Genomic DNA, 144179 nt, shown 5'->3' with positions numbered 1-144179 from the left:
GTTGAACATGATTTATTAACATTGAACAAAGCAGCGGTATTGCTAATGAAAATAGGAGTGTTGAACATCATTTTCCATATTCAAACTTTGAAACAAAGTTTCAATCGTGACTGACCGTCATGTTGGTCTAGATCTTGTTGGTCACTTGTTTAATCATTGGCCATGTAATGGTTCTCCTGATATTGTGGGTGATTAGGTTGTTCATTAGGCTCATTTTCATTTACTTCTGAAATCTTCCTGTTAAAATAGAGCTCATTGTCTTCATCAACAACCTTAGACCACAGTTTGTCTAAGTCAATTTTCTCTTCGATAAGTAGTTACTTCAGGAACACTTGTTCTACAAGAATTTTACTCAATATCTTTAGGATATATTTTGAAGGATTTAATCAACTTCTTTAGATCAAATAGCCATGTTTCTCCATCAATAGTGTTGAAATGATTCTCATAAAAAAATGATATCAGATGATTCATTAACACTCAGATGATCTTTCACATATACTAAATATGCTTTTGAGTGTAAAGAATATCCAACAAAGAAACAGCCCAAAGATTTTGATTGAAACTTGTTCAAATAGTCTTTTGTGTTTAATAAAGAACATTTACAACCAAATGGCTTGAGAAACTTGATGTAGGGCTTTCTTTTGTGCAAAATCTCATAGGGAGTTTTATCTTGTCTTTTGTTGAGAAGGACTCTGTTTTGAACATAACATGCAGTGTTGGTTGCCTCAGCCCAAAATCTCACAGGAAAATAAGCATCTGTAAGCATGGTCCTTGTAGCCTCTATTAAATTTCTTTTTCTTCTTTCTGAAACAACATTTTGTTAAGGAGTTCTAAGAGAACTTACTTTTTGAAATATTCCTTTAGCTTGACAAAATTCAGTCATGATCCCATTTTTGAACTCACAGCCATTTTCACTTCTCATAACCTTAACCCTTGCATCTAACTGATTCTCAATCAAGGTCACACAACTTTTGATCATATCTGCAGCTTCATCTTTTGAACTTAGAAAGTATACCCATGCGAATCTTGAATAATCATCTATGATCACCAAACAATATCTCTTTTTGCCAATTCTTGGAACACCTACAGGACCAAAGAAATCCATATGAAGCATTTCAAGTATTTGTTCAATTGAGTTTAAGAGCTTTGTTTTTTGAGATGATTTATGTTGCTTTCCTTTTTAACATGAAATACATTTTTCATCCAGCTTGAACTCTCTTGTTGGTAAACCAATAACATGTTCACCTCAAGTTTGTTCATGTTCTTGAGATTCACATGACAGAACTTTCTGTGCCACAGTTTTGATTTATTTTCTAATGCTTTGGAAAAAAAGCGTGTTCCACCTCTATAAATGGCATCCTTCCTTCTCAATTCATATAACTTTCCATTTCTAGATTCCATCATCATTATCATGTATGGTGGAATCACAAATTCAGGTTTCAAAATGAAACAGTGAGATTCATAAAATCCAACTTTATAACCTTTATCACATATTTGTGAAATGCTCAAAAGGTTATATTGCAGACCTTCAACATGAAAAAAATTATCATAAGAGACTTTCCCATTAGTGAGAATGCCATATCCCACAATCTTCCCTCCATTTTCCTCACTACCAAAAGAAACCAGGCCTTCAATTTTTTCTTCATAGTTGACCAATGATATTTTATCACAGGCCATATGCCTTGAACATCCACCATCCATATACCATATATCATTCACTTCTGTGGATTGTTCCTGCACAATTTAAAAGAAAGTGATCAGTTAAGCGACGAATCACAAGCTATTTCAGCTTGCAACATATCAACAACATCATCAACAGTTGAAATTGGTTTTGGATCCTCATAAATCAATTCTTAAGACTCATCAGTCTCATAACCAGTTTCAAATGAATTTTCAGAGTAAGGAATTATGCTTTTGCATTCATCAATTATAGTTTCCCTATTGATGATTGTAATTGGAGCTTAAACTTTTGGCTTCCACAAGAACCCATGTGGTTCATAACCATGTTTCATTAGAATTTTTTCATCTGTTGGGCTACACTTTAACGGTTTAAGCTTAATCTATTTGGACTTAGTTTTAGGCTAACTTGCACACCAAAATCTCTTGATCTCGGTGGGCCTATTGTACGGTTTGGGCTTAGGGTTGTTGGTGCATTATATATATCATGAAACTATATCTATTGTGGGTTGGTCATTCGTAGATAGTGACACGAGAGCTTTGTTATTCATATCGCATTGTAATCACTGTTAAGGGCTTAAGCATCCTACGTTGAATATAACATGTCTTTTGAAGCCATTCTTTGTGTTTATTATGTTTGATCGTATTTTCATTGAATCAGTTCTTTTTAGACCCCCCCTAACAACAGGTTTCAGCGATGTTAATACGTTAGATCAAATAAATATCGATAATCGGATTGAAGGTTCCTAGCCGGATCTACACAGGTTTATCTCGTAATACGTAGGTGCGGAATCCCTACGTAACACGATACGAGCGTAAAATGTATAATACGTTAAACCGAAACACGAACACACGTTACAATACTAAAACGACACGTTGTATTGCAACACTTCAACACGTGATCTCCAATCACAAATACACGTTCTTGAATCCTCTCTCAAAACAAGCCGTAAGCTGAGGTTAAATACACCTCGACAACTTCGCCTAACATGTTAGGCGAAGTTGTCCTAACTTCGCTTGTCCACAAGTTCGCCTACATCCCAGGCGAACTTGTGTGACACAATATCTAAACACAAATCAAACAATCTAACTCGATTACAGACACATACAAAACACTAGATACTGAACTACTAACATCATGCACCAACAGACTCCCCCTTGGCAGTAGCTTCATATCTCTATCTTCATTCATGTGTCTAGTAATTCCAAAATCTCGTGTCACCAGTATTCAAGCATGAACGCCTTCTCTAACACTAACAGAAACCACTCTCTGATATTTCTTGGCTTCATCTTTCCATGCAGGAATATAGAATATCTTTTTCTCGTTTAGCATCTGCAGGTCAGCTTGAGACAAATTCACCAAGTGCATCGGATCATACACTCTCAGAACCTCTTGTTCATCTTCATCCTCCATGACTGCTTCAACTGTTTCACTATCAACATACCACCACTTAAGATTCTTTAAGACATCCTTGGGCATTGGTTTCATCGGCACTTCTTTCAAACACCGAATCGGTTTATACTTCATTACCATCCAAGGTTTGCCATCAGCTCTCATTCCTCTTTCCTTATCTTCAACTAGCTTCCCTTTCTGCGGCTTTAACAACTCAAACTTTTTCTCTTTGATACTCTCTTTCCACACAATCTTCCCAGTAATTCTTGCCATATTATCATCACTTCTATTAATTAACCCCAACTTAGCCAAATCCTTCACCTCACACTCAGGCAAGGTATTCAAAGATCTCAACAACATCTTAAAGTATTGAATCCCATCAAAACGTTTAATCACAAATAATCTCAACTACTCATCATACAACCAGCATATAATACCCTTCTTCGACTCATCATACCCTTTGATATTGTAACTTTTCTTGAACATGGTCGGAACCGCTGGCTTCTTAGTCTTTACAAACCACTGAGCGTAGCCTTTTTTCCATCTTGGCTGCTCTTCCCATTCAGACTCATCACTTTCCATATCTTGACCCACATTTCCCTTATCAACGTTTGGGATATCGTGTTCAACATGGTCATCAACAATCTCTCCCTCTTCAATCTCACTATCAATCACAATATCAGCTCCTATCTTTTCAATCTCCTCAACTGGTAACACATCATCATCACCCACAACATCATCATCCAATATCTCCTCATCATCTACTACCACAACATCTTCACCCCCTTGGCCACCTGCTATACCAGTTGACTCCCCCTGAGATGTGGAAGTCCCAAGAGTTTGTTCAGTTCTTGGCAACTCACCACCTGCACCTTTCGATGCATTGGGATCATCGTCTCTATCATGACTTTTCTTTGTTCTCAACTCATCGCCCTTGCATCTCGTCTCCCCCTAAGACGCTAAGAACTGATTTAAAGCATCAAAAAGTTTATCGTGCTTAACCAGGAGGGACGATTGGATCTGATTTTCTGTTACAAGGCGCTGGATAGCTTGAGTCTGGATCAGATTGATTCTAGACTGTTCAGCCACTACCCGTTCAAGTGCATCTATCCTTTCAGAGTCAGACAAGGTAGCATCAAAATCGAAACGCACATGAGAAACGTCTTGAGCATACGGTGGAGGTATTCCCAGACTAGCAGGAGTATCAGAAGCAGGTTGAAAAGTAACCGTTGCTGGTATTGTGACAGATAACCCCGCAGTAGCAACTAATGTCAACTCTACAAATCGTACAACAGCCTCCGATGGAGTAAGAGTAGGAGGTGGCAAAGAAACTATCTCAGGAGCCGAAAGCAGAAACGTGGTAGGTGGAGTGCCAAATGATGATGATGTAGTTATCACGGGAGCACATGAGATGATCGGTCCTGTCATAGTCATCGACGCAGGAACCATAGTCATACCAGATAAAGCGGGGGAGAAAAACGTACCACCCTCGAGCTTTCACCAGCTCCCGAACCCTCACCGGTTCTGACCCTTTTCGAACGACGTATCAACCAGTCTAACTCCTCCTCAAAATCAGACTCACTGTCATCCAAGTCTTTCTTTCTTTTTCAATGTACTATTTCCTGTGTGACCAGAATCTGTCGTGCTTCAGCAATATCATCAGCGGAGGAGTCAGAGTCGGTTCTCTCAGAATCAGCTACAGACGTAGCTACCATCGATACTTTTACACCAGAAACCTCTGCTGCTTAGACTTGAATCTCTGCAGCAGGATCAACTCGCTCCATATCAAAGAATCCTTGGCCACCAAATGCGGCTTCAAGATCTACCTGTTACTATGGAGCCACAACAGGAGCAGCAGGTAATGCTTGCTGTACCACAGGTGGTGGTTGAGGAACATCAGCCTGTTGCGGTGCCGGGTCCCGGAATTCATCACCAAGAGGAGCTACATAAGCAGGGTTTATCAAATAACCAAATAATGGAGTATGCCTCGGACGAAGCTCTGGTTTACTGCGAGCACTCGACGACCTGCATTGCGCAAAGATCCTCTTGCTTACGCTCTCAACATAACGAATGGGATGGAGTTGAGGTAGCGTAGGAGCTACATGATTCAAGATCATCTGTAAGAATCTTGGGTACATCAAGAATCTTTCACGAGCGACCGCGCGTCTCTGACGATCGATTTAATAGAACACCATCTGACTGAAGCTGTAAGGCTTGTTGTAAGTCAGGGCTGTCATGGCAGATTGCATCGTCGCTCCCATACTGTCAGTACCAGCTTTACGACCCGACATGCACACAATCATCACGTGCATCAGAAAACGCCATTGATCCAATAAAAATCCCTTTCGCCTCTGAGTATCACCCAATGGACCCGAATAGCCCATTCGTAAAAATGCACCATCTCTGAATGGAGCTAGAAAGTCGGTTCAGCCCAGAACTGCAAGGCAACCCTGATCTGATCTGCTGAGAACTGCACCACCTGATTGTTCACTGTGGCGCGCATAACCGGAGGCTCAACTCTACAGTCATACTCTACCGTTCGCCAGAAATCTTCAATGTTCGGCGGAGAAATGGGTAGAGTTGTAGTAATAGCGTGGAAAATACGTGAGCGAACTAGGAAGGAGATGATCTCGCGATAATCATCAACACCACTTGCATCCGGATCCAACGTGATATACATCTTGTGCCCCGGAAAGAACTCTCTGTTGTTGTCACCACCAGCTCCTGCTACAGCTGCCATATCTGCACAACAAACGGTCTAAGTGAGAACATCGACAAGGCAGATCATAACTTCGCCTGTTACCATTAGCGAAGTAATGATAATTTCTAGTGAGCAGGCGAAGTGGAACATATGGCGAAGTTGAGTACAACTTCGCCTGATAACAAATTATAAGATTTAAATAATATTAAGCAGCAGGCGAAGTTAAGCCTTAGGCGAAGTTGAGTATAACTTCGCCTAATACTAACTTCGCCTGAGAATAACCAGACAACTTAATTAATTTAAAACTGATCAGGCGAAGTTATGCCTAAGGCGAAGTTGAGTACAACTTCGCCTAAGTCTAACTTCGCCTGAATATGAAACGGCGTATACAGAAGGCGATCTTGGTTTGAATGATGAAATGGTGATTGATAACATAAAAGGATGTTACTATTGAGAGCTAGACGATCAATTGAGTTACGAACACATTAGAAAGAGATTGGTTATCGGGTGTTTAAAGGTTTGCATGACCGAAGTCACAAATCGGACCAAAACGACATTTGATTAAAACCATTGACAAGAATTACATGTCAAATTGAGCCTACACACCTTTAACACGGATTGAGATCAAATAATAACAAAGTTCGATTCGAGGATTAAGTTCGCCGAGTGTTATAGGATTATAAGTTCGCCGAGGTTTGATAAGAAATAATAGGTTTGACCAGATTGACCCTTATATATGTTTGAAACAACACAGGCGAAGTTAAGGTTAACTTCGCTTAACCTTAACTTCGCCCCTTAACAACTTCGCTACTATTGAACTTCGCTTAGTATTAAACGTACAAAACTGGCCCTTATAAATATGAACAAAATGTAACTGTCTTTTGAAAACTTCTGTTGAAGATTTAAACGTTATGATCAAAGAACTAAGTAACCAAGTTTTAAACCATAGAATATGCAATGAAAATTTTAGTAAGTAAATAAAACGGGATCAAATTTCAGTCTTGACGGTGACCAGCATGTTTTAGAAAAGATCCGAACAGGAATCATACTAATTAAATGGCTGTCACATAGATCCATGTTCAGCGGTATTATGACTTAAAGAAACAGATTGTAAGCAGGTATAAAACTTAGTATGGTTTTCATCGCTTCTGTGATACGGTTTAGGTTCAATTAAGATCACATGAGAGATTGTGATGCCTCCTATCTATTCTCAAATCGTATTTGGCTTTCCCCAAGTCACCTCGAGTTGACCTCAACCCGTAGTGTCTGATTAAACAGTAAGTACATATCGATCTTTAGTGTCTCCTTCCCATTCTCTTTCTTGCCTCTTTATTGATAAGTATAACATCATAAGCTTCAGAAGGCTTAACAACACACATTTTTTTTATACTAAAGATTAACACAACTTCAAACAATAGACGACTGCAAGTCCCGAATCTGGATCACTGCAGGTACTTGACGCACTATCTTCTCGAGAATAAGAACACTTACGGGCTCGTGTATGACTGGGTAATCACTTTTCTGCCTATCATTCGGAAAGATGTATATGAAGACATGCACAACTCTAAATGATTCTCCACATTAAATCGATGAGATTTAGTTATTATCACTTCTATTTTTACGCACCATAAAAAGATACCATGACATACAATGGCTGTTCTAGAGTCTTTAGGCCTAATAACTTCACTAGTTAAGCACACAGAAAAATTATTTCTATCACTTTCCAAGGTTGGATCAATTTTCTTTTAAACATTGTAATGAGACTTCCTATGAAGTTATAGACCTGAAAAATTATATCATCTCCCATAAAAAAATTTTAAATTCTATCGCCCCGATCAAGTCGAATTCTTCAGGTAAACGGCTATCCTGAAGATCCAATGGATCAGCTGGACCGACCACATACGAGTATGTGTCCTTCTAACTAAGTATGAACGACTATTTCTCAGCGAAAGAATAAAAACACATCTTAAACCGCCCGGTCACTTTCAGTCATCTGGTTAATGGCTATCCTCATAATCTACTAGTAGAAGTAAGAACCAAACGTATCCGAAGATATGTCCTTCAAACTGAAGCAACCGACATAATTCTAAGCGATAAAGATGTTTTTTTTTAATAAACGAAAAACCAGGTTACTCGGGATTGATCATCCCATTTAGTTCAACAAGATTTTGAAAATGTGATCGGTCAAACGCTTTAGTAAAAAGATCGGCGAAATTATACAACAAATCAACCTTTTCTAGCACTATTAATTTCTTCTCAGCACAATCCCGTAAAAAATGATGACGAATGACAATGTGTTTAGCTTTGCTGTGTTTGACGGGATTGTTAGTTACTGAGATTGCAGCAGTGTTATCAATACCAATAGGAATTTGAGTGAAATTCAGACCGTAATCGCGCAATTGCTGTTGAATCCAAAGAACCTGGGAGCAGCAGTTTGATGCTGCCATGTACTCTGCTTCACAGGTGGAAATGGCTACAGAGGTCTGTTTCTTGCACTGCCATGACACCAATCTTCCTCCCAGAAACTGACATCCACCGGTTGTTGACTTCATGTTCTGGTTGCAACCTCCATAGTCAGAATCTGTGTAAGCGACCAAATCCAGTTCTCCCCCTTTCGTGTACCACAATCCCAATTTAGGTTTGCCTTTGAGATAACGAAATATCCTCTTCACTCCCTTCATGGGAGATTCTTTCGGGCTTACCTGAAAACGAGCACAAAGACAAACTGCAAACATAATATCAGGTCTAGATGTAGTTAAATACATTAAGGAACCTATGATTGCTCGATATTGGGTGGGGTCCACGTCTTCATCACTGCCTGAACCAGCACCCAGTTTGTGGTTGACGCAAACTGGAGTATCAAATGGGGTGCTATCTTCCATCTTGAAGCGTTTGAGCACATCATGGACATATTTTGTTTGATGAATAAACATCCCATCTTTTTTCTGATATACCTGCAAACCCAAAAAGAAATTTAATTCGCCCATTGCGCTCATTTCAAACCTCTTTTTCATGACTTCTTCAAATTCCTGACACATGGCGACTTTTGATGCAGCAAAAATGATGTCGTCCACATAGACTTGCACTAGTAGAAATTCTCCCCCTTTTCTCTTGACAAACAGCGTGCTGTCGATCTTTCCTCTTTCGAACCCATTCTCAAGCAAGTAATCAGAAAAGGTTGCGTACCAGGCACGAGGGGCCTGATGTAGACCATATAACGCTTTACTCAGTTTGTACACATGATCAGGAAAATCTGGGTCAGGGAAGCCTGGAGGTTGTTCAACGTACACCACTTCATCGACTTTTCCATTTAGAAAGGCACTCTTCACATCTAATTGGAATACTTTCATCTCTTTGTGTGCAGCAAATGCCAAAATTAAACGAATTGCCTCCAATCGTGCCACAGGAGCAAACACTTCGTTGTAGTCGATTCCTTCTTGCTGATTAAACCCTTTTACCACTAACCTTGCCTTGTTCCGTATGATTATCCCTTTCTCATCTCTCTTACATTTAAAAACCCACTTTGTACCAATAGCATGTACCATTCTTTGGTTTTTCAACTAATTTCCACACCTCCATCTTCTCGAACTGTGCTAACTCTTCTTGTATGGCTTCGACCCACGAGCTATCCTTTAGAGCCATTTGATAGTTCTTCGGTTCAATCTGGCTGATGAAGCAGGTGTACAAGCATTCATTTAGGATACCCGTTTCTTTAATGCTTGCGTAAACACAGGTGTGCTCATTCAAACTTCTTCTTGTTTGAACACCGTCAGACAAATCACCTATCACGTTCTCCAACGGGTGATTTTTGTGAATTCCAGTAGTCGGAACCGGACCGACCTCCAGATTGTTTTCTAAGTTCAAAGAGAGTTCATCTATGGGTGATTGATGTTGAGAGTGAAATGGATTGTAGAATTCTTCTTCAGTAGGGGCAGCAGAAGTATCAACGGCACTTGACGAAGACGGTTGACTTTCATCGTATCGCGGACGTTGCACAACATTTTCCTCCTCGTCATACAGAATCTGTGAAGCAATTTTCTCATCAACTTCTGCAAGATCCAAGTAAGGCATATTAAAAGATTTGAAAAGTTTATCATAGTCGAAAGCTTCAGCGGGTCCCATGCTAGGCTTTGGTGATAGGTAGCTCGTAATGTCCGTGTTACATACCACCTCAACCTTGCTGTTCGATAAATTAAAGACTCTTCTGTTGGGTGTACCAACAACATATCCGACTAAAATACCTTCGTCGGCTTTCTCACCAAATTTTGAGTTTGTCTTTAATATCGTACATGGGAACCCGAAAGGTTCGAGACCATTCAAGTTGGGCTTTCTACCATGCATAAGTTCATAACAAGTTTTATTCAATCTTTTAACAGTTAAAACACGATTAAGGATATAACAGGCTGTGGCAACAGCTTCAGCCCAGAACACCACGGGAAGTTTAGCATCAGCCAGCATGGTTCTGGCTCCTTCGATTAGCGTTCTATTCTTCCTCTCAGCAACCCCATTTTGTTGCGGAGTATACGGGGCGCTGTACTGGTGGTCTATCCCTTTCTGTAAGCAGAACATCTCCATCTGGTAATTCTTGAACTCTGTACCATTATAACTCCTGATGTACTTAACCTTTCTCCCAACAATGTTTTCAACCTTGGTAATCAAGTTAATTACCAACTGAACCGTCTCATCTTTTGCCTTCAAAAAGTATACCCAAGAATATCGAGAGTAATCATCGGTTACTACCAAGCAGTATGACGTCCCACCTAGACTCTTTACATTCACGGGACCAAAGAGATCCATGTGAAGTAGGTCTAGTGTACTGACGATTGAGTTAACCTTCTTGGAGTGATGAGGTTTCTTGTGTTGCTTTCCCTTCTTGCACGACAAGCATTGATCTTCAAAGTTAAAATTCTTCAAAGGAACACCAAGCATCAGCCCATTCTTGACAATGTAATTCATTTTGCGAAGATGTATATGCCCCATTCTTCGATGCCATAACTCTGACTCAGACTCAGTTGCCTTTGACAAAAGACATGATTCTGCAGTTGTCATCTCAGTTGACCTCATATCCATTACATACATGTTCTTTTCTCTTGGAGCTCTCATCACCACCCATGCCTCTGGTATCTTGAAACCAGGATAAAGGACGATTGCCTCGTTTTTAGTAAAATGCACCGTGTAGTCTTTGTCACAAATCTGAGATACACTCAACAAGTTATGCTTCAATTTTTCAACAAAGTTCACCTTCTCTAATTTCATTTTTCCATTTGTCACAGTTCTTATACCAGTGATTCTACCTCCACTCTCTCCATCGAAACTTACCCTTCCTCCTTGAACAGGTTTCCATTCACGTAACAAATTCTTGTTACCAGTCATGTGCCGGGAACAGCCACTGTCTACAACCCACAGATTGTTTACTGCCCTGTTCAACTGTTCCTGCACAGTTAAAGAAAAAGTTTAAAATCTGGGGACCCAAGACCTACTGGTTTTGGGTCGATTAAATCTGTTAAACGGCATCCCGTACTTTGGTTGTCCAAAGGCAGTTTGAGGATGATTCCTGTAAGGTCTGAAAGGAAACCTTCTTGAGGATTGACTATGAGGACATCCAAACCTTAGTGAATTAACTGAATTATAATTGTTGGTTTGGTTGTTAACTGGGAAAAACTGAGATCGATTTATTTGAAATCTTGAATTAGTCCAATGTCTGAACTTTGGTGTGTACGTATTCTTACTAGCATAATAATTACCATTCGTTTTACACTCAGTTTTCGGAGGACTCATACCTCTAAAGTTTCTCTGATTTAGAGGACAATCGGCAATAAGGTGTCCTACTTGATTGCATCTGAAACAGCTTCTGTGTTCAACTTTCGTCTCAACAGTTGTTTCAAATGTTGAGGTTGCATTACTACCCATTTGTCTAACATATGGTGGGACAAACGGATTTAGGGAAGAATTCTTTTCGTTCGGCTTATATTCCTACCCTCGTTTCAGTAACACTACCTCTTCTTTTATCTCACCCGATTCGGATGATTTGTCCGAATTTGATGAGACAGAGCTAGGAACAACAATCTTAACCTTAGGAATTGGCTTACTTGTTTCGCTCTTATCAACTTCAGGTTCTTTAGTTGAAATTTTGACTGGAACTGTCTGACTAATCTCAACATCAGCAGATTTCTGATTACTAGGATTATAAGTATAGTTATTGTTATACGGCGGTGAAAATTCAGAAAATCCAATTCCCCCTTTGTTAACTGGGGAACGTTGAACACTTATGATGTGATCAAGCATTGCTGAGGAATTTCTAAATTGTTCAATTTTTCTGTTTAGTTCCACCACTATTACCTGGTAATCAGCTATCTGTTTATCTCTTTCAGCAATTAGTTTGGTTTTTTCTTCTAACACTTCATAACTAAGATCAATTACTTGAATTTTATCAGCTAGACTGGCTTTAAGACTTCTGATATCTTTTTCACTAGCTTTTATTTTTACCGAATAATGTTTTCTCTAGTTTTAGTGTAGTGGTGATCTTCTTTTAACGTTTTAAATTGTGCGTCCAAACTAACAAACTGATCAGTTACATTTTTCAATTGTTCAGACAGATTCTCACATTGCATACAATGAAGTTCAGAACATACCTAAGAGAGCTGATCGTTCACTTCTGCCATATATGCTTGATTTTCTGCCGTCTCTCTCTCGCTCCCTCCAGTTTTGATGTTTACCAAATTAGCCTGTTCGAACACTTCCTCAACTTGCAGATTCCAGTTGTATCCATCATTCTGTCTAGATACCATAGCCCTATTCTCACTACCTCCCCCATTCTATTGTGCAGGCCTATTCTGACTGCGTTCAACTCTCTCATTTGTACATTCCTTGGCAAAGTGACCATTCTGTTGACAGTTGTAACATCTAACCTTAGATTTGTCAAACCCTGGTCTTTCTCCAACGAACTTTCTACCCATTTTCTTCATGAATCTCTTAACCCTTCTTACAATCATAGCCATCTGCCACTGCAAATCCATCTCTTCTAAATCATCAGCATCGATCTGATCATAGTCCTCATCCAAAGTTGCAGGGTCGACTATTTTACCTTTGATATAGTTCTCATAAGATGCAATAAAGGATGCATAGTGAGCAAACTGCTGTTCAGCTGATTTAACACTCATGGGCATCTGTGAGTAGTTGTTGGTTGGAACATTTGTCGAGAAATTTCCAGTTGTGGCTTGAGGTTTTGAGGAATTACTTCCTCCAGCTACGAAACATACGTCACCATCCATGTTAAGAATCACATGACCATCTCGAGTTGAGTTTGATTCTCCCTTTGAGTAGTAGGCATAGGATTCTTATTTTGAACTTGAACTTGGAGAGACTTTCGCACCATACATTCGCGGATCCTGAACCTGATCAGTTGGTGTCTCCTTTCGAACCATGTTGAGCTTAAAATTTCGTAACTTATTGACTGCTGTTTCAAGATCAATATTGGCAAATTCTTTATCCTCTCTCATCAAAACCGTATACATTTCGCATATCGGTGGAAGAGCATCAAGAAGTTTCTCTACTATCTCCTCTTCTTTGTATACAATGGAGTAATTGCTGAGTTTGGTCATCAAGTGATAATATCTGGTGATGATATCGTCAAGTGATTCATTTTTCAGATACTTGAATACAGAGAATTGGGTTTTTAGCAGCTTTGTTTTGGAAGCACGTATCCCCACATTACCTTCATATCGATTTTCAAGTGCTTCCCATAGCTCTCTAGCAGTTTTGTACTTCTTGAATGTATGAAGAATCTCTTGTGGAAGAGCCATTGTGATTGCTGCATGAGCTTTACTTTCTGCCTCATACATCTTTTTTTCTTCCTCTTCCATCTTATTGTACTTCTTAATCTGTTCACGACCCTCAAACAAGGCTGTTGGTGGAATGTATCCATCTTGTATGCACACCCACATCTTAGCATCTTGATATTTCACATACTGTTCAAACCGATCTTTCCAAGCAACGAAATCGGTACCCTTGAGCATATTTGGAGCTTTAGTTGAACCGGCTTCAACCTCCATTTTCACCAGTTCCGTAATGTTTATTGAAGTCATTGTTGAAAGAAACACGACTCGAAAACACAAAGAAAGTAAAGATTTTTTTTCTTTTGAACAGTGATCAGATGGCGAAGTTACGTTTAACTTCGCTTAAGCTTAACTTCGCTTGTTTCCTCAACTTAGCTGAACCTCTAACTTCGCTTGTTTCCTAACTTCGCTTAAACTTATAACTTCGCTTAAACTTAACTTCGCTTGTTTCCTCAACTTCGCTGAACCTCTAACTTCACTTGTTTCCTAACTTCGCTTAACCTTATAACTTCGCTTAAACTTATAACTTCGCTTAAACCCTACGAACAGTGACGGCAACTTCGCCTGATGAACTTCAGTTTTTTGTAGGTTTTAATTTGACGTATTGCGAGGTATGCGAAGGTGTAATGGGTTATTTTTGATAGTGGGAGATGGGTAGGACACAAAAACACGGTATTTCAACGTAAACTCGTTCCGCGAATAGTCGAACGGAATGATCTTTACACTCGTGTGATAATCCCGAACCACACAATCACGAGCAAAAGCTCTGATACCAATTGAAGGTTCCTAGCCGGATCTACACAGGTTTATCTCGTAATACGTAGGTGCGGAATCCCTACGTAACACGATACGAGCGTAAGATGTATAATACGTTAAACCGAAACACGAACACACGTTACAATACTAAAACGACACGTTGTATAGCAACACTTCAACACGTGATCTCCAATCACAAATACACGTTCTGGAATCCTCTCTCAAAACAAGCCGTAAGCTGAAGTTAAATACACCTCGACAACTACGCCTAACATGTTAGGCGAAGTTGTCCTAACTTCGCTCGTCCACAAGTTCGCCTACATCCCAGGCGAACTTGTGTGACACAATATCTAAACCCAAATCAAACAATCTAACTCGATTACAGACACATACAAATCACTAGATACTGAACTACTGACATCATGCACCAACACGGATTAGCTCTAATACCTTAAAAATCTAGTTTATGACATGCTATTAATTATGTATGTATATATATATATATATGTATATTAGTGATTATAATATGTTCATTAGTAGTAGATTAACGAAGAATTGAGCAAGACTGTATTCCGACAGAGGTTCAATACTGTTAAACTCAAAACATAATTTATGAGGGTATGAACACCCTATATAGAAAATGGATACCAATTCGTTACATATCCCGTAACGAATTGGTTCCAGTTCGTTAACTTACAAGACACAAAAGGAAAGCATAACGAATCTTTGATTCGTTATGCCCCCATTCGTCAACATTCCATGATGAGTGGGAACATACATAACGAACTAACAGTCCATTCGTTAAACATCCTTAACAAATGGGGTTTACATATAACGAACTAGCTAATTCGTTAAACATCCTTAACGGATTAGCCTATACTTTAACGAACTAACTTAATTTCCCTAAATACCCTTACATTAAAATAATTATAAATTTCAAACAATAAATTACAAAGACTCGAGACGACAAAACCGTGCACTAACAAACACCCTCTCGCTTGAGTTCTTTGTCTTTAAATTACTTGAAGCGCTTTGTCTGCCAATCGCGACAACTATGAATCCCGAACTCGTGACGTACACGTACAACACGCTGGAACTGCATAGATCGGTTGGAGTCTTCATGACGCTCAATCAAGATCTTGTTCACAAATAGCATGTCATTGTCTGTTTCAGATAAGTTAACGAGCCACATCGGGTCGATAACTCGAATAAATTGGTCATCACCCTTTATCAAGAACAATGACGGCCTCACCGGTACAATTGTCGTAATGCCAACGATTATACGTTAGGTGAAGACTTTGCAGGAATGTCTTCACTGGTACGTACTTCATCGTCTTCAATGGTTTAACCATAAGCACGAGCTTCCTCCAACCTTTTCATGGATCAATCTCATCAATACGTTTACGGGTTGCAATATGTGGCTTAAAGAATTTATACCCGCGGTTTACCTCGAAGGAAAATGTTGATGAAACCATTCTGCTCGACGATCTCCACCGTAGTTAAGAAAGGTCGATTCGCGAGGGTACGGACATCCCAACGCGGTAATGAGAGAACGTCAGTGATGTTCTGATATACTGAACATCGGTCTCCCATTTGACGATACAGACCTTTAACTCAGAATCGTAACGCCAGGAAACGATATCACCTTTCCATGTCGACACGGCTTTTAAAGTTATCTTCTGATTAGCTTTAGCGCGTGTGATAGCATCCTGCTTACGTTCTTCGTCCAAATACCTGTATGCCTCAATAATTTTACGAGCCCGTTTGCTCCGGTACTCGAACCAACCCTGAATATCAGCTACTGACGGATCTAGATTTCAATCAAACGTCTTGCCTTTATTCATTGATATCTTTTCCAAATGGCCTTTAGCAGCTTTGACGTTTTCTTCATTAAAGGTAGGAATACCCTCATCAACATTGGATCGTTGATAAAGATCGGGGTATTCCTCTGATGTCATATCTTTAATCTCTATCTCCCCATCTTCATAAATAAACGATGTATTCATCTGAGGAATCGTTGGATCTTGTAAGACTTCCTCGTCGTTTACTACCTCCACATCATGCTCGGCTTTTAGAGCATCGAGTTCTTCATCGTTCAGACCCAACAATAAAGCAATATGTTGACGTTTTAGGGAATGATCGACGAACTGCCCTTCTTCAATATCATCAAGGTTGGTAGAACTCATCACGGTGCCCTTCTTGTCATCCATGAACAAGATGGTGTTGGCTTTGACCACCTCGTTTGGTTGAGCATTCGTCGAGTCATGATAGACCATCATTTGTCTATCACCGCCTTCACCACCGCTTGTACCAGCATTAGAGGATGAGCCGTGAGCTTGTTTCGGCTCATTACCTCCAGCACCCGAAGCATCAGGATTATCATCGTCATTCTTCAGCTTCTTTAGTTGATCATCATTGCACGTGAGCTGAAGAATCTGATCCTCCTATTATTTGATCTTCACCCCCTAAGCCGTGACAATCTCATGAAGCTCCTTTGTCTCCTTTTGGCAATACGAGACAAACCCCATCGTACGCCTTTGATTAATTAACATTTTCTCTTAAGCTTGACGATCGGCCACCATTTGATTCTCATAAAGATGAATCAAACTCAAGAGCATGTTCATTTGATTTTTGTGGGGTAAAGCATGAAACGATTGAGGTATAGGCTGCACAAGACCTTGAGGACGACTAATTCTCATGAACGAGACGTCCATGGGAAGAGTCGGCATCATGTTCGGTGTTGGTGGAACCACCGAATTAGCAGTAGTAGGACTTGGTATCGTAGATAGAATAGATTGAGGAATCATACCAAGCCCTGGATCAGACGTCATCGTAGTCATCAATATGAATTCTGGGGTGCTAGTAATAAGCGGCACCGCTGGGCTATGAATATCGGACAACCTAGGCTCACGTGGACCTATCTCCACCCCATATCCATGAACCACACAACGTTTGGGCGGTTGTTCAGTCACTAGCTCCTTGTCCTTTTGTTTACGTTATGCAGCAGAGGAACTTTCCGCCACAACCTCAACACGCCGTTGGTCACCACCTTGACCACCATCTCCATCATCATCTCCATCATCACCTCCTTCGTTCCCACCTGGACCCTCTTCACGTTTGGAATCCGAATAATCGTGGATCCAACGATCATCAGAAGGACATTCATACGCCTGATTCGAGATATGACCAATCAAACATTTGGTCCTAGGCGTTTCCTGACGATACTGCTTCATTCTCTTCAATGTATCATTAGTCATATGATCCAGCTTCAGCACGTCATTGCAAAGCGTTGAATCACTCGCCAAATCAGGGATAGCATCCTGTATAATCAACGGAAGGAACCGTGGAATCATAAGGAATTTGTTTCGTCGATTTTTTACTAAACAATTTTCCTTAAGATGATAGAAGATAATCTCGGAGAAGTTGAACGGTTTGTTCAAAATCAACACGACAAATGCCGATTATAACATGGTACGACACTCGTCGAATCCACCTTTAAGACCTTCAAGGCTGTGTATATGCACGTGTAATAATTACTTGTACGTGGGGCACAAGCAAGCCTTGTTATACATGGAACGTTAAAGATCGCCATTATATTATCACCGGATCAACCCCTTATCGAACTCACATTGGTTGTCCATATTATCACTAAACCACAACACCCTTCGTATCACCTCGGTTGAAATGATGATCGGCTTCTTGTTAACCTCAACAACAATATGGTTTTCAGACTCAAAATAGCGAGCTGAATTCCAGAATGGTCGAATAATACTGAACGAATCTCCGGGTTTGCTGTGACGACATAGCTTATACAAGAGCGACGTATAAAAGCTAGAATATCTTGAAATAAATCTTCGCCAAAAAAGTTAGTCCTAATAAAAACACATATGTTATGCATTTTGTCAAACAACAACAACGGGTGTTCTGGCTCCTGTTGGTTTTACACCGGTTGTTGCTCAACAGCGGGGACTTCTTGAATAACTTCGTCAGCCATATCTGAGAATACATAAAACTTGAGATTTAGTAAAACGAAAAACAAATAATATAAATATTTTATAGAAGTTTTAATTTAATATTATTAAAGCAAGTCTAAGTGTAATTCGTTATTCTTTTCTAATTCGTTATAACGAATTAGGTTTTTCGTTATAACGAATTACTTAATTCGTTATCTATGCGAGATCACGAATTATATGTAACGAATTAACATCAAAGGAATAATGAATTAAAGAAAGAATGTGAAGTAATTCGTTTTCAAATTCACGAAATAGTTAATTCGTTATGACATCAATAACGAATTGAACAGGAATGAGTTTCAATTCGTTAGCACATAACAAATGGACACCAATAACGTACAATTTTGAATAAACAGAAGTCAAAGTCAAAATTGGGATGAACTTTGAAGGTCAAACATGCAACCCAGATTCAATTACACCATGTTACACGATGTAATAATCTACAAAGTACCCTAATCAACTCGGAAACACGTCGATAACCGATATATGATTCCCATTTAGACAAAAACTCAGTATAAATTAGGTTTATTAAAATTTATATTTGTAAGTTAAACTCGGTATTATAATCGATTAATAGACCCATAAAATGATCATTAAATCCAACGAAACTCATTGCGTTTTGATCCTCATTACCTTACGAAGCTTAATAGATTATCAAAATATAGTTTTGTGATGATTGATTTTTCTGAAAAAAATTTTCAAAGGTTTGCTTAAGGAAGAAGAAAAAGTAGTGAACGAATGAGCTGAATCATTCTCCAATGTTCCTTATATATGACAAATCAACACAATTCTCAAGACAATGAATCAGCTGATTCGTTAATTTTGAAATAATGAATTCGCCACTTTGTTATCTCATTCTTAACACGTGGCAACGAAAGAGTAATTCGTTATAACTTAGCATGAATTAATAACAAACTAGGTTAATTCGCTTAATTCGTTAAATGTTAGATGATGAATTGGGTCATTCGTTACAGAGTGACAGAAGCGAATTAAATGGTAACAAATTGAAGTAATTCGTTATTGAAATAACCCTATTCGTTATCAATAAATAACGAATTGACCATTAATGCCCCTTTTCTATTTAAACTTATTGTTAAAAGAATTAAATAATTAAAAGAATTAAATAATTATATAATTAAATAAATGAATGAATAAATCAACGAGACCCGTGTCCTGATAACCTTATACCTTATGAATCTTACCCAACGTGGTAAGATGTAATACCTTAACGTGTTTTATGCTTAAAAAACACATAACTTAAAAACAAATTAAATAATAAGTAAGGTAAAATAAAATCTTTTTAATATTTTTCTTTTTTGTTTCAACATATTTACAGTTAAACCAGAAAAGCAAACATAAAATAGAAAACAAAATATTTTTGTGTTTTTGTATGGTTTTTCGAAAGCAATACATATTTTTGTACTTTTGGTGAGTTTAAGCAAAGAATCATATTGACCAAATTTCCTTTCCATCACAGTTTTATATTTCAGCGATATTATGACTGGTGTAAAGTCAGTCATTGATATTGTTGTCCACTTAAATCTTATAAAAAACTTTCAAGTATTTTTTTGATATGATTAAATGTTCAATTAAAGCATAGAATATCAGAAACTATCAGCCTCTAATCCCGGTTCAAGCATAATTTGATTTTTACCGTATCACCCCAAATTGACTTAAACCATTATGCTGTCGATCAAAATTTTGTTTTTATATTGTTTGATGCACCAAGATTCCTTTACTGTGAGTGAGTATGCCCGAGTCCATCTGTAGGCTTACATACATTGTGTCCCCTAGGGTCCGTTTCTTATTGTTATTAAGACGCACTCAAGGGAGGAACAATGAATGACTAACAACGGATTTTGATCGAGTCAGTAATTCAAACTGTATAATGTACATCAGCGATCAAGTTTAATGACTTTGGCCTTGCTCTAAAAGCATTTGAAATATTCATGCATATGAATACCCAGATAATTAAGACGCATAAAGACTCACATTGTCCAGAACCCTAATGCTGTTTACTCAAACTTATTATGTTTTTGGTGATCAGGCAAACATAAGGCTTGAGCATGACAGGCTATTACATTTCTGCCATCATGACTGAGATTTTTGGTGGAGATTAACACCTCTTTCAATTTGGCGTTTCTTTATGTTTATATCACATACTTTACTCTAACGGCTTGTTTAAGACCTATCAATGCACCAATGCAATTAAACAGTTAGTCTCTTTTTGCTTCAAAAACCTAAAACATTTTAAGGAGCATAATAAAATCGCCCCAGTTACTTTTAGTCTATAGATTAATGGCTATCCTATAAAACCACAAGTAGATAACAAGACCAAAACATGCAAGCATATTCCACAAACTTAAATAACCGACATAATTTTCAGCGAGAAAATTAATTAAAAACACACAACAGTTTCCCCAACTACTTTCCATTATCAGGTAAATGGCTATCCCTAACATTTACAAGAAAATATTAGGACCAAATATATACAAGTATATGTCCTTCAATATGAGTAAATGTCATAATTTTAAGCGAAAGTATGCAAAATTCTTTTTGGTTTATCCTTGTATAAACTTTAAAAACACAATCTTTTTGTCTTTTCGGATTTTTATATACAAACAAAAATCACAATATTTTCGATTTTTCAAATTTTTCAATATATTTTTTTCAATATTTTTGTTTTCATCATCATCATCATCATAATTAAGCTCTTGGTGGTAAAAATTGATCTTCTAGATACGCACGCGCTAAGTCTGCATCTGGTTCGTCAACTATTTGAGTAAATGAATTAAATAAACTCTCATAGTCGAACATCCAATCAGGTCCTTTACCTTGAGGAAGTGTGGTATATCTTTGACAACAAACATGGTACCACTCCTCTGCACATCCCGAGGTAAAGTTAAATACACATTTCTTAGGTAATGCGTAACCTAAGAAATAGTCTTTAATCATTTTTTCTTCAAATTTTCCAGCATATTTCTTCAACATAGTACAAGGACACTCAAATGGTTCCAAATACTTTAAGTTAGGCTTTCGTTTGTTCAGAAGTTCATAACTCGTCTTTTGAAGCTCCTTCACAGTCAGAACACGATTGAGCGTGTAGCAAGCAGTATTCACAGCCTCATTCCAAAATTGAACAAGAAGCTTAGAATCTGTGAGCATTTTTCATGCAACTTCAATCAATGTTCTGTTCTTCCTTTCGGCCACCCCATTCGGTTGTGGTACGTAAGGAGCACTGTATTCTTGATGAATTCCTTTTTGAATACAAAAGAAATCCAATACACTGCTTTTGAACTCCGTACCATTATCACTTCGAGTACGTCTCACTTTCAGTTTTATAGTGATTCGATATTAGTGATTAAGTTTAGGACTAGAATGGGTGTTTGAACTTTTGAACTCACAAATAAAACCCATGAGTATCTTGAGTAGTCATCAGTGACGACTAGACAATACCAATCACTAGCAATACTCGAACGATTCACAGGACCAAACAAATCCTTATGAAGTTGTTCTAGTGGAGTATCAATGGTATTGATTAACTTAGAAGGGTGTGACTTCTTCTTCTGTTTGCCCTTTTTACAAGTAACACAATGGTCAGATAACTTAAAATGTTTTAAAGAAGCACCATCAACCAGGTCATTTGCTATTAAATAATTAATTTTCCTAACATGAATATGACCCATCCTTCTGCGCCACATAATCGTGTCTTTTTCTGTTGCCTTAGAAACAAAACACATTTCCATAGAATTCGATACTTTAGAAGTCATGTTTAACACATAAATATCATTTGATTGAGGAGATCGCATAACTACCATATCCTCTGGAATGACGTATCCTGGTTTCAGTATTATCCACTCCTTATCATTAAATACGGTAGTGTATTTCTTATCACAGATTTGTGACACGCTCAACAAATTGTGATTTACTTTATCACAATAATTGACTTTTTCAAACATGATGCACCCATTAGACACATCACCTTCCTTAGTGATCGTTAGTTGTGATTTTGACCGACAATTTGGCTTTAAGATCATGATTACTAATAGACAATGCTTCAATTTTCTCCCTAGATCTCATTTGAGATTATAAAGATTGTCTATAAGTGTCCTTGAGAGAAGAAATTTCTTTCACTAAACGGTCATTATGTTCTTTCAATGATTCTAACTTAGGCTTAATAGTCTCACAATCAACACAAGGCACATTTGCATATAGATTAACACAATTAGAAACAAAAGAACTAACCTCGTTGATTTTGGCCATACATGCAAACTTGTTTGGCTGCATTTTACATGAATCATCAGAATCAGATTCAGTTTCATTGTCAGAAGATAGCTCATTCCCACTTGCGTCTTGAAAACTCTCATTCAACTCGAACATAGCCAAGTTTGATTGATTATCGTTGCACAATAACCTTTGTGTCCAATCAGTTCCATCAGCATCAAAAAGCAGAGCTTGTGTAACGATTCCGACTAAACCAGGTATACCCTAACCGGTAGACAATAGTTACGTCATATTTAATGTCGGGTACATGAATTACCATAGTAATTATACGAGAATACATGGTTCACTGCATTGATTGTACGTGACTATATAATTCATCGTATTGAATATGCGATTAATCGATCGATAGTTATTGAAACCAGAACGAATCGAGGGTTCAATTATAGACGATATCTATAATATTTAGTGATTTTACGAAGCATTAATGCTTCAGGATAAGTAAAGTACGGCACAGAAAAAGAATTTCGATTTAATGGTACGTCGGTACATTAAACGAAACCTTTAATACCAAACCGAGCAAGAGACGATCGATCAAGCCGAAAAAGATGCGCAATTATTAATAATGTGATGTTTTAAGTTAATAAATGTCACGGTGTAAGTTTTTAAAGTTTTTAAAATGGTTTTATATAAATTTCATTTTTAAGCCGAAAACGACCGTTTTAGCCTCGTTTTAAGCCGAATTAGACATTTAACCGAAAAACGAACTGAACCAGATTATCCAAAACAATATCCGGATTACGAGAATCCAAACATGTGGTTAGAATTGGAGAAGTGGGTCCCACCCCACCCCCTTCATACTCCGATCGGAATGGGGAGAGATCCCATTGCCTCTCATTTCTTTTTTTCATCAACCATGGCATCATTCTTCAATTCTCTCCACAATATCAACTAAAAACCGAGATTTTAGCAAGAAAACCGAGGTAAAAAGTCAAGTTATTTACGTTTCCATCTTCGTTTCTTGAGTTTATTTGCAAGAAAATGAGGTTTCAAAGATGAAAACCGATTCTTGCATGATCAAGTGATGTATACGGGTTATACAAGGGATCTTGGTCTAAGAAAGGAGTTAAACGAACCAAAAACGAATTTTTACGGTTTAAACTTTAGTTTTGGAACAATAACCGAAACTATAGTGTAAGAGGCTTGATCGTGAGTGTAACTTGCTTGGTATTGTGGTATGTTGGCTGTAGGTTCTGTATTTAGTGGTAGATAAGGCGGAAAGACGAGTTTGTAGCTTGTAGTGGCGGAAAACAAAAGGTATATTCGGTTTATGTTCGGTTTTGGAATTTTGGACAGATTGTTGATGGTTTAGAGTTAGGTCACGAAATTTGATAGAGGTGTTAAACACATGAAAATATGAGGTCTGTGAATTTTTGGTAATTTTTGGACAAAGGATGAATATTTGGTGAATTTAATGCTCGGTTTTGGCTAAAAATGGTGAAAAATAGTTAAATATCATGAAAATTCTGGAAAATTCCAGATAAGCTTTATATAACATGTATAAGTCACACACAAAATTTTAGGTCAGTTGGAGAAGTCTAAGTAGGCTTTTCGGTTAAACGAGTTCTAGGGTTTTCTAGCTCGGTTTTAGTGAAAATGGCATGTAAAGAAAGATTTTGGTTCTGGAAAAATTACAGGGGACTATGTGGATTGCAGGGGTCATCCAGGAAAAAATTGGGATTTTTCTAAGGTTGTTTGGTATTTACGACATATTTAGTGTTTAAATGGTGTTTAAAAATAGATAAATAATTTTTAAATATAAAAATTAAATCTGGAAATATTTTTATAAAATCCCCCACTGTCAAAAAGTGATTTTTGCAAAATTTCAAGATCCGAGATTAAACGGATAATTATTTGTGCTAAAAAGAAAATAAAAACAAATTTTTAAAGTTTAAAACGCGTAAACCGATACAGTTCGCCTAAACGAGCTGACTGGTGTATAAAAACCCTAAAAATGAACTATTTTCATATAATTGAGTTAAACAAGTAAAAATGAATCATCCGAAAATAATTCGTATGATTTGAGTAATTTTATCCGATAAAACAGTTTCCGGTGCGCTAAAGACGGAAACGGGTCCCGCGACCAATCGGGGCGTCTAAACCAAGCTCTAATTTCACAACTTTAATTAAATTATCAGTCAACGACTATTTTCGGGTCGTGTGTGACCAAACTCAATTTTGGAACGTAAAAACGGATAACCGTGCTAGGCACGCAAAACGGGGAAAACAAACTAATAGTAATTGTGACCATGGAACTCTAAACAATATCACAATCTGAGTCCAGAGAAGTGTTTCTTGGTTAACATTGCCCCATGAATGGGTACAGTACTGGGTTAACAGTGTCCCCAGATGTCCCTAGATGTGTTTCTGGGTTAACATTGCCCCCGGAATGGGTACAGTACTGGGTTAACAGTGTCCCCAGATGTACCGGTTAACACGGTTAAAGCTATAAACAATAATTGTATAATAACGATCATAGGGATCATATTACAGATTGGACGTGTTAACTGATAATGATTGTTGTTACCTGCTTGCATGTGCTAAGGTGAGTTTCACGAGCCCCTTTTTCTGAATTGTTTTAAATATTTTCCCGGGGCGGAAGCATGTTACTACTGAAATGTTTAAGTACATACTGAACGCATGGATTTGCGTGGATTTATATATATTTTATTGTACGGGATTCGTATGGAAATATACTAAGATGGTAATTGTCTGAGTTGCTAACATTCTAAGGCCCCGGAACACGAGTGATTAACTGAAAGCCGGTAGAGTGTGAATAGTACTATTGGTCTGACAAACCCAACTGGTCCGGCATGGATTTGCTGATGTTTCCCAGCCAGTTGCACATGTCTATTTTGTTGTTTTTTATATATTTTGCTTTGTAATGTTAGACATAGCGGTTTGGGGCAGGTCCGTGGGCGGAGTATGCCACGGGGGTTGTGTGTGGATAGTCAGAGGTTTCACTTGTGGGCTCAGCATAATTACATCGATAATATTATATTTTAATATTGATTTATCAAGGTTTACTCGAATTGTGAAACTCACCAACTATTCGTAGTTGACCCGTTTTCTCACATGCTTTTCAGGTACAATTAAGATGAAGTGATTGCTTACGTGCTAAGTGCTTGTTGTGTGTAAGATTTTCGTGCGGGATGTTATGATACATTATATTAAATAGAATTATGTATCGTATTGTATGATATGTGTATCACCTAGACGGTAATGAAATATGAGATAATGTAATTTGAAGTATATTAATGTATTCAGTTTTCTTTATAAACAATGTGGTTGATATCAGAGGTGTCTGTTGCATCCCGTTTACGTTTCCGCTGCGCTTGCGGGGTGTTACAGCTTGTGATCCCGAAACAGACGGTTTACTACCATAAGGTTTATCTGTATCATTACTCTTTTTCACAGAACTCTTATCTAGGCTTCGAGGTCCAGTGTATTCTTTCTTTGGTTTGTCACTCTCTTTGGCAAAGTGGCCAAACTCTTAACAATTATAACACTTGAGTTTAGCTTATCAAACCCAACTCTCTTGTTCAACGATGGTAGATAGTTCTTTTCATGAACTTCTTCACTTTCCTCACTATCATTGCCATGTTCCACTTAAGATCCACAAGTTCCAAATCATCAGGGTCGATTTGGTCATAATCTTCATCGGTTAACTCACTCGTGGCAATTTTGCTAACAACAAAGTTCTCATACGAAGTCATGAAAGCACACAGAAAGGAAAATTTTTGTTCAGCCTCTTTCATATTCACGTTAGGTTGTGCAGTAAATTGACTAGCTGGAACAGAAGTTCCAGAACCTCCAGAGTTATCAGTGAATCCAGATGCCATAAAGCATACATTTGGATCACTATAAGTTGTTGTTGATCCTTCATTTGCATTCTGGGTGAGAAATGCAGTGATTGGAGATGTTGTGCTGCCTAAAGGCATACAACCAACATGAAAAGATGGATCTTGAACTTCTTTTGATGACTTTTGACATTTCAAATCATATTCCCTAGCTTCAATCTTTTGCATAAACTCTGAAGCAGTCAAATCTTCATTTTTGAAATAATTATTCTCCATCAACACCATCAAGAATGTTGAGTATGAACTTGGTAAAGCATTTTTAACTGCATCCATCTTGTCTGATTCAGAAGGCTCCATCTTTAACTTATTCATCTCAGCTATCAAGTGATTGAAACGAGTAAGCACTTCCTCAACAGTATCTCCTTTTAGTAAGCTAAAGTTTCGGAATCGGAACTTTAACATTACTTTCTTTCTCTCTTCAATATTTCCCATGCTTCGCATTCTAATGTGTTGAAACAATGAAGCACATATCTTGATATTCCCAGCTTGATGGAATATATTATCAGGTAAAGCCTTAGTAAGAGTCGAATATGCTTTATTCTCAATCTCTAAAGTCTTCTTCTCTTCTTGTGAATATTGTGTAAAAGCTTTAGGGGTAAAACCAGTAGTTTCATCACCAATCATTGGTATAGTGTGGACATAATCAAGACATCTAGAGTAACAGGGATGCACAGAACCAAGATGTGCTCGAAACTGTGGTTCCCACTTTGCAAAATCACTAAATTTCATTAGTCGTGGGTATTTTGAATGGGATCCAATTTCAGCATTAAGGTGTCATGTTCTGAGATACCAACGCGTAGAAACCAGCCATTGTAAATACCTAGTTCATATTTAACAAAATTCAAACTTTGAGGGTTAAAAATGAAACTTTTGTAATGAACCAGGAACAATAACTTAGACGAAGAAACAAATTATGAATAAAATCTTAACGAATCAGATGAGATGTGGATAACTAATCAGAAATAATAACGAACTAATAACGAATTACATTATAACGAACTAGTAACAAATAAAAGACACGAATCAAGACATGTCACTAACGAATCACTGACAAATCAATATCACGAGTTAATAATGAAGAAGAACGGATAAGTAACGAATTACTGAACGAATCAATAAGCGAATTGATAACGAATCAGTGATGAAAATGTAACGAATCCAAGAACACAAATTAGGAACAGTGAATACGAATCATCTACAGTTGATCATGAATCAACTACAGTTAATAACAAACAAGGTTGTTAGGCAGTTGTAACAAACTCGCCACGTGGCATGAATCTGTTCAGAAATAGCACGAATCTGTTCAAAATAGATAATGAATTATGACACGTGGATGACGAATTAACTATAACAAATTATAGCCATTAACAAATCTTCAAGCATATATTCAAATCTTCAAGGTAAACTCCAGAAAACTTGAAATTCCCAGATTCAAAATCAACCAAAACTCAAACTCAATTCTGTAATACAACCTCAATATACTACCAAATCATCCAAATTGTGGCTCAGATTACTCGTAAAACACTTACAAACACAAATCTACCTATCCCATATACTATAATATTTCAAACAAAACCAAAATAACGTATAACCAGTCCTCTATTGTGTACACAAACAGATCCAAACCAAACCCAGTCCACTCAATCACCAATTCACAATTCAATCCACACACACTTACCTTAATCCTTACAAACACAATCCGAACCAAAAAAATCCTAATTGGTAAATTCAAATCAAAATTCAAGCAAAATTTCAATAAAACTTAAACGAACCGAAACTCAATCAATAAGTTTCAAACACAAACCATTTACACATAAGCAAGAGCAATCTAACACCTAAATGATCTGATACCACTTGTTAATACGTTAGATCCAATCAATATCGATAATTGGATTAGATCTAATACCTTAAGGATTGTAGGTTCCCAGCCGGATCTACACATGAGTATCTCGTAACAGGAGGGTGCGGAATCCCCACGTAATACGATACGAGTGTAAGATAAGCAATACGTTGAATCGGTAAAGTATAACACACGGAACAATACTAATAAACTCGATTATATTGCAAAGCTTCAACACGTGATATCAATAATCACTAACACACGTTCAGCCGTCCCAAAAACCTTATTCCAAACAAACCTAAGCAGAAGTATATATAGACTTTGACAACTTCGCCTAACATACTAGGCGAAGTTGTCTAACTTCGCTATTCCCCAAGTTCGCTTAATACAACTAGCGAACTTATACATATCACTATTCAAAACAAAACAAACAATCTAAAATGATTACAGACACATGCAAAACACAAGATATTGAACTATTGACATCATGCACCAACAGACTCCCCCTTGGCAATAGCTTCATATCTCTATCTTCTTTCTCGTGTCTAGTAATCCCAAAAATTTCGTGCCACCCATCTTCAAGCATGAACGCCCTGTCTTACACAGACAGAGACCACCCTATGGTACTTCTTGGCTTCATCTTTCCACGCAGGAATGGAGAATATCTTCTTATCGTTTAGTACCTGCAAATCGGCTTGAGACAAATTAACCAAGTGCATGAGATCATACACTCTTAGAATCTCCTGCTCGTCCTCATCTTCCATAACGGCTACAGCAGTCTGGCAGTCGACATACCACCACTTGAGATTCTTTAACACATTTTTAGGCATCATTTTCATTGGCAACTATTTTAAACACCGAATTGGTTTATACTTCATCACCATCCAAGGCTTGCCATCAGCTCGCGTTCCTCTTTCCTTATCTTCAACTAACTTCCCTTTCTGAGGCTTTAGTAACTCAAACTTCTTCTCTTTTACACTCTCTTTCCACACGATCTACCCAATTATTCTTGCCATATTGTCACCACTCCTATTAATCAATCCCAATTTAGCTAAGTCTTTCACCTCACACTCAAGCAAGGTGTTCAGTGATCTCAAAGCCTTTTTAAAGTACTGAATCCCATCATAACGCTTAATCACAAACAACTTTAACTGCTCATCATACAGCCAGCAAATAATACCTTTCTTCGACTCAGCATACCCCTTGATGTTGTAACTCTTTTTGAACATTGTCGGCACTGCGGGCTTCTTTGTCTTGAAGAACCACTGAGCACAACCTTCCTTCCATCTCGGCTGTTCTTCCCATTCAGACTCATCTGACACATCCACATCTTGACTCACATTCACCTTGTCAACATCTGGAATATCATGTTCTACACTATCATCCACAATCTCACCTTCTTCTATCTCACTATCAATCACAATCTGTTCTCCTATCTTTTCAATCTCATCAATAGTTAACACATCACCTATTAAATCTTCATCATCACCCAACACTTCCTCATCATCAACAACAACGACATTCTCACCACCTGATCCACCTGATGTACCAGTTGACTCCCCCTGAGATGTGGAAGTCCCAAGAGTTTTTTCAGTTCTTGGCAACTCACCACCTGCACCTTTCGATGCATTGGGATCATCGTCTCTATCTTGTCTCTTCTTGGTTCTCAACTCGTCGCCCTTGCAGCTCGTCCCCCCCTGAGATGCTAAGAACTCTTTAAGGGCATCAAATAATTTACATGTTCAACACGGAGGGATGACAGTAACTGATTCTCTGCCACAAGTCTCTGGATGGCATGAGTTTGGATGAGATTAATTCTTGACTATTCAGCAACCACCCGTTCAAGAGCTGCTATCCTCTCAGAATCTGATAAAGTAGCATCAAAATCAAACCTTATGTGAGAAATGACTTGAGCATACGGTGGAGGAATGCCCAAACTAACTGGAATATCCGAGGTAGGCTGAACCGTAACCGCGGGTGGTAACGAAACAGGTAAACCCGCAGTAGCAACCACTATAGACTCAACAAATCATGCAAGAAACTTATAAAGTTGATCAAAATGCAAGTTAATTCACCAGTTAGTTAACTCAGCAACCACCGTTAACTTATAAAGTAGATCAAAATGCAACACGCTTTTAAAATTTTCCGTTAAAGATTTAAACTTGACGATCAAAGAACCAAGTAACCAAGTGTTATTAAAGTAAATCATAAGACGAAATGCATAACGAAAATTTGAGTAATAAAATAAACGGGATCAAATTTCAGTCTTAACGAGCCAGCATGTTTTAGAAAAGATCCGAACAGGAATCATACTGATTAAGTGGCTGTCACTCAGATCCATGTTCAGCGGTATTATGACATAAAGAAGCAGGTTGTAAGCAGGTATAAAACTTAGTATGGTTTTTCATCGATCTGTGATACGGATTAGGTTCAATTAAGCTCAAAATTTATATGGACATCACATGAGAGATTGTGATGCCTCTTATCTATTCTCAAAGCGTATTTGGCTTTCCCCAAGTCACCCCGAGTTGACTTCGACCCGTAGTGTCTGATTAAACAATGTGCACACATCTATCTTTAGAGTTTTCTTCCCATTCTTTCTTGTGCTTGAAATATTCTTTCTTGCCTCTTTCTTGATATTTGAAACAACATAAGCTTCAGAAGGCTTAACAATGTACACTTTTTTTTTTCTTTTTTACAAATAAAGACATTAATACAACTTCAAATTGTAGACAACTGCAAGTCCCGAATCTGGATCACTGCAGATACTAACACTTTCTTCGCGGAAATCAGAACACTCACGGGCTCGTGTATGACTGGGTAATCACTTTTATGCCTATCATTCGGAAAGATGTATATGGAGACATGCACAACACAGAATGATTCTCCACCTTAAATCGAGGAGATTTAGTTTGTATCACTTCTACTTTTACGCACCATAGAAAGCTACCATAACATACAATGACTGTTCTAGAGTCTTTTAAGCCTAATAACTTCACCAGTTAAGCACACAGAATCAGTTTTTCTATCACTTTCCAAGGTTGGATCAATTTTCTTTTAAACATCGTATTGAAACTTCTTACGAAGTTATAGACTTGAAAAATTATATCATCTCCCTAAAAATATTTAAATCCTATCGCCCGATCAAGTCAAAGTCTTCAGGTAAACGGCTATCCTGAAGATCCAATGGATCCGCTGGACCGACCACATACGAGTATGTGTCCGTCTAACTAAGTATGAACGACTATTTTTCAGCGAAAGAATAAAAACCTATCATAAATCGCCCCGGTCACTTTCAGTCATCTGGTTAATGGTTATCCTCATAATCTACAAGTAGAAGTAAGGACCAAACAAATTCGAAGGTATGTCCTTCAAACTTAAGCAACCGACATACTTTTAAGCGATAGTGATGGTTTTTTTTTATATATATATGTAGAAAACAAGGTTACTCGGGATTGATCATCCCATTAAGCTCAACAAGATTTTGAAAACGGGATCGGTCAAACGCTTTAGTAAAAAGATCGGCAAAATTATCCAAAGAATCAACCTTTTCAAGCACAATTAATTTCTTCTCAGCACAATCCCGTATAAAATGATGACGAATGTCAATATGTTTAGTTTTGCTGTGTTTAACGGGATTGTTAGTTACTGAGATTGTAGCAGTGTTATCAATGCAAATAGGAGTTTGAGTGAAATTCAGACCATAATTGCGCAATTGCTGTTGTATCCATAAAACCTGGGAGCAGCAGTTTGATGCTGCCATGTACTCTGCTTCACAGGTGGAAATGGATACTGAGGTCTGCTTCTTGCACTGCCACGACACCAATCTTCCTCCGAGAAACGGACATCCACCGGTTGTTGACTTCCTGTTCTGATTGCAACCTCCATAGTCAGAATCTGTGTAAGCTACCAAATCCAGTTCTCCCCCTTTCGTGTACCACAATCCCAACTTAGGCTTGCCTTTGAGATACCGCAATATTCTCTTCACTCCCTTCATGTGAAATTCCTTCGGGCTTGCCTGATAACGAGCACAAAGACAAACATCAAACATAATGTCAGGTCTAGATGCGGTTAGATACATTAAGGAACCTATGATTGCTCGATATCGAGTGGGATCCACATCTTCATCACTGTCGGAATCAGCACCCAGTTTGTGGTTGACGCAGATTGGAGTGTCAAATGGGGTACTATCATCCATCTTGAAGCGTTTGAGCACATCATGGACATATTTCATTTGATGAATAAACATGCCATTTTTCTTCTGATCTTCCTGCAATCCCAAAAAGAAAGTTAATTCGCCCATGGCGCTCATCTCAAACCTCTTCTTCATGACCGCTTCAAATTCCTGACACATAGTGACTTTTGATGCAGCAAAAATGATGTCGTCCACATAAACCTGAACGAGAAGAAACTCTCTCCCTTTTCTCCTGACAAACAGCGTACTATCAATCTTTCCTCTTTCAAACCCATTTTCTAGCAAGTACTCTGACAATGTTGCGTACCAGGCACGAGGAGCCTGTTGTAACCCATATAAAGCTTTACTCAGTTTGTACGCATGATCAGGAAAATCTGGGTCAGGGAAAGCCGGAGGTTGTTCAACATACACCACCTCATCGACTTTACCATTAAGAAAGACACTTTTCATATCTAACTGGAACACTTTCATCTCTTTGTGTGCAGCAAATGCCAGAAATAATCGAATTGCCTCCAATCTTGCCACAGGAGCAAACACTTCGTTGTAATCGATTCCTTCTTGCTGATTAAACCCTTTTACTACCAATCTTGCCTTGTTCCGTATGATTATCCCCTTCTCATCTCTCTTACATTTAAATACCCATTTTGTACCTATAGCATTCACGTCCTGTGGTTTTTCAACTAATTTCCATACTTCCATCTTCTCAAACTGTGCTAGTTGTTCCTGCATGGCTTCAACCCACGAGCTATCCTTTAGAGCCATTTGATAATTCTTTGGTTCAATCTGGCTGATGAAGCAGGTGTACAAGCATTCATTTATAATACCCGTGTCTTTAATGCTTGCGTAAACACATGTGTGTTCATCCAAACTTCTTCTTGTTCGAACACCGTCAGACGGATTACCTATCACGTTCTCCAAAGGGTGATTATTGTGAATTCTAGTAGTCTTTACCGGACCGACTTCCATATTGTTTTCAAATTTGAAGAGAGTTCATCAGTGTATGATTGATGTTGAGTGTGAAATGGATTGTAGAATTCTTCTTCAGTAGAGACAGCAGGAGTATCAACAGCACTTGACGAGGTTGGTTGATTTTCATCATATTCCTGACGTTGCACAATGTTCACCTCGTCGTCATACAGAATCTGTGAAGCAATTTTCTCATCAATGTCTGCAAAGTCCAAGTAGGGCACATTAAAAGATTTGAAAAGCTTATCATAGTCGAAAGCCTCCGCCGGTCCCATGCTAGGCCTTGGTGATTTGTAACTAGTAATGTCAGTGTTACAGACCACCTCAACCTTGCTGTTCGATAAATTAAAGACTCTTCTGTTGGGTGTCCCAACAACATAGCCAACTAAGATGCCTTCGTCAGCTTTCACACCAAATTTAGAGTTAGTCTTTAATATTGAACATGAGGATCCGAAAGGTTCAAGACCCTTCAAGTTATGCTTTCTACCATGCATAAGTTCATAACATGTTTTATTTAATCTTTTAACAGTTAAAACACGATTAAGGATATAGCAGGCTGTAGCAACAGCCTCAGCCCAGAACACCACGGGAAGTTTAGCATCTGCCAGCATGGTTCTGGCTCCTTCGATTAGAGTTCTATTCTTCCTCTCAGCTACTCCATTTTGTTGCGGAATATACGGGGCGCTGTACTGATGTTCTATCCCTTTCTTTAAGCAGAACATCTCCATCTGATAGTTCTTGAACTCTGTACCATTATCACTCATGATGTACTTAACCTTTCTCCCAACAATATTTTCAACCTTGGTAATCAAGTTAATTACCAACTGAACTGTCTCATCTTTTGCCTTCAGAAAGTATACCGAAGAGTATCGAGAGTAATCATCGGTTACAACCAAGCAGTATGACGTTCCACCTAGACTCTTTACCTTCACAGGACCAAAGAGATCCATGTGAAGTAGGTCTAGGGTGTTGATAATTGAGTTAACCTTCTTAGAGTGATAAGGCTTTTTGTGTTGCTTTCCTTTCTTGCACGACAAGCATTGATCTTCAAAGTTAAAATTCTTCAAGGGAACCCCAAGTACCAGCCCATTCTTGACAATGTAATTTATTTTGCGAAGATGTAAATGTCCCATTCTTCGATGCCACAACTCTGACTCAGATTCAGTAGCTTTTGACAGAAGGCATGATTCTTCAGTTGTCATCTCGGTTGATCTCATATCCATCACATACGTGTTTCTCTCCTTGGAGCTCTCATTACAACCCATGTCTCTGGTATCTTGAAGCCAGGATAAAGCACGAGTGCCTCATTTTTAGTAAAATGCACCGTGTATTCTTTGTCACAAATCTGAGATACACTCAAAAAGTTATGCTTCAACTCTTCCACAAAATTCACCTTCTCTAACTTTATTCTTCCATTCGTCACAGTTCCAATACCACTGATTCTTCCTCCACTCTCTCCAGCGAAACTAACCCTTCCTCCTTGAACAGATTTCCAGTCACGTAACAATTTCTTGTTACCAGTCATGTGCCAGGAACAGCCACTGTCTACAACCCACAGATTGTTTACTGCCCTGTTCAACTGTTCCTGCACAGTTAAAGAAAAAGATTAAAATCTGATTAAATCTGTTGTCCGGCATCCAGTACTTTGGTTGCCCAAAGTCAGTTTGAGGATGGTTTCTGTAAGTTCTGAACGGAAACCTTCTAGAGGACTGGCTATGAGGCCATCCAAACCTTCGTGAATTAACTGAATTATAATTGTTGGTTTGGTAGTTTACTGGGAAAAACGAGACTGATTTCTTTGAAATCTTGGATTAGTCCAATGACTGAGATTTGGTGTGTTCACATTCTTACCAGCATCGTAATTAGTATTCGTTTTATTCTTAGTTTTCGAAAGCCTCATACCTCAAAATTTTCTCTGTTTTAGAGGACAATCAGCTACAAGGTGTCCTACTTTATTGCATCTGAAACAACTTATGTTTTCAACTTTCGTCTGAACAGTTGTTGCAGATGTCGAGGTTGCGTTACTACCCGTTTGTCTAACATATGGTGGGACGAACGGATTTAGGGAAGATTTCTTTTCATCGGGAATATATTCCTCCCCACGTTTTAGTAACACAACCTCTTCTTTTATCTCACCCAATTTGGATGACTTGTCCGAATTTGATGAGACAGAGATAGGGACAGAAATCGCAACATTAGAACTTGACTTACTCGTTTCGCTTTTATTAACTTCAGTTTCTTTATTAGAAACTTTGATTGGAACTGTCTAACTAATCTCAACATTCGTAGATTGCTGATCACTAGGATCATAAGTATAGTTATTGTTGTACGGTGGTTGAACTTCAGAAAATCCAATTCCCCCTTTGTTAACCGAGGAACGTTGAACACTTATGATGTGATCTAGCATTGCTGAAGAATTTCTAAATTGTTCAATTCTTCTGTTTAGTTCCACCACTTTTACCTGGTAATCAGCTATCTGTTTATCTTTTTCAGCAATTAGTTTGGTCTTTTCTTTTAACACTTCATAACTAAGATCAATTACTTGTATTTTTTCAGCTAGACTGGCTTTAAGACTTCTGATATCCTTTTCACTAGCTTTTATTTTTACCGAGTAACTATTTTCTTTAGTTTTAGAGTAGTGATGTTCTTCTTTCAGGTTTTTAAATTGAGTATCCAAACTAACAAACTGATCAGTTAATGTTTTTAATTGTTCAGACAGATTTTCACATTGTTCACAATGAAATTCAGAACTTACCTCAGAGAGCTGATCGTTCACTTCTGCCATGTATGCCTGATCTTCTCCCATCTCTCTCTCACTTCCTCCAGTTTCGATGTTTACCAAATTAGCCTGTTCGAATACCTCCTTTGAGTAGTACGCAGTGGATTCTGATCTTGAACTTGAGCTTGGAGTGAATTTCGCACCATACATTCCCGGATCCTGAACCTGATCAGTTGGTGTCTCCTTTCTAACCATGTTAAGCTCAAAGTTTTGTAACTTATTTACCACCGTTTCTAAATCAACCTTGTCAAAATCTTTATCTTCTCTCATCAGTACAGTGTACATTTCCCATTTCGGTGGAAGAGCATCAAGAAGTTTCTCTACTACCTCTTCTTCCTTGTATTCAATGGAGTAATTATTTAGTTCGGTCATCAAATGATAATATCGTGTGATGATATCATCAAGTGATTCATTTTTCAAATACTTGAATACAAAGAATTGGGTTTTTAGCAGCTTTTTCTTGGAAGTACGTATCCCCACATTACCTTCATATCTATTTTCTAGTGCTTCCCATAGCTCTCTAGCAGTTTTGTATTTCTTGAAAGTATGAAGAATCTCTTATGGAAGAGCCATTGTTATAGCTGCATGAGCTTTACACTCTGCCTCATACATTTTCTTTTCTTCCTCTTCCATCTTACTGTACTTCATAATATGTTCACGACCTTCAAACATGGATGTTGGTGGAATGTACCCGTCTTGAATGCAAACCCACATCTTAGCATCTTGATACTTCACATACTGTTCAAACCGATCTTTCCATGCAACAAAATCGGTACCCTTAAGCAGTTTTGGAGCTTTAGTTGCTGAACCGGCTTCAACCTCCATCTTTACCAGTTCTGTGATGTTTATTGAAGTCATAGTTGAAAGAAACAAGATTCAAAATTACAAAAAAAAAATATACTTTCTGTGAACAGTGAGCAGATAGCGAAGTTGTTACAACTTCGCTTGAAGCTTAACTTCGCTGAACACTCAACCTCGCTGCTTCCTAACTTCGCCTCTTATTAACCTCGCTTCACAGTAACTTCGCTTAAACCCTATAAGTTCGCTTAAACCCTACGTAAGTTGATGGCAACTTCGCTTGACGAACGCGAGGTTTTGCAGGTTTTAGTTGGGTGTATTGCGAGGTATACGAAAGTGTTTTGGGGTATATTTGATGGTGGAAGATGGGCAAGACATAAAAACTAGGTATTTCAATGTAAACTTGTTCCGCGAATAGTCGAACGGAACGATCTTAACACCCGTGTGATAATCCCAAACCACATAATCACGAGCAAATGCTCTGATACCAATTGTAGGTTCCCAGCCGGATCTACACAGGAGTATCTCGTAACACGATGGTGCGGAATCCCCACGTAATACGATACGAGTGTAAGATAAGCAATACGTTGAATCGGTAAAGTATAACACACGGAACAATACTAATAAACTCAATTATATTGCAAAGCTTCAACACGTGATATAAATAATCACTAACACATGTTCTGCCGTCCCAAAAACCTTATTCCAAACAAACCTAAGCCGAAGTATATATAGACTTTGACAACTTCGCCTAACATACTAGGAGAAGTTGTCTAACTTCGCTATTACTCAAGTTCGCTTAATACAACCAGCGAAATTATACATATCACTATTCAAAACAAAACAAACAATCTAAAACGATTACAGACACATGCAAAACACAAGATATTGAACTACTGACATCATGCACCAACAAGGATCTAGTTTATGATATGCTATTAATTATGTATATATATATATATATGTATATGTGTGTGTATATTAGAGATTATAATATGTGTATTAGTAATAGATTAATAAAGAATTTAGCGAGAGTGTATTTCGGAAGAGGTTCTATACTATTAAACTCAAAACTTAATTTATGACGGTATGAACACTCTATATATAGACGATGGATACCAATTCGTTACACATCTCGTAACGAATTGGTTCCAGTTCGTTAACTTACAAGACACAAAAGGAAAGCATAACGAATCTTTGATTCGTTATGCCCCCATTCGTCAACATTCCATGACGAATGGGAACATACATAACGAACTAACAGTCCATTCGTTATACATCTTTAACGAATGGGCTTTACATATTATGAACTGGCTAATTCGTTAAACATCCTCAACGAATTAGCCTATACTTTAACGAACTAACTTAATTTCCATAAATACCCTTATATTAAAATAATAATAAATTACAAAAATAATTCCAAATACTTGAGACGACAAAACCCTGCACTAACAAGCGATATCACATTGAAAGATCCTTCATTGGGACTTACAATGGGTATCAGAGCCTATAGACCTACTCTGGGTTCGGTGTTTGTTATATCATTGATTCAGGATTGTGTTCTTGATAAATGCTCTTTGAAAATTTCTGGAAAATAAGTATTGTGTGTTCTCCGTGTTTATCGGGGTTAGTTGAGCTAGTTTTGGGATATATTTGACTTAATATTTTGTTTAAATACAATTCCTTGAATTCACGGGATTTGATTTGTTTACCAAGTTTACTAAGTCAAACGTTTGATCATTCCCGGCCATATTCTAGTGTTCTCAGCATCTCTTGTTCGTTATCGGGTGTCAACCAAGGATCTTGACCATATTCCACTGTTCTCGACATTCTTAGATCGTTCCGGGCAACATAACAACGGTTCTCAACAATTATAATATGTTTTCAGTCAAGATACATTGTTCTAGGGTTTATTAGTGAGTTCTCGGCTACTGTGTTCTGTGTTCAAGTGTCCTTGGTCAAAATACAAGGTTCTCGGCTAAGCTTCAGGGTTCTCGGGTTCAGCTATTATGTTCTCTGTTCTTGGGTTTTCGATTCTTAGTTGAAACTGGGCCTGGTTTTTTTAGGACTTAGTTATTGGACTGTTATTGGACCGTTTATTTAAACTATAGTGAAGAATGGACCAATTAACTAACATATCAAATGCTGCTTTGCATCAAGAGTTGGATTCCATCATGAGAACTACTACTCGTGTACCCCGTCTACTGTATCATGAGAGGTTTGCTGAGTGGAAGTTCTGGTTCCAGAAGTATGTGAAAATGAAGGTCACAAAGATTTGGAGAAACATTATTAGGTGTCCTCAACCTATCACTTAACAAAGAATTTAGCGAGAGTGTATTTCGGCAGAGGTTCAATACTGTTACACTCAAAACTTAATTTATGAGGGTATAAACACCCTATATATAGACAATGGATACCAATTCGTTACACATCTCGTAACGAATTGGTTCTAGTTTGTTAACTTGACAAAAAAGGAAAGCATAACGAATCTTTGATTCGTTATGCCCCCATTCACCAACATTCCATGACGAATGGGAACATACATAACGAATTAACAGTCCATTCGTTATACATCATTAACGAATGAGCTTTACATATAACGAACTGGCTAATTTGTTAAACATCCTTAACGAATTAGCCTATACCTTAACGAACTAACTTAATTTCCATAAATACCCTTACATTAAAATGATAATAAATTAAAAACAATAATTACAAAGACTCGGGACGACAAAACCCTGCACTAACAAGCGATATCACATTGAAAGATCCTTCATTGGGCCTTACAATAAGTATCAGAGCCTATAGACCTATTCTAGGCTCGGTGTTGGTGATATCATTGATTCAGGATTGTGTTCTTGATAAATGCTCTTTGAAAATTTCTGGAAATTTTAACTATTGTGTGTTCTTCGTGTTTATCGGGGTTAGTTGAGCTAGTTTTGGGATATATTTGACTTAATCTTGGGATTAAATTCTATTCCTTGAATTCACAGGATTTGATTTGTTTACCAAGTTTACTAAGTCATTGGTTTGATCATTCCCGGCAAAATTCTAGTGTTCTCAGCATTTCTTGTTCGCTCTACGGTATCAACCAAGGATCTCGACCATATTCCACTGTTCTCGACATTCTTTGATCGTTCTCGGGCAACATAACAAGAGTTCTCAGCAACTATAATACGTTTTCAGTCAAGATACATTGTTCTAGGGTTTATTAGTGTGTTCTCGGCTACTGTGTTCTGTGTTCAAGTGTTCTTGGCCAAAATACAGGGTTCTCGGCTAAGCTTCAGGGTTTTCAAGTTTAACTATCATGTTCTCTGTTCTTGGGTTTTCGGCTCTTAGTTGAAATTGGGCCTGGTCTTTTTAGGACTTAGTTATTGGACTGTTATTGGACCGTTTATTTGGACTATAGTGTAGAATGGACCAATTAACTAACATATCATAAAATGCTGCTTTGCATCAAGGGTTGGATTCCATCATGTGAACTGCTACTCGTGTACCCCATCTACTGTATCATGAGGGGTTTGCTGAGTGGAAGTTCAGGTTCAAGAAGTATGTGAAGAAGAAGGTCGCAAAGATTTGGAGAAACATTATTAGTGGTCCTCAACCTATCACTTATCAAAGAGAAAATACTAATGAAGTAGTTGTTATGCCCATCAAAATATATTGCGGTGCGGATTTTGAAAAAAATGAGAGGATGAGAAGGCTCTTGCTACATTAACAATGACACTTTCACCTGAGATTGCTCAAGGATTCAGAATGTTACAGTATGCTAAAGCATTATATGAAGCCCTTATTGAGGTGTATGAGGGAAACGAGAATATAAGATGGAGTCGACATGATTTGTTGCGACAAAAGTTCAATATGTTCAATCATGTACTGGGAGAGTCTTTGTAAACACAGCTTCAAAGATTTGTTACATTGGTTACTGATATGATATCTGCAAACATCAATCTAACTTCCATCGAAACAAATAACAAGTTGGTCAACTCTTTGCCACAAAGCTGGGACATGAATGTTGCAGTGATCAATAAGACAAAGGATCTTGCTAGATTAACTTTGTTAGAGGTGATGAATATCATCAAGTCCTGTGATATGGATGATAAGCAACGTGCCATAAATTATGTTATATCCTACAATGCAGCTGGATACAGTGTTGCTTCTAATAATGCTCTCATATCGCAAGACAGTGTTTCTTTGTTCAAATCATCTCAATGTCAATATGCTCAGCCACAACAGACTCAGAACAGCTTCTCAGTGTTTAGGTCCTCTCAAGGTCAATTTACTTAGCCACCACCACAGCCTGCTCCTATGTTCTTTGAACAACTTGCTCCAACAAATTATCCTCAATCAGCTGCTGGGTCTCTTCAGTCAGTCTCCCACTCAAGTTCCTACTAACGCAATGGAGACTCAAGAAAACATTGCCTTTATGGCAGGTTTCATGAACTTCTACAATGCTTTTCTTGCTGGAAATCTGGTTCAACCAGTTGTAGTTGCTAAGTTGGATCAAATCCATCCTGATGATGTGGAGGAAATGGATATCTCTTTGCAAATAGCTATGGCGGTGTTTAGAACTAAGAAGTTTACCAAGAGAACAAGCAGAAACAACTTGAACTTCCCATCTAACAAGAAAGTGGGATTCAATTAAGATACTCTGAGGTGTTATAACTATCACTAGCCGGGTCTTTTGCTCATGAATACATGAATTCCGCTAAGGAGATAAACAGGGAAAGGGCATTAGTTTCGGTATGTGGAGTTAGAGGAAAAAGTGCAGCTGTTGCTGGAGACAATGAGCGGTGATTGGTGGCTCAGTAGTTTGATTGGAATGACTAGATGGAAGAACTCAATATCAACAATCAGACTACTAACTTTGCTCGGATTTATGATACTGAAGAAGAGAACAATGCAGAGGAGCAAGTAAAGGATCTCCAGTTTGCTTTCATGGCCTCTACTTCTTCTAGCTCATCTGAGGTAAGTTCTGAATTAGGTTCTCAATCTTGCATTAATAAGGTAGATTTGTGTAGAGCTCACAATAGTAATCTGATTAGAGAAATGGAGGGAATAAAACATGAAAATTTCACCCTTCAAAAACTTGAAAAAGCTTTAAAAGATAAACTAGAGGCACAACAAAAGGATTTCTCAAAACTTCAGACAGACTTTAGCGTAAAATGTTGTCACCACTTAGACGCTAAACAGAAAATCGCCGAGCTAGCCGCCGAGTTAGACGCTTCTAAGTTGGAGATTGCTAAATTAACTAATAATTTGAAAATGCTGAATTCAACTTTAAGAAATTTGATCTCTAGTGTTTTTGTCAAATCTATGATCGAAAAACAATTAAATTGGACAGGGAAAATTGTGAGGGTATTGGGTACAGTGTGGTTCCTCCTCCATATAATAACAAATACACTGGGTTTACTCTTACTAAAGAAGAGGAAGAAATGTAACCGTTCATGCAGTATAGTAAGCCTAATGATAATGAAAAAAATGGTCATGGTTCAGTCAAAGCTACTAAACCAACATTGAAAGTGAACGATACTAATGTGTTTGCTTCAAGTGCAAATGAAGTAATTACAGAGGATTGGACTGATGAGGAGGATGACTTACTTGTTTTGAATAATAAAGACATTAATTCTAATGTTTCTTTAAATTTGCCTGTGTTGAATTATGTTGCTACTAATGCTTGTATGGGCTTTGTTTTTAAGAGCAAAGACAATTGTGTGGTTGATTCTTCTAAAACTTTTAAAACCAATGGTGTGGTTCAAATAAATTTTGTAAAAATAAAATCATGCAAAAACGCTAATCACGTAAGTTTGTTAAAGAAGGAAGTTCAAGTGTTCATGATTCTAATAAATCAACTGTTCAGCCCAAGCGTGACAATTTGGCTCACACTACAAGTCAAGACTAGGGAATTTTCCTAACACAACAGGTCAAGACTAGGGGTTGACCACAATGATTTTTATATTAAAAGGCAAACATGTTTTAATTGTGGCATTCCTGGATATATTTCTAGAAATTGTCCACATCATCCGTATGTCCCATACTACGGACATAATTAGAGGTATATTCCTTGAGATACCTTCAACAAATATGACTCTAATAAATCAAGGTATTACAAGGCAAATCCCTCTGATGGTGATTGGAAACGAAAAAAAGTTGACATGTTGAACTCCCATCATACTAATCCTGCCATGTTTCAAAAGTGCGATGGAAACTCGATTTTGGTTCCGAGAACAAATTCGTCCTCTATATCGAAATCGATCTGGAAGCCTAAGTCCAACGCGTCTTCCGTCAGTAAACCGAAAGTCAACTGTTTATGTTAGTCACATAATTTTAAAACCCGGCAACAAATGGTTGGCTAAATCTTTGGTGTCAAAATCACAAAAGAATTCATGTTCGATCTTATATAAATAGGAAGACATGTCATGGCAACCCGTAACATGCATAGTTGAATCAGGTTTACCTAACACCACTCTGGACTGGGTACCAAAAACTAACTAATCTCACACGTCCTTCAGGAACAGCAATGGAAGATATCATCAAACCTTGGCATATTGATAGTGGTTGTTCCAAGCACATGATAGGAGACATCTCTCAACTACACGACATTCAGATATTTAATGGAGGGTATGTTTACTTTACGGGAGGAGAAAAAGGAAATATCACACATAAGAGTATTGTAGGTAATGGTGTTCTTAAATTTGAGAATGTTAATTTTTTTCCGGAGTTGAAACACAGTCTGCTAAGTGTCTCGTAGATCTGTGACAAGGGTTTTTCAACACATTTCACAAAAAAAAGAGTGTCTAATTTTACAACCTGGTATCATCATACTAGAATATTGGGTTCTTGTTTGATCAGAAAGAAAAGATAATGCTTACATCATCGACGTGAATAAAAATGTTTCAGATGAAATCACATGTTTATTTTGAAATGTGTCGGAACATAATTCCATGCTTTGGCGTCGTCATGGTCATGCGAAAGTTAAAACTTTAAATCGTCTTGCTAAAAACAACATTGTCCATGGCTTGCCATTTAAAGATTTTGTAACAATTAACAAGTGTGTAGCTTTTTCTTTAGGCAAACATCATCGTAAATCTCACAAACCAAAACTGATTAATACTATCTCCTCGGTTTTTTAATTTCTTCATATGGACTTGTTTGTTCCTATTCACGTAATGAGTCTTTGTCGCTGCTCTTAATGTTTGGTCATTACTGATGACTACTCACATTTTACTTGGGTGTTTTTTATTGTCAAAAAAGAGCGAAACTGCAGAATTCTTAAAGCATTCTGTGGTGCTAATGGAGAATCAACTCAATCTGAAGCTAAAAGGAATTCGATGTGACAACGGCATAGAGTTCAAGAACTTAACGTTGAATCATTTTTGTGCCGACAAAGGACTTCCTAGACAATACAGGTCAGTTCATATGCCGCAAGAAAATGGTGTAGCTGAGAGAAGGAACAGAACTCTAACTGAGGTCTCTAGAACCATGTTGTGCAACTCAAAGCTAAAATTATAGAGTAGTATGTTCAAAATTGGGTGTTTATCAACAAATCACAGATGAAGACTCCTAATGAGATTGTGTAACGATTCCGGCAAATCCAGGTATACCCTAGCCGGTATATACTATTTACGTGTCATTTAATATTGATTATATAAGTTATAGTACGTTTATACGAGTATATATGATTCATAGTACGAATCATACTCGATTATATAGTGAATCGTATTGGAATTACAATTAACCAATGAACGATCATTGAAACCCGAACGAATCGGGAATTACATTATAGACGAAGTATATAATGTTTAGTGATATTTACGAAGTATTAATGCTTCGGGATAAGTGAATTATAGCACAGAAAAAGGATTTCGATTTATTAGTACGTCGGTACGATAAACGAAACCTTTAACATCAAACCAAGCAAGAGACGATCGATCAAGCCGAAAAAGATGCGGAATTATTAATAATATGATGTTTTAATGTCATGGTTTGAGTTTTTAAAGTTTTTAAGTCGGTTTTATGTAAATTTTATTTTAACCCGAAAAACAACCATTTTAGGCTCGTTTTAAGCCGAATTACGAGTTTAAACGAGAAACGAACTGAGCCAGATTATCCAAAACATTATCCGGATTACGGAAATCCAAATATGTGGCTAATATTGAAGTTGTGGGGCCCACCCCCACCCATTACATGGACCGATCGGTCCTATCTCTTCACCATATCATTTCATTTTTCTTTTTTTCAACAAAAACTCTCTCAAATCTCTCAACTCTCATCCACATTCATCCAATCTTCTTGAGTTCTAACCAAGATTTGAAGGTATAAACATGTTTTTAATGCTTGATTCTTGTTTCTAATTCTATAATCTTGAGAAAAGGAGGTTTCATGTGAAAAATGGGTGAAAACCCGAGATGAAACCGATTCTCGTGTGATCAAGGGATGTATACAAGCTATACAAAGGATCTTGATCCAAGTAATTAGTTAAAAGAGTTTAGAATGAAATTTTACGGTTGAAATCTTGTAAAAATGAGTTTCCATGTGAAAGACGGGTGAAAACCCGAGATGAAACCGACTCTTGCATGATCAAGAGATGTATACAAGTTATACAAGGGATCTTGGTCCAAGAAATGAGTAAAAAGAGTCGAGAACGGATTTTTACGGTTAAAACCTTTGTTTTTATATCAAAACCGACACTATGAAAGAAATGGTTTGATTGTTGGTGTAACTTGCTTGGTATAGTGTTATTGTGCTTGTAAGTGTTGTATCTAGTGGCTAGCAAAGGCTAGAAACCAAGATCCTTGCGATCTAACGCTAGAAAACACAAGATAGTTCGGTTTTCGTGTGATTTAGTGAGTTTGGACAGATTGTAGTGTACTTAGAGTCGGGTCACGAAATTTCACAGAGATGATCTACACATGAAAATATGAGATCTGTGAATTTTTGGTAATTTTTGGATAAAAGATGAATATTTGGTGAATTTAATGCTCGGTTTTGGCCAAAAATGGTGAAAAATAGCTAAACTTGATGACAAATTCTGAAAAATTTAGGATAAGCTTTTTATAATATATAAAGGTCACACACAAAATTTGAGCTCAGTTGGAAAAGTCTAAGGGGGCTTTTCGGTAAAACGAGTTCTAGGGCTTTCTAGCTCGGTTTTTGTGAAAATGGCTTGAAATATGAGTTTTGGGTTCTGGAAAAATTCCAGGGAGTCATGAGGATGGCAGGGATCATCCCGGAAAAATTTGGGATTTTTCTAAAGTCTTTTGGTATTTTTGACATATTTAGTGTTTTAATAAGGTTTAAAAATAGATAAATAAATGTAAATATAAGAAAATAAATCTGGAAAATTTTTATAAAGTTTCTTACTTTCAAAATAAGTTTTGTGCAAAATCTCAAGACCCGAGACTAAACGGGTAATTATTTGTGCTAAAAAGAACATAAAAACAAATTTCTAAAGCTTAAAACGTGTAAACCGGCAAAACTCGCATAAGCGAGCTGACTGGTATATAAAAACCTAAAAATTGACCATTTTCATAAAACTAAGTAAATTAAGTAAAAATATATCATCCGAAAATAATTCGGATGATTTGGGTAATTTTACCCGATTTTACTGTTTCCGGCACCTAAATGACGGAAACGGGCCCCGCGGCCAAACGGGGTGTCCAAACCGAGCTCTAATTTCATCACTTTAACTAAAGTAACAGTCAAACACCATTTTTGGGTCGGGTGTGAATAAACTCATTTTTGAAACTAAAAACGGATAACCGTGCTAGGCACGCAAATCAAGGAAATCATAAAAATGATAATTTTGACCGTCAGACTCTAAGCAATGTCACAATCTGAGTCCTTAGAAGTGTCACGGGGTTAACATTGTCCCCGGATCGAGTACAGTACTGGGTTAACAATGTCCCCAGATGTACCGATTGATACGTATTTAATTTATGGGAATTATATAGTAACGACTAGATATTATATTACAGATCCAGGCTTATAGCAGTTCATTGTATCACGTCCCGACTCACAGAAAGGTGAGTTTTCACGAGCCCCTTTTACTAAACTGTTTTAAATATTTTCTCGGGGCGGAAAGCATGTATTTATTAAAGTATTTAAGTACATACTGATCGTGTGGAAATACTTGTATATTTAAATATATATATGGTTTGATGCATAGAATATATAAATTGTTTATCGTGTGGGATTGTTCTGGGTAACATAGTTCCCAGGGGGTATTATTGTTCTGGGGTAACGTAGTTCCCAGAGGTTATTATTGTTCTGGGGTAACATAGTTCCCAGGGGTTATTATTGTTCTGGGGTAACATAGTTCCCAGAGGTTATTATTGTTCTGGGGTAACATAGTTCCCAGAGGTTATTATTGTTCTGGGGTAACATAGTTCCCAGGGGTTATTATTGTTCTGGGGTAACATAGTTCCCAGGGGTTATTATTGTTTTGGGGTAACATAGTTCCCAGGGGTTATTATTGTTCTGGGGTAACATAGTTCCCAGAGGTTATTATTGTTCTGGGGTAACATAGTTCCCAGAGGTTATTATTGTTCTGGGGTAACATAGTTCCCAGGGGTTATTATTGTTCTGGGGTAACGTAGTTCCCAGAGGTTATTATTGTTCTGGGGTAACATAGTTCCCAGCATAATTTCATTGCTAATAAATGGTTATTAAAATGATCTGTCAGTGTTTATTTAAATTAGTGAAACTCACCAACTATTCGTAGTTGACCCGTTTTCTTACATGTTTTCTAGGTATGCCCAAGATGGAATGATTGAAATGTGCTTAATGATCTGTGCTACTTGTTGGAAGCTTGCTGATCTATATTTTGTAATGAATATATTAATGTCTTATCGGTAAAACTCGTGTGTAACACCTAGACAGTAACGAATTAGCAACAATGTAATATGATATAAATTAATGTAGTGGTATTTTCTTTATAAGCAATGCTGTTGATATCAGATGTGTCTGTTGCATCCCGTGTACGTTTCCGCTGCGGTTATGGGGTGTTACAGATTGTTTATGGTCACAAACCCACTTTGGCACACTTTCGAGCCTTTGGATGTCTATGCACTCTTCTAAATCTCAAATCGACTCCAATGTTTGGAGCTAAAGTTGATGATTCCCACATTGTGGGATATACTGATCGCGCTACCTACAGAGTGTCTAAAAAGGAAAGGAAGTAGATTGCGCAATCTTATGTTGTGTGCTAGCTTGAGGAGAATGAAACTGATGCTCGTGTCGGTCCTGACTGGTTAATTGATTATAATGAAATGTTGATGGAGGAAAATTGGGTGTAGTGGCTTCGAATGTTGTTGATAAAGAAGAAGAAGACATTTTTGTCGGTTTTCAAAAGTCTCCAGTGCTGGATATCGATCCATCGGAATCAACCTATATTGTTCAGCCTCTGTCTTCAAGTCCACAAGAACATTTTACTAAGACTGGTTCTTCATAACATTCTTGAAAGTGCATGATCCAGATTATGCATGACATCGTTTACGTGAAACACGTTATGATTCAGACCAATTAACTTGTAATTTGCTATATTAAAAAATATCGCAGAATAATACTATAAAGGCATAACAACACATTCACTTATAAGCTCTGATATATTGATATAACAACTTGAGTACAAGATTAGAACTATTGCCAAAATTGTTGCAAATAATGAACATGAAGCCCTATATATACTGCTATAGTACCAATGTATAAGACATGGTCAGCGTATAAGACTTATACAATGGTGTAAGTCTTATACGGATGATTGTGACTTATACGCTGTAAGCAGTTTACATAATTGACAATTTCAGCCCTTTACAAAATAAACTATTACATAATAAGCCCATAAGAACTAGCATTAGGCATTAATGCTCTAACAAACTCCCCCTTGGATATTGCTAGGTCTTCAATCCATCCCAAAAAATCTTTTCCGATACTCTTTCCTTGTAACATCTTCTAAGGATGGCTTAGAAGATCTTTGTTGAGTTGTAGGTCAAGACACACCCATATTACTGAAATCTATTCCATGACGCCTCAATAATTTGATCTATACATTTAGCTTTCAATTCAGCTTTAAGTCTTTCTTGCTCTTTACCAATTGCTCTCCAATTCATTTCTCATGCTCTACCAGAATGTATTTTCTTTTCAAAGCATATGTCTATAACTTTTTGAAACTGGCTAGCTTGAGTCATTACTTTCTCATCATTTCATTGTATCTTGTTCTCATATAATATCAAAATATATTTCAGCGGACAGTTTACCAGCCACATTGGATCATACACCCGAATAACATCATACTTTGCTTTTCCAGGATCCAAGTATATACTCGCTTCTCCAGTCAACACCAAATAAGACCAACAAAGAAAATAAGGATAAATATCCTATTCTATTGGATACAACGGTATTGTGCGAAGCGAGTCTGGTCTTGTATATCTCAAAGTCCTAATCAATTCACCTTCAGATTTCTTACGATTTCTTGATTTGAACACCTTAGGCAACTGATGCATCCATTTCTTGAAACCACGTTTAGCCTCGTTGACCATGAACTCCCAAATCTCCTTCATAGGACCACTTTTTGTTTATATAACAAGTAATAATGCATAAAAATATCATATGCATCAAACCATGACAAACTCTTCAACTACATTAAACTATTAAAGTATTGCACTCCAAATAGTCTATGAATCCCAGTCTTCTTAATTTTGCTCAGATTCGTGATTTGCAACATCCTTTTACCATCCTCTCGTCAGAGTAGTAGGATTAGTAGAATCATCACCAAACTCTAACACATCTCATATCACCTGTTCAAATATAATGATCTATTTCTTCTTTACAACCGACTTGATGCCTTCTTCTTCAAGTCTGGCATTTTTCCAGAATTCCTCAACAATTTCCTTGATTATCCACGTGTTTGCTGTAATTGCCTTAAAGATCCTAGGTCTTTCAAAGAATGGTAATATAACACGAAATGGTTCCATCTTGTCATCAGATCCATCAAAGAAAGCACAGATATTGTGATTAGCATCAAAATCTTTTATCTTTACCATTTGCACATACAAATAACAAGATAACATGTTAGTAAAATTGACAAAATTAATGTATTCGCGTATAAGTATGAATTATAACATTTAAGTCTTATGACCATAGATAAATCAATTTCAACATATAAGTTCATATCAACGTGTAAGTAACTATCAACGTATAAGTCCAGTATAAGTCAACGTATAAGTCTATAGAGCTTATATGTCGTATAAGTCAATATGAATTACACGCCGCATATGTTAATAAACATATGCGTTCAGATTCAGGTCAAAAACAATCTGGACAAAATCAACAACAATAATCAAATCAAACTTTCCCATTTTGTTCGGAATATCATTGTTAAGCATACACACCTTAAAACCCTAAGATTATAGTTCAAAATCTCATTCGATTAGATCTAATGCATAAAGTACTGCTCACAAACAATAATCAACCCAGATATATCGTTTAAGTAGAATTTATACCTTGATTAATGTTGATTAAGGTGCAAATCAACCACACAAATTAACAAGAACAGTTTATACAGTCAGAATTGTTCAAGATATACGGACACAAAAGAACGTGTATGTTTTCAGAGAGAAAACGGATAATTAGATAAACAATGATATGTGTATAAACTCTTATTTATATTGCCTACATATATGCCCGTGTAAGTTAATTATCTTATACGCTGTATAAGCTGAGTAGACTTAGCCGCACGTGTAAGTTAAGCTCTTATACGTTTGCAAACTCTTAAACTTTGACAAATTTCACACATACGATTCCGATCAAGTTCAAATTAATGACCTTGATGAATCCTTTTGATATCTTGAACATTTGATTTAAATCAACAACTAATTATTCAAATTTTGAAAATTTAAACAAGTCCAAATTAATAACCTTGGAAAAATTTCATGAACTTTTAAACCCAATTTTGAAAATATTTGCCAAAAACAACCACTCGATACCAGTTGTCAGATATCCAGACCTGAATCACCAAAATCGAAAATAATACAGAAATATAAAATCTTTTGGTTTAAGAATATGAATGTTGTAAAAGGAAATATATCAAAATAAGAACTACTTACAAACATAAAGAAACATATTTTTGTGAGTTGAGCAAGGAATCATAGTGATCAATCCGTTCTTCCATCACGCATTTTAGTTTTATTATGTATGATTTTAAGTCGGTTATGAATATTGTTGTCCACTTAAACCTTTGTAACAAAAGATTCAGAGACATCAGTGATGTGATTAAGGTTCAATTACGCACATAATATCATAACATGATCAGATTCTAATCTTGATTCAGGCTTATTTTGAATTTTACCATGTCATCCCAAGTTGACTTAAACCATAGAACCAGCAGATCAAAACATTTTAAAAAATTAACTTTTGGCAATCATAGCAACTTTCCACAACAAGGCATACCCTAGTTATCAAGCAATACACCAAGCTTCCTTTTCCAAGGGGTCCGTTTCTTGGGGTCCGTTTCTTGAGTATGCACGATTACATCTGTCATCTTACATACATTGTATTCCCCTGGGGTCCGTTTCTTATTGGTATTAAGAAGCATGCATGGGAGGATCAATGTATGACTAACATTTTTGATCAAGTCAGTAGTGAATTTTGTTCTTTTATACGTAGCGATCAAGTTTAGTGACTTATTAGGGGTTCGCTCTCTTGAGAAGGATTTAAAGTATTCTTTTGAATACCAAGATGAAAACCGCATAAAGACCTCATGGCTCCAGAAACCTATGCATCCCATCAATACAGGATTTAAGGCCATAAGACCGTACACCATTGAAACGTAGACCGTGTACTAGACGCTTAAACACATTATTAACACTTTATTTTTGGTGATCTACTGAAACATAAAGCTTTAGTATGACAGGCTATTACATTTTTGCCTTCATTACCAAGACTTTTGCTAGAATACTAACCCATCTATCAACAGGGAAAGTTATGTTTATATCACTTATTCGCTTACTTGTTTGTCCAAAAGCCTACCCATACATCGTCTCGAGGGTACCAAAGATCGACCCCTTGACACCCCATAAGATACCGAAGTATCCGCTTCACCAACGTCAGGTGAGAGACCTTTGAACTGGATTGATATAAGGCACACAAACACATCGGATACATAATGTCTGGTCTTGAAGCAGTAAGATACATGAGGGAACCAATCATAGAACGGTAGAGTTTTTCATCGACCTTCTCCCTGGTGGGATCAGGATCAATTCCATATTTAGCGGGATAAGAGTGTTGCTCGGCGATTAGTCAGACATATTGAACTTTTCATGAATATCATTGACATATTTTGTCTGGTGAATGAAAATCCAATCAGACCCTTGTTCGACTTACAATCCTAAGAAAAACTTCAACTCTCCCATACCGCTCATTTCAAATTTTGAATTCATAACATCCTCAAACTCTTGCACAGAACATTATTCATCGACCCAATAATGGTATCGTCCACATAGATCTGGACTATCAGCAAATGACCATCCACTTCTTTAGTGAAGAGTGTATAATCGATAGTTCCACGAACAAAGCTATTATCCAACAAATGTTGAGATGATGTGTCATACCAAGCTTTCGGGGCTTGATGTAGACTATAAAGAGCTTTGTCAAGCAGATACACTTTATCTTTGTGGATAGGATCAACAAACCCCGGTGGTCGTCCTACAAAGACTTCTTCACTCAATTTTCCGTTCAGGAAAGCAGACTTAACATCCAATTGGTAGACCTTGAATCCCTTCCAAGATGCAAAGGCTAAGAAAATTCTAATCGCTTCAAGTCTAGCAAAGAGAGCATAGACTTCATTAAAATCGATACCTTCTGTTTGATTATAACCTAGAACCACTAATCGATCCTTGTTTCTAACAATTATACCATTTTCGTTCCTTTTGCACTTGAAAACCCACTTGGTATTAATGCATCATTTGTTATCTTGTAGATCAAAAAGTTTACAAACTCCAAGCTTTTCAAATTGCAATAATTCTTCTTGAATTGCATTGACCCAACTTTCTTCAATCAACGCTTGATTAAACGTTTTAGGTTCAATTTGAGAAATGATACATTTGAATGAGAATCTGTTATGAAGAGGAGTGACTTTAGTATAATAATGACTAAGACTTTGATCAAGCTGACTTTGAGTACGAACTCCATATTTAAGATTTCCAATAATATTCTCTTCCGGGTGTTATGATAAAGTTCAAGGCGTAACTTCATCAGGAACTATCACATCACTAGGAAGATTCGTGACATTTTAATCATTAGCCAACTCATGAGAAATCACAGAATCAGTAGCAACAGGATCAGAAATAACGGTCGGGTGTTGGTTGAATAAACGACACAATCACATCATTGTGATCTTCACCATCGTCATCATCATCAAAAGAAGGTGTAGCCGGAGTATCATCAACATGGTCATCAACATCAAGAATCAGATCTTCATTAAATATTTGAACATCTTGTGTAGGATTTTCACAAGATCCATTACACAAATATTATTGAAATAACAGTGTGGCCATTTCGTCAGTGATTTCCTCTTCAGGAAATGAGAAACAACTCCACAAGCTGTCATAATCAAATATCTATGAATCACATATTCTTTGAATAGGAGTAGCATATATTTGACAGTCCACAAGCTGTACTTGCACAATTCGATTGATTTTAGGTAAAAATACTCTTCTTAAAGGACTAGCATAACCCACAAAAAAACTTCCACGGACTTAGCACCGATTTTTCCATTAGGATCCAGAACAATACATTGAGATCCGAACGGCTCAAGCCACTTCAAATTAGGCTTACATATATTAAGTAGCTCAAAACAAGTTTTCTATAATTTTTTACTTTCTGAACACGGTTAAGAGTGTACCAATCTGAGACAATATCTTCAAACCATAAACTAACTGGTAATTTCAATTCTGCCAACATCGCCCTAGCTGTTTCAATCAGCGTACGATTCTTTCATTTAGCAAATCCATTTTGTTGTGGTGTATATTGAGCACTAAACTCATGAAGATTACCCCGATCATTACAGTATTGAAGCATACAGCTGTTTATGAACTCGGTACCATTTTCGCTTTGAGTCCTTTGGATTGGAAAATTTTATAACATCTCAAGCTTTTTGAACAATAATAAAGTTGTCAAAAGTCTCATATTTTAATTCAAGAAACATTACCCATGAGAAGCGTGAGTAATCATCAGTGACCACGAAACAATAAAGTTCTCCGGTGATACTTTTAACAATCACATGACCAAATAAATCCATATGTACCCTCTTAAAAGGAAAGTTGATTGAATATAGAGATTTTGTCGGGTGCGATTTCTTCTTTTGTTTACCCTTATTGCAACTCAAACAATCAGAACTCAAAAGAAAACACATAAAAAATACTTCTTCAACCAATTGATTATGAACTAGGTAGTTCATCTTCCGAACATTGATGTGACCCATGCGACGATGCCATAACACAAACTCCTTTTCCAATGCTTTGGTGACAAAACACTGAACACTACCATGAGTCAAAGAAGGAACATTCATGTTAAGCACATAAAGATCATTCTCCCTTGGTGCTTTCATCAAAATCCAGTCCTCTGGAAACTTATACCGAGGCTTAAAAATCATAAACTCTTGATTTGTAAAATGTGTTGAAAAGCCTTTGTCACAAATTTGAGATATGCTTAGCAATTTATTCTCAAGCTCCATGATGTAATTAACATTTTCGAACATCACTTTCCCATTCGATTAAGTACCTTCTCCAACAATTTGTCCTCCTTGATTTCCTGCAAATCCCACATAACCTCCTCGAATAGATTGAACAATTTTAGCAAATGGAGAGTTCCATTCATGTGTCGAGAGGCTCCACTATCCATTATCCAACGTGAGTCATTGGATCATAAAAGCCCCTACAAAAACAAGCAGTTAGTGAAGCAAGGAAACCCAAGCCTTCTTGGTCTTGGGTTGTTTCAATTTCTCATAGAAACAATCATCCTTGGAATCAGTCAAAGAATCAACCGATGAGCATGATTTAAAACGAAATAGAAGACGCGGATTTTAAAGGTTTATCTTTTTTATGTTTCTCAATTTTGTTCAACTCAATTTCATTCTCAGTGGTTGAAGTAACAGAATTACCTTTGGTATTTCCCTTAAGCACCCAGATTTGTCCAACATAAATTGTCTTCCTGTAAAAACCATCAATTTTCTTAGCATTTGAAGATTCACCCACTTCAAAAATATTTTTGACAAATTCCTTATCTACTCCCCTTTTAAAATCTTGACAGGTGGATATGTAGATCTAACAGTTTGAACTTTCACATATGGTTTTTTATTTACCATATGCTTTCTTTCTTGAGAAAATCTTTTAGGACATGAACAAAACAAATGTCCTTCTTCATTACAACAGAAACACTTCCTCCTATCAACAAAATTGTTAACAGGATGATCATGATTCTCTTGTCTCTCTCTTTCAGCTTTGAGTTTATAAAATTCATCATTTCATTGCCTTGTAAAGATAGCCTCTTATTGTTCCTCAGAGGTCTCACCTTTAACAAAAACAATCTTTTGAAAACATCTTGTGGTTTTACATACCTTTGGTTATCCTCCTCGAAACCAATACCCTTTTTCTTATAGTAAAAACTGGTTTTAGCAAATCTACAATTTTTATTACCAGTTTTACCATGTGATTGAGGTTTAAAATTTTCAAATTGATTAGCAGTTTTAAGATTTTCTTTAGATGTAACTTCTGATTCAGACAACACCAATTCAGCAGCTTGTTTGCCTATCTCACTTTCACATTCAAAACTACGAATGGATTGAACAACTTGCTCATCACATGAACTATCATGTTGTGGTGAATCAGACACCACGTTCATCGCCTTAAAAATCCTTTAGGTTCTTTTGGAACATAAGAACTCCAAATTGGTGGCGGAACAACATGATATTTTGGAATTTCTTTCGGAACAATGTGATCCAAAACATATTGAGATGCGGATTAACTTTTAAGTTTTGTTTCAATTCTTTCAATCTAAATTTTAGTTAGTTGAAGTTCTCTTTTAAGTTTCGCTTTCTCATCAACTTGTCCATTGATAGAAATTTGTTTATCTCCAACCGTGTGAGTGAGCATAGAAAACGTTTTTTCATGTTGTAAAATTTTCATCCACAAGCCTCTTTTACTTTTGATAATCAAGAAACATCTTATTGTAATCATCTATTTGTGAATTAAAATCTATTATCAAAGAATAATAACAAATTCTTTTTCTTCATAGGATTCACAAAGGTGTTTAATTTCTTCAGTAGAAAATTTTACCTGACCAACCATGTTTTCATGAAGATTAGTTTTCTTTCCTATATCATGAGTTATTTTTTGATCAACAATCTCATATTATTCACTAGTATCAATTTTTGTTGCAACTAGAACTCCATCAATTTCTCTACTCTCCTCTTGCTCATCATCAATTCAAAAATCAATCTTTCCATGCAGGTTCTTCACCATTAAACCAACCTGCAAAACTCTCAAACACATCAGGTGGCAGAAATGACTTAAAGAATTCATTAGGAATCGAGTCAAAACTTTTAGGAGAATGTGTCTCCTCAGTAGCAATAGAGATCTCTTCTTCATCATCACCCATTCTTTCAGCAACATCAACATTTCCTACATCATTCTTGTTTTCTTGTTCTTTAACTTGTGAACTCTCAACAAGTACATCTGCCACATTATCTTTATGAAAAAAAATTACAGTTAAAACCTTCATCCAGTTGTGCATGACACGCCTTTGATGATGAAGATTCAGGTTTCCTTGATGTCTCAGCTTGTCTAGGCGAACTTTGATGATATATTGCTTGTCGGTTGTAGTCTCGACCAAATGGATTAAGACTAGAATCTCCATCTTAAGGATTAGTACACTCTCTCTTGAAGTAACCTTTCTCATTGCATTTAAAACATCGAATCGATGACTTACCAAATCCAAGTTTAGCAGTCATCCCATCAAGACAATTCTTACCCGTGATCTCTCAAAATCTTTGAGCCCTACTCATAATACTTGCTATACACCAACGAATGTTAAGCATTTCCATCTCCTCAGGATCAATTTGATCATAGTCTTCTTTTTTCATATTGTAATTACCAATACGCCCAGCGATCAAACACTCATACAAATCAAGGACGGTTCCTGAGAAAGCCATATGTTCTTGAACGCTTTAAACTGTCAGTCCATTGTTGTTCTTGATATGAACCGCAATATTGCATTGAACAACATCAAATGGTGGACTTAGGTGATTGATCAGGAACAGAAGAAGTTATTGAATTATTTCCAATGTAGGAGCTTGTAAAATGAGGTATGTTAGACGGTTGACTCGATTGAGAATCCCCCCCAAAACTACTATTTGTAACATACGCAGTTTGGATCTTCTAGCTTGGGGAAGTCACCGATTGTGATGAGTTAAAATATAAACCAATGTCTTGAATTACTGATGAATTCTTCTTTTTTTGTTTCTTTGGAATCTCAAGCTCATGTGCTTCCAACTTCTCAATAAATCGGGCCAAAGTCAATCTTGTATAATTGATCGGGTTTGAATGTTGAATCATTATGAATGTTTCCCAATCATCAAATAAAGAATCAACAAGCTTCTCAATATATTCATATTCTTCTTTATCAATTTCCAACCTTTTCATCTCATTCACAAGATGACAATATCTTTCAATCAATTGAGCCATTGACTCACCTTTGACCATTGTGAAAATGTCAAACTCTTTCTTTAATAGTGTCATAATTGACTTTCTCATGTCCGGATTCCCTCTATCTTTATTCAACAAAGCTTCCTATATTGAATGACATGACCCATTGTGTTGCAGTAATTGAAAAATCTCAGATTTGATTGATTGTTGAAACAAAATCATCATCTTTTTTCTCACGAATAAATCTAGCCTTGTCATCTTCAGATATTTGAAATAATCTATGACTTGTGCCATTCTCATTTCTTGGAATGATGTATTCAACTTCAACAGCTTCCCAAGTGTCATAGTTTACAGCTTCTTCATAAGTTTCAAATTTATATGTCCAACTAGGATAGTCTTCCATCCTAAGTAACTTCGGAGGCTTAGTTGACGTTCTCATTTCATTTTCCAATATAATATTCTGAATGATCGGTGATGCATGTGTCACAAAAGCATTTAAATCCTCCATCTTTGCAATCTTGGAATGAAAATCAGACAACACACATGTAACCTTATCCGAACGTATAACCCTTATGTACTAAAAAAAACTCAATGTATAACCTATCTACCGTATATCTTCCATACGTATATCTTCTTATCCGGACACAATCTCTGACGCGTATACACCAATTTCATGTGTAACTCAATTATATGTACACCAAGCATATATGTTTAACCAAGTTACACGGATGGATAACAACATATAAGTGAACCATCACCTTATACGCCAACATCATCTCTTATACGCCTTACATACTGATCAACTCTGACAATCTAAATCTTGATTTTGAGCTTGAATTAATCAAAATCACTCATGCTGAAATGGTTATTAGGTATCAACGATCATCTTTACCAGTAGAATTGAAAAATGATCCATAAACCAGAGAGTATTTAAATAATAGGTAATCGGACCGATTAACTTGTAATTTGCTATACTAAAAAATATCGTGGAATAATACCGTAAAGGATTGATAACACATTCACTTATCATCATTGATATTTATATAACAACTTGAGTACACGTTCAGAACTATTGCTAAAACTGTTACAAATAATGAACATGAAAGCCCTATATATACTGCTATAGTACCAATGTTTCAGCGTATAAGACTTATACGTCCGTGTAAGTCTTTAATGAATGATTGTGACTTATAAGCTATAAGCAATTTACATATTTGACAATTTCAACCTTTTACAAAACAAACTACTACATAATAAGGCCATAAGACCTAGCATTACACATTAATGCTCTAACAATTCTCCTAAAGAATGTGATTTGCATACAACTGAGACACCTACGGATCAGGTTTCTTCAACAGAGGGGGAGAGTACCATTCATCAAATATTTGGTAGCACTATATTTCCAGATGTCATACCAAATGAACACATTGCTAGTACCTCGTACTTGCACAGTACTGGGGCATCTGGATGGAGGAACCCTCTCTCTGACCTTCTTGACGATCCAACAAACTTACCGACTTCCAGTTCTGTTCCCGATCATTTATTTCCCACAAAGATTCAATGGGATCATTCAATCGAGAACGTAATAGGTCCATTTGATACAGGCCTCTCAACCAGAAGTCTAACAGGACACATCAACAATTGTCCATATTCCTCTCTTATTTCTCAATTGAACCAAAGTCTGTTGAGATGGCACTACAATAACCAAGTTGGGTGGATGCTATGCATATAGCGCTGAATCAGTTTGATAAACTCAAGTTTTGGAGATTGGTGGAGTTACCTGTCGATAAAAAGGCATTTGATACGAGATGGGTCTTTTGTAACAAGCAAGATGACACTCGGGTTATTGTTAGAAACAAAGCACGGCTTGTGGTTTGTGGTTTTCATCAGGTTGAAGGTTTAGACTATAGAGAATTGTATGCTCCAGTGGCTCGTCTTGAGGCCATTTGGGTTTTCTTGGCATATGCTTCTTACATGGGGTTCAAGGTTTATCAAATGGATGTCAAGTGGGAGTTTCTATTTGAAGAAGTAAAGGACGAGATATATGTGGATCAACCATCAAGTTTTACTGACTCGAAGCATCTTAAACACGTCAAAAATTTAGACAAAGATCTATGTGGTCTTCATCAATCTCCTCAGGCATGGTATGCCACTTTGACGGCTCATCTACTGTGGCATGGATACAAGCGAGGGACCATTGATTAGACTTTTTTCCTTAAAACTATTGGGAAAGATCTTATCTTGGTTATGATTTATATGGACGATATCATTTTCGGTTCCACCAGTACTGCTCTATGTTCTAAATTTTAGGAGGTAATGAAAAAGATATTCGAGATGAGTTCGTTGGGGGGGGGGGAGATGACGACATTTACGGGGTTACAAGTTCATCAGATTTCGACATAAATTTTGATACATCAAGGGAAATATGTCGAGGACATGTTGGAGAAGTTCTAGTTCCATGATTCTATGTGTGCGGCGAATCCCATGGCAGAAAGACCTCTTCTGTCATTTGATCCTGAAGGGAAATCCGTAAATCAATCGTATTATCGATCAATGATCGGATCCCTGATGTATGTGACCACCAGTCGCCCTGAAATCATGTTTGCAGTCTGTCAATGCACGCATTTCCAGGCTAATCCTAAACTTCCTCACTTAACTGTTGTTAAACGTATTTTTAGATATCTGAAAGGGCAACCAAAGCTATGTTTTTGGTATCCCAAAAACTTAGAATTTGATTTATATGATTTTATGGACACCAATTATGGAGGTGATGATATTGAAAGGAAATCTACGTCTGCTGGATGTCAATTCTTGGTTGATCAACTCATTTAGTGGCAATGCAAGAAACAACAAACGGTGTCCACATTCACTACTAAGGCTGAGTACGTTGTTGCTTCTACCTGCTGTTCACAGGTTATCCGGATACAACACCAATTGTTGGATTACGGTTTGGAATTTCTTGACACTCCTATATTTTGTGATAATGATGCTGCTATTGCTATTGTTAAAAATCTGGTTCAACATTCTAAAACCAAGCACATTGACATAAAAATTCATTTCATTCGTGATTGTTACGACCGGAAATTGATTCATCTTAAACAAGTTCATACTGAAAATAATGTGGTGGACTTATTTACAAAATAGGTCAGAACAGCTAGATTTAATGTGCTTGTAGGGTTTCTTAAAATGTTTCATTTCGACGATTGAGTCTTTTTAAGGTTAAATTTGTACATGAAAGTTTTTCTTTCTGTTAAAATTTTTACCCAAATTTAGGGAAGAGGGGGATTTAAAAATACAAAAAAAGTGTGCATGTGTTATAAAATTAAAAATTCAAAAAGAGTGTGCGTGTGTTATAAAATTAAAAATTCTAAAAGAGAATGCATGTATTTTATAAAATTAAAAAAATAGCTTTTGGTTCTTTTTCTACATGGGAAGTGATATGATTATTCAGTTACAAACTTTATAGAAGCTCAAAATGTTTTTAAACTAGAATTTGATCCAACCTTTGGAAAATGATCGATAAATTGATTTTGTGTGCCTAACGTGTGATGTTACTAGGCTAAAAAGGCTTTTGAAGAGTCATTGATTTGTTTGGTAGCTTTCTATGATGCGTAAAAGTTTGAAGTGATATAAACTAAATTTGCAAAACTTACTGTGGAGAGTCATTTTGAAGATTTATTCATGTCTCTAGATACATCTCTCCGAATGATTGGCAGAAAGCAATTACCTAGTCATACACAAGCCCGTTAGTGTCTTAATCACCAAAAAAATATTATTTCTTATTTATTGATAAAAAAAATTCTATTAGAATATAATATTGAGATTAAAAAATTTTTTAAAGCTCAAAGGGTCAAACTTGAACTAAAAGGGTGGGGCACTTAAATAAGTCCTAAACACCCTTAATGTAAGGCTTGTAAGTCCGGACGGCATGTAAGTCCAACGTTCAACCTTAAAGCTTAAATTTTTTGTTTGTATAATAAAAAATTTATTGATCAAGCACTAGGGGGCTGGAGTCAAATTGGGGTGATATGGAAAAAAGCCAAATACGCTTTGAGAAGAGATAAGAGGCATCATAGGTCCATAAGTGATGTCCATCTATGCTTTATGCCGAATTGAAACTAATGCATATCACTGATGCAATGAAAATCATGCTAAGTATCTAAATATCTGCTATCAACCTGCTCTCTATGTCGTAATAATGCTGATAATAAATCATTGTGAAAGCATTTTAATCAATATTATTCCATGTTCGGATCTTTTCTTAAAAATTTGCCCGTTTAAAAAAACTGAAATTTAATCCCAAAATATGTTAGAACTACTGAAAGTCGGGTGGTAAAATTGTTTTTGTTTTTTTGCATCTTTATTTTTACCTCATGACTACTCTTGTTGAAACAAATGCGTTAAGGAATCGGTTGTTAAACCTGTACTTTGTGTTCATTTGTGTTCTCAGCCCATGTGGCCTGGTATGTTTCGAAATGTGTTTTCGGCCTAGATGGTATGGCCCAATTGTTTGTTTGTATCATTTAGTTCTCGGCCAAATATGGATTTCGCCCAGACCCAAAGCTTTTGAAGTTTAAAAGGCAACTTTTACTGCTTGTGTATATTATTTTTCACTATTATTAATCTACAAAATCAAATATCCTCTCCTCTACAAAATCTGCAAAAACAAATCTTTGATCATGTGAATTGTTGTTAACAATCATAAAAGGTATATGAACTTTTAAATGGCTTGTTCTCGAGTCACTGTTAAACAATCTATGGACCTAATGAGCATTCTTAGTTTAAATGGTTGTTTGGATTCTGATATCTGATAGTGTTGTTGGATTGTAATATATAATTGTGATGAATGATTTTGGTACGTTAGGTCATAGTATGAGTTTCTTCAGTTACAACTTTCTCCATTAACTACGTTTGTTGGTGCATGATGTCAGTAGTTCAGTATCTCGTGCTTATTTGTGTCTATAATCGTTTAGATTGTTTGTTTTTTGTTGAATATGTATGTTCGCCGTGTGTCAAGCGAACTTGAAGGTCAGCGAAGTTTTGACAACTTCGCCTAGTATGTTAGGCGAAGTTCTCGAGTTATATAAACTCATAACTTCAGTGTTTTGGTTAAGTTTTTTTGGACGACTGGTTTTGTGATTCTCTGAACCACGTGTCAAGCAATATATCAAGTTTTATCTTATGTTCTTGTGCGTTTGTTTATATTTAATGTATTAATCGTCTCGACATTCGTATCGTATACGTGGGGATTCCGCACCCTCGTGTTACGAGATATTCCTGTGTAGATCCGACTGGGAACCTACAATTGGTATCAGAGCATTTTGCTCATGATTGTGTGGTTCGGGATTATCACACGGGTGTCAAGATCGTTCCGTTAGACCATTCGCGGAACGAGTTTACGTTGAAATACCTCGTTTTTGTCATTTGCTCCTCTTCCCTCATCAATATCCCTACAAATCACCCTCGCGTCCCTCGCAATCGACCTAACTAAACCTGCAAAACTCCATTGTTCGTCAGGCAAAGTTGCCGTCACCAATACTAGGGTTTTCAGCGAACATATAGGGTTTTAGCGAAGTTGTGAAGTAGCGTAGTTGTGAAGTAGCGAAGTTGTGAGGTAGCGAAGTTGTGAGTAGTGAAGTTTAGGTTCTGCGAAGTTAAGTTCTAGCGAAGTTACAAGCTAGAGCGAAGTTGTACTAACTTCGCTGTAGCTGTACACAAAAAACTGTTTTTGATTCTTGAATCACAACCCTTTCAACTATGACTTCGATAAACATCACAGAACTGGTAAAGATGGAGGTTGAAGCCGGTTCAGCAACTAAAGCTCCAAAACTACTTAGGGGTACCGATTTCGTTGCATGGAAAGATAGATTTGAACAGTATATGAAGTATCAAGACGCAAAGATGTGGGTTTGCATTCAAGACGGGTACATTCCTCCAACATCCATGTTTGAGGGTCGTGAACAGATTAAGAAGTACAGTAAGATGGAAGATGATGAAAAGAAAATGTATGAGGCAGAGAGTAAGGCACATGCAGTTATAACAATGGCACTTCCACAAGAGATTCTTCATACCTTCAAAAAATACAAAACTGCTAAAGAGCTATGGGAAGCACTAGAGAATAGATATGAAGGAAATGTTGGGATACGTACCTCCAAGACAAAGCTGCTAAAAACCCAATTCTCCGTATTCAAGTATCTGTAAAACGAATCACTTGATGACATCATCACACGATATTATCATCTGATGACCGAGCTAAATAACTACTCCATTGAATTCAAGGAAAAAGAGATAGTAGAAAAGCTTCTTGATGCTCTCCCACCAAAATGGGAAATATACACTGTTCTGATGAGAGATGATAAAGACTTTTATAAGATTGATTTGGAGACGGTGGTAAATAAGTTACGAAATTTTGAACTAAACATGGTTCGAAAGGAGACACCGACTGATCAGGTTCAGGATCTGGGAATGTATGGTGCTAAAGTCACTCCAAACTCTAGTTCAAAATCAGAATCCACTGCCTACTACTCAAAAGGGAAACCAAACTCCACTCCAGATGGTCATATGATTCTCAATATGGATGGTGACGTTTGTTTTGTAGCAGGAGGTAGTAGTTCCTCAAAACCTCAAACCACAACTGGTAATTTCCCAGCAAATGCTTCTAACAAGAACTACTCACAGATGCCTATGAGTGTGAAATCAGCTGAACAACAGTTTGCTCTTTATGCTTCATTCATTGCATCTTATGAGAACTACATCAAAGGAAAAATAGTCGACCCTGCAACTTTGGATGAAGACTATGATCAAATCGACGCTGATGATCTGGAAGAAATGGATCTGCAGTGGCAGATGGCTATGATAGTAAGAAGGGTGAAGAAATTTATGAAGAAAACTGGTAGAAAGTTCGTTGGAGAAAGACCAGGGTTTGACAAGTCAAAGGTTCGTTGTTATAACTGTTAAAAAAATGGTCACTTTGCTAAATAATGTACAAATGAGAGAGTAGAACGAAACCAAAACAGGCTTGCTCAATAGAATGGGAGTGGTAGTGAAAATAAGGCTATGGTATCTCAACAGAACGGTGGATACAATTGGAATATACAAGTTGAGGAGGTGTTCGAACAGGCAAATCTGGTAAACATCGAAACTGGAGGAAGTGACAAAGAAATGGGAGAAGATCAAGGATACATGGTAGAAGTGAATGATCAACAATCCGAGGTATGTTCTGAATTTCATTGTGAACAATGTGAAAAACTGTCTGATCAATTGAAAACATTAACTGATCAGTTTGTTAGTTTGGACACTCAAATTAAAAATTTAAAAGAAGAACATCACTATTCTAAAACTAAAGAAAACAGTTACTCGGTAAAAATAAAAGCTAGTGAAAAGGATATCAAAAGTCTTAAAGCCACTCTAGCTGAAAAAATACAAGTGATTGATCTTAGTTATGAAGTCTTAGAAGAAAAGACCAAACTAATTGCTGAAAAAGATAAACAGATAGCTGATTACCAGGTAAAAGTGGTGGAACTGAACAGAAAAATTGAACAATTTAGAAATTCTTCTGCGATGTTAAATCACATTATAAGTGTTCAACGTTCCCCGGTTATCAAAGGGGGAATTGGATTCTCTGAAGTTCCACCACCATACAACAACAATTATACATATAATCCTAGTAATCAGCACTCTGCGAATGTTGAAATTAGTCAGACAGTCCCAATAAAGGTTTCTGCTAAAGAAACTTATGTTAATGAGAATGAAACAAGTAAGACAAGTTCTAATGTCACAAGTTCTGTCTCTAGTTCTGTCTCGTCAGATTCGGACAAGTCGTTTGAATCAGATGAGATAAAAGAGGAAGTTGTGTTACTAAAACGAGGAGAGGATTATAAGTTTAATGAAAAGAAATCTTCCCTAAATCTGTTTGTCCGACCATATGTGAGACAAACGGATAGTAACGCAACCTCGACATCTGCAACAACTTCTGAGACGAAAGTTCAATACACCCAGACTAGTTTGAACAGAAGTTGTTTTAGATGTAACAAGATAGGACATCTGGTCGCTGACTGTCCTCTGAAACAGAGAAAATCTAGAAATATGAGGCCTACTAAAACTGAGAATAAAACGAATACTAATTATGATGCTGGTATGAATGTGAAAACACCAAATTTCAATCATTGGACTAATCCAAGATTTCAAAGAAATCAGTCTCGTTCTTTCCCAGTGAATTACCAAACCAACAATTATAATTCCATTAATTCACGAAGGTTTGGATGGCCTCATAGCCAGTCATCTAGAAATTTCCCTTTCAGATCTTACAGAAACTCTCCTAAAACTAACTTTGGGAAACCAAGGTACTGGATGCCGAATAACAGGTTTAATCAACCCAAGACCAGAAGGTCTTGGGTCCCCAGATTTTAATCTATTTCTTTAATTATGCAGGAACAGTCAAAGAGGGCTGTAAACAATATGTAGGTTGTTTACAGTTGCTATTCCTGGCACATGACTGGTAACAAGAAATTGTTACGTGATTGGAAAATCGTATAAGGAGGAAGAGTGAGTGTTGCAGGTGAAAGTGAAAAGAGTATTTCAGGCATTGACATGGGAGAAAGGATGGACACTCAGATGTTAAATGTCGAAGAAGATAGCTTCACGCATAACTCAAAGGTTGAAGATAAAAGACAAACCGTGGATTATGCTGAGAAGAAGTTAATCGTGCTTGAAAAGGTTGATTCTATGAATATTTTTTCCGATCTTTTTACAAAAGCGTTTGACCGGTCCCGTTTTTAAAACCTTATTGGGCTTAATGGGATGATCAATCCCGAGTAACCTTGTTTTTCTATTTAAAAAAAACATAACTATCGCTTAAAATTATGTCGGTTGCTCAAGTTTGAAGGACATATCCGAGGATATGTTGGGTCCTTACTTCTGCGTGTAGATTATAAGGATAGCCATAAACCAGATGACTGAAAGTGACCGGGGCGGTTTATGATGGGTTTTTATTCTTTCGCTTAAAATTAGTCGTTCATACTTAGTCAGAAGGACACATACTTGTATGTGGTCGGTCCGGCTGATTCACTGGATCTTAAGGATAGCCGTTTACCTAAAGACTTTGACTTGATCGGGGCATTTGAATTTAAATTTTTTTTAAGGGAGATGATATAACTTTTCAAGTTTTTAACTTTGCAAGAAATTTCTTTAATGATGTTAAATGAAAATTTATCCAACCTTGGAAAGTGATAGATAAACTTATTTTGTATGCTTAACTGGTGAAGTAATTAGTCCTAAAAGGCTCTATAATAGTCATTGTATGTTATGGTAGCTTTATAGGGTGCGTAAAAGTTGAAGTGATACACACTAAATCTACTCGATTTACTGTGGAGAGTCATTTTGAGCTGTGCATGTCTCCACATACATCTCTCCGAATGATAGGCAGAAAAGTTATTACCCAGTCATACACGAGCCCGTGAGTGTTCTGATTCCCGCGAAGTTATTATTATTATTATTATTATTATTATTATCATTAAGCTTGATGAAGATTATATGTTTACAAATATCAAGGAAGAGGCAAGAAAGCATAATTCAAAGTATGAGAGAGTTCGGGAAGATGAATCGGAAAGTTTGACATGTGAATATTTATTGATCAGACACTACGGGTCGAAGTCAACTCGGGGTGACTTGGGGAAAGCCAAATACGCTTTGAGAATAAATAGGAGGCATCACAATCTCTCATGTGATGTCCATCTAAATTTTGAGCTTAATTGAACCTAATCCGTATCACAGAAGCGATGAAAAACAAACTAAGTTTTATACCTGCCTATGACCTGTTTCTCTATGTCATAATACCGCTGAACATGGATCCGTGTGACAGCCTCTTAATCAGTATGATTCCTGTTCGGATCTTTTCTAAAAACATGCAGGGTTCGATCAATACTGAAATTTGATCCCGTCCTTTTATTTAACTTTTGTTATGTGGTTTGTCTTATGGTTTTTCCTCTTTAAATTCTTGGTTACTCTTTTTGATCTTTTTCAAAATGATTCTAAAATTAACTTCGCTATGGCGAAGTTGTCTAAACCAGCGAAGTTGACATAACTTATTGGGTTTTCCAAAGGGTTTATAAACAAGTTATTGGTCAAAATAGGTCAAACGTTACTCTTAAAACCCTCGGCGAATTTAATCTCAGAATCAACCTTGATCAAATCTGGTTGTGTTCACTTATTAAGGATATTTCTCATATGTCGTTTGAGTTTGTTACTTCTCTGATGGATTCCGATGGGATTATGGTTCTGGAATGTGCTGTTGCCGAGCAATCTAGGGAACACGGGGGAGAGTAGCTGCAAGGGAGATGAGCATAGATCAAAAGAAAAAGGGGGAGGACAGAGACAATGATCCCAATGCATCGGAAGGTGCAGATAATGAGCTGCCAAGAACTTATCTCTTGGGGATTCCACATCTCAGGGAGATTTTTCTGTTCCGGTTTGGCAGTGCAGATAGTGAGATAATTGTTGTGGATGATGAAGACGACTTGGTTGAATATGCGTTATCTTTCAGTGAGATTAAAAAGATTGGCGAACAAATTGAGATTAACAGTGGCTTAGAGGCAGTTGAGAGTCTGGATGATAGTGTGTTGGGTGATTCTACCTCAAGATGTGTTGAAGGATCTCAAGTGTGGTGATATGTTGATTGTCAAACTGCTGAAGCGGTGATAGAAGATGAAGACGAGCAGGAGATTCTGAGAGTGTATGATCCAATGCACTTGGTTAATTTATGTCAAGCTGATTTGCAGGTACTCAATGATAAGAAGATTTTCTATATTCCTGCGTGGAAGGATGAAGCTAAGAAGTACCAGAGGGTGGTCTCTGTCTGTGTGAGACAGGGCGTTCAAGCTTGAAGACGAGTGGTACGAGATTTTTGGATTACCAGACACGAGAATAAAGATAGAGATATGAAGCTATTGCCAAAGGGGAGTCTGTTGGTGCATGATGTCAGTAGTTCAGTATCTCGTGCTTATTTGTGTCTGTAATCGTTTAGATTGTTTGTTTGTGTTGAATATGTATGTTCGCCGTGTGTCAAGCGAACTTGAAGGTCAGCGAAGTTATGACAACTTCGCCTAGCATGTTAGGCGAAGTTGTCGAGTTATATAAACTCATGACTTCGGCATTTTCAATTTTTTGGTTTTTGAAGGATTGGTTTTGTGATCCTCTGAATCACGTGTTAGCAATATATCAAGTTTTATCTTATGTTCTTGTGTGTTTGCATATATTCAACGTTAATCGTCTCGACACTCATATCGTATACGTGGGGATTCCGCACCCTCGTGTTACGAGATACTCCTGTGTAGATCCGGCTGGGAACCTACAACGTTTTAGGATTGTAATATCGGCGATCTCTGGATCCTGAGTTCTCAGGGATCGTTGACCGAAAACCCTCAGTCAACCAAAGAACCTCTAAGATCAACAGAGATCTCAAGGGTTCTCGGTCAAAATTTGACCGAGAACTCATCAGGTTGACCGAGAACGTTGGTTCTGTTAGTGCACGGTTTTGCGTCTTGAGTCTTTGTAATTATCGTTAACGTTTTGTTTATTATTTAATGTAATAATTAGTTAACTTATTATCTAGTTAGTTAAGTTAAGTCTAGTTCGCTAGGGGATGTTAGCGAACTAAGACATTAAATGTATTCTCTCCTGATTCGTTAGGGGTTGTTAATGAATCAGGGGGTGTTTCGTTAACTTAATGTATGTAACGAAGGAGAGTCTGGTTCGCTAGGGGATGTTAGCGAACCAGATCCTCTTCTATATATAGTGAACCCATGTTCACTGTTTATTTAAGAATTGAGAGTTAATTATCAAACCTCTGTCCAATTGTTCTCTCGATCTTCAAGCTAATATTATACGAATTACACTAACACATATATTGATAATACATATACATATACAACACTTAATCTATAGTAATTATGAGCTTGATCTATAAACGTATTAATCGGTTATTCACAGATCTGAGATCTGTTATAGTTATAGTTATTGGATTGATACGAATCGGGTTCCAACAAGTGGTATCAGAGCTGTTGGTGCTCATTACACTTGATTTAGTGTTTGAATTAGTTCGATATTGTTAGTTTATGTTTAAGTGAATTTTGGACTAAGTTTATGTTGATTTGATTGAATTATGATTGAATTGGACTGGATTTGAGTTGATTAAGGTATTGGTACGGATTAGTGAATTGGAATTGAGGTTTGAATTGGTTTTGTGTGGATTGGTTTTGGTTTCGGTTTAAGTCCGAAATAGGGAATATGTTATGATATAATTGGATCGGTAATTGGAATCGTTTGATATCGAGGTTTAGTGTACTAGATTCGCGATGATGTTATGAGTTGTTTGATAGGTCATTTGTGCGATTTGGTTATGATTTGAGATAGTATTACGAATTTGATATTTCTGGTTTTCTGGGTTTTTGTAGTTTGATGTTCATCATTTCTGGAATTTCATGTTGAAGATTTGAAGATTCAAGATGAATATGATTCGTTACGTTGATTCGCTATATTGTTTAACTTAATTTGTTCATCAAAGTTGCTAATTCGTTATCCTGTTCAGGTAATTCGTTAGCCAGTTCGTGTGAGTTATTAATTCGTGTTATTTGATTTGTCAATTGGATTAACCGATTCGTGTGACACGCGTTCACTTTGGGATTTGTGTCATAACAACCTTTGCCACGTGGCATAAGATGTCAGAGTTTGTTACAAACGGTTGTAACAACCTGATTCGCTATAGTTTGATTCTTTATCAACTGTAGTCAATTCGTTATCTTATTTGCTAAGCATTCCTTAGTGATTCGTTACTGTTTATCATTTGATTCGCTAAGATTGATTCTTGGTGATTCGCTTGGTTAATTCACTTGGTTAATTCGTTAATCTTCGGATTTTTCGGTTGATTCGTTAAGATCAGTTGTGATTCGTAGACTGATTCGTTAACTATCAATCTTAACTTCGTTAAGACTTGATTCGTTATTCTACTGTTACAGTTCGCTATAACTGTTCACAGATTCGTTAACCTTATTCGCTATTTGATTCGTTAAACCCTAGAATTTTCAAATATGGCCGGTATGTATGCATTAGCATCTCAGAACATGTTGATGCAACAAATATTGCAACTTGATACCGAGATTGGTTCACATTCTAAATGTCCTAGATTGATGAAGTTTAGTGACTTTGTCAAGTGGGAACCTCGGTTTCGTGCTCATTTGGGGTCTGTTCACCCTGATTGCTCATATTGTCTCGATGAAGTTTATGTAGCACCAATGATTGGTGACGATACTATTGGGTATACTCCTAAAGTTGTTTCTCAATACTCACAAGAAGAGAAGAAAGCTTTAGAAATCGAGATAAAAGCCTATTCCTCTCTTACTATGGCGTTGCCATAAAATATTTTTCATCAAGTGGGTAGTATCAAGAGATGTGCTTCTTTATTTCAACATCTACGTATGAGAAGTATGGGGAACACGGCTGAGAGTAAGAAAGTGATGCTTAAGTTTCAGTTTCGAAATTTTAATCTATTGAAGGGAGAAACAGTTGAAGAGATGATTACAAGGTTTATTCACTTAATTGCTGAAATGGACAAGATGAAATTGGAAGTTTCTGAAACAGATAAAATTGACACTATTAAGAGTGTGCTTCCAAGTTCTTATTCAACATTTCTCATGGTGTTAAAAGAGAATGATTATTTCTTGAACGGAGACTTGACTGCACTTGAATTTTTACAAAAGATCAAAGCTAGAGAATATGATCTTAAGTGTCAAAAATCTTCCAAGAAAAATCAAGATCCAGCTTTCTATGGTGGAAGTATGCCTCTTAGTTCAACGATCTCTGTAATCAATGCTTTTCTTACCCAAGATGCAAGTGAAAAAGAACCAACTATGTTCAATGATCCAAAAGTTTGTTTCTATTCTGCTGGTAATTCTGGATTGTCTGGTGGCTCTGGAAGTTCAACTACTACTAATCCATTTGCTTCAACACCTAGTGTTAATATGAAGGAAGCTGAGCAAAACTTTGCTTTTCTGACAGCTTTCATGTCTTCATACGAAAACTTGATAAGTAGTTAGATTGCCACAAGTGATTTAACTGATGAGGACTATGATCAGATAGATCCTGATGATTTGGAAATCATGGATTTAAAATGGAACATGGCTATGATCGTCCGTAAAGTTAAAAGATTTATGCAGAGAACTGGAAAAGATCTTCCAGCTTTAAACAAGAAGTTGGGTTTTGACAAGTTGAAAGTAAAATGCTATAATTGTCAAGAATTTGGACATTTTGCAAAGGAATGTGACAAACCAAAGAAAGAATACACTGGTTCTCATGGTCAAAATTCTTCTACACCTCGAGGTAGTGATGCTGAAAAGAAACCTTCTTCTTCCACAACACAAGCAATGCTAGAAGATAGTAATGACTGGTCACAACGGTTATTATGTAATGATGCTCAAGCAAATCTGGCTATGTTTGGATTACATAAAGATTGTCAAGATACAAGTGGGAGTGAGATGTCTTCTGATAATGATTCTGGTTCTGATTCTGACAACTTTTGCGACAAACCTCCAAAAGTATTTGCTTGCATGGCCAAAATCAATGAGGTTAGTCATTCTATCTCTGCTACTTCATCTGTTAAAGTATCATGCGTTGATTATGAATCTAACAAACCTAAGTTAGAAGCTTTGAAAAGTCAAATTGATAATCTGGTAAGCGAAATTGCTTCTCTAAAGGATACTTATCGACAATCTCTTGAATCTCATATGAGATCTCGAGAAAAGATTGAAGCCTTCTCGACAAGTAACCACGATCTCAAAGCTGAGTTATCTGTGAAAATGACGATTAATGACCAAAAGTTTCAAGAAATTCTGAAACATCGTTTAAACATAACCGAGCTTGAGAATGAGGTTCTTGAGTTGAAGAACAAACTGGGAAAGTTTAGGAATTCTTCTATTCTGTTGAATGAAATTATTGAAATATCTGGTAAACAAAAGGATTCTAAGAAAGGTATTGGTTTTGTTGAAGTTCCCCCATATTTCACAATGATTACAAAATTAATCCTTTTGCAAGAAAAGAAGAAGATTTTATTGAGAAAGAAACAGGGATTTCTGAAAAACCTAAACCAGTTAACTCAGTAAAACCAGTTAAAACAGAAAATGTTAAGACCCAGGTTGCTCCTCAAAAACCTCATGTTCAAAGTAAAAAGGTCTTTGTTGAGAATGATGATAAAGTGATTATCGAGGACGTGTTTGAACCTGAGATCATACACAAGAATAAGAACATCCCAGGTTCTAATCATATTCTTTGCGAACCACAAGAATTTGAGGAAGCTGTGTATGGTTCATTCAAGTCTCACATGAAAAAGAAAGAACCGGTAAAAACTAAACCTGTAAAGGCAAAGAAGTCAGATAAACCAAAAATTTCTGATGAGGACTTAATGCGGTTTGTTAATCCTCCTAGTTCTAAGCCTTCACCTGTTAGAGTTTTTAAATTAAAATGGATGGACACGATGTTCACAGAAAAAGATATTCCAATAAGTTTCATTAAACCTGAACTTATTGAGAGTGTCTTTATCAATGAAACATAAAAAATTCAAGATCTTGAACGTCGATATGCTCAAGCGAAAACATCAGTTCCATCTGACCCATTGACAAAGGTAAAGCATGTTTTAAAACAAGCTAAGAAAATCAACTTTGTGAAGTCAACTGGGACACACACACATTGAAAAGTTTTTCAAATTGTTCTAATTTGGATTTTTAGTTGAAAAAGAAATCTGAATTAACTGATGAGTTTTCTAAGAGCCTGACCAAGAAAGTGAATCATCATCAAACTTCTGCATCATTCATTCCAACTACTTCACAACAACATCGTGTAGACATGCGAAGCCGCTTTCTTTGCGGTCAACTTGGTCATGTTGTGAGGGATTGTAATCAGAAGAGCTATCAGAATCTTCATCCTTTTATCAAGGACAACTCTAAACCAATTCCACTGGTAAAGGAGATTCTGAAACGACCTGCGTCGTATACTGATGACACTCATATTATGTTCTCTAATGTGAATCCACGGAAGGTTATTCATGTTAATAAGACACATGGTCAGGTTAAACCAAAGTTTGTCCCGCATGAGCCAATTTGTAGGAACACGAATTCAAACATTGTTCAAGCAGCTTACTTAAGACGAAAGTCTAGAAAGCCTGTAACTTATTCAAAAGTGGCTGAACAACATTTGAACTCTGTTAAAGTTAATGATCAAAGAGAAAACCAAAAGGTGCCCAAGACTGAGGCCTGGGCTGCCTTTTTGAACTAATCATCTTTATTTTGTGTGTAGGGTTCATCCAGGACTGTGTCTGGTGAAAACTGGATAATGGATAGTGGATGTTCTCGTCATATCACTGGAAATCTCGACCTATTAACCAACGTGAGGAATATTCAAGGGGGTTAAGTGGCATTTGCTGGGAATTCTGGGGGCATGATCACACAAGAGGGTGAAGGTTCAAATGGTCACATCACGTTTGAGAAAGTAAATTATTGTGATAAAGTAGATCATAATTTATTAAATGTATCACGAATTTGTGATAAAAAGTACACAATGATATTCGCTGACAAGGAATGTCTTATCTTGAAACCAGGTTATGTTATTCCTGAGGACATGTTTGTCATGCGATCACCACGATCGAATGATATTTATGTCTTGAACATGAGTTCTAAGATATCCACATCAATCGAAACATGTTTTGTCTCGAAGGCAACCGAGAAAGACTCAATTCTATGGCATCGTAGAATGGGTCACATATATGTGAGAAAGATGAATTATTTGATGGCTAATGATTTAGTGGAAGGTGTCTCGTTGAAGAATTTTAAATTATCCGATCACTGCGTTGCATGTAAAAAGGGCAAGCAGAAGAAGAAAACACATACTTCTAAATTATTGAATTCCATTAATACCCCTCTTGAACGACTTCATATGGATTTGTTTGGTCCTGTGAATCGTGCGAGTATTTCTGGGGATTGGTATTGTCTTGTGGTGTCTGATGATTATTCGAGATACTCATGGGTGTTATTTATGAGTTCGAAAGATCAAACACCGGTGTTGGTACAAAACCTTATCACCAAGATCGAATCACTGTACAAACAAAAGGTGAGGAGAATCCGAAGAGATAATGGTAGAGAATTCAAAAATACTGTATTGTATTTCTTTTGTGTTCAAAAAGGAATTCATCGAGAATATAGTGCACCTTATGTACCTCAACAAAATGGTGTCGCCGAACGAAAGAATCGAACCTTGATTGAAGCTGCACGTACAATGCTTGCTGATTCTAAGCTTCCCGTCCAATTCTGGAATGAGGCGGTGAATACAGCTTGTTATACTCTTAATCGGGTTCTAACAGTTAAAAGACTCAAAAAGACAAGCTATGAGTTATTGAATAATCAAAAACCTAATTTAAAGTACCTGGAACCTTTTGAGTGTCCTTGTACTATGTTGAAGAAGGATGCGGGGAAATTTGAAGAAAAAGCTATCGAAGGGTATTTCTTGGGATATGCATCTCCAAAGAAAGGGGTATTCAACTATACATCCGGTTGTGTTGAAGAATGGTAACATGTGGACTGCCAAAAGTACACAACTCCTTCTCAAGGGAAAGGTCCTGATTGGATGTTTGACTACGATAGTTTATTTAATTCATTTACTCCATCAACTGAACACATTGACGAAGACCTGGTTCGAGCATACTTTGAAGATCATTTGGCAATTCCCCGATTTTCAAGTTCTAATGATGTTGCAGCTCAACCTGATACTCCAACTGAGGAACCTCAAGTTGCTTCTCCAATGGCTATCGATAATGTTTCCACTTCTTCTGATGATGATCAAACTGAAGATCAAGTTATTAACCTTGACAGTGATAATGTTTCATCTCCTGAACTTGGTGAACATTACACTAACTTATTTGATAATGTTGTTGTTCCTAAGAATCCCACTCTTCGGATTCATGGATATCATCCACAGGAAAACATCATTGGAGAACTTGATGTGGGCGTTCGTACACGTCATCAAGTTGCTTCGTCAGGTGATAATAACATATTGTGTGCTTACACTGATTTACATTCATCGGGAATTGTAAAGCTTGCTAAATTCACTTGCTTTCTATCTCAAGTTGAGCCAACGACGGCTCGAAAGGCACTTGAAGATCCTTCTTGGGTAGAAGCTATGCAAGAAGAATTACAGCAATTTGCACGATTGGGTGTTTGGGATTTAATAGACAAGCCTGCTAGAGTCAAGAAAGCAATTCCGACTAAGTGGGTATTTAAGTGTAAGAAAGACAATAGAGGTGTGATTGTCAGAAACAAGGCACGTCTAGTGGTGCAAGGGTTTCATCAGCAAGAGGGTACTGATTACACAGAGGTATATGCTCCAGTTGCAAGATTAGAGTCGATTCGAATCTTCCTAGCATATGCAGCTTACAAGAATATCAAGGTCTACCAAATAGATGTTAAGAGTGCTTTTCTCAATGGTGAACTACACGAAGAGGTGTTTGTTCAGCAACCTCCTGGTTTTGAAGATCCTGAGAATCCAGACCGTTTTTACCGATTAAACAAGGCTCTGTATGGTCTACATCAAGCCCCGAGAGCTTGGTATGGAACGCTTGCCGACCATCTGACTGATAACGGCTTCAAAAGATGGACAGTTGACTGCACTTTATTTTATAAAACTGTTGGTGATGATCTTCTCCTAGTCCAGATTTATGTTGATGATATTATTTTTGGGTCTACAAATGACACATTGTGTAGGGAGTTCGAGAAGTCCATGCAAACAAAGTTCGAGATAAGTTCGATGGGAGAGATGAATTTATTTTTAGGGATGCAGGTTCACCAGTCTTCTAACGGAATCTTCGTTCATCAGACTAAGTATGTGAACGACGTCTTGAGTCGATTCAAGGTTTCTGCCGGAAAAATCCCTTCTACTCCTCTCCCCGTGGGTCACAATTTATCACCGGATGAATTGGAGAATACCGTTGATCCTACCCTCTATCGTGCCTTGATCCGTTCTTTAATGTATCTAACGGCTTCTCACCCTGATATTATGTTTGCTGTTTGTCTTTGTGCTGGTATCAAGCAAGTCCACGAGTGACTCACCTAGCTGCAGTCAAGAGAATTCTTCAGTATTTGAGGGAAATCCATACATCGGGTTGTGGTACCCCAAGGATGATACTTTCGATCTTACTGCTTATTCAGACTCGGACTATGGAGGTTGCAAGATCAACTTCAAATCAACGACTGCAGGATGTCAATTCTTAGGAAACCGGCTTGTTTCCTGGCAGTGTAAGAAGTAGACAACGGTCTCCACTTCAACCGCCGAAGCTGAGTATGTTGCAGCCTCGAGTTGCTGTTCCCAGGTTTTGTGGACACAACAACATCTTCGCGACTACGGTTTGAAATTTCTTACTACTCCTATTATGATTGATAATTATGCTGCAATTTCTGTCACAAAGAATCCCGTACAACATTCGAAAACAAAACATATCGATATTCGATATCACTTTATACGGGATTGCTTTGAGAAGAAGTTGATTGACCATGAGAAAGTACATACTAACTTTCAGAAAGCTGATCTGTTTACCAAAGCTTTTGACAAAACACGTTTTAAACTTTTGCTTGGTTTAAATGGATTGAAGACCCTCGCTGATATCCTTAAACAAGGATAACTATCTTTATTTTCTGTTAATTTTTCTTTTAAAATTTATTTTGGTTATAGGGGGTGAAAATTTAGAAAATACAAAAAGATTGTGTTTTTCGTTTGTATATATAAAACCCAAAAACATTAGAAAATTCAGAAAAATCAAAAATACTGTTATTTCTTTAATATTTTCCTTTCTTGAAAAACCAAAAACATTTCTAAAATTTGAAAAAAACAAAAAGAATGTATTTTTCTGTTTGTACAGAAAAATCCGAAAATCCAAAAAGAATGTGAAGTTTATTTTGTTTATAAGAATATTGAAAAAGACAAAAATATTGTGTTTTTTAAAAGTTTGTATAGAGAAAATCCAAAAAGATTTTTGCATGCGTTTGCTGAAAATTATGTCAATTATCTACATTTGACAGACATATACGTGTATATGTTTGGTCATGATATTTACTTGAAAATGTTCAGGTTAGCCATTTTCCTGATAATGGAAAATAGTTGGGGCGTTCGTTATGCGTTTTTAGATTATTTTCTCGTTGAAAATTATGTCGGTTATTTAAGTTTGTGAAGCATGCTTGCATGTCTTGGTCCAATTATTCACTTGTTGGATTGATAGAACAGCCATTTATTTATAGACTTATGTTAACTGGGGCGATTAAATTTATCTTTATTTTGTTTTATTCTTCTCAAAATTTTGAGTTTTTGAAGCAAAAGGAGAAAATGATAGTACATTGATTATCTTGACCCCAAGTCCAGCAAGAAGAAAGCTTAAAAGACTGTGTGCTTAATTGCATTGGTGCATTGGTAGGTCTTAAAACAACCTAGTAGAGTAAAGTATGTGATATAAACATAAAGAAACGCAAAATTGAAAGAGGTGTTAGTCTCTAGCAAAAGTCTCGGTGAGGATGGCAGAAATGTAATAACCAGACATACTCAAGCCTTAAGTTGTTGATCACCAAAAATATAATAAAGCAAATAACAAGCATTAGGATTCTGGACATTGTGAGTCTTTATGCAGCTTAATCATCTGGGTATTCATATGCATGAATATTTCATTCGCTTTCTAGAGCAAACCCAAAGTCATTAAACTTGATCACTGTTGTACTTAGTACAAAGTTCCAAATTACTGACTTGATCAAAATCCGTTGTTAGTCATACATTTGTTCCTCCCTTGCGCGCGTCTTAATACCATTAAGAAACGGACCCCAGGGGATACAATGTATGTAAGCCGACAGATGGACTCGTGTATACTCACTCACAGTAAAAGAAACTTGATGCATTGCTCAAATTTCTAAATTGGTATCAAAATTTTTGATCAACACTATAATGGTTTAAGTCAAGTTGGGGTGTTTTGGCAAAAATCAAATTAAGCTTGAACCGAGATTAGAGGCTGATAGTTTCTGATATTCTGTGCTATAATTGAACCAATTAATCATATCATAAAAACACTTAAAAATTTGTTATTAGATTTAAGTGGACAACAATACCAATGACCGACTTAACGCCAGTCATAATATCGCTGAAATATAAAACTGTGATGGAAGGGCAATTTGGTCAATATGATTCTCTGCTCAAACTCAACAAAAAACACAAAAATATGTATTGCTTTTGTTAAAATCATAGAAAAACACAAAAAGATTGTTCAATCTTTTAAATGTTCGGATATTTCTTTGTACATACAAGGGATTGAATCAAGACACAAATCAAGACACGAATCATGTCTTGTTCGCTACCCTTAAGTTAACGAACTGGGTTAGCGAATGAGCTAATTCGTTTATTTAAAATCCATATGAATCGCTTGATTCGTACAACTTGTACCTCGGGTTGCGTGCAAGGTTATAAATGACAAGAAACACGAACAGTCCTTCACTGTTCGTCTTCTTCCTTCACCCTAAAGACACCATATTCAAATTTTCTTTTAAATCTCAATATCCACATTTCGATATTTCTAAGATATATTTGGATTTCTCAGGTATAGATGAACACAACGATATGTTTTTAGTCAAAAATGATTGTGTATTTATGGTTAAATTTTGAACTTTTGTGTTTAAGGGTTTTCCGAGTGTATAAACCCTTTTGATATATGATTTGTTATAGTGAACTTTATTATTTATGACTTAATGTGATCGGAATGCTATTCCGATACCCTTGGTGGACTTTAATCGACATTTGATTATCGTTTGCTGGGTTAATTGTGTATTCATGCTCTCGGTATTTATGTTTGGTTCGTTTAACCTCAGTATACCTAGGTTTTGAGTCTCAATCTCATCACCGTAGGCTTACTAGTGTGATTGCGAATTTAACAAGCTCATTATCTTGATGATGCAACGATAGTTATGGCTAAATTGATGCTGGGTTTACACTGTTGACTATTGATGTTCATCCTAATTTTGACCTTGACAATGCGAGTCAAAGAACAAGTCTAATTTAATTGACCATTCGTTAGCCTTAGCGAATTGGAACTGTTTCGTGTCCAATTCGTTAAGGACTTATACGAACTAGCTAAGCGAATAATATAGTACACGAATCAGATGTGGATTCGTTTAAAATATAACGAACTAGATCTTTAGTTCGTTTAAAATAGTAATTCGCTATGTCTAGTTCGTTAGCTCATTTACTTGATAGCGAATCACCTTATTCGTTACTGAATTTTAATGAATCAGAGTGATATTTAACGAATGACATTTAATATTAATTAAATTTAAAAGTCACGTAATTTACTAAAGAATTTAAATCGTCTAAACGCGTAAATAGATTAAATACACATATCCTTTATCATTGAATACATTCCATCTATAAAATAATCTGATATATTTTGATGTTTAATATAATATACGTCTTCTCATATTCGTTTTTATATATACAGTAATCATGGCTGATCAACAAGAGCAACCACTACAACAAGCACAACAAGACGGTGTTATTCTACTCCCATTTGACAAGAAACACAATATCTGTGCTTATGTGAATCAAGATGTTATAGATGTGGCTGTGTTTTTGGATATGTTGGCCTTCTTACGATGTTTAAAGATACACTATGCCATAACCGCGAGACCTAAAGTGTATCTGAGTATTATCAGGCAATTTTGGAACACAGCTGAATATGTTGAAGAGGACAAAAACATTCGAGCAACAATCAATCAAACTCAGATTACAATTGATGTTGAGGTCATTCGTCGTGTACTTCAATTTGACGATAATGATGATAACCCAAGTGAATTTGACAGGCCGTTGGTTACAGGCTTATTCACATGCTTGAATTATGGTGGCGACATTCGTAAATCTATGCTGAATATAAACGGGTTATGTCCACCATACAAGTATCTTATGCATGTTCTACTTCATTGTTTGAGTGGGCGTCGTGGTGTGTTTGATGAATGTAGGCTTAGCTTGAAGTCAACATTTGTTGCTTTGATTCTGAACAAGCCGTATAATTATTCAGAATTAGTCTTCGACCATTTGAAGGAACATGTTCAGCAAACACTTCAGTCAAAGAAGTTCTTGATGTATCCTCGCTTTCTACAATTGATTATTCAAGATTTAATTCCGAACTTGGCTATTGATCAGACTTTGGTGAACGATGAACTTGATATGGAACACATGACAACTGAAATTGTGCATCGTATGTTAACTTATAGAAAGGTGAGACCACAAGATAAACGAATGATTGGTCATATAATCAATCCTAATTATGTCTGTCCTCCTAATGAACGATGGATCCATGATGATTCGGATTCCGAGCGTGAAGGGGGAGAAGGTGGGAACGATGATGATGGCGATGATGGTGGTGATGGTAATGAAGGTGCAAATGGTGGTGCTGGTGTTGCCGCTCTTAAAGAACAACAAGATGCGGTTGATGCTTCATTAGCCGCCACCATTAAGGCTCAATTAGAAAGAAAAAGAAAAGGGAAAGCTGTGGCAATTGGTGAGCCATCGAAGAAACGACGTGTCTGATGGGGCTGGTGTCAATATTGGTGTGCCGCCACCTCGTCAATCAACGCCTCCACGCCCGGTTGTGCCAATTACGACTGATACTCCGACAATGACCTTAACGACGACGATGGTATCACATGAGCAGTTGGGCATGATACCTCAATCAGCATTTATACCATTGCCAACTACTACTATGGCTACAACTCCTACAACCATACCAATGAGGCCTCCTCCTCCTCCTAGTGATCTCTCATTTATGATAATTACAAGGCCTCAAGGTCCAATACAACCAATTCATCCATCCTTGTATGCTATGCCACCATATCGTCAACAGAAATGCTTTTAAATCTTCTCCATTTGTATGAGAACCAGATGAATGCTGATCGATTTAATCAAGAACGTCTCATGGAGAATCAGAAGAAACTAGAAAGCTATGTTTCTTTCTGTCAAAAGGAAACAAAGGCTCTACGTGAGATTGTTGAGTCTCAGGGGGTGAAGATTAAAGAGCAAGAGGATCTGATTCTTCAATTAACTATCAAAGATGATGCTTCGAAAAAGATCAAGAATAATGAGGAAGATTCTGATGATGATGAGACTGGTGCTAGTGGTGAGACTAAACAAGCTCAAGACCCTGCGTCTGGTGCTGGTACGAGTTCTGTTGATGATTCAGAAAAACAGATTGTTATGTATCGTGATTACTCGGCTGCTAAACCAATTGAGATGATTGAAGCCGACACGGTAATTTTTATGGATGGATCGGGAGTGATTAGAAGCATGGTGAATAAGGATGAGATAGAGGAAGGTGAGTTTGTGGAGAGATCTTTGACACGGGAGCAGATTTCTATACTGCTTGGGCTGAATGATGATCAATTAAATGCTTTGGAGACTGGGCCCGATGTTGAAGTAGTGAATGAGGAAGGTTTGGAAGATGATCCGTATATTCATATGAATACGGATTTTATTTATGAAGATGAGGATATCGAGGTGGAAGATGTCACTGATCAGGAGTACCCTGACTTGTTTCAACACACTAATGTTGATCAAGGTGCTCCAGCATTCGATGAGCAAACATTTAAAGAAACCGAGGATGAACTGGAAAAGATCTTGAAGTGTAAGCGGACAGTTCACTCACTTGTTGAAATAACTGATGATGATATTGAGAGATGGTTCGTCATAAAGTGGGTAAAATTATTAGTGCGTATCGATATGTTGATCAAGAAAGGAAAGACACTGCTGCTGCATGGGTCAAAGCAAATCAAATGACCTCTTTCAAGACGGTTTCCAAGGTACATGGTCATATTATCTCTTGGTTGTATGATTCTGAGCTTAAAGTAGGCATAATAAAGTGGGAGAAAGGTGTACAGTATTAAGAAAAGATGATGGATGTTCTTACTTTGCCGCGGTGGGATGTTCGTACCCTCGCGAGACGTCCGCTTATCAATCGTGGGGGTTACCGAATAGCTGAGTGGTTTCATCAACACTTACTATTCGAGGTTAATCATGGATTCAAGTTCTTCAAGCCCAGGTCCCGAGACGTAAACGCCTTGTTGAGATTGATCCAAAGACCGGGTGGAAGAAACTTGTGCTAAAAGTTAAACCGCCGAAGACGATGAAGAAAGTACCGGTGAAGACGATGCCCCATCAAATGCATCTCTCTTTCAACCGATGGTACTATGACAATCGTACAGGCGAGGCCGTCATTGTTCTTGGTTGAGGACTGGAGACTGAACTGATCAAGATAATCGACCCGATGTGGTTAGTTAATTTATCTGAAACAGACAATGACGTGCTATACAAGAAGTAGATTTTGATTGAGCGCCGTGAAGATTACGACCTGGCTATGCAATTCCAACGCGTTGTGCGTGTCTGTCATGAAAATGGAATTCATAGTTGCAGAGACTGGCGGTCCAAGCGCTTCAAATAACTTAAAGACAAAGAGCTCAAGACGAGGGGGTGTCTGTTAGTGCACGGTTTTGCGTCTTGAGCCTTTGTAATTCATTAACGTTTTGTTTATTATTTAATGTAATAATTAGTTAACTTAATATCTAGTTCGTTAAGTTAAGTCTAGTTCGCTAGGGGATGTTAGAGAACTAAGATATTAAATGTATTCCCTCCTGATTCGTTAGGGGATGTTAACGAATCAGGGGGTGTTTCGTTAACTTAATATATGTAACGAAGGAGAGTCTGGTTTGCTAGGGGATGTTAGCGAACCAGATCCTCTTCTATATATAGTGAACCCCTGTTCACTGTTTATTTAAGAATTGAGAGTTAATTATCGAACCTCTGTCCAATTGTTCTCTTGATCTTCAAGCTAATATTATACGAATTACACTAACACATATATTGATAATACATATACATATACAACACTTAATCTATTGTAATTATGAGCAAGATCTATAAACGTATTAATCGGTTATTCATAGATCTGAGATCTGTTATAGTTATAGTTATTGGATTGATACGAATCGGGTTCCAACAGGTTCTCGGCTGTCAAGGCTTAAATTTGACGAAAAACTCTTATGATTGGACTGAAAACTACTTCATTGACCGAAATCACCTATTATGGACTTATAACTCATTATTTTGACAGAGAACTCATAGTTTGGACATAAAACGTTTTTAGTCAGATAAATATTATTGTTGTTTGGACTAATGTACTAAAAGGGGTTTATATTTTCATTATTTCTACGTTTGGTCCTTATAATTTAATTGAGTTGTTAATCTTAAAAGATATCAAATCCAATAGATCAATGATTATGGACTTAAGTGAGTATATTTCTAACTTGGCTCGTTTGTTGCAGTCATGGCTGATCAAGCACCTTTAAAGTATGTTGACACACATAATATTGTTGGATGTCTATTTGATTCTTCTCCTGCTCACAAGCAGTTCAAGTATATGATTGTGGGGCTGAATACCTGCAGGATTTCTGACGCCTTATGAGAAAATTGTGTGATCTGCAAGAAGATGGTGACTAATTTTTGGAACCATGCCTCTATCAATCAAGGAGGTATCAGGGGAGCGGTTTTATAGAATCAAATATCCAGAAGAAGCCTGTAATTTTCTCTGAGGCTATTATTCGTGAGATGTTGCTGTTCGGTGATCAACTTAATTACCCTACAGAATATTCTGCTAATGTTGTGGTAGAGATAGTTCAACGAATGGGATATGAGAGAACCTACCCTCCTGCCATCCAGAAGTTGTTCCATCCGTACAGGAGGTTCTTGATTAACACCTAAAAACGGGTTTAAGTGATATCATATTGAAAGATCCTTCATTGGGACTTACAACCAATAAGTTCTTTTCCTTGCTTTCTTTTGAAGTTCTTCTTCTTCAACTTACTCTTCCTTTCATTGGTTGACATTTCAGAATCAAAAGATTTCTCAGCATCTTGAGACTTAATAGATGGACATCTGCTGAGTCTCTTGGTAATCAAACATCCTTTCTACTCAAATGTTTCAACATCTTTGCTTCACCATCAACTTTCTTCTTTCCCATATTCAAATACTCAGTGTATCTCTTCTTGTAGAATGCAAAATCTTGTCCAAACTTTGTATGGTCTGGAACATGAAATGGTTTAGAAGAGAACGTATCTTGATAAGAATCGGTGTGATGACCATAAACATCACAAATTTTGCACCATACTTGACCATTGAAGCTTTCACTTGAGTTTCCCCTTTTAAATCTTTCACTTGGTCTCTGGGGATCATTCCAATGGTCTTTTGATAAGCAATTTGACCATCAAAGTAGATTGAAAAAGGTAAGAATTGTTCAATATTTTCATCTCCTCTTTCCAGTTAACTCTTCACAAAATTAATCTTTTCCAATTTGATTGAGCTTTCAATTTTTTCACTTCTTGGTCTTGACAATCTTCTTACATAATCTTCCAGACTTTCTACATCTCCCACATCAAATAATTAATGATTAGATAACACTGGATAGATTGGCAGAAAATAATCTTCACTTTTGAAGATTTCATCGTTCTTCTTGTTGACTTTGACACTTGATTTCTTGGTTGACAATTTGCTTGTATGAGTGTCATTGTTTTTGTAAACTTTAGAACCACCACAAATATCAAAGAATTTGTGTTCTCTTCTCATCTACTCATGGTGTTTTCTCATTTTTGGTGTCATTTTGGGTAGTCTTGGAACCTTCTTTTCTGAATTAACTCTTTTCTAGTCCTAACCCTTTATGCTCCCACAACTTGAGCATTGATCACTTGAAAAACTAGAGTTGTGTTCACTTGACACATTGCACTCTTGATCTTTCATAGATACTTGAATTCCAACAGATTTTCAACTCTGTTCTCTTTTGTTTCAATAGTTTTCAATACAAATTCTCCTTCCTCATCAACATCAACCATATAATAGTTCTCAAAAAATTCCACTTTTCTTCAAAGATTTTCTTGAACTTTTCAAGATATTCTCCTCTTTTCTCTTTGTCCACTTTTAATAAATAATTGTCATTAAATGGTGGCGGAACAACTTTACACTTCTCTTCTTCTTTAATCTCTTTCAATTTTCCACTGATGTTGCCAGTTGACATTAGATTTTTTAGAAAATCATCTTCAACTTGAAGTTGACTGTTCTTTAGCTTTTCTTCATGGTACATCTTCTTTAAACTTCTATCTCTGTGGTGTATCTAGATTGAGTTTCATAACTGTCCATATAATCTTGCTCTAAACCTTTGATTTTATTTTTATAGGTTATTTAACTTAATTCATACACATTAATTATACTCTGTTTCTTGAAGCATTCAGCTTTCAACTGACCAACCTCCTTTCTCAACAAATCATTCATTTCAAGTAATTCAGAAAGTTGTGAGATTTATATGTACCTGTGATGTTGAAAATTCAGCTTGATCGCCAATCTTTGCCATAAAAGCAACATTTGCTTTTTCAAAATCTTCAACATGATTGCTCCAGTCAAACAAGCCATCTAGTAGTTGTCGGGCTAAAACAACATTCCCTTGGTTTTTTGGCTGAGTGGCATTGTTTCTGTTTTTATTGGTAGGAGCTTGAGGCGGGATTTGTTGATTTCTTTGAAAAGGTTGTTGTTGAGGAATGAATTGTTGTTGCTCTGTTGTTGGAAGCTGTTGTTATAGAATTGTCTTTGTTTTTTACCTTGAACTTGGTTCTGAGAGTGGACCTGATTCCTTTGAATGTTGTTGTTGTTTTGAAACTATCTTGGTTGGTTGCATTCCCTGGAAAAATGACCAAGTTGCTGACCGTTATAGCAGATTTCTTTGGATTTGAGGTATTTATCAAATCCAATCCTGTCATTTGGTATAGAAAATGTAGACCATTGAGTTCTATTGTACAGTCTCTTGCTTCTTACAACCAACATTTCAGCTTTTCATTTAAGATCCATATCTTCGAAATCATCAGCATCAATTTGCTCCAAATCCTCTTGCACCACACTTGTATGAATCAAATTTTTGTCCATAAAGGCATTGTATGATTCAGTGAACATTGATAACGGTGCCTGATATTCATTCCCTTGATTTGTGATTCCTAAAACACAAGGAGCATATCCACTCGCTATTGTAGAGGTACCACCATCATCCAACAGCTAGACATTAAAAATTTGTTGTGCACTTTGGAGTTTCAGAATTGAATTCATGTGGTTCTTCAATGATGTGAACTTGCTGTTGATTCTTTTGTTCTAACAGTAGTTCTCTATGTTATGAATTTGAGTAGGTAATGAAGAAGAGATTCGAGATAAGTTCATTGGGAGGGATGACTACATTTCTGGGGTTACAGGTTCGTTAGAGTTGATCAGGAATTTTGTTACATCAAGGGAAATGTGTTGAGGACATGTTGGCGAAGTTCGAGTTCCAAGATTCTAAGTGTGTGGCGAGTCCCATGTCAGAAAGACCTCTTTTTTCATCTGATACTTAAGGGAAATCCGTATTTCAAACGTATTATTTATCAATGATCAGATCCCTGATGTATCTCACCGCCAATCGCCCGGATATCATGTTTGCAGTCTTTCAATGCACCTGTTTCCAGGCTAATCCTAATCTTTCTCACTTAACTGCTGTTAAACGTATTTCCAAATATTTGAAAGGGCAACTAAATCTAGGTGTTTGGTATCCCAAAAACTCATAATTTGATTTATATGCATTTGCTGACACCAATTATGGAGGTGATGATATTGAAAGGAAATCTAAGTCTTCTGGATGTCAACTCATTTTATGGAAATGCAAGAAACAGCAAACGGTGTCCACATCCACTACTTAGGCTCAGTACGTTGCTACTTCTGCCTGCTGTTCACAGGTTATCTGTATGCAACACCAATTGTTGGATTGCGATTTGGAAAATCTTGACACTCTTATATTTTGTGATAATGATGCTGCTATTGCTATTGGTAAAAATTCGGTTCAGCATTCTAAAACCAAGCACATTGACATAAACATTCATTTCATTTGTGAATATTACGACCAGAAATATATTCATCTTAAACAAGTTCACACTGCTAATAATGTGGCAGACTTATTAACAAAAACGGTCAGAATAGCTAGATTTGATTTTCTTATACTTCTCTTCTCCTTTAATCTTCTACAATTTTCCCAGATTTTGCCAATTGACACAAGATTTTTAAGAAAATCATCTTCAATTAGAAGTTGAGTGTTCTTTCGCTTTTCTTCAAAGTACATTATCTTTAAACTTTCTATCTCTATGGTGTATTTAGATTGAGTTTATTGTCCATAAAATCTTGTTCTAAACCTTTGATTTTATTTTTATATGTTATTTCACTTAATTCATACACATTAATTATACTCTATTTCTTGAAGCATTCAACTTTCAACTGACCAACCTCCTTTCTCAATATATCATTCATTTCAAGTAATTCAGAAGTTGTGAGATTTTAATGTACTTGTGATGTTGAAGATTCAACTTGATCACCAATCTTTGCCATAAAAGCAACATTTTCCTTTTCAAAATCTTAAACTTGATTGTTCCAGTCAAACAAACCATCTTGTAGATGTTGGGCTACAACAACATTCCCTTTGTTTCTTGGCTGAGTGGCATTGTTTCTGTTTTGATTGGTAGGAGCTTGAGGAGGGATTTGTTGATTTTTTTGAAAAGGTTGTTGTTGACTATGTTGTTGGAAGTTGTTATTATAGAATTGTCTTTGTTGTTGACCTTGAGCTTGGTTCTGAGACTGGAACTGATTCCTTTGAAGGTTGTTTTTGTTTTGAAACTATCTTGGTTGGTTGCATTCCCTGGCAAAATGACCAAGTTGCTGGCAGTTATAGCAGATTCCTTTCGATTTATCAAATCCAATCTGTCATTTGGTCTACAAATGTAGACCTTCCAATTCCGTTGTACAGTCTCTTGTTTCTTACAACCAACATTGTAGCTTGCCATTTAAGATCCATGTCTTCGAAATTATCAGTATCAATTTGCTCTAAATCCTCTTACACCACACTTGTATGAATCAATTTTTTGTTCACAAAGGCATTGTATGATTCAGTGAACATTGAGAACAGTGCCTAAAATTCATTCCCTTGATTTTTGTTTCTTGAAACACAAGGAGCATGTCCAGTCGCTATTAAAGATGTATCACATCATCCAACAGCTGGACATTAAAACTTTGATGCCTACTTTAGCTTCCAAATTGGCCTGCCAAAAAAACTCTTGGAGTTTCATAATTGAAATCACTGGGTTCTTCAATGATGAGAACTTGCTGTTGATTCTTCGGTTCCACCAGTACTTCTCTATGTTATGAATTTGAGGAGGTAATTAAGAAGAGATTCGAGATGAGTTCGTTGAGGGACATGACGACATTTCTGGGGTTAAAGGTTCATCAGAGTTCGTCAGGAATTTTGTTATATCAAGGGAAATATGTCGAGGACATGTTGACGAAGTTCGAGTTCCAAGATTCTAAGTGTGCGGCGACTCTCGTGACAGAAAGACCTCTATTGTCATCTGATCCTGAAGGGAAATCCGTTTTTCAAACGTATTATCGATCAATGATTAGATGCCTGATGCATCTCACCGCCATTCGCCCCGACATCATGTTTGCTGTCTGTCAATGCACGCGTTTCTAGGCTAATTCTAAACTTTCTCACTTAACTGGTGTTAAACGTGTTTTTAGATATCTAAAAGGGAAACCAAAGCTAGGTCTTAGGTATCCCAAAAACTCATAATTTAATTTATATGCATTCGCTGACACCAATTATGGAGGGTATTGTTGGAATCGGTCTGCCCAAGACACCTATTAGACTTAATGTGGCTAGTGCGTTATGATCTAAGTCGGGTCATACCCAATTACAATCTAGAAAAACACCCACGATATTTGTTATAAGATATGATCTACTAAATAAATATCAACACTTACGACATTTAAAAATGGGTTTCTAAATATTTGGACTTGTGTGGTAAAATAATTTATATGGAAAATTTATATTTTGAGAGATATATTTTATAATTTTATTTAAGTTGGTTAAATAACATGATGCATGTTACTTAACATATGTTATGTTACATTTTATATTATGTAACAAATATATAACACAAGTAATTAATTTGAAAGAGTATGAATATTTGACAAGGAATATCTTTCTCTCTCATCTATTTATTAAATTACTCTTTCAAGAGAATTAGTTGGCCAAGAGAAGTGTGCAAAGGTTGCATCTTTTCTTTCTCTCTCACACACACATTTACATGTAAACTCTTCTTTTTCTCTCTATTATTTTCGGCTAAGGGAAGGTTGAACAAGAAGGAGTTTTATAGTGTAAATCCTAGTAACCAAGGGTGCTTTGTTGGAAGCTTGAAGGGTATACAAGCTTGAGGTGCTTCTACTTTGATAACTAGTCATTCAATCGTCATCCTCCTTCATATTTCTTAGCATCTTGAAGGTAGTATGCTAAAACACCCTATGGTTGTTTTGATAGCATGTATTATGGTATATGGATCCGGGCATTGTGTTTTATATAAAATCGGTTTTATAGTAATCAAATAAACAAGATTTAAAACTAATTAATCCGCTGTATTTTTCATGTAAATGGGTTTATATGTCTTTGATAATTTTGTTAAAACCCAACAATGGAATCAAGAGCCGCTTATACAGATACATGTTTCATTATATCTAAAAATTTTCGGATTTTATTGTATGGTTCACCATATGGCCGAAAGTTTTTTTTTCTTTTATTTGTTTTTTGCTTTTGGTTACCCCTTGGTTTTTCAAGATTATACTTTACATGCACGTGATAATCTTGAAGAATTAATTCATATGGATGAATAATTATTTTGTTTCGACAAAAACCCAAAACTTTCGGTTTGGTTACCCTTGGCTGAAAGTTTTATGGATAAAAGGGGAACCATTTTCGTCTTCTAAGACCTTGCATATTTGAATGTGCATTTTGATGTTCATAACCTAGCCATGACCTTGTGTTTGTGTGTTTGCGCTGTGATTTATTCAGTTTATTCAATATGGTTGTAATATTCATTTATTTCGGTTTGTAATCTATTTATTCAATTCAAATTGGTATGTAATAATAAGTAGATTAGTTGTATTTCTTTTACTAGAGAAAAGTGTATTAGGATATATTTTTTTGTATAAGAAAAAGCAACAAAGTTACAGTTTTGGTTTTGAGCCTTAATGGACCTCATAGTCCAAGATGGGATTTTAGCCCAATGGCCAAAGCCCAAAAATGAAACCCCAAGAAAGCTAGGAGCTGAAGTTGGAGCCCAATTGAAGCCCAAATAAAGTGGAAGAGTCACAACAAAAGGTGGAAACTTGAAGCATTTGGATGCGGGGTCAAGTGAGAGTTCACCGACACATGCCTTGTGTCATTCTCTTCCTTAGGAGAGACCTTTTGGCACACTTGTTTCAGTCAACAAGTGTTGTCATTTTAGGTTGCTATGGTTATGGACTTGTGGTTGTTTTATTTATGCTTGTTTGGTTGATTTATATTTTGTTTTGCATATGGATTGTTAACAATTAAAATCAAACAACTTGCATAAAATTGGTTCCTTACAAATCATTTGGTAATTAAATTGGTTTTGTTAAAGGTTAATGATTTCATACTAAAATGGGTTATATTAAAAGGAACTTTGAAAATTGGTTTTTAAACAAAGTACCATACATTTGAATGCATGCAAATGCAAGGTACATAAAAGTTAACCAATCTAGAACTTAGAAAACTTAAATCCCTTTTAAAAACATGTTTATCACCATCCATTTATACAACACTCAAATCACTTGGGAACTCTATGTGGGATAAAGGTCACCTAACCACATTAGAGAAAACTTGTGAGTTTGAGGTGGGTTTGCCATATTTGTGGGATAAAGGTCACCTAACCACTTATTGTGCAAATTCACATGTGTGTGTAAGTAGGACGACTTGATTTGGAAACCATGTGAATGGAGTCACCGAAGCGTGGCGTACAAAGGCGTTGATGGGATTAAACATTCCAACTAAACATATGATGTTTAACCGATCTCATAAAACTAGAAGTTGCAAAGGGTTGCAATCGTCAAACGTTGACTACCTTGTTAATTCAATAGTAGGATAAAGGTCACCTAACTACTATGTGGATGTAACGTTGGGTTCTAGATTTAATCATTAGTTGTCTTGGAGACATTAAGGGTATTAACAATTAAAATTATTAAATGATATCAAAAATACTAAAATTGAGCTTTGTTAAATTATGTAAATGGCCGCAAACAACCCACCTAACGGAATTATCCCACCCGTGCATAACCTATCACTAAGAGCTATACTTTATATGGATCGTATTAACTACCACAATTTTAGGGATTGCTATAGAAACTTGAGAATTGTTCTCAAGCAAGAAAAGAAATCCAACATATTGGACGATCCTATTCCCGAGGAACCAAACATTGACGATGTTGATGCCTATAACGATTGGTTGAAATACACCGAGGATTCGGTGCAAGTTTCTTGTCTCATGTTGGGAACTATGATTCCCGAAATTCTAAAGGATTTTGAAAATCATGGGGCATATGACATGATCACCCAACTTAAAGAAATGTTTATTACTCAAGCTAGGGTGGAACGCTTCGAAACGGTTAGAGCGCTTCATGCATGTCATATGGAAGAAACCCAATTCGTTTCATCTTATGTATTTAAGATGAAAAGCCACATTGATCGACTTGAACGGCTAAATTGTCCCATGTCAAAAGAGTTAGCCAGAAATATGATCCTAAATGGCCTAACAATCATATTTGAGACTTTTGTCATGAATTATAACATGAATGGATGGGACAAGAGCATTGGTGAGCTTCACGCAATGATCAAGACGGCCGAAGCGGGAATGGGTAAAAGAGTTTTACCGGTTCTCACGATCAATGAAGGTGGCAATAAGAAGAGGCATCACCCGGAAGATAAGGCAAAGGTTGCCAAAGGTAAGGGACACGTCAAGGGCAAGTTCAAAAGGAAGACTAAATCGTAACCACCCAAACCAAAGGAGAAGAAGCTAAAGGTTGGCTGGAGGATCCGTGGTTTGGTTGTGGTGAGATAGGACATTGGATGAGGAATTGTCCAACCTATCTCAAGGAGTTGACAGAAAAGAGGAATACGGGGCAAATCTCGCGTACAACTTTCATGATCCATATTTATCTTAATGCTACTTATTCTAACACATGGGTATTGGATACCAGATTTGGAACTTATATTTGAAATTTGTTGTAGGAGTTCAAAAGAAATAAACATTTCAAGAAAGGAGATACAAGTCTCTTCATGGGCAACAGAGCAAAGGTTGATGTCGAAGCCCAAGTAGACTATGTTTTGAAGAATCCAAATGGTTTGAAAGTTGTTTTGAAAAACATTTTGTATGCTCCTAGTTTGATTAGGAACATTATCTCCGTTTCTATTTAAGAAAATATGGTTATGATTTCAAATTTGTGGACAATAGTATTTGTGCGTTCATGAATAATGTCTATTTTTAAAGCAATGCAATCCAATGGAATTTATGAATTAGTTCATGATAACACATCTTTTGATAACAAGTTGTACCAATCAAGAACCAAGAAACTCAAAATGGATTTGAGTAAGACTTATCTTTGGCATTGTCGCCTTGGTCACATAAACAAAGATCGCATACATACACTTCAAAAGATTGGTCATTTGGAATCAAATGATGATTCATTTGATAAGTGTGAAACTTGTTACAAGGAAAGATGACCAAGGAACCCTTTAGTGGAACTAATGAAAGGGAAAAATATTTATTAGGTATCATACATTCGGATGTATGTGGTCCCTTTATGGCAATGGCAAGGAATCATGAAAGATACTTCATTACCTTCGTCGATGATTTTAGTCATTATGGGTACGTGTACCTGCTAAAACACAAAGATGAAACCTTTGAAATGTTCTAAGTCTTCCAAAATGAAGTAGAAAGTGAACTCAATAAAACAATCAAAGTACTTCATTCGGATAGAGGAGGTGAATACCATAGTGATGCTTTTCTAGATCATCCTAGGCGTGGGATCATCTCACAACTTACTCCACCTGGAACACCATGACATAATGGTGTGTCCGAAAGGAGGAATCGAACTCTATTGGATATGGTTCGATCCATGATGTCTAGAAGCACATTGCCTCTATCATTTTTGGGTTTCTCATTGCTCTCGGCAGCCCGAATTCTAAATATGGCACCAACCAAGAAAGTGGACAACACACCTTTTGAAATATGGCATGGAAGATGTCCATCATTATCATATTTAAAGGTATGGGGTTGTGAGGCTTATGTTAAGAACAACACCCAAAATAAACTTTAAAGCCGATCCACTATGTGTATCTTTATAGGATATCCCAAAGACTCTATGGGATATTATTTCTACAACCCAACCGAGCAAAAGGTGTTTATTGCCCGAAAGGCCTAGATCTTAGAAACTAAGTTCCTTATGGAAGGAACTAGAAGAACGGTGGAAATCAAGGAGGATTGAGAACCACAAGCCGATACACGTTTAGTTGGAACTAGCACTCAACAAGAGGTTGTTGAGAATGATCTTGTGGTTGATCAAGACACACAAAACGTTCGCAAATCTGGTAGAATTAGTAATCCACCCGAAATATATAGATTTTTCATGGATGGATGCTATGTGGTAGATTCGGGTGAACCCGCCACATACCATGATGCGATGTCACAATCTGATTGTGACAAATGGTTTGAAGCCATGGACGTTGAGATGCAATCCATGCATGACAACCAAGTATGGGATTTTGTTGTACCACCTCTTAAATCCAAACCGGTTGGAAGTAAGTGGGTTTTCAAGAAGAAAACCGATATGCATGGAAACTTGGATACTTATAAAGCAAGACTTGTAGCAAAATGTTTTACTCAAACTCAAGGGGTTGATTATGATGTGACCTTTTCGCCGGTGGAAATGCTAAAGTCTATTAGGATATTATTTGTCAGATCCGCATATTATGACAATGAGATTTGACAAATGGCTCTCAAAACTGCTTTTCTAAATGGACATCTTGAGGAAAATTTCTATATGGTTTAGCCCGAAGGTTTTGTTGATCCACAACATCCTAATAAAGTATGCAAGTTAAAGAAATCAATCTATGGATTGAAACAAGCATCTAGGAGTTGGAATCACCATTTTGATGAAGAGATTAGAAATTTGGATTCATCAAGAACGCTGATGAGGCTTGTGTGTATAAGAAAGCTAGTGGGGGCATCATTATTTTCTTAGTATTGTATGTTGATGACATACTACTATTTGGAAATGATATTCCAACCATGGAAGGTGTAAAGGTCTGGCTAGGGAGTTGTTTTTCCATCAAGGATCTTGGTGAAGCTTCCTATAATTTGGGAATAAAGATCTATAGGGATAGATCAAGGGGGTTGATAGGTTTATACTAAAGTGTATACATAGTTAAAATCTTGAAAAGGTTCAAGTAGAAAACTCTAAGAAAGGTTTGGTACCTATTCAAAGTGGAACGAAATTAAGTGCGACTCAATGTCCAAGCTCAAAGGATGATCAAGAGAAAATGAAAGGAATCCCATACACTACGGCTATAGGATCCATCACGTATGCAATGATATGCACTAGACCGGATGTGTCATGCGCTTTGAGCATGACAAGTAGAATCCGGGAATTAGCCATTGGATGGCGGTTAAGAGTATATTGAAATACCTTAGAAGGACTAAGGATATGTTTCTAATATATGGATCTGGTGAGGAGGAACTCGTTGTAAAGGGTTACACGGATGCAAGTTTCCAAACTGATCGAGATGATTCTCGATCACAATCGGGATATGTTTTCATTATGAATGGTGGGGCAGTCTCTTGGAAGAGGGCAAAACAAGATGTGGTAGCATTGTCCACCACTGAATCAGAATGCATCGCCGCCTCATTGGCAGCTCAAGAGCTGTGTGGATAAGAAAGTTCATTGATGACCTAGGGGTGGTCCGTATCATTCAGAACCCTCTAGAGATCTTTTGTGACAACGAGGGTGCGATTTCTAAAATCAAGGAACCCCGTGCACATCAAAATACAGGGCACATTGAGCGGAGATTCAACTACATATGGTATGAAGTTGAGAAAGGAAAAATATGTATTCGCAAAGTTCACACTAATTAAAACATTACAGATCCACTCACGAAGATCATTGAAAGGCCTAAGCATGAGAATCATACTTGTGCCTTATGGCCTCGATATTCTAGTGATTGGATTTGATCTATTTTGTATTTAGATATCGGAACAATTGTTATTTTGACTCATTCATATGATTATGGTTTCTGATTATGACTTTTGAGTTATGTTCCAATTTTTATCATGTTTAAATCCGTGAATAAGTTAAGTATTCTAAATGTCCATAGTCGCTCATATTTGTGGGAACACATATAAAGGTAAGAATATTATGAACTAGGATTGGTGGATATTCATAAGGTATGAATATAGAGCACGGGTTTGCTGCCAAGGTTCATCGATATTTATGGGATATAAATATTGGACTGACCTTCCCTCAAATTTTACTGCAAAGAATCCTTGTGATTGGTGGTCATAAGTTAATTTGAGTAAAGGCGAATATCATAGTATCCTCCGACCTAAGATACATATTGGGTCTTGATATTCACCAATTATTATGCTTTGACTTAGTTCTTCGATGTTCTGAAACATGGCGGTACATAAGGCTAAGCTCAAGTGTAGTACGAGAGAATGATCACTCCGTGTCTCTAGATTTGACATGACATCTGTGGCAAAAGGATAAATGATATATTCACCTAAATCATTTTCAAGTGAGAGACTTGAAGGGGATGATGTTATTGAATGGCACTTCGTCATAGGTATTAGGTGTAGTAAACCGTTGTTAGGCGGTATTTGCTATTTGCATCAATCTTCTATGAATCTTGTGCAAGTGGGAGATTGTTGAAATCGGTTTGCCCAAGACACATATTAGAGTTGACGTGGCTAGTAGGTTATGATCCAAGTCGGGTCATACCCAATAACAAGTTAGACAAACACCCACGATATTTATTTTAAGATATGATCTAATAAATAAATATAAACACTTACGACAATTAAAAAATGAGTTTCTAAATATTTGCACTTGTATGGTAAATAAATTATATGGATAATTTTTATTTTGAGAGAGTTATGTAAAGTCAATAATTTAACTTGAAATGACATGAGGATGATTAAGGGAGATTGGAATCTTCTCAACCTCCCCAGAAATAGCTAAGAATGGAATCCGAGCACACTTGGACTCCCGACCAAGGTTTACTTGCCCTAGCAAGGTATTATGTTCTTCAGGCAGGGTTATCTTCTTAAAGTAATCTTTAGTGTCAATCCAAGCAGGGTTCACTATGTCTAGCAAGGTTGTTCTTCATAGCCAAGTAAGGTTTACTTTCGAGAAGGCTCTTGGTTAACCAAGGTTTTGAAGCCATGTTTGGAAGATCTAGCAAGGTATTCTTAAATAAAATAGTGGTTCGAGCATGCTTGATGGAAGTTGATAAAGAATTATCCTAAGGACTTCATCGGGCAAGCTTCAACTCTGAGCAAGCTACAGTGTTACCAGGACACTTGGCTTGACTTATAAGTTATTCACTAGCAAAGAGTTGAAAGGATTACTGAAGAACAAGTTTGCTCGTTAGATTACATCGGGCAAAGTTTGATATGGTCAAGAAGATTGAAGTCTACTACGTGAGTATATTCCAAAGAAAATACTCTAAGTAATGTCTACTCGGAGAACTGTTCTCCAGCACACTTCAAGGTTACCAAGTCTACTCGTAAAAGACAAAAGGCAGAATGCCTACTCGGATAATAAAACTGATACAAAGTCTACCCGGAAGACCTGTTTTTTACACTTAGTATAGTTCTGAATATGTAATTTGATTATGTACCTATCATTAGGGTTTCTAGAATATGGGACAGCTGTCAGGTGGTAGCAGGCCTATAAATAGAATGATTTAGGGCACGCCTACCACGAACAAGGGACACGGATTTTAGCCTTTCAACTTTTCAGACCTAAGAGAATATTTTCTGATATTGAGTGTGACGGCTGTCCTAGGATTGTATGGATAAACTTTCCAAAAAAGAAACCCTAATCAATTATCATTTGTATGAATCATTTATATAAATGGAAATATTTTTAGTTATGGTTTGCGTTTGTTACATTTTATTAATCCTCAAGCAACAACCCTGTTTGTTTCTGATTCCGCCGTTAACAAACAGTTTTCTTACCCAAAATAGCAACTGTCATTAACTCTCCTGTCGACACATTTATTGTGTGAGTTATAACTTAATTGTGAGTGTGAGTGATCAAATACGGGACCGACAAGTGGTATTAGAGCTTGTTTGTTGCTGTTCGGGTGAAGAAATTGTTGCTATTTGAAGATATGAAGAAGAAAGATGACGTAAGCAAAACACTGTTTCATTGAAGTGTGACGTCAGCTGCTCAGTTCTTCATTCTTTTCTAGATCTACAAATTCTCGGTGTCTTCTTTTACGTATTTCCATTAAAGCTTGAATCTTTATTAATTAATCTTGCTCCAATCAAACCAGATTTATCTGAAGATTTGTCTCTCAGATCTGATTATTTTCAAAAACTCGAATTTTACTCTGTTTTAGTTATTATCTGTTTCTGTTTTTCAAAATACCAAAATGTCTGGTTTTGAAGAGCAAGAAGTTCCCACAAACAAAATTCCTAGACTGTACGGACAGGAGAATTTCACCAAATGGAAGGTATTGTTCGAGGTTGTCATGTGCTATAACGATGTTGACATGTGGAATTCAATCAAGAATGGTCCACAAGCAGCTGATGGTGCAAATTCTACTGCTGTCGTGCGTGATAGGATGATGAAGGTGGATGACATGGCCTTAGCTATGATCAAGCTAGGACTGTCTTGGGAAATCTTAACCAAGGTTGTACATCACACAACAACTAAGGCTATGTATGATGCAATCCTTGAGATGTTTGAAGGTAACAATGAGCTGAAAAATATCAAGAAACAAATACTCAAACAACAGATTGAGAGATTCAAGTACGACGAAGGAGAAAGATTGAAATCGATTCTTGAGAGATATCTGGTGATTGTGAATGACCTGAGAACAACTGACTATGTGATGACAGACCTTGATTTGACCACAAAGCTGCTGAACTCAATGCCCAAAGAGTGGTACACAGCCAACAAATTCATCCTTTAAAAGCCCAACTTTGAAGCACTTAAGTTGGATGATGTGATCTGTTTCCTACAGGCTGCTGAGATTGATATGATCGAAAACAAGATGATCAAGGAGGAGAAGCCCTGTTTCCAGGTGTCAAATGCCCTGATTGCACCTGTGGGAAACCTATCCACTAAGAATCAGCAGCAAATTCGCATCATTGTGGAACCAAATGAACATGGTGTTGATATACCTAAATCATTCATTGGTGGGAGTACAAGTCACCAAGGCGGTCAGTCAAGATTCAATGTTTAACTTATTGATGATAATGAATCTACCTATGTGACAAGTGGACATGTGCCCTATGGTGGTGGAAGCAGTTCACAAGGGAATGATACTCAAGCTTTATTCTCCATGTTTAAAGAGTCATATAATGCATTTGTTGCTAAAAACTTGATTCACACAAGTGTAATCCAGGATTACTTGGAACAAATAGATGCTGATGACCTTAAAGACATGGATATCAAGTGCCAGGCTGCCATGTTGGCTCTTAGAAGCAAACGGTTATACAATAGGACTGGTAAATATCTTCTATCAGGGCCTAATGAAAGGATTGGATTTGACAAGTCAAAGGCCATTTGTTATAATTGTCAACAGCCTTGTCACTTTGCCAGAGAATGCAACCAGCCTAGAAACTTTCAGATGAATCAGTTCCAGAACCAATAGCCAAGAAAGTAGCACCAATACCAACAGAATCAACCAAGAAACAACTTCAACAACTATCAACAGCCCCAGATGAATAATCAACAAGTTGTACCTCATAATCAAAACTACCAAAGAAATCAATACTCTCAAACTGCTCCAACTAACCCCAACCGAAATATTCAAAATCAACCCAGAAATCATGGAAATGTAGCTGTTGCTGCACAACAAGAAGGGAATTTTGATTGGAGTGATCATGCAGATGATATCACAAAGGCTAATGTTTCTTTGATGGCAAATATTGAGAATGAGGCTGAACCTTGTACTTCTCAAGAACAGTCCACTCCACTGAATGAAGTATATATGGATAGTGGTTGTTCTAGGCACATGACTTGTGACAAAAGGTCACTTGTTAACTATGAAGAGAAGTTTGAAGGTCCAGTGGCATTTGGTAGAGATGACAATGGAGGCAAAATTGTTGGAAAAGGTATCTTGACAAATGGAAAAGCCTCATTTGACAATGTGTTCTATGTTGAGGGACTACAGTATCACCTTTTATGCATATCACAGATGTGTGATAAGGGTCATAAAGTTGGTTTTGATGATTCACATTGTTTCATATTAAGACCTGAATTTGTGATCCCACCTGAAATGATCATGATGATGGCCCCAAGGAGAGGAAATTTATATGAACTTATCATGAAAGAAGCTGTTTCAAGGGGTGATACGTGTTTTGTTTCCAAAGCCACTAAAAATAAGTCAAAATTGTGGCTTAGGAAATTGTGTCATGTGATGAAGAACATGAACAAACTTGTGAAGGGTGAGCATGTAATTGGCCTACCTACAAGAGAGTTCAGATTGGATGATAACTGTATCTCATGCCAAAAGGGCAAGCAACAAAAGTCTTATCATAAGACAAAACTCATCAACTCAATTGATCAAGTGCTTGAATTGCTTCACATGGATCTCTTTGGTCCCATGAGTGTTCCAAGCATTGGAAGGAAAAGATACTGTCTTGTGATCATTGATGATTTCTCAAGATATACTTGTGTTTATTTCCTGAGTACAAAGGATGAGACTGCAGAGTTGATTAAAGGATGTGTAACCAGGATTGAGAATCAACTGGATAAAAGGGCTAAAGTGATGAGAAGTGAAAATGGTACTGAGTTCAAAAATGTAGTTATTGAAGAGTTTTGTGCAGAAAAAGGAATACTTCAACAATTCTCAGCTCCTAGAACTCCTGAACAGAATGGTATTGCAGAAAGAAGATACAGAACAATGATTGAAGCTACAATAACCATGCTACCAAATGCTAATCTACCTGTTACATTTTGGGCAGAAGCCATCAACACAGCCTGCTATGTTCAGAACGGGGTACTTCTTAACAAAAGGCACAATAAGACTGCTTATGAAATATTCTTTAATAGAAAGCCCTATATCAAGTTTCTCAAGCCTTTTGTATGCAAATGTTCATTCTTGAACACCAAGGATTATTTAAACAAATTTCAAGCTAAATCCTTGGATTGCTTCTTTTGCTGGCTACTCAACACACTCAAAGGCCTATAGGGTATATGTGAAAGATCATTTGGTTGTGATTGAATCATCTGATGTAGTCTTTGATGAAAATCAGTTCAACACAGTTGGTGAAGCATGGCTATTTGATCTTGAAAAGTTAATCAAGTCCTTCAAGATTTATCCTGAGGACTTTAATGAAGCCATGTATAAGACAAGTGTGATTACTGAAGAATCCTCAAAGAAGCTTGATTTAGAAAAGATGTGGTCAAAGGTTGCAGAGAGGGGAAAAGAATATAAATTCATTAAACATCCTTCCACTGATGAAACTGTACCTGTTTCAGATCAAGATCAAGATCAAGATCAGAACAATGACCAAGAAACTCTAGATAATGAAGCATATCCTGATAACACAGAAGAGGCAAAGAGAAATGCAAGATATGAGGAATTTTTTCAAAGAATGAATGTTAGAAACAATGGTGAATCAACCTCTCAAATGAACAATAAAGAAGCACCTATATTTCATGATACAGCTACTGATTTAATCATTGATGAACCTGAACTCAATGATACAAATCTTGATTCTGAAGTATCTATTGATGTTGTAGTTCAATCCTCTTATGTTGAGAAGAATCACCCACCTGAAAACATCATTGGTAACCTTTATGAAAGAGTAACCTGAAGTGCATCCTACTTGAAGCTATAAGAATTTTCTTGGCTTATGCCGCCTCAAAGAATATAAGGGTATTCCAACTTGATGTCAAATCTGCATTCCTAAATGGAAAGATAGAAGAGGAGGTGTATGTAACTCAACCACTAGGATTTGAGGACCCAGTGTAACCTAACAGGGTGTATAAGTTAAACAAAGCCTTGTATGGATTGCATTAAGCACCAAGAGCTTGGTATGATGAGTTGTCAGATCATTTGCTTGATCATGGTTTCCAAAGGGGAGCCATTGATAAGACCCTCTTCTACAAGAAGAAAGGAAGAGATTTGTTGTTGCTGCAAGTTTAAGTGGATGACATTATTTTTGGGTCAACCAATGAACAGATGTGTATGGAGTTTGAAGGGGTGATGAAATCCAAATACAGTATGAGCTCAATGGTTGAAATGAACTTCTTTTTTGGATTGCAAGTTCAGCAGAAAGCCCATGGGATTTTCATCTACCAATCTAAGTATGTGCATGACATCTTAGACAAATTCAAATTCAATGATTTGAAGATTGCTTCAACTCCTATGGATACAAAATAGAAAACGGTAGCAGATGAAAAGGGGGAGCCAGTGGATGAACATGAATTCAGAGCAAAAATTGGGTCACTGATGTATCTTACTACTTCAAGACCAGATATCATGTATGTTGTTTGTGTCTGTGCAAGATTCCAGTCAAGTCCTAAGGTTTCTCACATGAATGCAGTCAAGAGAATCTTTAGATATTTGAAGGGAAGACCTGATTTAGGAATTTGGTATCCAAAGAACTAGTCATTTGATCTGTTTGCCTACACAGATAGTGACTATGGTGGGTGTAATATGAGCAGGAAGTCCACTTTAGGAGGGTGTCAATTTTGGGTGATAGATTGGTGTCATGGCAATGCAATAAGCAAACCACAGTGTCAATCTCAACTGCAGAAGCTGAGTATATTGTTGCATCTGCCTGCTGTGCTTAAGTCCTCTGGATCAGAATCAGATGCTGGATTATAGTTTGAATTTTCTAAACACCCTTATTTGCATTGATAATATTGATGCATCTTTTATTGTTAAGAATCCTGTGCAACATTCCAAGACAAAGCACATTAAAATCAGACATCATTTTATAAGAGATTGTAGTGAAAAAGGATTGATAGAAGTCAAAAGAGTTGATACAAGTGATAATTTGTCTGACCTATTCACAAAACCACTTGATAGAACCAAGTTCAACTTTCTTCTGAAAGCGTTGGGAATGATCAACTCTAATGAAGTCTGATTCATGATGTGTGCTAAATTGTGCAAACTGACTATCTTCTCACAGTCTTAGTGAATGTTGTGTATGTGTGTTTGATTATGATACTTTTTAATGTTAACTAGTATGTGCTTAACTGATTATCTGTGCAAATTAGGTATCATTGATGCATATAAATTGTTTATCAGTTAACTGATAGGATGTCATGATAAGTAGTTTGAATTTTCAAAATTGATTATATGCTTATCTGATGTCATGATTGAATGTTTGAATATGTGAATAATCTGATCAGATGATGTTTTTAGGATCTATAAGACTATGCATTGTGTGAAGTCTGCTTGTTTTGATAATGTCATTTATGGTTAAGATTTGAATATGCTATGCTTGTGATTGTGTCAAAATGTGTTTTTGAGTCAAAGTGATATGCATGACTGAAAATTGTTAAGAAACATTTTTGATCAAAACATACTTTGAAAATGCAAGAGCAAGTTGTTGATGGTGCTGAGACATGATAATACTATTCAGTTCAAGCTTTATAGAAGTTTAAAATGATATTTTCAATGAAAAGTCTCAGAGTTATTTTAACTAAAAATTATGTCATTAGCTCAAGTTGGAATGACATACACCTGTGTATGTTTGGTCCTATCATCTGTATAGATTGAGAGCATAGCCATTAACTTGAAAACTGAAAGCTGTTGGGGCAATTGTAACTTGTTTTCTGTTCTTTCACTTAAAATTATGACAATAACTCTGTTTTTGAAAGGACATGTATTCACATATATGTTTGGTCCTGTTAACCACTTGTGGACAAACAGGATAGCATTTACCTGACAATTAAGAGATATTGGGGTGACTGAGTATTAAACTTTATTAAAATGGGAAATGATAGTACATTGACTACTTAGCCAATCATTTGAAATTAATAGACTAAAAAGACACTTAGTACAGTCATTAACATTTATGGTTGCTTTCCCATGATGTGTAAAATCTAAGGTGATATAAACATAAAGAAACTGCTAAGCTTTATGTGGAGTTACATTGTTGACTATGCATGTTCCAAGATAAATCTTTCCGAATGATAGGCAGAAAAGTGATTATCCAGTAACACACGAGCCCGTTGGTATTTGGTCCCCAAAATGAAGTATTTAAACGAAAATGACAAAGAACAAGTAATGAGCAAAAAGAACAGTTTAAACAGCACAATGTTGTTAAGTGCTCACAAAAAAAAAAGGAAACACCATAAGTTCTGTCATTAAAAGTTTTTAACCAAATCCAGGGGGTCAAAGTCAAGTTGGGGTGATCTGGAGTAAGCCAAATAAGCCTTGAGAATAGATACGGAGCGTTAGAAAATAATATGTGTTATTCATTAAGTTTTATGCATATTAACTGAACCTTAATCATATCACCAAAGAAATGAAATTCATGCTAAGTCAAGACCTACTGTTAACCTATCTATACTGTCATAATAATGTTGAGAATGAAGTACTAAGAAAGCTACTTAGTCAATATGATCCCATACTTGAGATCTTTTCAGCAAAAGAAAGAAACTGTTTTGAAAAGAAACATGACTGAAATTTGATCTCTTAATGCACCATTTGCTCTTAACCATTGATTTTTATTGATAAATATAACTAATATTGTGTTTAAGTCAAAAAGTGTTGTATTTTACCTTCAAAAGGATGAATATGTATTTTCGGGTAAGGTTTGATGTTTTATAACCTTTCAGAGCATACTTAGATGTTTTTATCTAAGTTTGTCCGTTTCGAGCATGCTTTGAAGTATTTGATATTTTTTGGGTAGAGTTCACTATTTTACTTGAAATTTAACATTCCTATCAAGCTTGATATTTTTCTATGTTTGAATTTGATGTTTACTATCAAGCTTTCATATAGTTAGGACTTTCGAGCATACTTTAGTGATTTGATTGAAAGTACATCTGTTTCTAGCAAACTAGTTGATATGATTGATTGCACTGTTAACTTGCAAGCTTTGTTGATTTCTAAAATTTCTAGCAAACTTAACTGTTTATAGGTTGTTTAAATTAATATAGCAAGCATTGCAATTAGATGTGATATTCTAGCAAGCTTTAGTGATTTTGGACTTTATAGCACACTTATGTGTTTGTTTTACTGTTTAAATTCATTTCTAGCAAGCTATGCGTTACTTGTGTTTATGATTCTTTGAAATTACAAGTATTTTCGGGCAAACCTATTTTCCCGGGCACACTTTATATTTCGGGCACACTTTGAAATTATTAAATGTTCCCTTAATATACTTGGTAAATTCAAAACTTGACTTTCCGAGTACACTTTGTGTTAAGAATCCCTATCTAGCACACTTTGTATTTTTGAAGTCATTCGAGCATACTTTGCATCAAAGTATACTTGACTGAAATCTATGAACTATTTGCATCAAAGTACACTTTGTATTTTTGTGTTCCTTCTATGGATAGTATATATTGTTCCTTCTATGGATAGTACACGTCGTTCCTTCTATGGAAAATATATAGTGTTCCTTCTATGGATAGTATATAGTGTTCCTTCTATGGATAGTACACGTCGTTCCCTCTATGGAAAGTATATAGTGATTCTTCTATGGATAGTATATAGTGGGCCTTCTATCGATAATATGTAGTGATTCTTATATGGACAATAGTAAATGTTATTATGTTACGTTCCTCTTATGGATATTTATCAAAAGGTTAAGGTACTAATACGTATCTCTGGATACGAGTAACTATGTATATGAATGTATTGTATGTTTCTAGATTAACTAGAACTCACTCAGCGTAGCTGACTTTTATTATGCACGCAGGTAAATAGATTAAAGCAGCAGGCTTTAGGGATACACATGGGATGATCTGAAGAGGCTGGCATCCGAAAAAGAACTATCATGACTTTTTAATACTATGTTTTATGTTATGTTTAAAGATAAGATTTGAATGTTTTGTATTGAATGATTGAAGTTAAATTATCTGCGAAATGTTTTAATTAACTATTATTTGTAGAACTGTGTTTATGAGTAAATCCAACGTCCAAAGTAGGGCACCGATAACGGGGCCTTACAAGTTGGTATCAGAGCATAAGTTCGAGAGAATTAAGCGTCCCACATTCTTAGGCTCGAACAGAGAATGGGACTTAAGTAAGAAAAGAAAGAAGATGCCAGTCCAAGAAAGCCATGTGTCGCTCAAGCAAGCTCGGTAATGGTAAGTTGCATGACTAAGTTCATGTAAAGATTTAGAAATATATGTATATGTATGTTAAATGAAAGTGAGAGAATATATTAAGTTAGCTTAATTGCTAAGTAAAGAATTTCTGTATACAAGCTTAATTGCTAGGGAAAGAATGTGTGTATGCTAGCTTAGTTGCTAGGGATAAGAATATAGGTTATATGTATGTTTACATGATTATGTGAGAAGTAGAAACTAGCATAAATGAAATCATGAAAGTAAGTGTGAAGGACCTGAGGAGTAATGTAAAGAGTAATTACACTTGGCCAATGTCGTTAACTACTTACCTTACGAATCATGTGCTAAATAATTCCTAAAGTGAAAACGTTTGTGTTTCCTTAGAGATAAGATAGATGAATGCTACAAAGCACGAGGAGGTCCTACTGAAAGCTGTGATAAGACACGTGTTAACCAGACACCCTTTTGAAGAATGTGTGGCACAGCAATATACGAAAGCAGCGGGACTCAAACTGTATAAAGTAATGTAGAAGGATCACGATTGAAGCTTGTAGTCAAATACACTAAGGGAGTTGCCCAATTGTCACCGAAGCATCAAGGACAGCCAAAACTCGTCACAAGTCTGTATAAGGAAGCGTATCATCGAGGACTTCATGGACAAGCTACCTAAGACAGCTAAAACTAATGAACATCACTCGATGATTGTGAGCCAAAAGGATAAACCGGTAAGATAGGAAAAGCTAAGTCGGTTCAAGAAAGGATTTGAATAAAGGAAGTATTCCTTTTACAAGGACTAAGAAGGTTTCAAGGACGAAACCTCTTATAAGGTGGGTAGACTTGTAACATCCCGAAATTTCTAAGAATAATACTTAATATATTATTTGTTTACGGTGGAAAAGTTTAATTGAGTTAGTAGAGAAATAATAAAATAATAAGGATTGAAGGATAAGTAGGTTAATTAGATAGAGTTAATTATGGACTAAAAAGGAAAGATGGGCCTAAGCACATGGGCTTAAGGGAGTATAAATACCCCATAAAACCCTAATCCTTTCCATTTTCATACATCTCTACACCATAGCCTACACCATCAAAAACACACACTTCTCCAATTCCCGTTTTTCAGAAAACCATCCACAAAGACACAAAGATTCCCAGAGATCTAACCGTTGGATCGGTTCAAATTTTAATTGAGTGTTCATGGTATATAAATGAGGATTTCTGCCGATTAGATCTTCGATCAGAGGTCGCGAAGTCTGGTTTGTATCAGCAAAACCGTAGCAGCTCAAAAGTGAAGATTTCGGCGACTGTTCAGTTATTCTGGCGGTTTCCGGCGAATGCGAGGATTTGAAGATCTAGGCGAGACGGTTACGTGGTCGCCTAAATCACACAATTCTGAGTTTGTTTGATATGGTTTTGGTCTATTCGAGTGATTTTGATTATAAACATCAAATGTACGTTTTTGTTTAAAAGGTTTACTGTTCATGTACGGATTTACATGAAAACTGGTAGGATGATAGATCGGGTCATGATTATTAATAAACTAATAAACTTGATAGTAAACGGGTTAGTTGGTTCGTTTCGGGTAAAACGAGTAGTATTCAGTTCGTGAAAAGGACGGGTAAACGAAGTCGGTTTTGCATGAAACTTGGTAGGATAGTAAATCGGGTATTGATGTGCCATAAAAATGTATACTTGATGTCAAAAGTGGACTTAATTAACTTACGGGTATATACGGATTCACTTAGAAACCCTAGATCTAGTTAAAATGGGTTGGACATACGTATATATCTTTATCTACCTTCGACTACAAAACAAAAGGTTTACCAACAAACTTTAAACATGCCTTGTGATCATTTTCTTTTCTTTTTTAAAATGAAAAACAATTTCTACCACTCGAAGACACTAACAGAAGATGATACTCGAATTTCTATTGGTTTAACCTTCAACTTCATGCTCTTGAAAAAGAGTAGTTACCAAATATGATTAAGATGTTATGATCTATTTAATGGAGAATTTTTAACGGGGAATGAGATAATAAAGTTCATATAGGAGAAAAAATGAGTTTTGTCTAAACTTACTAAACACGTTTACGAGGCGATGCATGATGTGCTTAAAGAGATTGTCCTCTTTGTTTTATGTTTATGAAATTTATGATTCAATTTTGTTGATTCGTGATCTTGTTTGTCAATCGTATGCTCTAAGGCGTGGACGTAAAAAATTTATGGAGTGTCTTCAAGTGTAACATACAACAACAATGGTTGAAATTTCATTATTTTTGCATTTAAAAGTGTTGGTTAAACCTCACTATATGAGTTGAAACTCACAGTTACTATTAACTAAACACACTTTACTTGGAATTTGATTCAAACATTAATCTTTAAATTAGAGCTAATGAAAGTATATTTGTCCAATCAATTTCTTAATATGACTGTTGACTAAAAAGTTACAAGAAATACTAACATCTATTACAAACAATAATTAGTTGTAACTAAAAAAGACCTGTGACTAAGCGGTACTATAACAAATCAAACTATTACCGACCAAAGCTCTATTATAACTCGCAGCAACGCCCGGGTACTTCTGCTAGTTATATTATTGTAACACCCCGTAACCGCAGCGGAAACGTAAACGGGATGCAACAGACACGTCTGATATCAACAGCATTGCTTATAAAGAAAACACTACTACATTAATTTACATCATATTACATTGTTCCGAGTTTAGTTACCGTCTAGGCGTTAACACATAAGTTTTACCAACAATACATTAACATATTTAATACAAATAGTTCATTAAGCTTCCACAAAAAGCACGCATCGTCAAGCATGTAGCAATTATTCCAGTTTGGGAGTACCTAGAAAGCATGTAAAGAAAACGGGTCAACTACGAATAGTTGGTGAGTTTCACTAATTTAAATAAACAGTGACAAATCATTATAATAATCATATATTAGCGATGTAATTATGCTGAGCCCACAAGTGAAACCTCTGACTATCCACATACAACCCCATGGCATACTCCGCCCACGAACCTGCCCCAAACCGCTATGTCTAACATTACATAGCAAAATAAATAACAACAAAATAGACATGTGCAACTGGCTGGGAAACATCATCAAATCCATGCCGGACCAGTTGGGTTTGTCAGACCAATAGTACTATTCACACTCTACCGGCTTTCAGTTAATCACTCGTGTTGCGGGGCCTTACAATGTTAGCAACTCAGACAATTACCATCTTAGTACATTTCCGTACGATTCCCGTACAATGAAATATATATAAATCCACGCAAATCCATGCGTTCAGTATGTACTTAAACATTTCAATAATAACATGCTTTCCGCCCCGGGAAAATATTTAAAAACAATTCAGAAAAAGGGGCTCGTGAAACTCACCTTATCGTAAGCAATTAGGTGACACAGTACGCAAGCTTTTAATCCGGATCTGTAATACGATCCCTAAGTTCGTTACTATACAATCACTATTAATATAACTTTAACCGTGTTAACCGGTACATCTGGGGACACTGTTAACCCAGCACTGTACCCGTTCCGGGGGCAATGTTAACCCAGAAACACTTCTCCGGACTCAGATTGTGATATCGTTTAGAGTTCAATGGTTAAAATTACTATTAATTCGTTTTCCCCGTTTTGCGTGCCTAGCACGGTTATCCGTTTTTACGTTTCAAAAATGAGTTTGGTCACACACGACCCGAAAATAGTTGCTGACTGATAATTTAATTAAAGTTGCGAATTTAGAGCTCGGTTTAGACGCCCCGATTGGCCGCGGGCCCCGTTTCCGTCTTTAGTGTACCGGAAACTGTTAAATCGAATAAAATTACTCAATTCATCCGGATTATTTTCGGACGATTCATTTTTACTTGTTTAACTCAATTATATGAAAATAGTTCAATTTTAGGGTTTTTATACACCAGTCAGCTCGTTTAGGCGAACTTTACCGGTTTACGCGTTTTAAGCTTTAAAAGTTTGTTTTTATCTTCTTTTTAGCACAAATAATTATCCGTTTAGTCTCGGATCTTGAAATTTTGCACAAATCACTTTTTGAAAGTGGGGAATTTTATAAAAATATTTCCAGAATTAATTTTTATATTTAAAATTTATTTATCTATTTTTAAACACCATTTAAACACTAAATATGTCGTAAATACCAAACGACCTTAGAAAACTCCCAAATTTTTCCTGGATAACCCCTGCCATCCCCATAGTCCCCTGTAATTTGTTCAGAACCAAAATCTATTTTTACATGCCATTTTCACTAAAACCGAGCTAGAAAACCCTAGAACTTGTTTAACCGAAAAGCCTACTTAGACTTTTCCAACGGATCTAAAATTTTGTGTGTAACTTTTACATGTTATAAAAAGTTTATCTAGAATTTTCCAGAGTTTTTTATGATATTTAACTATTTTTCACCATTTTTAGCCAAAACCAAACATTAAATTCACCAAATATTCATCCTTAGTCCAAAAATTACCAAAATTTCACAGATCTCATATTTTCATGTGTAGATCATCTCTGTGAAATTTCGTAGCCTAACTCTAAACGTACCACAATCTGTCCAAAAACTCATAACCGAACATAAACCGAACTACCTTGTGTTTTTAGCTTCCAACCGCAAGGATCTTGCTTTCTAGCCTTTGTTAACAACTAGATACAACACCCACAAGCACAATAACACCACACCAAGCAAGTTACACCCACAATCAAGCCATTTCTTTCATGGTTTCGGTTATGATTTAAAAACAAAGATTTAACCGTGAAAATTCGTTTTTGGTTCGTTTAACTCCTTTCTTGGACCAAGATCCCTTGAATAACCCGTATACATCACTTGATCATGCAAGAATCGGTTTTCATCTCGGGTTTTCACCCTTTTTCACTTGAAACCCTCATTTTCTTGCAAATAAACTCAAGAAACGAAGATGAACACGTAAATAACTCGATTTTTACCTCGGTTTTCTTGCTACAAACTCGGGTTTTAGCTCATGAACTTGAGAGAAAATGATGAATGTTGAATATTGTTAAAAAAAAAAATAATAAAGCAAAGGGGTTACACCCCTTATTCCGATCGGAGTGAGAGGGAGGTGGGGTGGGACCCACTTCTCCATTTTTAGCCACACATTTGGATATCAGAGATCTGGATAATGTTTTGGATAATCTGGTTCAGTTCGTTTTTTGGTTAAATGTTTAATTCGGCTTAAAACGAGGCTAAAATGGTCGTTTTCGGCTTAAAAATGAAATTTATATAAAACCGATTTAAAAACTATAAAAACTTAAACCATGACATTTATTAACTTAAAACATCATATTATTAATAATTGTGCATCTTTTTCGGCTTGATCGATCGTCTCTTGCTCGGTTTGGTATTAAAGGTTTCGTTTAACGTACCGACGTACCATTAAATCGAAAATTCTATTTCTGTGCTCTAATTCACTTATCCCGAAGCTTTAATACTTCGTGAACATCACTAAATATCATATATCTCGTCTATAATGTAATCCTCGATTCATTCGGGCTTCAATAACCGTTAATCGGTTAATCGTATTTCCAATACGATTAACTGTATAATCGAATATAATCCGTACTGTGAATCATACCTACTTGTATAAACACATTATAATTCATATATTCATTATTAAATAACACATAAATAGTATATACCGGTTTGGGTATACCTGATTCTGCCGGAATCGTTACAATTATTAAGGAAGAGTGAGGGACAATGATGGTAATTTCACAATTAGAGGACGAGGACCAATACGACATTTTATAATTGGGCAGAAAAAGTAATTTGTCCTTACATCATTCCGTTCTTCAAGCGTATCATACAAGTTCATGAAGCATCATGTTTATGGTAATTACTCTTCTATCCTTTAAGGTTAATGGTGCCATCAATTAATCTCATTAAAGTGTTATCATGCATCTATATTATTATTTTCATAATGACATTCAATTGATTAATAAACCTTTAAGGGAAATTAATGGAATTAAAGGTGTATAACTAAATGGTTTTTGACGTTAATAATTCATAAGAAAACCAACGGTCTTTTAAGTTATATACCAGATTATTATAAATACAAGATTATTATAAATACCTTCAATTGGTTAGTAGCAAATCAAGCATCAACTATGGCTTTCACTTTTGTTGGAATTGAAGCTCAATATGATATATTGAAGCTAAAGAATGAGTATGGCCTGGATTGTTCCAAAAGTGCAGATATTAGATTGGCGGTGATAAAAAAGTGACCCGTGAAGTTTCATAGGCCAAATTTGGAGGATCTTGCAATGGATGTGTTGGGGCTGCATATGGAGAAGCCTAAGCATGTGTATATGAGTAACTGGGCGGCAATAGAGTTGAATGAGAATCAAGTGGAGTATGCATGTTTTGTGTCTATACTTCTTATGATATTGGTTACGGTTTTACTAGAAAATCTTTTAGATACTGGCTTTATAATATTTTCTTTGGTTTCTTGGGCGATTAGGGCTTGAAATTGAAGGTTGTCTATGATTTTAATTTTTGGGTTAATTATTAATGTAAACTCGTGACAATATCGGTGTATGAATTTAAAAAAGTTGTTTAATGTTGTCTACTATGTGTGAAATTAAGCATTAAAACTGTTTTCTATTGCACACTAAAAATTGAGGAATATGTAACTGATTTTAGATTATAGTATTCGTTAAGGGATATATGTATGTAACATCCCGAAATTTCGACGAATAATATTTAATATACTATTTTATTTATGGTGGAAAAGTATACTAGAGTTAGTAAAGAATTAATAAAATAATAAGGATAGAAGGATAAGTAAGCTAATTAGATGGAATTAATTATGGACCAAAAAGGAAAGATTGGCCTAAGGTACATGGGCTTAAGAGAGTATAAATACCCCTTAAATCTCTAATCCTTTCCATTTTCACACATCTCTACACCATAGCCTACACCATCAAAAATACACACTTCTCCAATTCCCGTTTTTGAGAAAACCACCCACAAAGACACAAAGATTTCTGGAGATACAACAGTCGGATCGGTATCAAATTTTAAATGAGTGTTCAGGGTATATAAATGAACATTACCACTTATTAGATCTTTGATCAGAGGTCGCGGTTTGTATCAGCAAAACCGTAGTAGCTCAAAAGTGAAGATTCCGGCGACTATAGCGGTGGTTTTCGGTGAAAGCAAGTTGATGGATTTGTAGATCTGGGCGAGACGGTTACGTGGACACTTGAATCACACAATTCCGAGTTTGTTTGATATGGTTTTGGTCTATTCTAGTGATTTTGATTATGAACATCAAATGTATGTTTTTTTAAAAAGGTTTGCTGTTCATGAACGGATTTACATGAAAATTGATAGGATGATAGATCGGGTCATGATTATTAAGAAAGTAATGAACTTGATAGTAAACGGGTTAGTTGGTTCGTTTCGGGTAAAACGAGTAGTATTCGGTTCGTGAAAAGGACGAGTAAACGAAGTCGGTTTTGCATGAAACTTGGTAGGATAGTAAATTGAATGTTGATGTGCCATAAAAATGTAAACTTAATGTCAAAACTGGACTTAATGAACTTACGGGTATATATGGTTTCACTTAGAAACCCTAGATCTAGTCAAAATGGGTTTGAAATTAATAAAGGTTTGAAATTAATAATGATTTGAAATTTATAAAGGTTCGAATACATTGTAAATTCACATACATTATATATATATTCGAATACATTTTAGGATCGCATACAATACACACACACACACACACACACATATATATATATTCTAATACACTAAATAGTTCGCATAAAATATATTCATTCGAATAAGGACTCGAATACCTAGATATATTCGAATACATTATATATGTTCGAATAGAATGGAAGACTCGAATACATTGTTGTATCGCATACAACACATATACTCGATTACACTGAAGGACTCGCAAACAATGAATCTATTCGCATACATCGTAGATTTGAATACAGTAATGTATTAGAATACAATTGTGTATTCGAATATAATAATTTATTCGAATACAATAGTGTATTCGAATACACCATGTATTCGTGTACATATGTGTTTTCGTACGAGCCCTTTTGAATACAGAAAAAATAGAAAGGAAGATTAAGCAAGGGTTGAGCATTCAATTACAAAAGGAAAGAAAGAAAGATACATTGTATTCGAATACATCAGTGTTTGAGAATAAAATTGTATTCTAATATGAATACAATACTATATAAAGCCATTAGAATAGACCAGACTTAGTCATTTCTGGTGAAACCTGAATAATGTGATTAGGACAAGTATTGATACACGTAATTCATATACAGTTAGCCTGGCTCAATTAAAGAAAGGAATAACCGTGAACGGAGAACGTAACAGGATCCAGGTGAGTTTCTAGCCCCATTTCCTTGTTATGTTTTCGGGGTTGTGTGCATACTCAATGTGAAATGTTAATACACTTACCTTAAGTGGTAAGTGTATGCCATAGATAATTTATGTGATAGATATTATATCCAGGTCATGGATGAACGTTTGTCGATGCGTGAACGATCTTCGGATACTGCACGTACCGCCAAGGAATGTGATTATAGTTGTATGTATGGTATGTGGAAGCAAGTGTGTGAACGATGTGCGGTGTCTACGTCTGATATAGTATGTTAGAATGGCAAATCCCTCTAACTTCTATCGGGCATAAACGTTGGAAGTGATAGTGTAGATAAGAACTATGGACCTGATTAATGTATCTTAAAGGGATATTATATGTTAAAGTATATGTTCCTTAAATGGATAATGAACATTAATCCTTCTTTGGATAGTATTTAGTGTTCCGTCTATGGATAGTATATAGTGTTCCTTCTATGGATAGTACACGCCATTCCTTCTATGGAAAATATATAGTGTTCCTTCTATGGATAGTATATAGTGTTCCTTCTATGGATAGTACACGTCGTTCCTTCTATGGATAGTATACAGTGCTCCTTCTAAGGATAGTATATAGTGTTCCTTCTATCGATAATATGTAGTGATTCTTATATGGACAATAGTAAATGTTATTATGTTACGTTCCTATTATGGATATTTATAAAAAGGTTAAGGTACTAATAAGTATCTCGGGATATGAGTAAGTATGTATATGAATGTATTGTATGTTGCCATATTAACTAGAACTCACTCAGCATAGCTGACTTTTAGTATGCACGCAGGTAAATAGATTAAAGAAGCAGGCTTGAGGAAGACACATGTGATGATCTGAAGAGGCTGGCATCCGAAAAAGAACTATCATGACTTTTTAATACGACATTTTATGTTGTGTTTAAAGATAAGATTTGAATGTTTTGTATTGAATGATTGAAGTTAAATTATCTGCGAAATGTTTTAATTAACTCTGATTTGTAGAACTGTGTTTATGAGTAAATCCAACGTCCAAAGTAGGGCACCGATAAAGGGGCCTTACAAGTTGGTATCAGAGAATAAGTTCGCAAGAATTAAGCATCCTACATGCTTAGATTTGAACAGATAATGAGACTTAAGTAAGAAAAGAAAGAAGATGCCAGTTCAAGAGAGCCATATGTCGCCCAAGCAAGCTCGGTAACGGTAAGTTGCATGATTAAGTTTATGTAAAGATTTAAAAATATATGTATATGTATGTTAAATGAAAGTGAATGAATATGTTATGTTAGCTTAATTGCTAAGGAAAGAATTTCTGTATACTAGCTTAATTGCTAGGGAAAGAATGTGTGCATGCTAGCTTAATTGCTAGGGATAAGAATGTAGGTTAGATGTATGTTTACATGATTTGTGAGAAGTAGAAACTAGCACAAGTGAAATCATGAAAGGAAGTGTGTAGGACCTGAGGAGTAATGTAAAGAGTTAATTACACTTGGCCAATGACGTTAACTACTTACCTTACGAATCATGTGCTAAATAATTCCTATAGTGATATCGTTTGTGTTTCCTTAGAGATAAGATAGATGACTACCAAAGGGACGGGCACGAGGAGGTCGTACTGAAAGCTGTGATAAGACACGTGTCAACCAGACACCCTATTGAATAATGTGTGGCACAGGGATATACGAAAGCAGCGGGACTCTAACTGTAGAAAGTAAAGAAAAAGGATCACGATTGAAGCTTGTAGTCAAATACACTAAGGGAGTTATCCAATTGTCACCGAAACATCAACGACAGCCAAAACTGGTCACAAGTCTATATAAGGAAGCGTATCATCGAGGGCTTCATGGACAAGCTACCTAAGACAGCTAAAACTAATGAACATCACTCGATGATTGTGAGCCAAAAGGATAAACCGGTAAGATAGGAAAAGCTAAGTCAGTTCAAGAAAAGATTTGAATACAGGAAGTATTCCTTTTAAAAGGACTAAGCATGTTTCGAGGAAGAAACCTATTATAAGGTGGGTAGACTTGTGGGTAGTCTTGTAACATCCCGAGATTTCTAAGAATAATACATAATATATTATTTATTTATGGTGGAAAAGTTTACTTGAGTTAGTAGAGAAATAATAAAATAATAAGGATGGAAGGATAAGTAGGTTAATTAGATAGAGTTAATTATGGACCAAAGAGGAAAGATGGGCTTAAACTCCATGGGCTTAAGGGAGTATAAATACCCGTTAAAACCCTAATTCTTTCCATTTTAATACATCTCTACGCCATAGCCTACACCATCAAAAACACACACTTCTCCAATTCCCGTTTTTGAGAAAACCACCCACAAAGACACAAAGATTCCCAGAGATCAAACCGTTGGATCGGTTCAAATTTTAATTGAGTGTTCATGGTATATAAATGAAGACTTCCACCGATTAGATCTACGATAAGAGGTCGCGGAGTCTGGTTTGTATCAGCAAAACCGTAGCAGCTCAAAAATGAAGATTCCGGCGAGTGTTCAGCTGCTCCGGCGATTGTAACGGCAGTTTCCGACGAAGGCGAGCTGATGGATTTGCCGATCTGGACGATACGGTTACGTGGCCGCTTGAATCACACAATTCCGAGCTTGTTTGATATGGTTTTGGTCTATTCGAGTGATTTTGATTATAAACATCAAATGTACGTTTTTTTTTAAAAAGGTTGACTGTTCATGTACGGATTTATATGAAAATTGGTAGGATGATAGATCGGGTCATGATTATTAATAAAGTAATGAACTTGATAGTAAATGGGTTAGTTGGGTCGTTTCGGGTAAAACGAGTAGTATTCGGTTCGTGAAAAGGACGGGTAAACGAAGTCGGTTTTGCATGAAACTTGGTAGGATAGTAAATCGGGTATTGGTGTGCCATAAAAATGTAAACTTGATGTCAAAAGTGGACTTAATGAACTTACGGGTATATACGGATTCACTTAGAAACTCTAGATCTAGTTAAAATGGGTTGGAAATTAATAATGGTTCGAATACATTGTAAATTCACATACATTATGTATATATATTCGAATACAATTAACGTTCGGATACAATATATATATATACATATATATATTCATATTAATATTTAAATACACTAAATGGTTCGCATACAATATATTCATTCGAATACACTTAAGAACTCGAAAACATAGATATATTCGAATACATTATATATGCTCAAATAGAATGGAAGACAAACATACATTGTTGTATCGCATACAACACATATACTAGATTACATAGAAGGACTTGCATACAATGCATCTATTCGCAGACATCGTAGAATCGAATATAGTAATGTATTCGAATACAATACTATATAAAGCCATTAGAATAGACCTGACATAGTCATTTCTGGTGAAACCTGAATAATGTGATTAGGACAAGTATTGATACACGTAATTCATATACAGTTAGCCTGGCTCAGTTAAAGAAAGGAATAACCGTGAACGGAGAACGTAACAGGATCCAGGTGAGATTCTAGCCCCATTTCCTTGTTATGTTTTCGGGGTTTTGTGCATACTCAATGTGAAATGTTAATACACTTACCTTAAGTGGTAAATTTATGCCATAGATAATTTATGTGATAGATATTATATTCAGGTCATGGATGAATGCTTGTCGATGCATGAACGATCTTCGGATATTGCACGTATCACCAAGGAATGTGATTATAGTTGTATGTATGGTATGTGGAAGCAAGTATATGAACGATATGCGGGGTCTACGTCTTATATAGTAAGTTAGGATGGCAAATCCCTCTAACTTCTATCGGGCATAAACGTGGGAAGTGATAGTGTAGATAAGGACTATGGACCTGATTAGTGTACCTTAAGGTATATTAAATGTTAAAGTATATGACCTTAAATGGATAATGAACATTGATCCTTCTTTGGATAGTATATAGTGTTCCTTCTATGGATAGTATATAGTGTTCCTTCTATGGATAGTACACGCCGTTCCTTCTATGGATAATATGTAGTGTTCCTTCTATGGATAGTACACGTCGTTCCCTCTATGGATAGTATATAGTGCTCCTTCTATGGATACTATATAGTGTTCCTTCTATTGATAATATGTAAAGATTCTTATATGGACAATAGTAAATGTTATTATGTTACGTTTCTCTTATGGATATTTATAATACGGTTAAGGTACTAATACGTATCTCTGGATATAAGTAAGTATGTATATGAATGTATTATATGTTGCCTAATTAACTAGAACTCACTCAGCTTAGCTGACTTTTAGTATGCACGCATGTAAATAGATTAAAGCAGCGGGCTTGAGGGAGACACATGGCATGATCTGAAGAGGCTAGCATCCGAAAAAGAACTATCATGACGTTTTATGTTATGTTTAAATATAAGATTTGAATGTTTTGTATTGAATGATTAAAGTTAACGTATCCGCGAAATTTTTTAATTAACTCTGATTTGTAGAACTGTGTTTATGAGTAAATCCAACGTCCAAAGTAGAGCACCGGTAACGTATCCGCGAAATTGTATTCTAATATTAATACAATACTTTATAGAGCCATTAGAATAGACCAGACTTAGTCATTTCTGGTGAAACCTGAATGTGTGATTAGGACAAGTATTGATACACGTAATTCATATACAGTTAGCTGGTCTCAATTAAAGAAAGGAATAACCGTGAACGGAGAACATGACAGGATCCAGGTGAGTTTCTAGCCACATTTCCTTGTTATGTTTTCGGGGCTGTGTGCATACTCAATGTGAAATGTTAATACACTTACCTTAAGTGGTAAGTTTATGCCATAGATAATTTATGTGATAGATATTATATTCAGGTCATGGATGAATGCTTGTCGATTCTTGAACGATCTTCGGATATTTCACGCATCGCCAAGGAATGTGATTATAGTTGTATGTATGGTATGTGGAATCAAGTGTATGAAAGATATGTGGGGTCTACTTCTGATATTCCCGAAATTTCTAAAATAATATTAGTTATATTATTTATTGTCAGTGAGGAAGTTTACTTGGGTTAGCGGGAAATAATTAAATAAAGTAGGAGTTAGTATGGGTCGGGCTAGTGTTGGGTAATGGATATGGGTTATGGACTTGGGAAATAAGGAAGAGGCCATGGGCTTAAGCCAATGATCCATAATTATATAAACCTTAAATTCTCATTTTCCATTCATTCACACATATTCCATAAACCACCAAAACACACACATAGATCTCTCTCATATTACACTCTCACTCTAGCCGAAACCAATAAGAAAAATCGATCCCGACCTGAGGTATGATAAGTATGATGTTGTTTATACTCAAACCCGTTGGATTTAGTCACGAAACGACGAGCCGAAACCGTTAAACCGTTAAAGTCACGAGATCTAGATGGAACCGGGTATAAACCGAACCTAAGATGACCCTAGCTCAGATCTGGATCGAACGGGACAAAAAAACAGTGAAAATGGTGGTGAAATGAGTGAGACCTCGCTTTTCCGGCGAGATCTCGTTATTCCGGTGATGGCGGCGCCAGAAAGGTGGCGCCAGAGAATCGTGGTACGATGTTAGATCTTGTCAGGGAATGTTCTGACCTAACCCTAGTTCGTTAGCGGGAATGTGACGAACCAACCTTAGTTCGTTAACATAAACATAACGAATTAGCAAATAATTCGTTATGACCTTTCGTTAAGTAGGTAGTAAACTAGATACAATTCGTTAAGTTGATTCGTTAGTAGGAGCTTAACGAACTAATCTCAATTCGTTATGTTAATTCGTTAAGGGAATAAATGACGAACTAAGCCCAGTTCGTTATGCAGTTCTTTACGGGAGGACTGACGAATGAACCCCAGTTCGTTAAGGGTCCAGTTCGTTTAACGGTTCAGTTCGCTATAAAGATCAATTTGTTAACCAAACCATACGAATGAGGTCCAATTCGTTATGATGACCAGTTCGTTAAGGGAGGACCGACGAATGAACCCCAGTTCGTTAAGGGTCCAGTTCGTTTAAGGGTTTAGTTCGCTATGAAGATCAATTCGTTAACCAAACCATACGAATGAGGTCCAATTCGTTATAATGACCAGTTCGTTATAAGGTCCACTTCGTATGAGGACTTGTTTGTTATACGGTCCAATTCGTTAAGGGCTGGATAACGAACTAGAAGTTTAGCAGAATGACAGAACAGTCCCTGGACTTAGAAAAGAATGAGATACTTACATATTAGCCCTTGGACTTTGATAATTTATGAAAGATACCTATAAAGGATTAACGAGTAACGATTAGCTAACCCAGTAATGATTCAAGGAAGTAAAACCGGCTTAGACGTGTAAGGCTAATTAAGTATCAATGAGAATGGCTAGAGTAGTATTTGATATTCAATTATTAAATAGTTAGACGTGCACAGCTCGAGAAGTAATAACCAGTAGCAGAAGAAGTAACCAAGTTTAGGTGAGTTTCTAGCCCCACTTCCTTGTTATGTTTTCGGGGCTGTGTGCATACTCGATGTGAAGTGTGAATACACTTACCTTGATTGGTAAGTGTATGCTATAGATGTTATAAAGGTAGCTATTATATAATGCTTGACGATGTGTGAACGATCTTGAGATATTGCACATATCGTCAAGGATAGTGGTTGTCAAGTGGTTATTTGTGTGTATGATTGTTATGATGTGACTTGCTTATTATGTAAATAATTTACTAATAGGAAGTGGGTTATAGACAATCAGAGGTAGAGTGAGATAGAAGTGGATAGGGGTCCAGTAAGAGCGTTAAAGTGGCAAAGTGGCATAACGATATTCGTTATTAATGTGGCAAATAGGCATAAAGTTATTCGTTATTAAAGTGGCAAAGTGGCATAATGTGATTCATTATTAAAGTGCCATAAAGTGGCATAAGTGGCTAAGCTGTAGGGGTAATTAAGTGGCTAAGCTATAGGGGTAATTAAGTGGCTAAGCTGTAGGGGTAATTAAGTGGTTAAGTAGTAACAGGCAAGACAGTGGACTATGTGTCTTCGGATACGTATATAAAATATGTAGTGGTTGTATGACAAGTTTCTTGATCAACTAGAACTCACTCAGCGCAGCTGACTTTTAGTATGCACGCAGGTGATAGGATTAAGAGCTAGTATGAGGATGACACATGGCATGGATTGAACGGCTGGCATATGAAGATGGATGAAACGATGTTTTAAATATGATTTTTTGTGTTATGATATCACAGTAAAGATTTAATGTTTTGTAACGAATGCTTTAAGTTGACGTTTCCGCGAAAGTTTTAATTAACTCTGATTGTAAGAACTGCGTTTATGAGTAAATCCGACGTTAAAGTAGGGCTACCGGGTCGGGGCCTTACAATTTGGTATCAGAGCAAAGTTTGAGAGATTTAAGCATCCTGCATGCTTGGACTTGAACAGAGAATGGGATTTTAGAAAGAAAAGAAGGAATATGCCAGTTCAAGATAGCCATGTGTCACTCGAGCAAGCTCAGTAACAGTAAAGTATGTTAAATAATGTTTAAAGATGTTTGCTTAATTGTTAAAGGAATGATATAAGCAGGTTAGGGACAGGATCTCTTGATGGTTTGATTGATTAACTGTTTAAAAGTAGAAACTTGCACAAGTGAAATCACAAAGGGAAGTATCTAGAACCTGAGGAGTAATGCAAATAGTTAATTACACTTGATCAATGTCATTAGCTACTTACTTTAAGAATCACGTGCTAAATAATTCCTTGAGTGATGACATTTGTGTTTTCCCTTTTTAGAATTCGATGGCTGGAGTTAGAGAAATTGTGGGAGCAGGAGGTCGCATTGGACGTCGTGGCAGGCCTCGTGTTGTCCGACAACCTTCAGTAGTAACAGCTTCCAACACCGGAGACGAAGGAAGCGCAGTGGGAGGAAATCCGAGCAACAATGAAGGACATCAACTTGACCCTGCTATTCAAGCTGCCATTGCCCAAGTTGTGGCAATTGCCATGAAGAATTGGAATCCTGAGAAGCCTGCTGGAAGTCGTGAAGGAACTGTTGAGAGATCAGGGGAGAATGGTAGGAAAGATGATGAGGGTGAGAAGGGTGACTCGAGCGACGGTCAATCTGTGAAGGTTGATGACATGAAGAGAGGCCGAGGTGGGTGCAAATACAAGTCCTTCAAAGGATGTGACCCGCCAAAGCTGACTGGTCTAGGAGACGCAATCGCTACCCTCCAATGGATAACCACAATGGACAAGATTATCCGAATTAGCGAGTGTCATCCCGACCAAGCAGTGGGTTATGTCACTCAGTCATTCGAAGATGAGGCTATGTACTGGTGGGAAATTGTGGAACAAAGGAAGACTAGAGAAGAGATTAAGGCAATGAGGTGGAATGACCTGAAGGAATTAGTGATGAAAAGGTTATGTGTTGATGCCGAAATGGAGAGGGCCGAGATGAAGTTTCTAAATCTGAAGGCGGGCAAGATGACACACCGGGAGTATACCACCGAATTCAACCGCATGTCTAGGCTGGTTCCTGACATGGTGAACACTGAGACGAAACTGATCAAGTGCTACATCATGGGACTTCCCCAAAAGGTCCGCATATTAGTCAGGGCTAACAAACCTGCTACCTTTGAGTCTGCAGTTGAGTTAGCAGAGATGGTTTATGATGATCTGGCGGCGGATGATGTGGAAGTGGGAGATAAGGAATGAGGGAAAGGAAACAAACGGCCTGCAAATATCATGGAATATGCGGGGAAGAAGACACAGAAGATGGCAGACAGAGAAACATCCAAAGTGTGCGGGAAGATGCACTTGGGAGAATGCAAGGCTAATCCAAACCAGTGCTACCGATGTGGGAAGAAGGGACACATCTCTCGTGAATGCACCGAGGACCAGAAATGTTACAAGTGTGGTAAGTCTGGTCACATAGCTAGGGAATGTGGAGAAGCCGTGGCAGTGGAGGAAAGAAGAGGAGACTCGTGAAAGGATGGTCTATTGGCTACTAAGAAGGTTGCAGGAGAATAAGTGGCTCGTCACAGTTGTTTTATATTCAATACTGTTAAGGAGTGTTTTATGTTATCGTTGAACCTATGAATGATTTCCTATTATGTTTATGAATGACTTGTGATTGCTAACGATTCGGTATGAATGGTTTATGAATTATCTTGAATGCATGTTGGTTATGATAAATAGTTGTGTAGTGGTAAAGCGTTGCCTTAGGAGTTAGCGTTTTTATATTAAACAAGGTTCCTTGGGAAGACGAGACAAGACTAGGTACATCGAGGGCCTCATGGACAAGCTACCTTGATAGCTAAAACACATGATCACCGCTCGATGACTGCAAAGTAAGAAGGATAACCCATAAAGCGAAGGCGATTCAATAAAGTGTGTGAATATAATGAGTCCTCTTACAAAGAATAAGTTAGGTTTCGGGGACGAAACCTCTTTTAGGGGGGAAGACTTGTAACATCCCGAAATTTCTAAAATAATATTAGTTATATTATTTATTGTCAGTGAGGAAGTTTACTCGAGTTAGCGGAAAATAATTAAATAAAGTAGGAGTTACTATGGGTCGGGCTAGTGTTGGGTAATGGATATGGGTTATGGACTTGGGAAAGAAGGAAGAGACCATGGGCTTCAGCCTATGATCCATAATTATATAAACCTTAAATTCCCATTTCCAATCATTCACACATATTCCATACACCACTAAAATACACACTTAGCTCTCTCTCTCATATTACTCTCTCTCTAGCCGAAACCAAGAAGAACAATCGATCCCGACCCAAGGTATGATAAGTATGATTTTGTTTCAAACCCGTTAGATTTAGTCACGAAACGACGAGCCGACACCGTTACAGTCACAAGATCCGGGTGGAATCGGGTATAAACCGAACCTAAGATGAGCTTAGGGATCACCCTAGCTCAGATCTGGATCGAACGGGGCGAAAACTGGTGAAAATGGTGGTAAAATGAGCGATATCTCGCTTTTCCGGCGAGATCCCGTTATTCCGGCAACGGCGGCGCCGGAGAATCGTGGTACGAGATTAGATCTTGTCAGGGAATGTTCTGACCTAACCCTAGTTCGTTAGCGGGAATGTGACGAACCAACCTTAGTTCGTTAACAGAAACATAACGAATTAGCAAGTAATTCGTCATGACCTTTCGTTAAGTAGGGAAAGCGAACTAGAGACAATTCGTTAAGTTGATTCGTTAGCAGGAGCTTAACGAACTAATCTCAATTCGTTATATTAATTCATTAAGGGAATAAATGACAAACTAAGCCCAGTTCGTTAAGCATTTCTTTAAGGGAAGACTGACGAATGAACCCCAGTTCGTTAAGGGTCCAATTCGTTTAAGGGTTCAGTTCGCTATAAAGTTCAATTTGTTAACCAAACCATACGAATAAGGTCCAATTCGTTATGATGACCAGTTCGTTATAAGGTCCACTTCGTATGAGGATTGGTTCGTTATATAGTCCAATTCGTTAAGGGCTGGATAACTAACTAGAAGTTTGGCAGAATGACAGAACAGTCCCTGGACTTAGAAAAGAATAAGATAATTACATATTAGCCCTTGGACTTTGATAATTTATGAAAGATACCTAAAAAGGATTAACGAGTAACGATTAATTAACCCGGTAATGATTCAAGGAAGTAAAACCGGCTTAGACGTGTAAGGCTAATTAAGTAGCAATGAGAATGGCTAGAGTATATTTGATATTCAATTATTAAACAGTTAGATGCGCACAGCTCGAGAAGGAATAACCGATAGCAGAAGAAGTAACCGAGTTCAGGTGAGTTTCTAGCCCCACTTCCTTGTTATGTTTTCGGGGCTGTGTGCATACTCGATGTGAAGTGTGAATACCCTTACCTTGAGTTGTAAGTGTATGATATAGATGTTATAAAGGTAGCTATTATATAATGCTTGACGATGTGTGAACGATCTTCGGATATTGCATGTATCGTCAAGGATAGTGGTTATTAGTGTGTATGATTTCTATGATGTGACTTGCTTATTATGTAAATAATGTACTGATTGGAAGTGGGTTATAGACAAGCAGAGGTAGAGTGAGATAGAAGTGGATAGGGGTCTAGTAAGAGCGTTAAAGTGGCATAACGATATTCTTTATTAAAGTGGCAAAGAGGCATAACGTTATTCTTTATTAATGTGGCAAAGTGGCATAACGTGATTCGTTATTAAAGTGCCATAAAGTGGCATAAGTGGCTAAGCTGTAGGGGTAATTAAGTGGCTAAGCTGTAGGGGTAATTAAGTGGTTAAGCGTAGCTGACTTTTAGTATGCACGCAGGTGATCGGACTAAAGAGCTAGTATGAGGATGACACATGGCATGGATTGAATGGCTGGCATCTGAAGATGGAAGAAAAGATGTTTTAAATATGATGTTTTGTGTTATGGTATCACTGTAAAGATTTAATGTTTTATAACGAATGTTTAAGTTGACGTTTCCGCGAAAGTTTTAATTAACTCTGATTGTACTAAACTGCGTTTATGAGTAAATCCGACTTTAAAGTAGGGATACCGGGTTCGGGGCCTTACATATAGTAATTTATGATGGCAAATCCCTCTAATTTCTATCCGGCATAGACGTGGGAAGTGATAATGTAGATAAGGACTATGGACCTGATTAGTGTACCTTAAATGGATATGAAATGTTAAAGTATATGTTCTTTAAATGGATAATGAACGTTGATCCTTCTTTGGATAGTATATACTATTCCTTCTATGGATAGTACACGCCGTTCCTTCTATGGACAATATATAGTGTTACTTCTATGGATAGTATATAGTGTTCCTTCTATGGATAGTACACGTCGTTCCCTCTATGGATAGTATATAGTGCTACTTCAATGGATAGTATATAGTGTTCCTTCTACGGATAATATGTAATGATTCTTATATGGATAATAATAAATGTTATTATGTTACGTTCCTCTTATGGATATTTATAAAAAGGTTAAGGTACTAATACGTATCTATGGATATTTATAAACATTTACGACCTTCTATGTTATATTTAAAGATAAGATTTGAATGTTTTGTAATAAATGATTGAAGTTAACGTATCCGCGAAATGTTTTAATTAACTCTGATTTGTAGAACTGTGTTTATGAGTAAATCCAACGTCCAAAGTAGGGCACCGGTAACGGGGCCTTACAAAGTATTTCGTCTATGCATGTAAACATTATGTTTACATAATTTGTATAATTTTGGTAACACACCTTCAATTTATTCTAATGATAATCGATTTATAAAAATATGGTGGTTAAAAACTAACCCAATGTCTGAACTGCAATATACATTAAAAGAAAAGTGTTTTGCAGCCGTTTGGCCTGAAAGATATTAATTTTCTTTCTTTCATGACTTTAAGTATTCATAAGAAAACCCCTTTACCTTGTAAGTTTTGTACAAGGTGATTAAAAAGTTTCTAGCTCATTTTATGTAAATAACATTTTAGAATTTGTTTTATAACTTCGTATCATTATTGTAAATTCTTTTATGTGCTATTGTATAGATTTGTTGGAATTGAATGTTATATTAAATCAATATGAACAAATGATAAAACCAAATGACTTATTTTTATAACAGGATCTCAATAGTTATCAACTTTAAATTAATGATTTAACTTTTTTTTATTACTGGTTTGAATGAAGTTTGTACAGTCAAGTTTAAGTGACTGATTTGTTAATTAGAATACATATGATGGTTCTGATTTTGTTTTTAACAATTTGTTGTGAAGGTTGGTTATAATATTCGAGTTCTTACTTTCGTTATGTATGCTCCTGATAATGGAAATGGACATTAAATATTGCATGTGCAACTACACGGTAAACATTCCCATGTACGTTCGTGTGTGTGTGTGTGTTTGGTTAGCAACATTTATCCATTGACACTCAAAAATTCTGTTGTTTTATTGTATGGTATGATAAAAACAGTAAACTGTTGGTTAAACGACATGTGTTCTGGCCAACCCACGAATATGCTTTCCATGTTAGGGTCGTGTCCGGGTTTAACCTATCAAATCGCGAGCACCACTCGTTTAACACCCATCTAGCTAATAAAGTTATGTTGACATTAAGGAAAACAAGAAAAATATAGTGGCATTGTTAATTATGGAAAGAAATTTTGCGGTTACAACTAGATTTCAATTATAAAGATTGTATTGGATACGCGTATTTTGATTTCTTTTACTTTAGAAAATGTATAGGTAGTAAACTTTCGAATCATAAAAACCAAATCGCTACCTAACCAAACTTCTATTGCGTCTCCACAGCGAAGCGGGTTAAATAGTTAGGTTATCGTTAACTCTTCGTAATTAGGTTACATACATTCATGATTCAATGAAAGTCGAGATATTGTATAGATTGTACACTTCTTTCTAACTGAAAATTTCGATTATGTTTAATTAAAAAGAAACATGGCAAACGTTTGACTAAAAAGAAACATGTCGAAAATTTGACTTAACAATGGTTAGGGTTACGAACGAAGTAATGAACCGAACATTTGACTAAAACGAAATATGCCAAAAAATTTCATCACATTTGATTCTATAATTGTTAGGCTCGTAAACGAAGTAACAAACAGAGCATTTTACTAAAAAGAAACATTCCAAAAAACTTCTACCACATTTGACTTAATGATTAGGCTTGTAAACGAAGTAAAGAACCGAATGTTCTGCAAACCGTTCGGTGAGAAGTTTGTTTATGTTGGTTGTTTTAATAAACGAACACAAATTTTCATTCATGAAGTTGAATGAATGAACATTGTTTCAATCATTCATTTACGTTTGTGAACATTCGTTTATGTTGGTTTGTTTCGTTTCCTCTATGTTCATTTAGTTAAATAAACGAACATTGTTTGGTTTGTTATTTTTGCGTTCGTTCATTTACGTTTGTTTATGTTGGTTTATTGACGTTTATCTATGTTTGTTTAAAGAAACCATTATTTTCATATAAGTATTGCCAATCGAAACCAGATTAACCTAACCCGAGAAAACTGAAACTCGCAAAGAGTTGTTTCTTTTTTTTTCTTTATCATTTTATGTAACGATTCCGGCAAATTCAGGTATACCCTAGCCGGTATATACTATTTATGTGTTATTTAATAATGAATATATGAATTATGATGTGTTGATACGAGTATGTATGATTCACAGTACGGATTATACTCGATTATACAGTTAATCGTAGTGGAAATACGATTAACCAATTAACGGTTATTGAAGCCCGAACGAATCAGGGAATACATTATAGACGAGATATATAATATTTAGTGATGTTTACGAAGTATTAAAGCTTCGGGATAAGTGAATTAAAGCACAGAAAAAGAATTTTTGATTTAATGATACGTCGGTACGTTAAACGAAACCTTTAATACCAAACCAAGCAAGAGACGATCGATCAAGCCGAAAAAGATGCGCGATAATTAATAATATGATGTTGTAAGTTAATAAATGTCATGGTTTAAGTTTTTGAAGTTTTTAAATCGGTTTTATATAAATTTCATTTTTAAGCCGAAATACGACCGTTTTAGCCGAATTAAACATTTAACCGAAAAACGAACTGAACCAGATTATCCAAAACATTATCCGGATTACGGGAATCCAAATATGTGGATAGGAATGGAGAGGTGGGTCCCACCCCACCCCCCACTTGAACCGATCAGACTATAGGGGATATCCCCAAGTCCTTTATTCTTTTTTCTAAAACAAATCCTCAACAATCTTCATTTCTCTCAAGATCATAACCTAAAAACCGAGAGTTCTAGCAAGAAAAACAAGGTAATGATCGAGTTATATTCGTTTTCATCTTCGTTTCTTGAGTTTGTTTGCAAGAAAATGAGGTTTCAAAGATGAAAACCGATTCTTGCATGATCAGGTGATGTATACGGGTTATACAAGGGATCTTGGTCCAAGAAAGGAGTTAAACGAACCAAAAACGAATTTTTACGGTTATATCTTTGTTTTTAAATCATAACCGAAACCATGAAAGAAATGGCTTGATTGTGGGTGTAACTTGCTTGGTGTGGTGTTATTGTGCTTGTAGGTGTTGTATCTAGTTGATAGCAAAGGCTAGAAAGCGAGATCCTTGCGATTTGAAGCTAGAAACACAAGGTAGTTCGGTTTTTGTGTGATGATTAAGTTTTGGACAGATTGTGACTCGTTTAGAGTTAGGTAATGAAATTTTACAGAGGTGTTAGATATATGAAAATATGAGTTCTGTGAATTTTTGGTAATATTTGGACAAAGGATGAATATTTGGTGAATTTAATGCTCGGTTTTGGCCAAAAATGGTGAAAAATAGTTAAATATCATGAAAAATTCTGGAAAATTCCAGATAAGCTTCTTATAACATGTGTAAGTCACACACAAAATTTGAGGTCAGTTGGAGAAGTGTAAGTAGGCTTTTCGGTTAAACGAGTTCTAGGGTTTTCTAGCTCGGTTTTAGTGAAAATGGCATGTAAAATGAGATTTTGGTTCTGGAAAAATTACAGGGGACTATGTGGATGTCAGGGGTCATCCAGGAAAAATTTGGGATTTTTCTAAGATTGTTTGGTATTTACGACATATTTAGTGTTTAAACGGTGTTTAAAAATAGATAAATAAATTTTAAATATAAAAATTAATTCTGGAAATATTTTTATAAAATTCCTCAATGTCAAAAAGTGATTTGTGCAAAATTTCAAGATCCGAGTCTAAACGGGTAATTATTTGTGCTAAAAAGAAAATAAAAACAAACTTTTAAAGCTTAAAACGCGTAAACCGGTAAAGTTCGCATAAGCGAGCTGACTGGTGTATAAAAACCCTAAAAATGGACTATTTTCATATAACTAAGTTAAACAAGTAAAAATAAATCATCCGAAAATAATTCAGATGATTTGAATAATTTTAACCGATTTAACAGTTTCCGGTGCGCTAAAGACGGAAACGGGTCCCGCGGCCAATCGGGGCGACTAAACCGAGCTCTAATTTCACAACTTTAAATAAAAGATCAGTCAACTACTATTTTGGGTCGTGTGTGACCAAACTCATTTTTGAAACGTAAAAATGGATAATCGTGCTAGGCACGCAAAACGGGAAAAACGACTAATAGTAATTTTGACTAGTGAACTCTAAACGATATCACAATCTGAGTCCTGAGAAGTGCTTCTGGGTTAACATTGCCCCCGGAACGGTTACAGTACTGGGTTAACAGTGTCCCCAGATGTACCGGTTAACACGGTTAAAGTTATATTAATAATGATTGAATAGTAACGAATTTAGGGATCGTATTACAGATCCGGATTAGTAGCTGTGTATTGTGTTACCGCTTGCTTATGTTAAGGTGAGTTTCACGAGCCCCTTTTTACTAAATTGTTTGTAAATATTATCCCGGGGCGGAAAGCATGTTATCAAAATGTTTAAGTACATACTGAACGCATGGATTTGCGTGTTTTATATATGTTTTATTGTACGGGAATCGTACGGAAATGTACTAAGATGGTAATTGTCTGAGTTGCTAACATTGTAAGGCCCCGCGACACGAGCGATTAGCTGAAAGCCGGTAGAGTGTGGATAGTACTATTGGTCTGACAAACCCAACTGGTCCGGCATGGATTTGTTGATGTTTCCCAGCCAATTGCACATGTCTATTTTGTTGTTATATATATTTTGCTATGTAATGTTAGACATAGTGGTTTGGGACAGGTTCGTGGGCGGAGTATGCCACGGGGTTGTGTATGGATAGTCAGAGGTTTCACTTGTGGGCTCAGCATAATTACATCGCTAATATATGATTATGATAATGATTTATCACTGTTTATTTAAATTAGTGAAACTCAACAACTATTTGTAGTTGACCCGTTTTCTTTACATGCTTTCTAGGTACTCCCAAGCTGGAATAATTGCTACATGCTTGTTGATGCGTGCTTTTTGTGGAAGCTTAGTGATCATTTTGTATTAAATATGTTAAAGTACTGTTGGTAAAACTTATGTGTATCGCCTAGACGATAACTAAACTCGGAACAATGTAATGTGGTGTAAATTAATGTAGTGGTATTTTCTTTATAAGCAATGCTGTTGATATCAGATGTGTCTGTTGCATCCCGTTTACGTTTCCGCTGCGGTTACGGGGTGTTACATTTTAACTCGGTGTCGGCTTTAACCTTAATCAACTAAAGAAATTAACTGAAACCACTTGAACCGAACTCGATTATCGAAGCTAACTGAACCCACCCAAAACCGAGTAAACAACACTTGATATTTTAAATGTTTTTTAAAGTATTCGATGTCTTAAATCGTTTTCATATTCATATTATAATCCTTATAAATCATTTTTAATCACAACTAACATAATTATATTTATTAGAAAACCATGGTTAAGTGTTTGCGCTTGCTTCACCCATACAAACCTGTTTGACTTGATAACTTTTTAATCTGTAATTGTTAGAACTGTCAAAATTAGGTAATTAGCAATGAAAAGAGGATTAATAAGAGACATATTAGAATATACAAAAACAAATATTATATTCATAAGCAATAAAGTAAAGTTGTGAGCTAATCGAGGCTAGATGATTTACTTCTCAAAATAAGCAAGTCAAATGAGCTTATCAAGTCTAATCTTTTTTTGGTCATTAACAGATATGGGTAAATAAATCTGACGGACTACACTGTATTCAGGTTGGTCTGAAGTTACCAAAGACATCAACATCAAACAAATTGTCAAGATCTATCTTTAACTTGATGTATGTGATATTTTTCTTCCAAGTCTACTAAATATTTGAAGTGTATATATATATATGTACTTTATATTTAATTCAGTCCATTCAGAATTATTTGAAAAATATAGTAGGGTGGTTTTTGTTTAAAATTTTCATTTTTGTATAATTATTTTTAAGCATGTAAATGAATCAAACAAACAATATAACAGTTTTAAACAAAGGAAGAAAGAGGCATCTAAATGAAAACCCGAACATAATGAAAACCCATTTCATAACATGATATGATATGGGAAGATGTTAGAAGATCTTACAAGCTCATGGTCTAAGTTTGTATCAACAAGAGGGTGTGCATGTCTAATTTTAATAAAATGTCTTTTGAAAAACAAATGCACTTCAAACCTAAACGTTTGTGAGTGTTCTGCGTGGCATGGACAAAAGAGGTCAAGAAGACATTTCTTGAAAAAACAAACACCATTGGAATAGCTAATAACCATGTGATAACTTATGTTAGTTAGAGATGAGAGTCGTCATGCCATATGAACTATGAGTTTTGTAATAATTGAGATGTGATCATTTAGAAGTAGGTCATCTGCCGTTATAATCGATATCGATTACCGATCTCCTTTGGGTTGGTTGTGTTTGACAGTCAAATTAAAATTTGATGTTTTGTCATTGTGTTTTGATAATATAAATGGAGATCTCTGATTATACGGAGGAGACCTTTTAGCTTTTAAGTTGGCGCTTATTATTTTGGCATTGCTATTAGTTGTTTCTCTTTTTTTATATCTTGTATGCATAAAACCATAAACTTGAGCCAGTTATAGTTCATTTTGTTTATTGTTTTGGTATTAATTCTCGCGTACCCGTCGTGAAGCGCATGCTCAATGAATATCTACATCATTTCAAAGAATATTACCCATTTTCCCCTCTATATTTACATATATCACATACGTATATATCTCTATGTACCTTCGATTACAAAATAAAAGGTTTACCAACAAACTTTACACATGCCTTGTGATCACTTTCGTTTATTTTTAAAAAGAAAAACCATTTCTACCACTCGAAGACGCTAACAGAAGATGATACTCGAATTTCTATTAGTTTAAGCCTTAACTTCATGCTCTTGAAAAATAGTAGTTACCAAATATGATTAAGATGTTATTATCCATTGAACGGAGATTTTTAAATGAGGAATGAGATAATAAAGTTCATATAGGCGGAAAAATGTGTTTGGACTGAACTAACTAAAAACGATTACGCGGCGATGCATGATGTGCTTAAAGAGCTTGTCTTCTTTGTTTTATGTTTATGAAATTTATGATTCAAGTTTTTTCATTCGGGATCTTGTTTGTCAATCATATGCTCTAAGGCGTGGACGTAAAAACTATATGGAGTGTCTTAAACTGTAACATACAACAACAATGGTTGAAAAAAATCATTATTTTTGCATTTAAACGTGTTGGTTAAAAACTCACTGTATGAGTTGAACTCACGGTTACTACTAACTAAACACACTTTACTTGGAATTTGATTCAAACATCAATCTTTAAATTAGAGCTAAAGAAAATATACTTGTCCAATCAATTTCTTTATATGAATGTTGACCAAAAAGTTACAAGAAATACTAACATCTATTACAAACAATAATTAGTTGTAAATAAAAAAGACTTGTGATGAAGCGGTACAATAACAAATCAAACTGCTACCGACTAAACCTCTATTATAATCCACAGCAACGCGCGGAACTTCTGCTAGTTATATATAAAGGAAGAGTGATGGGCAATGAAGTAATTTCATAATTCCATGACAAGGACAAAAATGACAATATATAATTGGGCAGGAAAAGTAATTGGGCAATCCCTCAATTCGTTTTAAAGCGTCCGGTACAAGTTGATTAAGCTTCACATTTTGTAAAATTACTCTTCCATCCTTAAAAGATACAAAAGGTTTATGTTCTTTTAGCTAATGATAATTATAATTTAATAACTACATTAAGTACATATAATAATGCATAACTAATTATTAATTACATTATCACATTAACTTCATACGATAATGTTTTTTTAATGTTAATAACTATTAATATAGATGATAAAAATACTCAAATATATATATGTAAACTATATTATCTATATCTATAGTTACTATATATATACTATATTATAAAGCATATAGTATGGGCAAGTTAAGAGCTTTTTTTAAGAGTTTTACATGTCTTCATGTATATAGTACAACATCTAAATGCAAGGGTGTCACGGCAAAATTGAAAAACGCAACTAAAATAAAATAGAGTGATAGTACAACATCCAAATGCAAGGGTGTGAGGGCAAAATTAAAAAAAAAACGCAACTAAAATTAAATGGAGTGATATATTGAATGAAGATGGTTCTCCGACATCGCTATGTTACCATTTTTAGTTAACCAAGAGAAAAGTTTCCTTTCCTTTCCTTTCTTTTTTTATTTCTCCCTTTATTTTCTTTCTATTTTTCCTTTCTCTCCTTAAAAGAACTATGGAACACACAAACTCTTTTATTTCCTTTCTTTTCATTTCTTTTCCCTTCTCTCCGTTAATAAGACTTAGGAACACAGAGTAAGGGTTTAGGGTTCTTACTAAAAGCAATGTATTGATTTTCTATTGATTTCTTGATCAAAACCGACCATCTGCCCACCGATCGGTCACATAAATATTCCATCTTAGGCAACGTTACAACTTAATAATCGACAGCCATCAATAGTATGCTGCAATCCTAATCAATTTCTTTAAATTGATGTAAGTTGCAATTCCTTTGAATTTTCTCTATTACATTACACAATCTATATAAGATGCCTCAAATCTCCTCCACTCTTCGAGTTAGATTTTAATCAATCGATCATAAGGAGCCCTTTCAAGAAGAGTACGCGGAATTGAAAATTCTGGTTCGTGCATTAATTGGTTTGTTCTCGTCTATTGAGGAATCACAACGCGCATCAACAATCCAAGGAAGCTCCATCACGCTTCCGTTAAAGGCGTAAGTTTTCTGACTTTAAATTTTCTCACTGAATTAGGGTTTTGATTGATTGTCATTTGCAAATGCTTGAATTTAGTTATTTAGGTTCATCATTTAAGGTGGCTTGCCCAACGGTTTAACTTTCTTTTTGTAGGTTCAATGATTACTCCTCCATCTTAACCCCTCATGTGGTCGCCACTTACAGGTATATTATTCCAGTTTCATTACTAATTTGATTCTAATCATGATTAATTAAAGTTTTTATTTGCATCCGGTAAATTCTTGACTGAGATAATATCTTTTGTATATGAAACTACATAATTACTACGTTATGAATATTTCCTGCTCTTAACTTCATGAGCCCATCATATTCAATTTTCTTTTTCTTTTTTTTTTGTTATTGCCAGTATGTCATGAAAAATAGCTGAAATTTGGAATTTTATAATTACTTCACGCAAGATGAAGTGTTTATAGAAAGAAATGGTTATTCTGAAATTTTGTTGCACAATTCATGATTGGTTAAAATTGGTTTTGTATCTTCGTATTAGAATCTATATGAAAGTTTTCCTTTGTGTTTGAAAATTCTCAAATTGTGTTACAGAAATCATGATTGATTTTGTACCTTTACAATAATCAAATTACAAGTTAAGTTTTGTGTTCTCTTTTCGCGCTACAATGCGGAAACATGTATCAATATTTTTTTTGGCATATTAAGACTTTACTCTATTGTATTTTTTTATTGCACCAAAAAAATAATATCGATTGCATGCATACAACAATGGGGTTGCAAATGTACGCTTGAAAAACTTTTTTTTGCCACAAACGGGTTGCCTATGATTTTGTTTTTTTATGTTCAAAATTTTTTAGATCAGGTTTACAAAACAATTATGGTGGCTTGGTCTAAACTTGTAGAAACAGATTTGGGAATAATTATTTTCACACTATATGATTGGTATGATGCTTATAGTAACATCCTACTTTTGATAATATTAAATAAAAGGAAATGAGTTTGTTTAAAAGTGTGTTAATATTGAAGAAACACTAATCGACCCCGGGCAGATTACGGATAATCTGGGGGTTAAATAGATGTTTCCCACGAGGGGTTAGATCCTGCAAAGATGGTTCTTCTGATAACCTGCAAAACAGACACCGTGAGCTCGTCACTGAGAAGGGGGGGTACCTCCTTGTGACCACCCTCCGGCGTGAGAATCAGACTAGATTGCTCTTGAATATAAGTGTATATTAAGAGATTGCTAGAGCAGATATCAGGTATAAGATATAAGATACAAGATAAGATAAGATGATCATACCATTTGGGGTATTTATAGCCGAAGGTAAGTTTCCAAGAAGGTATAGCCGGCTGAATAGTATTCCTGTTCTACCAACTGTGGCCTACGCACGTGCCATGCTGGTAGTTGGTGGGTAGGCAGTGGCTGACAGTGACCAGGCCTGCTGTGTACTATTCCTTTTCCACCAACTGCAGGCTATGCACGTGGTATGACAGGAGTTGGTGAGTAGGCAGCGGCTAATACTGACATACAGTACAAGAGCATGCTGCTCGCCATACTGTTGTCAATGAGCTGTCGTATCTCTGGTCAGATCTTTTGCCCATACCTCGTCAGGTACAGTACAAAAGATCCTCCAGTATCGTACGGACTGGCTCATTTGGGCGGGAGTATTCCCCCTCCCGCCTTTGTGCGGGATTGTTCCCTGCTTTGCTCATTCCATCTTCAGGTGACATTACTGAATTATTTTGAGAGCTAAGTGCCTTGTGCGTGTAGCCTTGCTGCGCGGGTTGCCTTCCCTGATGGCTTGTATCCGCAGCTGCGGGAACAGGCGGAGTACTTCATCATTGGGAGGCATTTCCTGCGGGAATAGCTTGCGTACTGCGCGTAAGGACGTCACGTCTCTGAGCATGGTGGGTCCTGCGGATCCAGTTGGTTTCCACGCAGACGTCTCTCTTCAAGGTGAGTCCTGCGGGTCCAACTGGGCTCTGCTGGGACCTACCTCTTCAAGTCCCCCCAGTCCAATGTTCTTCTCTGAATGTTTAATAAGTGAGGTGAACTTTTGGACTTAAGCAAAGGGTTTTGAAAAGGGTTTAGTTTTAAGGTTTTCCATAGGGATTCTTCCCGCGGAAGTCCTAATGTCACTTGCAGAAATTCCCGACTTTCCTGCTTGATCTTTGGGTATGATGCGGGTAGGTCTGTAACCTCCTCGCAAGTCAGGAGTGTTGAGTCCCACTTGTGTAGATTCTCCATGAGGTTTTGGTAGTTTTGAACATAGTGATCAATTATGTTAAAACCACCAATTCCATCTTGGAGCTTCAAACAATGTAGTTCTCGACGTTCCCACTATGCGGGGATGTTATTCCCGTTTCCGCAAGCATTGCCCAGAAGATCCTTCTTGGTTTCAATTCCCTGCGGAGCGCTAGGTATGTGAAGGGTTTTGCCTTGACACTGTACCCGCACTCGTCTTACGGTTACTTTACTTCCAAGGTATTCCTGGCGTCAATTCCCTGCGGGTGCTCAGTATGTGAAGGGTTTTGCCTTGACACTGTACCCGCACCCGTCTTATGGTTACTTGGTTGCCGAGGTATTATTGCTTCAATTCCCTGCAGGTGCTAAGCATGTGAAGGGTTTTTCCTTAACACTGTACTCGCACCTGTCTTATAGTTACTTGGTTGCCAAGGTAAGGGGTATATTCCCGCTTACTTTTGAATCTTTTTGAAATTTTGAAATTCGAAGAGTTGGTGAAAGGATAAGAACAGTCCAAACTGTTGAAACGTCGTCCGACGGTTTCTTCTGACTGTGTCAGGACGTGCAGGAAGTTATGGTGACGTGACAATACATGGTCATTCCAGACGCTTTTTCAGGCGCGTGGGCGCGTGGCCGCGAAATTAATGGCACGCGTCCTTTCAACAGCTGTTGCCAGCTTGCTCTTTGCCACGTGTCATAGTTTCATTGCACCTGCGATTTCTCTCTCTTCCGCATTAAATTCATCGCATTAATTGCGATGAGTATATAAAGGGGGAGAGGGTCCTTTGCAATCCACACTTTCACTTCTCTCTTCTTCTAAACGATTTTCGGCGAATACTCACTATTCCGTCGAGCATTCTTCTGAAATCGTTTCTGTTCATCCAAACATGTCTTCTTTTGCCGAGGAGTCTGACGTGTTCGTCGAGAATCCGTCGTCCACTTCTGATAAGGATGACAAGAGCACTGCTGGCGAGTGCCAGTGCGCTCTTCCTGCCGAGCTTTTTCAGTACATCGTCCGGAAGTTCATGCTCGAGCCGTTCGAGCCTGAGTTTCCGGAGCCACACCAGACGGTGTACGATGCCCCGAAGGGCAAGATAGGGGTGTACGCTGCATTCTTCGTTTATGGGAATCTCAGGTTCCCATTGACGAAGTTTGTATACCGTGTCTTGGAGAGGCACGGTGTGCATCTGACGGAGGTACACCCTATGGCGATTGCCAAGATCCGCCACTTTGAGTGGGTGTGCCTCATTCTGGGCGTGGAGCCCCATGTTGACCGCCTGATGACCTTCTATTCTTGGAGGTGCATCCAGGGGTGGTATACCTTGGTCAATCGGATCAAGGGGTTGAAGATCTGCGCAACCGAGCGCAGTCTTCGTTCGTGGAAGCGGGAGTTCTTTTATATCTCCGCTCGCGTCGTCCCGATAGCGATGACGTTTAAGAATGGGAGAGCACTCCCCGCCCTTCACGCCCCAAACTACCAGGAGGCGGAATGGTTCGCTAAGATCTCCCGGATCCAGACTCCGGTGTACTGCTTTGCGGAGTCTGGGATGGTGATGCTTGGGATGAGCCGGGTGTGGAAGGAGGCGTCCCAGATTCCCATCGTCCTCGAATACGGTTTGAACTCTGTCCCTTACGGTATGCTCTGTCTTCTTTGTTGATATAGGTTTTTCTTCTAACTGTTTCTTTTTTATTTCAGAGGGGAACGACTTGCAGTCTCTCCTGCAGCCGCGGGAGAGTGATGGTCCCGCTCGGATGGGTACTCGTGCTCTAGATGAGAACGAGTTGCCCATCCTTGAATAGACGGCGGATCGGTTCGTGGAGGTCTACCCGCCAGGCCACGAGATCCTGAGCGCCAGGCGGCCAGGTAAGGAGTTATTCAACCCTCGACCTCTCAATGCTAAAACCTCTGCTGGAATTCCTCTAATATTGTCTTCTGATGAGGAATCCACAGATGGTCCTTCGTTGGTGCGGAAAAAGAAGGCTGCCGGCGGAAGGGGAAGGCGAAGGTTGCCTCCACTGCCGATCCAGTGCATCGGTCTGATTCAGAGACCGAAAGCGAGGAGGTGGCGGGGAACCCTGGTGGTGATAAGACCACTGCTCCGGAGGCTGAGACGACCGTCACCTCCGAGCAGCCCAGGACAACTACGGTGAGCGGCGTGAAGAGGCCGGCTCCATCGGGTTCGTCCCCGCCTGTTCGCACTTTTAGGCTCAAGAAAAACCCGTAAGTACAAACTTCCTTTACTTTTTAACTTCATATCTTTCCGCCAATATACTTATATCTTCTTTGTACAGGCGTGGATGCTGCCGCATTCCAGGGTGGAGCGGGGAGGAGCACCTCCGGACCCATGACGGTAGGCTTGGTCAACCTACCTGAGGCGGTGACCCAGGCGACTGCGCCTACTTCAGTTGGTTCAGTTGCTCACCCAGTTGAGCCAACTGTTCCAACTGTAATGACATCTCCGCCGGCTGTCAGTGCCATATTTACTGAATCTTTCACTGAGCCGGCGGTGACTATTTCTGCGGGTTCTTCCGCAGCGGCGACCACGGTTGTGAGTTCACCTCCGGTGAGTTCACCTCCGTTGGTTTCTACCGCGGCGGCCTCCATGCCTCCTCCGACGTCGGCAACTACGGCCGATCCTTCAGGTATGCTTGGGGCTTCTCGCCAACCTCTGCCTCCTTCCCATCTGCCTGACCTCTTGGATGGATTTCCCTTGGGTTCAGGTGATGGGTTTGGCGGCTATCGGCCTGTTGTCGACCCTATAGGTGCGTAGGGTTCTTTTGGCCTTTTTTTTTTTATATATATTATCTTTTCCTAACTGCTTTTTGTTTTTTGCAGTGTCGGATTCCAATGAAGTGTATGTTCCACGATGGAACATCCGCTGAGGAACAACCCTTCGCACGCCTGTGGAGTGCGTGGAGTGGGCTCGTCACGCAGCTCCCAATGGTGCGTTGGGGGAAGCAATGGCTAGCTACCAGGAGGGTAGGCTAACCAACGAGCTTCGAATTCTCCTGGCCCGGATGCAGCCGCGCGTCGAGCTGCTCTGTCGTGAAAACGACAAGTTAAAAGCAGCTCGTATTCAAGTAGTAGCTCAAGCGCGGGCTGTCCGGGAGGAGAACAAGAGGCTTACCGCAGTGCCTGCGGAAAAGGAGAAGGCCTTCAAGGCCCTCGAGGTTGAAGTTCAGACCCGGCTCGAGGCCCGTTCCAAGGCTGCCCAAGCTGTTAACGAACAGCTTCGGCTGGCTAAGGAAACTGCACGGAACGCAACTGGGAGGGCCACCAAGGCTGAAGCTGTTGCTGAGCCTCTATGCCTCGAGAATGAGGAACTTAAAGCCAAACTAGAGGCGCTCCAACAGGCTCATGATGCCTTGGCGATGGAAGACGCCAAGAAGCTCCAAGAGATCTTGGACCAGAGGGGGGTGCTTGACCACACTGAGCGGAAGCTAAAGGGCGTTGAAGAGGCTGCGGCTAAAGAAGTGTTGCTTGCCAACCTCAACAAAAGTGAAGCCGAACGCGCCCGTAACCAAGCTCAAGCTGCCCTCCAGGAGGCTCTGGTTACCAAGGAATGGCTTCTTCGAGAAGCGTTGTCGCAGGTAAGCTTAGCTTCCTAATGTCTTCACGCTTTTCTTTGTAAATAGAAAAGGTTTTGATACTTGTATTTTTTCTTGTAGGTTGTGCATCGAGTCTTCACGGACACATCATACGACGATGCCATGAGCGCAGCCCTCAACGCTTCTCACGAGGATGGGGAAAAGGCCGGCTTCCTGCTTGGTCTAGGGTTCGTTGAGAAAGGCATCCCGCCTTCCAACTTCCCTTTATATGATGTTGATACTGAAGCTGTATATGACCAAGCAGTGAATCAGTATGCTGCCTTCCCGCATCCGGTGGTGGAGAAGGTGAACGAAGTTGCTGCTGCTGATGATGGGCTAGCCATTCTAAAGACCTTCCTTGAACCGCCACACTCTACTGATGGTGCTGGTCCAAGTGGAAGTGGTCCTGAAGCTTGATCCTGAAGATCCCTTTCCACCATTAGAGTATATTTTTATTTTTGTATAGCTTCTTTTGTATGCGGGTATATACCCAGCAATCTTTGTAATATTTGCATTTCGATGGAATAAAGATTATTTGCCAATCCCTTGCCTTGTTTATTTCACGCATATTCTGATTTAACTTAGCAATTTCTTTAGTACTTAGATAAGTTAACTTTTCAACGTGGTAGATAATAAGTTAAAGTTTTGCGTCCTCTTTCATGATTGTGCGGATAAGACCGTCACTTGCACTTAGTAGGATGGCTAAACTTTACCTATATCTGACCTGCGTGGAAGTTTTCCTCATCTTTTCCTTTGAAATTTTCTAAGTGTTTAGAATAAGTTAACCTTTGAACGTGGTAGATAATAGGTTGAAGTTTTGCTTCCTCGTTCGTGATTGTGCGGGTAAGACCGTCACTTGCACTTAGTAGGATGGCTAAACTTTGCCTACATCTGACCTGCGTGGAGGTTTTCCTCATCCTTCTGTTAGAAATTTTCTAAGTATTTTGAATAAGTTAACCGTTCGACGCGCGGTTGTCAATAGGTTAGTTCGGTTTCCTCTATCATGATTTGTGCGGTTAGGACCGGCACTTTCATTTAGTGGGATGACCAAAGTTTACCTATGACTGACCTGCGTGAAGGTTTGCCGTTTTTTGGGTTTATGCGGGTTTTGCCGCCTTCCCCACGCAACGACTTTCCACGTAATTATGCGGTGAATACCGGCATATCAGTGTTGAATAAATTAACCGTTCGATGCGCGGTTGTTAATAGGTTAGTGTTCAGTTTCTTCTATCATGATTCGTGCGGATAGACCGGCACTTTCATTTAGTGGGATGACTGAACTTTACCTTTAACTGACCTGCGTGAAGGTTTGCCGTTTTTTGGGTTTATGCGGGTTTTGCCGCCTTCCCCACGCAACGACTTTCTTTCACACTTATGTATGCGGTGAAGACCGGCATATCCGTGTGGAAAGTTCATAAGTATAAATGTAAAATCATCAGCGTCAATGTGATAAGGAGAATCATTTCCATTAGAAGTGGCTCTGGGCCTTTTCTTTACAAGTTTTGAATTGATCTACATGCACTGTGTAATTGAGCTCCCTTCCATGTTGTTGGGTTGGGAGTGCCATCGAGCCGATATGCACCTGGTTCGGGATCTCGTTGTTTACGCAGTATGTAGTCTCCAACATTGAAGCTGCAGTTTTATTCGTGTTTTCCCAAACTGGGGTTCTACACGCATCAGCCTGCTCAGCGTTCGTTATGCCACGAGGTGCGCGGGCGTCCCATCTCTGACAAATGCTTCGACGATGTCCTTTACGTCTGTGCATTCTTCAGTGTTGTGGCCTTTTGCCCTGTGAAAGTCACAGTATTTGCTCCGATCAGCATTGTGACGATGTCGGATTATTGGAGCCTTTGGCCATGGGAGCTCCTCAGTGGCGAATATCTCGGTGACGCTTTTGGTGAGTGGCGTCCATCTGGAGTTCTGGTTCGACTGTACGTTATCCCTTCCGCCCAACCGATGTTGCAAGCCGGATGAGGTGTCAAAGTTTACCCTTGACTGCCAAATACCTAGCTTCCGCTTTTTGTTTAGTCGGGCGGTAAGGACGTTGTCTTCTCTTGTTTTCTGAGTGTAGAGGTTTGTGCTCTGGGGGAGATCTCTACCCAGTTGCTTCTCCGTTTCCGCAAATCGTTTAGCTACTGTCATGATGGCATCCCATGTGGATGGCATGCCATCTCTACCCGTTAAGGTGTGGATGAGCTCTGGGTCGTTCGCGCCCTGGATGAAAGCAACGCGAACAAGATCTTCGCTAATGTTACCCAGACTTAGCTTCTTTGAGTTGAAGCGAGTGATGAAGTCTGGCAAAGATTCATCTTCCTCTCGAATGTAATTGAGGATTGTCCATTGCTCTTCGGTATACTTTCTTTGTTGGCTGAAGTGTTGGCTAAACTTCTGCTGGAAGTCTTCCCAATCATAGATGTGGTGGACCGGTATACGATCGAACCACGCTCTAGCTGCCCCCACAAGCGTCATTTGGAACATGTAACACCACGTAGGATCCGTCCAACTACTGACGGTTGCCCCCGCTATGAACCTGTTCAAATGATCGTCTGGATCAGATATACCATCGTAAGTGCCGATGTTGGACATCTGTTTGGCACTTTTCGGGACGATTGCTTCCGCAATGTCCCTTGCAAATTTGGATGTTCCCGCCTTTGCAGCAGTTGGTGTAAATGTTTTGGAGAAGTCACGTGGGTTTCCACCCGCGTTTTTTGGTTTGAAGGTTTCTCCAAAATGCCTTTTCGGTTGGGAGTCCGTTTCCTTACGCTTCCCTTTCGCCTTATGACGAGGGTTTGCGTCACTATCGGATTCCTCCGAATCATCGTCCGAGTACTGTATGAATTCATCAGCCTGTTGGAGTGAAGGTAAGCATTCATCCAACTCAGCTTGGAATTCTTTTTGACGTGCTTCCGCCCACGCTTTAAC

The sequence above is a fragment of the Bidens hawaiensis genome, unplaced genomic scaffold, assembly GCF_021521415.1.
Source record: "Bidens hawaiensis isolate Kalapana, Puna unplaced genomic scaffold, B.hawaiensis_p1.1 tig00031098_1, whole genome shotgun sequence".
Lineage (NCBI taxonomy): Eukaryota > Viridiplantae > Streptophyta > Magnoliopsida > Asterales > Asteraceae > Bidens > Bidens hawaiensis.
Note: the sequence above shows the minus strand (reverse complement) of the source record.